At 39.6% G+C, this 144,179-nt stretch overlaps 7 protein-coding genes, 1 non-coding gene and 1 pseudogene across 11 annotated transcripts; 8 read left to right on the top strand and 1 right to left on the bottom strand.

The window, feature by feature from the left end:
- Nucleotides 1–26,872: 26,872 nt before the first annotated feature.
- On the top strand, nucleotides 26,873–53,478 carry LOC104444862 (cysteine-rich receptor-like protein kinase 10). Its single transcript, XM_039312626.1, is given in 11 exon segments — nucleotides 26,873–27,066; nucleotides 50,352–50,511; nucleotides 50,738–51,297; nucleotides 51,549–51,653; nucleotides 51,734–51,930; nucleotides 52,095–52,305; nucleotides 52,396–52,633; nucleotides 52,824–52,855; nucleotides 52,858–52,911; nucleotides 52,914–52,972; nucleotides 53,061–53,478. Coding segments are annotated over 11 exon segments (2,097 nt in total). The 5' UTR covers nucleotides 26,873–26,894; the 3' UTR covers nucleotides 53,370–53,478.
- LOC104446756 lies at nucleotides 27,196–27,836 on the top strand. The gene is made up of 3 exons (XR_005551179.1): nucleotides 27,196–27,241; nucleotides 27,467–27,562; nucleotides 27,718–27,836. It is a non-coding gene; the product is annotated as an uncharacterized LOC104446756 (transcript).
- Nucleotides 53,479–62,292: 8,814 nt separating the features above from the next.
- LOC120293416 (solanesyl diphosphate synthase 3, chloroplastic/mitochondrial-like) lies at nucleotides 62,293–65,508 on the top strand. The gene is made up of 4 exons (XM_039312627.1): nucleotides 62,293–63,073; nucleotides 63,755–63,841; nucleotides 64,279–64,350; nucleotides 65,037–65,508. The coding sequence occupies exons 1-4, from the start codon at nucleotides 62,954–62,956 to the stop codon at nucleotides 65,217–65,219; spliced, it is 462 nt and encodes a 153-aa protein (XP_039168561.1). The 5' UTR covers nucleotides 62,293–62,953; the 3' UTR covers nucleotides 65,220–65,508.
- A 4,512-nt stretch (nucleotides 65,509–70,020) lies between these two features.
- On the top strand, nucleotides 70,021–92,515 carry LOC120293830 (cysteine-rich receptor-like protein kinase 10). Its single transcript, XM_039313600.1, has 9 exons — nucleotides 70,021–70,105; nucleotides 73,192–73,318; nucleotides 73,825–73,916; nucleotides 89,472–89,670; nucleotides 89,898–90,451; nucleotides 90,903–91,105; nucleotides 91,270–91,397; nucleotides 91,969–92,119; nucleotides 92,207–92,515. Exons 1-9 carry the CDS (start codon nucleotides 70,021–70,023, stop codon nucleotides 92,513–92,515), a joined length of 1,848 nt encoding a protein of 615 aa, XP_039169534.1.
- A 1,413-nt stretch (nucleotides 92,516–93,928) lies between these two features.
- On the top strand, nucleotides 93,929–94,444 carry LOC120293829. The gene has a single exon (XM_039313599.1). The coding sequence runs from the start codon at nucleotides 93,929–93,931 to the stop codon at nucleotides 94,442–94,444; it is 516 nt and encodes a 171-aa protein (XP_039169533.1).
- A 6,524-nt stretch (nucleotides 94,445–100,968) lies between these two features.
- Nucleotides 100,969–104,438, top strand: LOC120293505 (cysteine-rich receptor-like protein kinase 10). Of its 4 annotated transcripts, XM_039313027.1 has the most exons (9): nucleotides 100,969–101,039; nucleotides 101,195–101,399; nucleotides 101,626–102,176; nucleotides 102,428–102,541; nucleotides 102,620–102,904; nucleotides 102,976–103,191; nucleotides 103,281–103,518; nucleotides 103,708–103,858; nucleotides 103,947–104,438. In XM_039313027.1, exons 3-9 carry the CDS (start codon nucleotides 101,714–101,716, stop codon nucleotides 104,253–104,255), a joined length of 1,776 nt encoding a protein of 591 aa, XP_039168961.1. In that variant the 5' UTR covers nucleotides 100,969–101,039; nucleotides 101,195–101,399; nucleotides 101,626–101,713; the 3' UTR covers nucleotides 104,256–104,438. The 4 variants fall into 4 exon arrangements, with proteins under 4 accessions (XP_039168961.1, XP_039168959.1, XP_039168958.1 ...); XM_039313025.1 differs by lacking the exon at nucleotides 100,969–101,039 and having other exon boundaries at nucleotides 101,049–101,399; nucleotides 102,620–102,816; nucleotides 102,981–103,191; XM_039313024.1 differs by lacking the exon at nucleotides 100,969–101,039 and having other exon boundaries at nucleotides 101,049–101,399.
- Nucleotides 104,439–110,315: 5,877 nt separating this feature from the next.
- Nucleotides 110,316–114,413, top strand: LOC104444863 (solanesyl diphosphate synthase 3, chloroplastic/mitochondrial). Its single transcript, XM_039313598.1, has 5 exons — nucleotides 110,316–110,606; nucleotides 112,191–112,322; nucleotides 113,005–113,091; nucleotides 113,490–113,561; nucleotides 114,225–114,413. Exons 2-5 carry the CDS (start codon nucleotides 112,203–112,205, stop codon nucleotides 114,411–114,413), a joined length of 468 nt encoding a protein of 155 aa, XP_039169532.1. The 5' UTR covers nucleotides 110,316–110,606; nucleotides 112,191–112,202.
- Nucleotides 114,414–120,214: 5,801 nt separating this feature from the next.
- LOC120293828 (uncharacterized mitochondrial protein AtMg00820-like) lies at nucleotides 120,215–120,745 on the bottom strand. The gene has a single exon (XM_039313597.1). The coding sequence runs from the start codon at nucleotides 120,743–120,745 to the stop codon at nucleotides 120,215–120,217; it is 531 nt and encodes a 176-aa protein (XP_039169531.1).
- Nucleotides 120,746–132,747: 12,002 nt separating this feature from the next.
- On the top strand, nucleotides 132,748–136,401 carry LOC104446761 (annotated as a pseudogene).
- Nucleotides 136,402–144,179: the final 7,778 nt, after the last annotated feature.

Below are 144,179 nucleotides of genomic sequence, written 5' to 3'. Positions count from 1 at the left end.
AAGTATAGAAAACTATGGCATTTTGATGTACCGATGAACGATGTCCATATGGTTTAAGTGAATAAAAGTGTATGGCTTTTACTTATAAATGTTTAGTAGGTGTGCATCGTTTTCTGAATATAGGAAATGGAGTTATTGGATGTGCTTCCGTATATAAATTGCGCAAGGGACCGATCTAAAAGATGTAAACCCCCAGGTTGTATGGACCCACTGCAATTGAAATGATATCAGAGTGACATGTTATTAGGAAAAGTGAATGGTAAGCGAACTGTGGCGACCCTAATCGGATCGGGGGTCGTCGAGGGGTGCCACAGAAGATGCAGTTGAGTTATGGCATAAGAGACTCAGTCACATCAGTGAAAAGGGTTTGTCACTATTGGCCAAGAAGAAGCTCCTTTCAGGATTGAAAAGTTCAGCGCTAAAGAAGTGTGCTCACTGTTTAGTAGGAAAACAGAACAGAGTTGCATTTAAAAGCTCCTCTCCCTCAAGAAAGTCAAGTATACTAGATTTAGTGCATTTTGATGTTTACGGTCCTATGAAAACAAAATCACTTGGTGGCTCTCTTTATTTTGTTACCTTCATATATGATTTTTCAAGGAAAATTTGGATTCATACCTTGAAAACTAAAGATCAAGTGTTAGATACTTTTAAGCAATTTCATGTTTCAGTTGAGAAACAGATTGGAAAGAAATTGAAATGCATTTGAACTGATAACGAGGGAGAATATATTTGACCTTTCGATGAATATTGCAGACAACAAGGTATTCGACATCAAAAGACACCTCCCAAGACGCCTCAGTTAAATGGCTTAGCTAAGAGAATGAATAGAACACTGGTTGAAAGGGTAAGATGCTTACTTTCACAGTCAAAGCTACATGGATCCTTTTGGGATGACGCTTTAAGTACGGTTGTGCATGTATTAAATCTTACTCCATGCATTCCTTTAGAGTTTGATGTTCCTAACAGAGTTTGGACATGCAAAGATGTTTCTTATGATTATTTGCATGTCTTTGGGTGCAAAGCATTTGTGCATATTCCCAAAGATGAGAGGTCTAAACTTGATGTGAAAACACAATAGTACATAATTATCGGTTATGGACAGGATATGCTTGGCTACAAATTTTAAGATCCAGTTGAAAAGAAAATTGTAAAAAGCAAAGACGTTCTGTTTATGGAAGATCAAACAATAAATGATATTGAGAAAGTAGAGATGATTTCAGCATCACAGGTTAGTGATAATCTGGTTGATTTAGATCCAGTTCCTCTTACAAATATTCCTACACAGGTTGATGAAGAGCAGCAGGAAGTCAATGTTCCAAATAATGCATATGTTCCTAAACATGTTGAAACATACAATAATATTCCTGAACCAGAGGCTCAATTAGATGTTCCATTGGATGTTCAAGTCCGGAGATCCGTTAGAGACCGACGACCTTCCACCAGGTATTCTGAAGATGAGTATGTATTATTGATTGATGTAGGTGAACCAAAGTGCTATGCAGAAGCAATAGAAGATGAGTACAAAAGCAATTGGTTCGATGCTATAAGAGATGAGATACAATCACTTTATGATAATCATACTTTTGAGTTGGTGAAGTTACCTAAAGGTAAAAGAGCTTTGAAGAACAAGTGGGTATATAGGTTGAAGTAAGATGAACATACTTCACAACCACGATACAAAGCTAGATTGGTTGTTAAGGGATTCGACAGAGAAATGGCATTGATTTTGATGATATATTTTCTTCGGTAGTGAAAATGTCTTCTATCCGTATGGTACTAGGCTTGGCAGCTACTCTAGATTTGGAAATTGAGCAAATAGATGTTAAAACAGCCTTCCTACATGGTGACTTGGAGGAAGAAATATACATGGAAAACCTAAGGGTTTCAAAGTGAAAGGGAAAGATGATTATATATGCAAATTGAAGAAAAGTCTATATGGCCTAAAACAAGCACCGAGGCAGTGGTACAAAAAGTTTGTGTCAGTTATGACAGAACATGGCTATAAGAAGACTTCCTTGGATAACTGTGTGTTTGTCCAAAATTTTTCTTATGATGACTTTATTATTCTCTTGCTTTATGTTAATGATATGCTGATTGTTGGCAAGAATGCTTCAAGAATTGAGTTATTGAAGAAACAATTGAGCAAGTCTTTTGCCATGAAAGACTTGGGCTTGGGCTTGGCGAAGTAGATTCTTGGCATTAGAATTACTTGAGACAGAGATGCTAAGAAGTTATTTTTGTCGCAAGAGAAATATATCGAGAAGATCCTTCAGAAATTTTACATGGACAAGGCTAAAGTGGTTAGTACTCCTCTTGCTGTTTACTTTAAGTTAAATATGAAGCAAAGTCCCATGACTGATAAAGAGAAGAAAGATATGGAAAGTGTTCCATATGCTTTAGCTGCAGGAAGCTTAATGTATGCAATAGTATGTACACGCCCAGACTTGGCGCACGCAGTTGGCGTTGTTAGTCGCTATTTGTCAAACCAAGGCAGAGAGCACTGAAATGCAGTGAAGTGGATTATGAGGTATCTTCGGGGAACTTCAAATTTGAAACTCAGTTTCGGGACCGAGAAACTTGAGTTAGTTGGATACACAAATTCTAACTTGGCAAGAGATATTGATACTCGTAAATCTACTTCTAGTTATTTGATTTCTTTTGCGGGTGGAGCTGTGTCATGGAAGTCAAGATTGCAGAAGTGTGTTGCACTTTCTACAACCGAAGCTGAATTTATTGCAGCGATTGAAGCGAGTAAAGAGATGTGATGGATGAAGAATTTCTTAGAACTTGGGTTCAAGCAAAAGAGGTATGTGCTATTTTGTGATAATCAAAGCGCAATTCATCTTGGTAAGAATTCATCTTTTCATTCTAGATCGAAACATATTAATGTTAGATATCATTGGATAGGAGATGTTCTAGATGAAAAGTTGTTGGAACTTGAGAAAATTCATATGAATCATAATGGCTCTGATATGATGACGAAAACTCTATCAAGAGAGAAGCTTGAACATTGCCAATTGATAGCAGGGATGGTGAATCCCTACTATGTGGAGGAGGCCCAATAAGTTGCAAGCCCAAAAAGGGCTTGAGCTCCTATGATAAGTTATATGAGGAAATAGGATTTCTCACTATCCATATAAAGTGATGGTCATAAAAGGAAATAGTAACAAGAGAAAAAGAGAAAGTAGAAAATCTGGGGTTTGGGGTAATATCTGATTTACATCAAGCTGGCATCGGAAGTTGATTCGTGGTCCGATTGAGCTGAAATTTTGTCAGCATGTTCGTGACGCAATTTTATCGAATTTGAACGGTTTGATTTTCGTTTGAAGCTCCCCACATCAGGATTTTCGTGGATTAATCAAAACCTACATTTTTGGTCAGATTTATCCTTGATCTCTTGTATAATTCTCCTTGATCTCTTGTATAATTCATGTGTATTGCCAAGAATTATGTTCTTAAGGTCTTTGCTACTATGTACCTCTAGTATTTGCTAGAGAAGAACAATTTTGTTGATAGTGAAAAATTTTGGGTGGACTTCGATCCCGTGGTTTTTGTGATCTCCTCACATTGAGGATGTTTTCCACATAAAAGAAATTGTATTGTGTTCGCGTGATTAGTATTTATTTTACTCTACTATATCAATTCCTATTAGATTTACATAAGATGGGAGATTATTTTATTCCGCTGCATTGATTCGATATTGTTCGAATTGTTATTGTTCTCCCATCATGTGACTTAGTTCACTTCGACGATCGCAATTCCAATGGGGCAACCATGACTCCGGCGGCTTTATCTACAATCTGTTGTCACGTCTCCAGCTCTGCCACTGTGTATCCTTCTCCATGACACTCAGGCGATGATGAAATCCATCAACTAAGACCCATGCCTGCAAGAGGGACCGACGAACTTCAGGGCGTTTAGTGGAAATGAGGTCAGGGTGTCACGCCCCAACCCTCAGGCACGCACACATCCCTTACTCTTGGTCGATTTTAAATTGCGATATCCCAGGACTATGTATCGCCGACCCTTTCATTCTTTATAGCACATGCGGAAGCAATTATAAATCCCCAGACAATAAAGCAATGGGATAGAAAAGCAGGCCATACATTTTTCTCACTGAAAATTCACAACTATAACTTTTTACATGCAAACAAGGTCGACAAGACGGGATAGGATTTCGGTCCTCATCCGGGTCGTACTCGATGTCATACTCGGGGTCCTCCTCCACGTACTCCTCTTCGGGGTTCCTCAACAAGGATCTCCTCGTCGATTCATGCTCCTTAGGCTCCTCATCCAGGTCCCGAAATGGTTATTCAATAACCACCGAGACTACGTCTCAGCAAGTTCTACCCCCTAAGACCCGATTAGTAAACTAATACACCTTAGGGCTGCCTATGCACAACATGAGTCAAAGGACTTACCTTGGCCTCAGATTCCACCTGCATATTAGCACAAATCAAATAGGCACCCAAGCAATCACATCACAGATCGAAGCATCGATCAAATCGACTTAGTCGATTACACACCAACAAGACCACTCATGGTCATTTCCATTCAGTCAATCAATTCACAACATCAAATCAAAGCAATGATCAATCGACCTCGTCGATTACATGTCAGACAGACCATTCTAGGTCAATTCGATTATTCCATCTTAATCATCAATTACGAACTACGATCCTCATATCACATCTTAAGCAAAGGTGGAAGACACAGTCCACCACTCGACCACTTTCGATACTCAATGGCTTTAGGGTCCCACTCGACCACTTTCGATAATCAATACATAGAAATACGGCCATGTAGGCACAATCTATGCCACACAGGCATGATCAACTATCGCCACACAGGCATGATCACTTATCGCTACACAGGCATGATCAACTATCGCCACACAGGCATGATCACTTATCGCCACACAGGCATGATCAACTATCGCCGCCACACAGGCATGATCAACTATCGCCACACAGGCATGATCACTTATCGCCACACAGGCATGATCAACTATTGCCACACAGGCATGATCACTTATCGCCACACGGGCATGATCAACTATCGCCACACGGGCATGATCACTTATCGCCACACGGGCATGATCAACTATCGCCACACGGGCATGATCAACTTTCAACAATTTACGAGCATTCTCTAAGGCAACTTCTTTGCCAAGATGACATAATCAACCACTGAATACACGTGCATTCTCCAGGTGATATTCCGATTCACCGAGCCCACGTATTTCCATTCAGGTGATAACCAATACCCAACGATTTCTCAATCAAATAATTAAATCAACTCAACAAGCATTATAACCGCTGAATAACATACTTGGCCATTTACCAATCAACAATTCAATCTCAATCAATTTCAATCAATTTAGGGTAAATCCTAAAATATCACAATTTATTCAATTCCATACAACGTGGAGCTCAAATGAATAAACGGACTGCGCCACGACGATCAGCACGAGATTTCGGTCGTCGGCCATCAAAATCTTAATTTCCGAAAAATAAATAATTAATTTATTAATTTCGAAAATTAAATAAATAAATACAATAAATTCAATTTAGCACAATATAAAGCTCAATTAAATAAACGGTCTGCACCACGATCATCAGCATAAAATCCCGGTCACTGGCCATCCCAGTTGAATTTTCGGGAAATAAATAATTAAATAATTAATTTCGAAAATTAATAATTAATTCCTAAAAATACCACCTAGGCCCGAATCGCTTAATAAACACCCAATAAGGGACGGAAAAATCCCAAGAAGGATCCAATAAATACTACATGCAATTCTCTATCTAATTACACTAATTACACAACTAATATACAAAGCAATTAACTAATAATCACTAATCAATTCTAATCTAACAACCTAATTACACTTAATTAACACTAATCAACCTTTAAGCGTAATTAGCAAACTAAGAAGGCATTAGTGAGTAAAACTCACACAAAACGACGGGCTCCACGCGAGGATCGACTTTCCCCAAAGCGGGCCGAGCATCCGGAGCTCGGGAAGACGGCCAAACGGGCCAAAACCCTCTGCGATACCCATTTCTGCAACCTTACGCTCGCTGCTGGATGGGACGATTCCAAGGTCGATTGGGCGGCCAAGGGCAGGCGAGGGCAAGGCGGAGCTCCGGCAAGGCGACGGTGGCCGGGAGGTCGGGCGGCGGCGGAGCGGCGAACGAGGCGAACGGGCGGGGAGGCGGGCAGCGGCTCGGGAATAGCGAGCTGGGCGAGAGAGCGACCAAGGCGCGCGGAGACAACCGGCGAGCGGCGGAGCACGCGGGTGGGGCGAGTAGCGACGGCGGCTCGGTTTTCTTCTCTCGGCGCTGCTTTGTGCTTCGTTTGTTCGAACCAGAGAGAGGAGAGGGGGCGGAGATGCGCGGACGGCAGCTCGACGGCGAGCTTGGGTGCGTGCGAGCAATTCCGGTGGCTTGCGGGCGTGCGACGACGGCGGCGAGAAGCGGTGATGACAGCTCGGTCTTCGGTGGTCTTCGGCTCCCATGGAGTTTTGAAGAAAAAGGAGGAGATGGGGGAGGATCCGTCGACGGAGGAGAGAGGGAGGAAGAAAAACCTAATTTCTCTTTCTTTTCTCTCTCTCTCTCTCTCTCTCTCTCTTAGGTCATCACACACTTGGCCCACCATGACATCATGTGATGTCACCTTCCACTCACAATTTCTTGTCAATTCTACCCCTTCTAGAAGCCTTTAGATAGGCCAAAATGTGGGGGTATGTGTGGCATACGAATTTTGCTAGGGTTTCTCTCCAATTGGGCCTTAATTCCTCTTGAATTAAATCAAATTAACTCCCATAATTTCATTCAACACCTCATCATTCCAATTGGTATTTTTCCTTACCAATGTAGCCCCACTTGCATCCCAATTTCACAATCCTTGGCTTCAACCGAACAAAAGCGGCCCTATTATCCAATCAAAATTAGGACCCGAAAATCTGTATGTCACACAGGGCGTAGGAACGGATCCATAGCACAGTTGCTTCATGATAGCTATGCGCGTTATCACCTCACCACCGCTAGAGCCACAATCAACCCTGAATCATCTCACTCTATTGAATCAAGCCAAGTATCGTTGTTGGACCATCAGGTCATTTCGTATCCAATTAAACTCAGATTCTCTGATTTATCTCTACTACATTGTCTAGCTGAGTATCCTAGGTCATATTTTGTTTTGAATTGTTAGCTATTCTGTTTATTAGATGCTTCACACCACATGCTCACAACCTGTTCGACAGAATGCCTAACTCAATCGTGGATAGTTAGTCCTATTGCATTCTGTTTATAAACATTTTGATGTCCAATTGATGTCGGTTGCGTCTTGCTGCATTTCCTGTACATAGTTCATTAATATGCAAATGGATTGGATATATAGGTGATGTATGTCGAATGCTGTTCACAAGTGTTTTGAATGTATCAAATCCTATTCATATGTGGTTGTGCATGTCAAATGATGCTCATGCGTGTTACTTTGAGATCGTGAGGTGCTGAAGGAAAGAGAAGAGAATGCGGGACGTTATCAATTAGAGGTGAATTTGAATGAAATAGGCTTAGTTTGACTATTCTCTTACATGTTCATGATTATGGGTAGTGTCTAATCTCTTTTTCAGGGTTCAAAGCATGTTTACAAATCAAGACATTGCTTGGCATTTTTTGACATACTTCATTGAACATGATTCCTAACAAATTTGGCTTAATTCAATGCTAATTTACTTGTTTGTAAATAGAGGCTCACATGTCAATAGTTTTTAGGTACTTTTTAAGCATGTTTAGACCTCATTTTTAGTTCCAGTTCAGGACCGTGCTTGCTGGGTGTTGTTGGACCGTGCATACTAGCAATGTGGTCTAATATATCCATGATATGGATTTTTTTTGTGGCCAGTATGATGACATGGAGTAAGTTATAATATATATATGAAAAGAATGAAAAACAAGAACAAGCGCCACCACACACCAAGAATTTTTTATGTTCCTACTCACATTCCATTTTTATATGAAATCCAAGAATTTTGTGCAGCATCATTCCTTAATTTTTCTTGCAAAATGATAGGCATGGAAGTTCTGATCTAAAGATTGAGGGTTGGAAACTTACTGATCTGTCAATTAAAGAGTTATGTGATGGACTTCAATTGCTAAAATGCGTACACATTGGTCTATTATGCATTGCAGAAGATCCGGCAAACTAACTGACTATGTCATTTGTGGTTCATATGCTAGGAGACGATACTATCTGCGATACTATCACACTTACCCAACCATCACAGTCTGCATTCTCAGTTGGGAGATATGTGAAAACACTTGATTCTATCGGCCCGATTCACAAAGCTTCCATTGTTAATGAACTAACAATTACAAATGTTTCACCTAGATGACCAAGTATCATCAATCCTCCTCCAGTTCATTTCTCTTTTATACCATGGTAGGTAGAATGATAATAATAGTGTGTGATCTCTTTAGCATTGTGACTGCCATTTCTTAATCCTTGATTTCTGCTATCATCGATTAGTAATTGTAAGGTTAAAAAGCCCAATAGTCGGCATTTCTATCCAATTTATCGCTTTTGTTCTATCATAATTATACATATACTTACTTGAGATATATATCAATTTGTAACCCATTGATAAATTAAAATTTAAGCATATATAAATTTGATATTTTACCTTTAGTATATTCATCGAAATCTAATTTGTGATGAATATTATAATTAAATACTAGATAACAAATGAGTAGAAAGTCCTGAATTCAAATCTCTCTAAACCCCCATGTACCTCTTTTACTTGCATGTGGAGTTCAACCTATGCATGTGGAGGAATGTTAGATTATCCATATATTAGATGGCGTCTTCATCTAATAGTTTAGAGAAAATCATTCATAAAGTCCTACACCTATTGTACTCTTGTTAATTCAATCATAGACATTTTTACCTTTTGTCAATTGAGTCTATCCGGCTAAGTTTAATAGAAAATCGCTAACATGAATGCCGGATGTCTTATGTGTCACATGAACATTTTAAATAATATTTAATAAATTTTTTATTTTTTTATTTTTTTTAATCCTTCCCTTCCCTTTCTTTTCTTTTCTTTGGACTCAAGTCGGCAAAGGTATCGCGGCGTTGCCCCAAAGAGGAGAGGGCATCGTGGCCTTTGCCGGGCCAAGGCTAGCAAGGGTCACCACGCCCTTGCCTTGCCTAGATTTCGTATGGGCAATGCGGCCATTGTCAAACTCCTAACCCTTGCCCACTGGCTGGCAAGGGTCATACACCCTCTCTAGCCCGAATCCAAAAAACGGTAAAGAAAAAAAAAAAGAGAAAACATAATTAGAAATTCAATAAGATGTTAAAATATCATTAAAAAATGTCTACATTAGCGTCAGCCATGCCATGTAAGACGTTTGGCATTTACGTCATCCATTTCTGGCCAAAATTGCCTAGATGAGTTCAATCGATAAAAAGTGAAAACATTTATAACTCAGTTGGCACAATTAGAAGGTTTTAAATTGAATTGGAAAAAGCGTAATAGGTTTAGGATATTTTGGATAATTTTCTTCACAAAAATTCATAATCAATGACCTATTTTCATTTGATATAATTAAGTAAAAAGAAAACAATGTGTAATGCCGAGCAATAGTATCAAGTAGGGGTGTGCAACCAAACTAGTTCTACCCAGGAACCGAATCGGACCGCCTGAAAAATAGGTCTAGGAACCGGTTCAGGAACGAGTTCCAAATTTTTGGAATTGGTTGTAATAGGTCCAGTAATAGGTTCCGAGTGAATACCCACTCGAGAACTAGATCAGACCATCCTATTTTGGAACCGATTTTATAAGCTAAAAAGCCAAAATCCTAATTTCTTTTCCCATAAATTCTAACCTTAGCAATTTTTCGTCATTTGTCCTTCCTCAAAGCTCCTCACCAATCTTTCCTCTTCCCTAATTAATGACCTATTTTCATTTGATATAATTAAGTAAAAAGAAAACGATGCGTAATGCCAAGCAATAGTATCAAGTAGGGGTATGCAACCAAACTAGTTCTACCCGGGAACTGGATTGGACCGCATGAAAAACAGGTCCACGAACCAGTTCGGGAACATGTTCCAAATTTTTGGAACTAGTTGTAATAGGTCTAGTAATAGGTTCCGAGCGAATACCCACTCGGGAACTAGATCAGACCGTCCTATTTTGGAACCAATTTTATAAGCTAAAAAGCCAAAATCCTAATTTCTTTTTCCCATAAATTCTAACCTTAGCACTTTTTCTTCCTTTGTCCTTCCTCAAAGCTCCTCACCAAAAAAAAAATATATATATATATATATAGTTAATGATACATTCATCCAATGAATTATGACTTCTCTTTCCTCTTCCCTAAAGTTTTATGGATGATTGGAGAATGTAATTTTATAATTTACGTTATATGTTACATGTTTGAACTTTTTGTCATTATAATTGTACGGGATTACGTATACATAATATGAATTTCATATTATGGATTGTTGTTTATGGTGGATAGCAATTTCTGTTGTTCATCTTTTACATTAAATCGTTTCGTTACTCATAACCTCATATGATTTTGCTCGCAAAAATGAACCCAAAAAAGGCAAAAAATATAATAAAAAAGGTTCTCGAGTAGACTTTGGAACTGGACTGGAAAAATATGATAGGTTCCAGAATCGATTTCAAGCAAACAGGGTAGGTTACAGGGTCCAAAAAGTTGGAACTGGTTATAACAAAATACGTTCAGGTTACCTTGAAACTAACCACCTTGGAACCAACCACCCTTAGTATCAAGTAATGCATGTGGATGACTCAGCAACGGTATTTGTCCACTAAACCTCCTCGTTGGCGCCCAAGGGAAAAACATTAGCTGGCCAAGCTCGCCTAGTGGAGAAACCTTCCTTCTTTTATTTTTAAAATTTCTAGCTAGGGAAACAAAAGGAAAATAAAAAAATAATCATAGGGTTTTGTGTTATATTATCTTATCTGTGAGTTTACTACTATTTTCCTCTCCTATATCGGAATTTTGGGCTTAATTTGTGCTACTAGTGTTTATAAAATTTACATATCATAGTAAAATCACTAATAAATGGAAAAGCACCAAAACATATATTAGCGTTCATGAACGACCATTCATATATCTTTACTTTTGGGAAAAAAAACAAAAACAAAAACATGCTAAGTGTTACTTTTGAAAACCACCATTCACATCAATTATCAGTGATATAGCTAGTATAAGCACCTAGAGGGGGGTGAATAGGTGTAAAAATAATTTCTAGAGATATGAAAACAATACTAGACAAATTAGAAAGGAAGCTCTCATTTAGTTAACAAATCGAACTATGATTAAAGTAAAGCAGAGAGTAGGGAAGAGAAAATTGAACACAAAGTTTATAGTGGTTCGGCTTATTCCAAGCCTACGTCCACTCTTTGCACCGACATTACCATGGCTGGATTTCACTATGAACAAAAGAGATGTTACAGCACTTTGCTTTCACTTGATTCCATAGTGTAGATATTCTACCACACTTCCTCAAGGTATCTCAAAATATAGATTCTCTTTTGTGTACAAGATTTCGCTCAGTAAGTGAATTGACTAAGAATCAAAGAGCTTCAGACTTTGGAATTCTTCTATCGTGCACACTTCGAACAACTGAAACGTCTTCCTTTTATACTCCTTTGTGCCATCATACCCGTTGGCACTTACAAAAGGAATTCTTCCAATCCTCCCGTTGGACAGAATCAATTAAGGAAGATTATTCGAGCTATTAAAGGAACATGTCGATAGCCCATCAATCCTGCTCGCCCATACAATCAGGATCTTGGTTTCCATAAGTAGAACCTTCCAAGAATACTTCGTCAATCATCGGATCTTTAATCATTCTTGATTTGAATAAAGAAATCCGTTATGTCATATCCAGCCAAGAGATCTTCTCCAGTCGATAAGGCCAAATCCTTAATGAAGCAGTTTTGGATAGCCTTTCTTCAACGGATTAGAAACTGTCATTGAGAATAGACTTTGAGTCTTGAGTCTGGTAGTCCGGAGGTCTTCAAACTTTAATAGAAGAGTCTGCAAAACTTCAGACTAGACTGATAGAAACGTTTTGTCAGCTTCAAAATATTCCAGAAAGATTTCTCCAACAATCTCCCCCTTTTTGATGGTGACAAAACTTTCCTGTAGATTTGAATAACTTTGACCTGCAAAACATTACTCAAGCAAATATGGATATCTCATAAAGATTAATAGCTTAATGATAACACTCGAATCTGCAACCACAGAAAATAAGTTAGTCTTGCATGAGAGTAAAACCATTCATAAGATATCAATAATACTTAATATAACACAGCAGTCAAATCCAAATCCACGTTCAGTCAATCCTCATCTAGACACAGACACACAAGTCAAACATGAAAACAAACTGAAAATTCAACAAGTTTAAGTTCAAAGATTTCAAATCTCGCATCTCTCTCCCCCTTTTTGTCATCATAAAAAAAAAGGTTGAGATGGAAATAGAATGGAGTCAAGTTTGCTTGGGAATGCGAACAAGCTGGAAATCTCCCATGGACTGGATGATGCCTTCTAGCTTTTTCAATTCTTCCTTCAATTGATCCACCTCTTCACCTTTAGCATTGGCTTGAATCTGAAGAGTAAGGGCTTGGATCTAATTAGACAATGAAACGAAAGAAGCTTGTCTTGCAATCTTCAAGTTCTAAACTTCGCTTTCCAAAGCATATATCTGACCCCGCAATTCCAAAAGAACATCAATGATCCTACGAAAATCTGTTGAGTTATCAGTTTGCGTATTGGCTTCGGCACGATCTGATGGAGTAAAGGCAGACGATGGTATATCGGCATAATCACGCAGATTTGGCAACAAAGCACCATGTCCCTCCTCAGGAAATAGAGAGGCATGAATGTCTTCTGGATCTGCTGGAGAGCGGCTGACTCCTTCACTGGTAACAGGATATGAGGACATTCCTCTGTTCTCACCATCTCCCCCTGTTTCCTTGGCTTCAGGTGGAGAAACGTTTTCCTCATGCTCTCCTTCCTCTTGATTTTCTCTTTCTTCTTCTTCTTCAAACCTTTCCTCCCCTGCTTCTTTTTCTTCAGCTTCTTTCTCCTTTTCTTCCTTCTCCCCTGCTTCTCTCTCCTCTGCTTCTGTTTCTTCTTCTTTCTCCTATTCTTCTCTCTCCTCTGCTTCTTTCTCCTGTCGTTCCATTGATTCAGGAACAAAACGACTCAGCTTCTTTAATGCTATAGCAGAAATTGTGAGGTCATCCTCATCATCTTCATCAGTAATGAGAGCTTTTCTCTTCTTGGATGGAGCAACCATGGGTTCCTTCCCTTTTCTTTTCACTTTTGAAGAGACTTGATGAGATTTGACAGGGTTTTCTCCTTAAATTTCTCCAACGCCTTGTCGAGCTCTTTCAGATGCATTTTGGACACCATTTTTAGTCCTACCACCATTTTGTCACAAGGTCGAACACAGAGAATTTGTGGAGGCTGAATATTCAAATGTCTAAATATCTTTGACACAAGACCTGGATAAGGAAGTTGGCCCTTGTCCTTCACCACTGCTCTATACATGTGAAACAGAATAGTGTGAGGAAGAGAAAACTTTTTCCCAGCATTGATGGCGTACATCAGCTTTGCCTTTGAGTTAGAAACATCAATCTTGGAAGTTGATTTCGGTCTGAGGCAATTGATCACAATCTTGTGAAGCAGAATGTTGAACGCATGCATCCTTGAGTAGGAAATCCTTCACTCTGTCATTCTGTCTTTAACAAGTTTCAATGTGGCACGAGCTATAGAGACACGATAGGTTGATATCTCCCTCTCTCAACCCCAATAACATCTGCCAACATATCCACATCCACTACAAATTCCTGATCTCGGACACTAAAAGAGATTCTATTTGCATCCAAGAAACTAAGATTTGAATAGAACTATGCAATTAATTGAGCATAGGCTTCTGTGGTGTCAGAATAGAACTGTTCAAGTTGAAGAAAACTGAAATTTTCCCGCAAATTGACATTCACAGTATCAAGAAAATCAAAATCTACACTCCTAGGGTTTATCACCCCACGCTTCAACAATTTGGAGTATAGATCCTTCTGTTCCTTCGATCTAAACAACTTTGTTCTTTTTCCTCGAATTTTCGCCGCAACTCCCATTTTCGGTTGAAATTGGCTGTACAATCTGTCATCATCATTCCCATCTATCGGATTAAATCCCCCAACACGCGGATCACTTGGGATATTTGCAAGGGTTTTTTCTGCCAACCCTTTAGGAGCAATTTCCAAACTCTCCATTTTTCGCAAAAAGATGTACTCATTCCCGTTTCCCTTGTCCTTAAGAAACTCATCGATGTAGTTCAATGGAGTGCCAATGCTCTTTAAAGCACGGTAAAGTTTATAAATAAAAGAGGGCTTTTGAACTCTTACAGGATCTGCGTCTTCAACAATTTCTTCCTCTTGTTGATGAATAGCATTCTGTGGACTAGATGGTGGAGAATGACGCTACGAGAATGTTGTGGGCTCTTTTGCGACTTGGTGACTCCTCTTCCTCGGTGAGATCAAAGTGAGTAGGCCCGTTACTCATTCGCCGTGGTCCCCCGCTTGCAATTCTCGAAGACTTTCTTGAAGACGACATCTTTCTCGTCTTTGAAAGATTCCTTGCTTGACTTTCCCAAGAAAGATGACAACTTTTCAAAGATTAAACAAGGGAGGAAGACGGGAATGGAGGATCGATGCTTTTTAGGGTTTTGGAGTTAAGTGAAGAGGAACCGATGTATATAGTTCAGTCGAACAGAGGCATACCAAACGTCGTAAAGGAAGGTTAAAAGATGCATTTAAAAAAAAAAACTGCCTTTTTCAAAAATAGATAACTGCCATTAACTCTTTTTGAAAAGGAACAAATTGCACTTTTCACAGAAATTGAAGATAGCATAAATCAATTATGAATGGATAAATGATCGTACCTTTATGAGATTTAATATAAAATAAAATAACTTACAGTCAAAAACCATGATTGTCTGAGACTGCGAGTCTCTAGACTTTAACTTCTTCAAGCTTTAAGATGTTGAGTCTGGAATGGATGATTTCAAATTGATTTTTCTCCAAAGGCTTTGTAAATATATTCGCCAGTTGGTTCTTTGAGTCAACAAACTGAATCGAAACTTCTCCATTTTGAACATGATCTCTAATGAAGTGATGTCGAATCTCTATATGCTTTGCTCTTGAGTGAAGAATTGGATTTTTGGTAAGATTGATTGCACTGGTGTTGTCACAGTTAATCTCCGTGCATGAATCTTCAATCCCAAAATCTCTTAATTGTTGTTTTATCCACAGAATTTGTGAACAACAACTTCCAAGAGCTACATACTCTGCTTCTGCTGTAGAAATAGCTATTGTATTTTGCTTCCTTGAAAACCAAGACACTGTCCTGCTTCCAAGTAACTGACAAGTACCCGAGGTGCTCTTTCTATCAACTCTGCAACTGGCTAGATCTGTGTCTGAATATCAAAGGAGAGTAAAGTCTCCCTTTTTAGGATACCAAAAGCTGATGCTTGAAGTTGAAGCAATGTATTTGATAATACGCTTTGCAGCACTTAGATGAGATTCTTTAGGGTGCTGCTTGAAATCGCACAAATGCAAAACACTAAACAAAATGTCGGTCTAGAAGCGGTAAGATAAAGAAGTGAACCGATGATACTCTGTATAGCTTCGGGTCAACTTTCTTTCCTCCTTCATCTTTGTCTATCTTCAAGGAACTTGACATTGGTATATCAGTCTTTTTGCAATTTTCCAATCCAAACTTTTTGACAAGATTATTAGCATATTTTTCTTGATGAATAAAAGTCCCTTCCTTTAATTGTTTCACTTGAAGTCCAAGAAAGAAGGTTAGTTCACCCATCATGCTCATTTCAAATTCATCCTGCATAGACTTAGAGAATTTCTTGCACAAACTTTCATTAGAGGATCCAAAAATGATATCATCAACATATATTTGAACAAGCATAAAACTTTTGCTTTCTCTTTTGATAAACAGAGTAGTGTCTACTTTACCTTTTTCAAACCCATTTTGAATTAAAAACTTACTCAGCCTATCGTACCAAGCTCGAGGTGCTTGCTTTAATCCATACAAGGCTTTTTTCAGTCTGAATACTAAGTTCGGCTTCCTTGGGTCTTCAAACCCGGTGGTTGTTCCACATAGACTTCCTCATGAATAAATCCATTCAGGAAAGCACTTTAGACGTCCATTTGGAATAACCTAGAATTCTTATAACAAGCAAAAGCAAGTAATAATCAAATTGCTTCTAACCTTGCTACTGGTGCGTAAGTCTCGTCATAGTCTATCCCTTCTTCTTGCGTATATCCCTTGGCCACGAGTCTTGCTTTGTTTCTTACGACTTTTCCTTTTTCGTTCATCTTGTTTCTGAAAACTCATTTAGCTCCAATAATAGATTTACCTTTTGGTTTAGGAGTCAACTCCCAAACATTATTAATACTGAATTGTCTGAGTTCTTCTTGCATAGCTTCAATCCAGCTTTCATCAGATAAAGCTTCTTCTATGTTTTTTGGTTATATTTCAGAAATAAGAGCTATAGCACTAAACTCTTCGCGCCTTTTGGATCTTGTGCGAATTCCTTCATTAATGTTGCCAATAATGAGGTCTTTGGGATGATTTGGACTTATGCTTCCGATTCTTGGTTGATTTGTCGGAGTTGATGATCACTTCCTTCATTTGAATCTTCAATAACCATTTGTTGCTGGTCTTTTAGAGTCTGAGTTGCTTCTTGAGATTTAGACTTTGTAGAGTCTGGAGCAGGTTCAGATTCTTCAAGATAAGTCTGAGCAGATTCATTTTGCATAGAATCCTGGAATTTGACATTCATTGATTCCTCCACAGATTGACTCTTCTTGTTATAGACTCTGTAGGCTTTGCTTGAGGTAGAATATGCAAGGAAGATTCCTTCGTCGATTTTTCTTCAAACTTTCCAACTCTATCATTTGCATTTTTCAATATAAAGCATTTGCATCCGAACACATGAAAAATATGAAACAATAGGCTTCTTTCCTTTGAATAACTCATAGGGTTTTTTTTTTTTTTTCTTTTTCAGAATAGGCCTTAGAAAAACTCTATTGATAATGTAACATGCTGTTGAAACTGCTTCAGCCCAAAATCGTGAAGAGATGTTACTTTCAATTAAAAGAGTTCTAGCCATTTCTTGAAGCGATCTATTCTTTCTTTCCACAACTTCATTTTGCTCTGGAGTATATGGAGAGGAGAACACATGCTGAAAACTAGATTCATCATAGAATTTTGTAAAATCTTGATTTTCAAATTCACCTCCATGATTTGTTCTTATACTCGAGATAACATACCCTTTTTCATTTTGAACCTTTTTAGCAAACTTTTCAAAGTAAGAGAAAGTTTCAGACTTACTTGCCAGGAAATATACCCAAGTAAATCGTGAGTAATCATCCACAATTACTAGGAAATATTTCTTACCTCTAATGCTCTGAGTTCTGGTTGGTCCGAAAAGGTCCATATGCAGAAGCTGTAGTACACGATTAGTGGAAACTTGATTTATTGGTTTAAGAAATTTCTTACCTGTTTTCCCAATACGCACGGCGTACATAGATCAGACTTTTGGTATGACAATTTGGGTAGACCACGAACAAGCTTCTTTGCTGAAATTTTGGCTATCTGCTTCATATTGATGTGCCCAAGCTTTCTGTGCCATAAGCTCGCTTCATCTTGAATTGAGATTAGACATTGCGATTCATCTGGTTTCACATCCAAGAGGTAGATGTTTCCATGTCTTCGGCCCATGAATGACTGAGTAGAATCTTTACTGGTTCCTGAACATATTCCCTCTTGAAAGTTGATTTTGAAACCAGTATCACACAGCTGACTAATACTGAGTAGATTGTAGTTGAGTCCTTCTACTAGGGAGACATTGCTTATAGTGAGGTTTCCAATCTTTATAGTTCCAAATCCCACAATTTTTTCTTTGCTGTTTCCTCCAAATGAGACTTTTCCACCATTTACTTGAACGAGCTTTATGAAGCAATTTGAGTCTCTGTCATATGTCTTGAGCATCCACTATCCGGATACCATTTTACATTTTCTTGATAGTGACCTGCATTTAAAAGAGAGACTCAAGCTTTCTTTGGTACCCATATTTTCTTGGGTCCATTGGTGTTAGTATAATATGCGGTTTTTGCCTATACTTTCTTAACAGGTTTCCAAACCATAGGACACTCTTTTTCAAAATGATATGCACTATTGCACTTTGAACATCTGAGAACATTTTGACCCACTGGTTTTACAAACACTTTTTGAAAATGATTTTTGTAAAATGTCTTTGAAGGTCTCTGCTTAATTCTTTCCTTCACTTTAGGAAAATCAATTAAAGGAATGGTTTCTGCTGTCATTCCTAAACCAGATTTATTGAAATAAGGTCTTTATCTTTGAAAGAATTTTTCAAGTTTCTCGATCCTATTGAAAATATTTTGAAATATTTGATAAGTCATTTTTAAAAAATGCATTTTCTTTCAAGAGATTATCTTCACTTTCTTTAAGAGTAGAAACATTCGTATCTAAATGTTTCAACTTTTCTTTCAAAACATTTTCTGTTGTTTTAGTGCGAGTTTTCCTTTTTAAGTTCGGAAATCCTTTTAAGAGAAGTCTTAAGACTAAAACACAGCTCATCAATGTATTTGGAAACTTTAATAGGGATTTTAAAGTTACTTAACTCAAATTCACTGTCTGAATCTGAGTCTATCTCGGAATTTGATTCAGAATCCGATTGTGCCATCAGACATATATTGGCATAATCATCATCACTTTCTTCACACTCTGTATCACTCCAGGTTTCTGCTTTAAGAGCCTTTCAATACTTTTCAGCTTTTCCTTTCTTCTTTTTCAGAAGAGGACAATTGGGTCTGATGTGTCCCTTTTTCTTACATTCAAAGCAGACTACATCTTTGTTTGATTCATCATCATTAACACACTTGGTCTGTTGCTTTTGAAAACTCTGTTTCTTTGGATTGAATTTTCTTCATTTTCTGTTCAGCTTTCTGAATCTTCTTATCACGAGAGCAAGCTCCTCATCATCCATATCGTCTTCAGAATCTGTGACATCAGAATCATCGTTGAATTTTAATGCAATGAATTTCTTACCTTTAGGATCTTCGTCTTCATTGATTCGTTCCACTTCATAAGACTCGAAGAGTTCCAACCAACTCATCGACGGATAGTGGCATGATTCTTTGTGTCTCTCTTATTGAGGTCTTTATGTGATTCCAATCCTTGGAGAGTCCACGCAGTAACTTGTTTACCTTCATGGGATTAGAAATTGGTTGATCTTGATTTTGAAGACCATTCACGATTTTTGTAAAACGACTAAACATGTCAGTTATAGATTCTCCTGATTTCATTTTGAAGGCTTCATATTGACCGAGGAGAATGTTGATTCTAGTCTCTTTCACTTGATCAGTTCCTTCATAGGTGATATGTAATCTATCCCAGACTTCTTTTGCTATAACACAAGAAGATATTATGTTATATTCAGTAGGTGATAAAGCACAATATAAAGAATAAATTGCTTTTGCATCAAGAGCTTGTCTCTTGATTATCTCTTCCTGAGTCATTTCACTTGACTTAACAGTTTCTTTTCCTCTCTCTGTGACAGATGCAACTTTAGGAGTGATTCCTTTTTTTATAACGTCCCATTCCAGAGGATCCTTTAATCGTAGAAACGCTTTCATCTTATTTTTCCAGATGTTGTAATCATTTCCATCAAAGTAAGGTGGTCTGGTATTGCTCTGCCCTTCCACCAGCCCTGGAGCTAGCATACTAGCCATGGATCTTTAACTCTGAAGTAAAACACTTCAAACAAAGTGAGTACACAGGCTCTGATACCAATTGATATAGTTAGTATAAGCACCTAGAGGAGGGTGAATAGGTGTAAAAATAATTTCTCGAGATATGAAAATAATACTAGACAAATAAAAAAGGAAGCTCTCCTTTAGTTAACAAATCGAACTATGATTAAAGTAAAGTAGAGAGTAGGGAAGAGAAAATTGAACACAAAGTTTATAGTGGTTCGGCTTATTCCAAGCCTACGTCCACTCTTTTGTACTGACATCCCACTGGCTGGATTTCACTATGAACAAAAGAGATGTTACAAGACTTGCTTTCACTTGATTTCACAAAGTGCAGGTAGATATTCTACCACACTTCCTCAAGGTATCTCAAAATATAGACTCTCTTTTGTGTACAAGATTTCGCTCAGTAAGTGAATTGACTAAGAATCAAAGAGCTTCAGACTTTGGAATTCTTCTATCGTGCACACTTCAAACAACTGGAACGTCTTCCTTTTATACTCCTTTGTGCCATCATACCCGTTGGCACTTACCAAATGAATTCTTCCAATCCTCCCGTTGGACAGAATCAATTAAGGAAGATTATTCGAGCTATTAAAGGAACATGTCGATAGCCTATCAATCCTGCTCGCCCATACAATCAGGATCTTGGTTTCCATAAGTAGAACCTTCCAAGAATACTTCGTCAATCATCGGATCTTTAATCATTCTTGATTTGAATAAAGGAATCCGTTATGTCATATCCAGCCAAGAGATCTTCTCCAGTCGATAAGGCCAAATCCTTAATGAAGCGGTTCTGGATAGCCTTTCTTCAACGGATTAGAAACTGTCATTGAGAATAGACTTTGAGTCTTGAGTCTGGTAGTTCGGAGGTCTTCAGACTTTAATAGAAGAGTCTGCAAAACTTCGACTAGGGCGATAGAAACGTTTTGTCGGCTTCAAAATATTCCAGAAAAATTTCTCCAATAATCAGTATGTCTCCTTTTACTTTGTAAAATGCCAGCTTTAAATCCTAATTTCTCACACCCACCCAAATTAGCCAAAACCAACTAAAAACTAAACCATTTAAACCCTAAGTAGTATACTAAAATGAATTTTGCAAGGAGGGGTAATTTGCTCTTTTCAAGGTGGAGTTTTGCTTAGAGGTTATATGAGTGGTTTGCAAAGATTGTTTATACGTTGGGTCAAAAGTGAGGTATGTATTTAGACATATTTTTGTAATTCTTTTTAATAATAAAGGCGCAACAACACAAGCCTCAAGCTCTTGCCTAGACCTAGCCCACCCGTTGACCAGACTTGTCCAAGCTCACTAAATAGGCTTAAAAAATTTAGCCAACCTCACTTATGAATGAGGTCTATTAGCACAACCACTGGGGTTTGCCCTAGTGGCCATTCTTCCAACATGAAAGGGGGAGGTGGGGGATTTGAATCTCCACTTGTGGGGACGAATTAGTTTCAAGTGTGGGTTGTGACTCCCACGTTACGCAAGGAGCGGTGCAAAAATTTGAGAGTGAGAATTAAAATAGAAGTAGAATATGACCGACAAAAAAAAAAAAAAAAAAAAAAAACGTCTACTAGCGCGATATTGGGAAAAGTTACTAAATCTGACCAATCATATCTATCAAATCAATGAGGAAAAAAATATTTTCTATTATCATTTGCCAACATATATTATAGAGAACAAATCATTGTCTTTCAAAACGTACTTATATAAGAAAGTACAAAAGAAAAATGATAGTCATGCGATATTCCCATCAAATTTGCGCAAAAATTACGAACTTTGATGAATATTGCATCAATCTTTCGAAACACAATTTCTTTCTCTAACACCTCTTACAAGACCCCATAAACTGGAAAATTCAGAGCAATTGGATCTATTTATATTTAGTGCTGGCCTTTATTGGCTCTTTGTTGGGACCCGGTTTAATAACTTTTTTCTGTCTTTTGGGTTCCACCCGATCGTTGGGAGTACAAGCCGGGAGCGTGGGAACGTGGAAATCGTCCCTGTTGACAGGGGAACATGGAAATCAGACTAATTTGTCTTTGCTAACCCCGGTATATGGGAGAGCAGCTACAAAACTTGGTTCTTGATCAATTTCTTGACCCAGACCCCGGGGCCTAGAAAGGACAATATTATGGCTTGGGAGAGGGATGGCTCCCAAGGGGGGAGAATGTGACGATTGACCCTAATCCGGGGCAGTACGGAGGGACGGACTAAGATCGCCTCGGTAGTACGCGGGCGAGGCTAAGGGCATGTCTCCCATCTCGCTTAGGGGGAGTCCTGGAGGACAATATTATGACTTGGGAGAGGGATGGTGGTTTGTCCGCACCTCTACCCCTGCATAACTCGTTTTAAAGCCGTAAGGGCCGAAGGCCCAAAGCGGACAATATTACATAGTGGGGCCCAGGTTCTTTGAGTAAAATTTCCTTATTTTAAAAATGTATACTCTTCCTCTTGCATAATAATAATGAAAGGTTATAGTCAAGGGTCTAAGGTGACGGCCTAGGACGTCACAAAAGCTAATATCTGAAACTTGGTCGTGGATTTCTATATTATTGTTTTAAATTCTAAAATCCAATTTAATTTTAAGCTCAAATTCGAGGCATATTTTAACAAGGGTTACTCATTTAAAGCATAAAAAAAAAATACATATAAATTCGAACAGACATCACGAGCTGTCGACATATAAAAGGAGTGTTAGATTTTGAAGAGCCGAAAATCAACATTTCAAAAAAGTGGTGAGTTCTTAGTCCCGTGTCTTCGTCAACGAGCATTGGACTTTCATTGGAGCATCGTACTTGTTTTTTCCACGAAAAACGTATGTACCCCTATTCCTTCCGAGCAGGTCTCACCTGAGAGGATGTGCACGTGTGGCGATTCCAACCGAGCCTTGAACGAGGAGAGGAGGAACATGTGATTCATAACCATTGCCGAGTCTTTGTCGGGTCTTTTCGGTTTGTATCTTAGGTTGGTTTTAAACCACCGAGGGGACAAAAACCTTTGGTGTTTTTTTTTTTTTTTTTTTTGGTCAGAAAAAACCTTTGGTTGATTTATTTCTATTTAGTGCCGGTCTTATGGGGTCTTTTTGGGTCCCTCTCCCCAGATTTTTCCTCTGGTAGGACAAGCCAGGAACGGTCACCCTCATTTCTCCTGGAAAAAAGAAGCCAATTGGATCACCCCTGTTGACGAAGGAACGTGGAAATTGGACTAACAGTCACCCTCATTTCTCCTGGAAAAAAGAAGTCAATTGGATCACCCCGTTGAGGACATCTTCATCTAATAGTTTAGAGAAAATCATTCAAAAAGTCTTACACCTATCGTACTTTTGTTAATTCAATCATAGATATTTTTACATTTTGTCAATTGAGTCTTATCTGGCTAAGTTTGATAGAAAATCGCTAACATGAATGCCGGATGTCTTATGAGTCACATGAACATTTTAAATAATATTTAATAATTTTTATTTTATTGTTATTATTATTTAATCCTTCCCTTCCTTTTCTTTTCTTTTCTTTGGACTCAAGTCGGCAAGGGTATCACAGCCTTGCCCCAAAAGGGGAGAGGGCGTCATGGCCTTCGCTTGGGGCCAAGGCCAACAAGGGTCACCATGCCCTTGCCTTGCCTTGCCTAGATTTGGCATGGGCAATGCGGCCATTGCTGAACTCTTAACCCTTGCCCACTTTGGCTAGCAAGGGCCATACACCCTCTCTAGCCCGAATCCAAAAAACGGTAAAGAAAATATAAAAAGAAAACATTATTAGAAATTTAATAAGATGTTAAAATTTCATAAAAAAAAAATTGTCTACATTAATGTCAGCCATGCCATGTAAGACGTTTGGCATCTACATCATCCATTTCTGGCCAAAATTGCCCAGATGGGTTCAATCGACAAAAAATGAAAACATTTATGACTCAATTGGCACAATTAGAAGGTTTTAAATTGAATTGGCAAAATCGCAATATGTTTAGGATATTTTGGATAATTTTGTTCACAAAAAATTCATAATTAATGACCTATTTTCATTTAATATAATTAAGAAAAAAAGAAAACAATGTGTAATGCCAAGCAATAGTATCAAGTAGGGGTGTGCAACCAAACTAGTTCTACCTGGGAATCGGATCGAGACCACCTGAAAAATAGGTCCACGAATCAATTCAAGAATAGGTTCTAAATTTTGGAATTGGTTGTAATAGGTCTAGTAATAGGTTCAGTGAATACCCACTCGGGAACTAGATCAGACCGTCCTATTTTAGAACCGATTTTATAAGCTAAAAAGCCAAAATCCTAATTTATTTTTTCCCATAAATTCTAACCTTAGCACTTTTTCGTCATTTGTCCTTCCTCAAAGCTCCTCACCAATCTTTCCTCTTCCCTAATTAATGACCTATTTTCATTTGATATAATTAAGTAAAAAGAAAACAATGTGTAATGCGAAACAATAGTATCAAGTAGGGGTGTGCAACCAAACCAGTTCTACCCAAGAACCCGATCAGACCGCCTGAAAAATAGGTCCACGAACTAGTTCAGGAACATGTTTCAAATTTTTGGAACTGGTTGTAATAGGTTCAGTAATAGGTTTCAAGTGAATACCCACTCGGGAACTAGATCAGACCGTCCGATTTTGGAATCGATTTTATAAGCTAAAAAGCCAAAATCCTAATTTCTTTTTCCCATAAATTCTAACCTTAGCACTTTTTCGTCCTTTGTCCTTCCTCAAAGCTCCTCACCAATCTTTCCTCTTTCGTAAAGTTTTATGGATGATTGGAGAATGGAATTTTATAATTTATGTTATATGTTACATGTTTGAACTTTTTGTCATTATAATTGTACGGGATTACGTATTCATATTATGGATTGTTGTTTAAGGTGGATAGTGATTTATGTTGTTCATCTTTTACATTGAATCGTTTCGTTACTTATAACCTCATATGATTTTGCTGCAAAAAATGAACCCAAAAAAGGCAAAAAAATAAAATAATAAATAGGTTCTTGAGTAGACTTTGGAACTGGACTGGAAAAATAAGATAGGTTCCAGAACCGATTTCAAGCAAACATGGTAGCTTACAGGGTCCAAAAACTTGGAACTGGTTATAACAAAATACGTTGAGGCTACCTTGAAACTACCCACCTTGGAACCAACCACCCTTAGTATCAAGTAATGCATGCGGATGACTCAGCAGCAGTATTTGTCCACTAGACCTACTCGTTGGCGCCCAAGGGAAAGACATTAGCTGGCCAAGCTCGCCTAGTGGAGAAACCTTCCTTCTTTTATTTTTAAAATTTCTAGCTAGGGAAAAAAATTAAAATAAAAAATAATCATAGGGTTTTGTGTTATATTATTTTATCTGTGAGTTTACTACTATTTTCTCTCCTACATCGGAATTTTCGGCTTAATTTGTGCTACTAGTGTTTATAAAATCTATATATCATAGTAAAATCACTAATAAAAGGAAAAACACCAAAACATATATTAGCGTTCATGAACGACCATTCATATATCTTTACTTTTGGAAAAAGACAAAAGCATTCTAAGTGTTACTTTTGAAAACCACCCTTCACATCAATTATCAGTATGTCTCCTTTTACTTTGTAAAATGCCCGCTCTAAATCCTAATTTCTCACACCCACCCAAATTAGCCAAGACCAACTAAAAACTAAACCATTTAAACCCTCAGCAGTATACTAAAATGAATTTTGCATGGAGGGGTAATTTGCTCTTTCCAAGGTGGAGTTTTGCTTAGAGGTTATATGAATGGTTTGCAAAGATTGTTTATACGTTGGGTCAAAAGTGAGGTATGTATTAAGACATATTTTTGTAAATTTTTTTTAATAATAAGGGCGCAACAGGACTAGCCTCAAGCCCTTGCCCAGACCTAGCCCACCCGTTGACCAGACTTGTCCAAGCTCGCTAAATAGGCTTAAAAAATTTAGCCAACCCCACGCGTGAATCGGGTCTACTAGCGGGATATAGGCAAAAGTTACTAAATCTGACCAATCATATCTATCAAATCAATAAGGAAAAAAAATATTTTCTATTATCATTTGCCAACATATATTATAGAGAACATATCATTGTCTTTCAAGATGTACTTATATAAGAAAGCACAAAAGAAAAATGATACTCGTGATATTCCCGTTGAATTTGCGCAAAAATTATGAACTTTGATGAATGTTGCGTCGATCTTTTGAAACGCAATTTCTTTCTCTAACACCTCTTACAAGACCCCATAAACTGGGTTGCTTGCTCAAAGCATAGAAAAACACATTAGAAGAAATTCGAAAAGATATCCAGAGCTGTTCACATATAAAAGGAGTGTTAGATTTTGAAGAGCGAAAAATCAACATTTCTGACCTTCAAAAACGTGGTGAGTTCTTAGTCCCGTGTCATCGTCAACAAACACTGGAGTTTCATTAGAGCATCCTATATATATTTTCTACCAAGAACATATATACCCTTATTCCTTCGAAACAAATCTCATCAGGTATGATGGTCCTCCGCTCCCACACGGAAAAATTGCTATGCTTCTGGATGACCCCAAAAGAATGTGTAGGTATGGCGATTCGCACTCGGGCCTTGAACGAGGAGGAGGAACATGCTTAGGATGACTCATAACCATTGCCAAGTCTTTGTCGGATATTTTGGGTTTGACCCTTAGTTGATTTGTATCCATTGTGGGGACCAAACCTTCGGATGATCTATTTATATTTAGTGCTGGCCTCTATTGTCTCTTTGTCGGACCCCGTTTAACAACTTCGTTCGGTCTTTTGGGTTCCACCCGATCGTTGGGAGTACAAGCCAGGAGCGTGGGAACGTGGAAATCGTCCCTGTTGACAAGGGAACGCGGAAATCGGACTAATTCGTCTTTGCTAACCACGGCATCTGGGAGAGCAGCTACAAAACTTGGTTCTTGATCAATTTCTTTTCCTCGACCTCCAGAAGTTGCTTATTATCGTACTCCTCTTGAGTTGAAAGAGAGTCCATGGCCGTCTTTGAATTACTTTTGCTGTACTTGCATTCTTTCCAAGTTCAAGCAAAAAAGATTATCGATGCACCAAGAAATATTTCCTTCGCTTTCTGGATTTCATGCCTGATCCTCTTCATCCCAGGCACTCCTGTCGGTGCACAGACATATCTTCAAGAAAAGTGCGCAGATAGGGGCGAGAATGCTGCTAAAAACTATGCTCCTTATAGCAAGTTTCAAGACAACCTCAACAGCCTCCTCTCCAAGGGCAACTACGCTGATTACAACAAAGGACCCATTCACGGCTTTCACAACACAACGGAAGGCGAAGATCCGGACAAAGTTTATGGTCTCTTCCTCTGCAGGTAAATCACATGCGAAAGATGCCAAAAAATTCTACTTTTGAGTAATATCTACCAAATCAATCATTATAATCTTTGGAATCGACTCACCTAGAACTAGGGTTTATAATGGACCTGATATATTGGTCTCAATCGAAACCTCTACAAAATACGGTGATCCAATGCCAACTGAAAAATTACTATCCAGATTTAAGTGACTACTCTTGCAACTTTACTATTTCTCTTTAGAGGGGATGTTGCTGCCAATCTCTGTCAGTCTTGCATCCGTTCAGCTAGCAGCACGATCATAGAAAGATGTCCAGGACAGAAAGAGGCAATCATATGGTACGACGAGTGTTTCTTGCGCTACTCCAACAGATCATTCTTCTCTATCATGGAGACAACGCCGTTTCTTTTCATTGTCAACCCTGCGAACGATTCGGTTACCTTCAACAGGACTATGGAGCAAACTTTTGATAATGAGAAGGACTTTGTGGCAGAAGTGACGGATTTGTCGAGGAATGTGACGGACTTGGTGATCTTGTCAGAAAGCTTATACGCAACCTTAAACGTTAGTGTCTCAAGTTCAGTGACCCTTTACGGGCTTGCACAGTGCACCCCCGATATATCAAAATCAGCTTGTAAGAGTTGCTTGCTTTCTGCTATTGAAAAGTTTCCAACCATTCTTAATTATCAAAGGGGAGGTGGCAGAGTTCTTCAGCCAAGTTGTAATGTACGGTACGAACTGTATCATTTTTATGGGAAGACTAGAGGGAAAACCAGCACCGATTCCAGCATTAAAGGTATGAGTTATATAATGTTCCAAATGTGCACTCAGTTTGTAATGGTAAGCGTATAATGGTATCATTCCATTGCTTCTAATTCTCAATATGAGCTGTTTTATGTATCATATTGCACTTGACTTACTTTTACGATCTAAACTCTGATCATATTCTCTTGATTTCAATGAGTTCTTGGTAATATTTACACTTAGAAAGGAAAAAAAAAGTCTGCAGATTTGTGGTATGTTTAGATCCAAGGAATTTCTCTTTCTTGACAGGGGTAAAACAAAATCCATGGATTGCAATAGTTAGCTCAGTAATTGGATCAGGGTTACTAATAGTTATCGTGGGTTCGTGTATTTTTTTGAAGAGGACAAAGAGATTGAAGAAAGGTATAAGTGAATTCATCTTGCTTGCCATTGTAATGGCCATCTTCTAACCTTTACCTGACAAGAGTAAACTCTCGGACTCTCAGAGAAGGAAAACAACCAAAAGGTTCTGTTACTTCATCTGAGACAAGAAATCGGAGAAGAGCTTTCAAAGGAAAACTCTCGTGGAGAAAAGCCAGTGGCTTCTAAAAAATTCTCTCTGATGCGATTAGACTTCATACGCGCAGCCACAGGAAACTTCTCCAATGAATGTAAACTTGGGGAAGGCGGGTTTGGCTCTGTGTACAAGGTAAGCAATTTAGTGACTCAACGCCAACTTATGTGGAGACTAGGAAAATCTTCTAATGGTAGCAATCTGGCGGAGTCATTATCCATAGCATGAACTGAATCGAATTTTGGTTATCATCAGTAATTCTCAGATGGGGATCTCACCACTTACTACCCTGTTTCAGGCCACATTGGCAGATGGAAAAGAAATTGCAGTTAAGAGGCTTTCAAGAACCTCAGACCAAGGACTCATCGAGTTGAAGAACGAAGTCATCTTGATTGCCAGACTACAACACAGGAACCTCGTCCAATTATTGGGATGCTGTTTGGAAGAACATGAAAAACTCTTGATATATGAATACATGCCCAACAAAAGCCTGGATGCCTTCCTTTTTGGTTTGAGCTTTAGCAGATGCAATGAATTTTTGAGCTAGTTAATTTTAGTTTTATAAAGTTGAGTTTCATCTGAGTCTCTCATCTTTGACAGATTCGAATATAGGGCAATATCTAGATTGGAAGCTGCGCATGAACATCATCTGTGGAATAGCTCGGGGACTTCTCTATCTGCATGAGGATTCTCGCCTGAGAATTATCCACAGGGATCTGAAGGCTAGCAATATTTTGCTTGATGGCGAGATGAATCCAAAGATATCCGATTTCGGAATGGCAAGGATCTTCAGTGTAAATCAAGACAAGGCAAACACAAACAGGGTCGTTGGAACCTAGTAAGTGCCTCAATATCTTTCTACGTCCTTTACATGTTTTGACTGATTCAGTAGGCCAACAAAGGACTCTGATTATCTGCTCAACAACACCAGATAGAGCACATTCATATTTCAGAAGTTCCATACAGAAGTTTTACTTTTCTCTGTTTCTTACTTCCAACTAATTGTTCTTCATTATATAATTCTGGTCAGTGGATACATGGCACCGGAGTATGCAATGCAAGGACTCTTTTCTGTAAAATCAGACGTCTTCAGTTTTGGAGTTCTCTTGCTAGAGATAGTAAGCGGGCGCAAGAATAATGGTTTTCATCTCCAAGTAAAGGGTGAAAGCCTTCTCACATTTGTATGTTCCTAAACACCATCCCAGTTTAATATGAAATCAAAGATTTTCGTGTAGCTATGCTTGATAAATTTCCTTGCTAAATGACAGGCATGGAAGTTGTGGTCTGAAGGTCGAGCATTGGAACTTATCGATCCGTTAATTGATGAGTCATGTGATGAAGTTGAAGTGCTGAAATGCATACACATCGGTCTATTGTGCGTCCAAGAAGACCCGGCGGATCGACTGACTATGTCACTCGTGGTTCATATTTTAGCTGGCGATACTATCACACTCAGCCCCCCATCGCAGCCTGCATTCTCCGTTGGGAGAGATGCGGAAAAACTTGATCGTCCCTCAACTGTTAATGAAGTAACCCTTTCGGTTGTTGCGGCTAGGTGATCAAGTTTTATACAATGGAAATGCTGTTAGAGATAATTATGGTATATTTTGTCTTTTAGGACAGTGTATATATCTCCATTGTAATATATTTATATCATCCTACTTTCTATATTCATCACGTAAAGCTGCCCTATGTTCTCTTCTGTATATATACGAAATATATAGAAACTAAAGAATTCTTTCACATATTTCTTATCTTAGTGCTAGAGGTAGATTATCTTGAGCAAATTTTGAGTGCTCGAGTGGGACACATCCGAGTGCACTCCGGAGCACACCTTCACATATCGCGTAATGTGATTCATTTTTGTTATAATTACCGATATCCCTTTCTGAACATCAATTCTTAACATTTTCATCACGTACGAATAAACGTCAGCCTATTGCTGCGTAATCTACACACGTTGGTCGGTTCACTCTTCAGCACATGAAATCACCTCTTTGGATCTTTTCTCCCAACTCCATTTGACTTCCTCTTCGTCACATTGAGTTTGAGAGTTTGTTTAAGATAATTAAGATTTTTAACTTGATCCTCCATTTTTTAGGGTTGTGAATATATATTTCACTTGCTTGCGCGTATTGGTAATTTCCTATGCAATGCAAGGACTCTTTTCTGTAAAATCAGACGTCTCCAGTTTTGGATTTCTCTTGCTAGAGATAGTAAGCGGGTACAAGAATAATGGTTTTCATCTCGAACAGGGTGAAAGCCTTCTCACATTTGTATATTCCTAATCACCATGCCAGTTTAATATGAAATTGAAGATTTTCATGCGGCTATCCTTGTTAAATTTCCTTGCTAAATAACAGGCATGGAAGTTGTGGTGTGGAGGTCGAGAATTGGAACTTATCAATCCATTAATCAATGAATCATGTGATGAAGTTGAAGTACTAAAATACATACACGTCGGTCTATTGTGCGTTCAAGAAAACCCGATGGATCGACCAACTATGTCTCTCGTGGTTCATATTTTAGGAGGCGATACTATCACACTCAGCCAACCATCACAACCTGCATTCTCAGTGTGGAGAGATGTGAGTAAACTTGATCGTGTCGTGCCTAGTGACACGACCCACGGACAAAGCATGATCCAAGATCGTGACGGGCCGTGTCACGTACAAGGGGCTACCCGAGAGCAGCCCACAGTCGACCCATGAGCAGAACGAGTGAGAAGGCCCATGTGCAATCCATGAGCGGCCCATGAGCGATGTTCGAGCAGCCCATGACGGTTCGGCTGGTCGCGTGTCAGACGGACCTGCAACCCTGATCTTGCTTCTGACACACGCCCATGGTCTGCCCAAGGCCTGACAAGCGTGACCCATGGACTTCCCAAGGGACTGCCGTGTACAGACCATCGAGTAGTCTGTTGTATAGCTTTGTAATGATGATACGAATTTGAAATGGACCGTTGGATCGGAGGGACGATCAACGGCTGAGATGCGACCCGCTCTTGTATAAATAGGGATCCATCTCCCACTTTGTAAACAGTTCGTTCACAAGCAATATACACTCTCTTTGCCCATTCAGTTCTTGTGTTCGAGCGTGTGTGTGTGTAAGGTTGACTTGGGATCACTGATCCTAAGGCCACGCGGTGTTTGATCGACCAAAATTGATCGACCCGTGACAAGTGGTATCAGAGCCAACATTCCAAATACAATGGCTGATCCTCGCGCTGATGCTCCGGTCGTTCAAGGCGATGAGCGTGAAGATCGTGGGCGTCAAGCCGAGAGGAATACCCGGTTGAAGAAGGCCCGTGCTGCCTCGTGTGCGAGGGATCCGAAGGGAGATCTGGACAACCATCTGACGGCCATAGAGGAGACCGTCACGGACGTCCAGGCGTTGATGGACGACCTGCACTAGGCCGTTGAAGGAGCGGAAGCCGGTAGGGAGGAGTTCTTGGCCGAAGTGCAAGAGCTCCAAGCCGACATGGGAGAGCTCCGTGTTGAGGTGCAAGGATCCTTCATGCACGAGCTGCAGCAGCGGGATGAGACTTGGGAAGCCGCGATGGTGGCCATGCGGGCAGAAATGACGGAGATGAAGGGCAAGCTCGTGGAGCTTGAAGCGGCACGCGTGAACGGGGTGATCACCGTGCAGTCCCGTGCCGATGCAACCAAACCAAAGGAGTTCAAGGGCTCCCGGGTGGCAAAGGACGTGGACAACTTCCTATGGTACATGGAACGATACTTCTAGACCATGGGAACAACCGACGACATGATCCAGGTGAACACCACAGCCATGTATTTAGCTGATGATGCGCTTCTATGGTGGAGACGTCGGTCGGATGGTAGGAATGGCGATCCTATTGTGACCTGGGCTCGGTTCGTCGAGGAATTTCGGCGAACCTACTATCTCGCTTATGCGGAGGAGGAAGCTTGAGGGGAACTCAAGCGCCTAGAGCAGAAGGACGGAGTTCGTGACTATGTGAAGCGGTTCTCGGAGCTGCTTTGCTCCAAATCCCGTCCATGACCGAGACGGAGCGTTCCACCAATTCATGGGCGGACTCAAACCTTGGGTCAAACGGGAGCTCAAACGGTGCAATGCAACGAGACCTCACCACAGCCACTTTCGTGGCCGAGTCCCTGTTGAATATAGGCCGGCAACCGCCGCCAAGCCCGACTTTCGATCGAGAGAAAAGGCCAGGTGGGGAGATCGAGGCCGGTTCCCTCGACCAAATGCTTTGACGGGACCGCCTCGACCCCTCATAGGAATCAACACTGAGTTGAGCCATAGAGGATACCAACGCAAGGTACGCACATACAAGTGCTTCTTTTGTGACGGTCCCCATATGGCTCGGGATTGCTGAAGAGAGGAAAGTTGGCGGCCACGTGCAGGAGGACAAGCCGCGAGAGGAGGCGCGGTTGGGATCATTGCGGATCCTTGGAACGATCAAGGCCAAGAAGGCCAAAGAACCAAAAGGAATGATGTTTGTAGATGTGAAGATCGGAGGTACCACGATGAGCGCACTTGTGGATACCGGGGCGTTCGATCTGTTCATATCCAAAGAGGCCGCGAAGAAGCTGCATCTTCCGGTAGAGGCAAATGAGTCCGGTTGGCTCAAAACGGTGAATTTCAGAGAAGTCCCAACCAGCGACATGGCCAGGGGCGTGGAGTTCCACCTGGGTCCTTGGACCAGCAAGGAAGATATCGAGGTAATTCCCCTCGATGACTATGACTTCATACTCGGTTTGGGATTTCTCAATCGGATCAATGCGGGTGTCATGCCCTTCGCGGATTGCATATGTATCCTGGACAAGCGGTGCTAATGCATGGTCCCGATCTACTGTGAATCAGGATGCGATAGGAAGATGCTATCGGTCATGCAGCTATCCAAAGGGCTGAAGAAAGGCGAGGTGACCTTCTTGGCGGCATTGAAGGAGGAGGGTGCGGAGGAAAGCACGGTACCGGAAGAAGCATCCCGAGTCTTCGATGCCTTCCAAGATGTGATGCCGCCCAAGCTGCCCAAGAAGCTGCCTCCTCGGAGAGAGGTCGACCATCGGATCGAGCCGGTACCCGATGCTCGACCACCGGCCATGGCTCCCTATCGCATGGCCCCGCCCGAGTTGGAGGAGTTGAGGAAACAGCTCAAAGAGCTGTTGGATGCTGGATATGTTCGGCCATCCAAGGCCCCGTTCGGTGCCCCGGTCTTGTTCCAAAAGAAGCATGAAGAATCCCTCCATATGTGTATCGATTACCGGGCATTGAACAAGCTGACCGTCAAGAATAAGTACCCGATTCCCCTTATTGCTGACTTGTTTGATCAGCTCGGAGAAGCCCGTTGGTTCTCCAAGCTCGACCTTCGATCGGGATATTATCAAGTGCGGATTGCCGAGGGGGATGAGCCGAAGACAGCATGTGTGACCCGCTATGGATCATACGAGTTCCTTGTCATGCCATTTGGCTTGACCAATGCGCCGGCTACGTTTTGCACACTCATGAACAAGGTACTGCATCCGTTCCTTGATCGGTTCGTTGTAGTTTATCTTGATGATATAGTGATATATAGCCGGACGCTTGAGGAGCATGTTGAACATTTGAGTCGAGTTTTTCGGACCCTTCGAAAACGACTTGAATGTGAAACGTGAAAATGTGCCTTTGCACAAAAAGAAATTCCGTTCCTCGGGCACATCGTCGGGGTTGACGTGTGCGGATGGATGCGGCCAAGATCCGTGCCATTGTTGATTGGGAGCCACCAACCAAGGTGACTGAGCTGAGATCCTTTCTCGATCTCACAAATTACTACTGGCGCTTCATCCGGGAGTATTCGCGCCTCACCGTGCCACTCACGGACATGTTGAAGAAAGAAAGGCCGTGGGAGTGGACGGATCGGTGTCAAGAGGCGTTCGAGCGGTTGAAGCGGACCATGACCAAGGAGCCGGTGCTTATGCTGCCCGACTACACCAAACCATATGAGGTAGAGACCGATGCTTCTGATTTTGCCATCGGTGGTGTCTTGATGCAAGAAGGTCATCCAGTGGCCTTGAGTCCCGAAAGTTGAATGATGCGGCGACGATACACGGTCCAAGAGAAGGAGATGACCGCGGTGGTGCACTTCGCACATGGAGGCACTATATCTTGGGGTCCCGGTTCGTTGTGAGGACTGACAACGTGGCTATGAGCTACTTCCAAACTCAGAAGAAGCTCAGCTCGAAACAAGCTCGGTGGTAAGACTTCCTGGCCGAGTTTGATTATGCGCTGGAATACAAGCCCGGAAAGTCCAATTCCGTGGCCGACGCCTTAAGCAGGAAGTTCGAATTGGCCAATATGGTGAGCAGGCCTGATTGCCCATGGGTTGATCGTATCAAGGAGGGGCTGAAGCATGATCAAACAGCCCAAGACCTCCTTCGATACGCCCAAGAAGGCTTGACGAGGAGATTTTGGCTCGAGGATGACCTCCTCTACACCAAAGGACAGCGACTCTATGTGCCGCTCCATGGGAAACTTCAAAAGGAAGTCCTAAAAGAGTGCCACGACTCCAAATGGGCGGGACATCCGGGAATCCACCGCACCATGGCGCTCATTGAAGATCAATACTATTGGCCACATATGCGGGACGATGTGGAGACATATGTGCGGACGTGTCTTGTCTGCCAACAAGACAAGATAGAGCAACGGTCTCCCGCGGGGCTCCTTGAACCGTTGCCTATCCCGGAACGTCCATGGGAGAGTATCTCCATGGACTTCATTTTGAATTTGCCCAAGTCCGAAGGGTGTCGAACCCTCATGGTCGTGGTAGATCGCCTCTCCAAATATGCGACGTTCGTGCCAACAACAAAGGAGTGTCCAGCCGAGGAAGCCGCCAAGCTGTTCCTCAAGCACGTTGTCAAATATTGGGGCGTTCCACGCACGATCGTGAGTGATCGCGACCCTCGGTTCACCGGACAGTTTTGGACCGAGCTCTTCAAGTTGCTGGGGACGAGTCTCAACCTTTCCACCAGCATGCATCCACAGACCGACGGACAAACCGAGCGAGTGAATGGATTGCTGGAAATCTATCTTCGGCACTATATGAGCAACACGCAAGTAAACTGGGCACGGCTGATCGACGTGGCCCAATTTTCTTACAACTTGCAGCGGAGCGAGTCCACGAACCAAAACCCGTTCGAAATCGTGATCGAGCAGCAGCCGCTCACGCCAAGCGCAATCGCCTCGGGGTATCGAGGAAGTTGCCCGTCCGCATATAAGCTCGCTAAGGAATGGGGTGAACAGGCGGATTTGGCCCGGGCGTGTCTGAATAGGGTCGCGAAACGCACGAAGAAATGAGTCGACAAAAAGCGACGCCATGTGGAGTTTCAGGTCGGGGACTTGGTACTGACCAAATTGCACCTCGTCCTTCGGTACAGGAATGTGAACAAAGGGCTGATCCGTCGCTATGGAGGCCCTTTCCGAGTGATACAGCGGATCGGGAAGGTGGCGTACAAGCTGGACTTACCGCCCAAGCTTAGGCTACACCCCGTATTCCACGTGAGCATGTTAAAACCGTTTCATGTGGACGAGGATGATCCGGATCGGGGCACATCACAGCGAGCGCCCCTTGGGGCGAAGACCTCCTATGATCGGGATGTTGAGTGCATTATGGCCGATCGGATCATACGGAAGAAATATCGGGCACCAAGGAAGGAATACCTCGTCCGGTGGAGAGGCCTTCCCGAGAGTGAAGCAAGTTGGGAACCCTCCGAGGCTCTGTGGCAATTCAAGAAGCACGTTGAAGCCTTCCAAGCCACAGACGCGACGAGGACGTCGCCTGATTAGGTGAGGGAGAATGACACGGCCCACGGACAAAGCATGATCCAAGATCGTCCGTGACGGGCCGTGTCACGTACAGGGGCTGCAGAGAGCAGCCCACGGTCGACCCATGAGCAGAACGAGCGAGAAGGCCCATGCGCAATCCATGAGCGGCCCATGAGCGATGTTTGAGCAGCCCGTGACAATTCGGCTGGTCGCGTGTCAGACGGACCTGCAACCCTGATCTTGCTTCTAACACACGCCCATGGTCTGCCCAAGGCCTGACGAGCGTGACCCATGGACTTCCCAAGGGCCTGCCGTGTACAGACCATCGAGTAGCTTTTGAGTAGCCTGTTGTATAGCTTTGTAATGATGATACGGATTTGAAATGGACCGTTGGATCGGAGGGACGATCAACGGCTAAGATGCGACCCGCTCTTGTATAAATAGGGATCCATCTCCCACTTTGTAAATAGTTCGTTCACAAGCAATATACACTCTCTTTGCCCATTCAGTTCTTGTGTTCGAGCGTGTGTGTGTGTGTAAGGCTGACTTGGGATCATTGATCCTAAGGCCGCGCGGTGTTTGATCGATCGAAATTGATCGACCCGTGACACTAGTCATGAAGCTTTAACTATTAATGGAGTAACCCTTTCGATTGTTTCGGCTAGGTGACCGAGCATCATCACTTTTCCTTCAGTTTATTTCTCTTTTATTCAATGGAAGGTAGAATGATAATAATTATGGTGTGTGATCTCTTTAGCATTGTGACTGCCATTTCTGAATCATTTCCGTGATCATCAATTAGTAAGCGCAAGGTCCTGTTCAATTCGCCACTTATGTTCTATCAGAATGATACATATAATTGCTTGAGTAATATATCAATTCTACAAGTACCCCATTGATATATTAAAAAACTAAGCATAAATAAATTCTATATTCTAGCTTTGGTATATATATTGAAATCTAATTCGTGAAGAATACTAGGGTATTTAATACTAAACTACGGCTAAGTAGGAGTCCTGAATTCAATCTTTTAAGACCCTTATTTGTCTCTTTTACTATTATTTCTACACTTTAATTTTAGGCCAAAGTTCGGTTTACATGTGTTGAGGAGTGTCACAACCTCTCCGAAAGCGGGTTGGACCTAAACTTAGCTTGAGTTATCCCAAGCCTATACCAATTCACGACTTAGATTTAAGTTATTTAACATGCAAATGATTTTTATTTAAGAGTTGTCTTCAATTAGTTTATGGTAGGTCGATTAGACACCTAAGCAAAATAATGTGAGAATTATTTTACTCCTACGAACTAAAGATTTTGGGTATGGAGACTTGATCATACTAAATTACTCTAAAGCCATTTTGGTACATTTTCTCTTTTATTGTTAGAAAATGTTTAGTAGGCACCTTGGATCAATTTTATTACATTTTAACATGTGGGGCAATCATGCAAGTGTGCATATCACCAATTTAACAACAAATAAAGCAGTAAATAAATTGCATGAGGCACTCTATAGCAATGAAAGCATCTGCAATATTAGTTCAGAATTTACATCAACAATCCTAGATATGATTTATCATTAACACGTAGTCGCTCAATTGTTTTGTTTTGTTTTTTTTTTTTTTTTTTTGGTTTGCACTTATTTAAATGAAATCTATAAACTCTATGCAATGCAATGCAATGACGTACAAAAATGTCTAACTAAAATCACATGCAACATGTAGCCTATCATGCAAGCTATATGTCATGCGATATTAATTAAATTACCCAATATAATGACAGACAAAAATCAACGTAACTATTCTAACATGTCACACGCTTTAATTTGAACAATTCTTAAACATACAATTTCTAAAAAATAGGTGAACTAATTCTACACGACACGCAATTTCATGAACCTAACATATAATTATTAGATGACATGCGGGCAATGATATGACAGTGATGATGCCAACTTGACATCCACATGACTCTTTTTTTTTTTTTTTGTATTATTCATTAGTAAATTCGAAATTAATTAAATACTCTAATTTAAACATACAAACTATCCTATAGAAGAAAATTCAATTTATTCTAAAAGATATTTTTGGTGTTTTATTAAATTCAAATTATAAAATAACCAAAATAAGTATGCAATCTATCCTAAAAGAACTACAATCTAATCTTTTTGGATTTTTTTAAAGAAATAAATCAATTAAAATCAAACAAAAATTGAAAGAAGTCAAATCCAAAAACAAACACGCCATCAAATCACACGAGATATTATCGATATTTATCTAATTTCGAAAATAAATTGACGAATCATATCTCTCATATGAGATTAGATTGGCAAATTTTTATGACATCGCGAATAAAATGTCGGGCATTATATCGTATTTTGAGCATAAAACCGGACTGTTGGCTATTGCATTAGGAAAATTTCCTAATTCACAAGGAATCAAAAGAATTCTTTTCGGATATGGCAATATTGACCAGACATTCAAACAAGATCGCAATTTTATGGATTAGATAACGAGATATATGAAAATCAAATTAATTGAGTTTCTTACCAAATTTACGATGTTACGCTATGGATCACGAGAATCTCGGTGAGGATGACTGGCGATCGGCGGCGCTCACGGTTTCTCGGTAGTCGCCAGATGGGCTCCACAATACCTGCGAAACAGAAATTTCCAAGCTACGCAAGAGACCGAGAATCGTCGATGGACGGGGGCAAGGACAGCAGGTCTCGTTCCTTCGCTGTTGGTGTTGTGGGCTTGAAGCAGATCGGCACAGGAGCTCGCGGTGATGCTGATCACGGTGCGGTATCTTCTGTTCGTGCGTTTCTCACTTGCTGAATATTCTGCAATTCTGTCCGAGAACTTAAGCTTCTTTTGACTTTGACATCAAACTTCACCTTTTAAAAAAGCTTGGGCAAAGCAGGACAAATTTCACCACTTCTCTTGTATTGTGAACGCCCTCTTGTGCCCATTGAAGAGTCCAGACTCGCCGATGTCGCCAAGAACCTGCAAAGGAAAAGTGCAAGCGTGATTGACATGGGGGTTCCGTAAGAATTATTGTGGCCCATATTATGTGATTTATTATATGGTTTAATAAATCATTGAAATGCTATAAATAATTATTGGTTACGAGAAGGTACGACTCTAATAAAAATGAAAGGGTATATCGCTTTGATGGAATGCGCCTTTTCAATGAACGTATAAATAGAGTCCGTTCCTCTCTCTACCAAAAAAAAAAAAAACGAACAACAATAACTGAAAGGAATTTGGTATTCTCTCCTCCATCAATTGAATACATTAAGGTTTAGTGGGTTAAGGGAGAGAAATAGGATTTCTTCATTTGGTTCGAGTTCTTTCGGTTTTCTACAACGATCATCATCAAGTGCAACGTTATGGAGAAAGGTATGTCTTCATCTAATTGTGAAAATCATGAAGATCAAAAGATCATTGATTTGTTATGAATTTCCGCATCAAAGAAATATATGAATTATCTAACAGTTGGTATCATAGCAATTGGTTTATGATATCATGATTTTTCCGTTTAAAGAAATATTATAGTTTATGTTTGATGATTCATTGAACGATCCTGTTCGTATTATTTATTATTGTTAAAATATTTTCGGATGATTATGGTAAAAAAAATCCGAATGATGGAACGTTCTTCATGGATGAAAATGGCGAATAAAAGTTACTGTGCGCGAGTGAAAAAGGACAAAAATGGAAAAATTCGGAATTTTGAGGGCAAGTAAGAAACTCGCCGATTCCGGGGAAAATCCAGTGACCCACTGTTTGATTTCGGACTCACACCGTCGCACTGCCATGACGAACATTAGCCATGAGTTTTTCCGGTATATTGGTGTTCGCCGGAGGCTAATCAAGCGGCGGAAGCCGCGGTGGTGGAGGTTTTGTGTTCTGAAAATTTTGGTTTGATTTGGGGCCAATTTCTTGGTCATTTTCGCCGAAACTTAAACCCATGTGGTCGTGCTGGCATACTCCAGAAAACCCATTATTTTATTTGTGTCTAGGATGGGCTACCGGAGAAGAAATGGCCGGCGAAACCGGCGGAACGGCGAAAAATGGCGAAGAATCGCGTTTGTGCGCGAGGAAGAAGGCGTGGGCTCCACGTGCGCGCTGCGGTTGCAGGCGCATGGAACCCACATGCCACGCGCCGCCACGTGCGCGCAAGCGCTGCGCGCGCGGGGCTTCCCGCACGGTCGTAGGCGCATGCAACGCACGCGCCCACGCGTTGGACGCACGCGTGCGGGGCACGCGCCCGCGGCGGATGAAGGCGCGTGCTCGGCACGCGCCTGATGTCCCCGCATGCCCTTTTTACGTTTTTGCCCCTATGTCATTTTTAAAATTCCCATTTTGTCCTTCTCACAATTTATTTACTGTTCTGCCCTTGTTTAATTAATAATTACGATTCTGCCATTGCTGATTATTTACCATTTTGCCCCTGGATTATAATTTTATGATTCTGCCCTTTATGGAATTATGATTTTACAATTTTGCCCTTATGCTTTGATTGCATTTTATCCTTGTGTGCAATTTGGTAAATATTTATATTTTACAATATTAAAAATTCATATTATGAATGGTTTGTTAGTCACCAAAGTGGCCAAACCTTGAAGTTTTTGAATTTTGATATTGTAAATTATTTTATTCAATTACCCATGATTAATTGATGCTATGTATGAAATTGATATGTTTTATATTATTATTGGAGTTATGGGTATATTGAAGTTCATTTATTATAAGAACTTAGGGATTAACCCAAAGGTTAATTATTTTCTTATAATTCATGAACATGATCGTTGATAATTAATATGACTTGTTAAATTTGTTTGTATATCCAAAGATAACAAATAAATTTTAATAAGATATATTTACAATTATCAAATAAAAGTTATTAGCATCATTATGGTATATATATCTTTGTTTATCTTAGGATCGCCCAAAGGAGAACTATGATGTACATGTGTCATTTAGTTTGAATCTAATTAGGTGATATTCTCAAAGCATTAATGTATGAGTATTTTCTTGCACATTTGCAGTATCTATACCTGTTTCACTCCATTCGCACGCCTCATATGTTCCCTTATTCAATGGGATAAATTTTCCTGATTGGAGTGAACAAGTCCAGTTTCACTTAGGTGTCATGGATCTTGATTTAGTGCTTCAAGCTGAGAAACCAGCTGCTATTACTGATGAAAGTAGCGATGATGAAAAGTCTTTCCATAAAGCTTGGGAAAGATCGAACAGATTGAGCTTAATGTTCATGCGAATGACAGTTGCAAACAACTTAAAGACTTCTCTTCCCAAGACTAACAATGCTAAGGAATTTATGAAATTTGTGGAAGAACGTTCTCAAACTGCTGATAAGTCACTTGCTGGTACATTGATGAGCACACTGACCGCCATGAAATATGATGGTTCACGTACCATGCATGAACATATACTTGAGATGACGAATTTAGCAGCAAAATTAAGGACTTTGGGAATGAATGTGGATGAGTACTTTTTAGTACAATTTATACTTAATTCCTTGCCTCATGAGCAATATGGGCCATTTCAAATGAATTACAACACTATAAAGGATAAGTAGAATGTAAATGAATTGGCCAGTATGCTAGTTCAAGAGGAAACAAGGATAAAGAATCAAAAGGCTCATTCTGTTCATCTCTCAAGTCATCAAGAAGTTTGAAAGAATTTCAAGAGGAAAGGTGGAAGGAGCAAGAAGAAAGGACTACACATCCTGAATGACTCTTCAAAGGCTTCTCAAATCCACAAGAAGGAGCACAATCTTATTAAGTGTAATTTTTGCAACAAAATTGGACACTTGAAGAAAGATTGTCTGAAATGTAAGGCTTGGTTCGAAAAGAAAGGTAAGCCTTGTGCTTTAGTATGTTTTGAATCAAACTTTACTGAAGTTCCTCATAATACTTGGTGGATTGATTCTGGTGCCACCACCCATGTGTCAAATACAATGGAGGGATTTCTTACGATCCAAATTATAAAGCCAAATGAAAGTTATGTGATTACGGGGAACAGAAACAAAGCTCCAGTTGAAGGCATTGGCACTTATCGTTTAATCTTAGATACTGGGCATTATTTGGATTTGTTTCGAACCCTTTCTGTACCTACATTTTCTCGCAATTTAGTTTCTTTGCCAAGACTTGATGTGGCGGGATTTTATTGTAAGTTTGGATATGATTTTTTCAGTCTATTTAAGAGTGATACTCCTATTGGAACTGGAACTTTATGTGATGGTCTCTACAAATTTAGACTTGATAATACTTTTGTTGAGACATTATTGACTTTGCATCATAATGTTGGCACTAAACGAAGTTTGGTGAATGAAAATTCTGCTTACTTGTGGCATAAACGTTTGGGTCATATATCCAAAGAAAGAATGCAAAGATTAGTTTAGAATGAAATTCTTCCAAATTTGGATTTTACTGACCTTGGAGTGTGTATTGATTGTATTAAAGGTAAACAAACAAAACACACTAAGAAAGGTGCCACAAGAAGCAAAGAGCTTCTTGAAATTATATATACTGACATATGTGGTCCTTTCGATGTTCTATCTTTTGGTAAGGAAAGCTATTTCATAACCTTTATTGATGATTTTTCACGTTATGGTTACATTTATCTATTGCATGATAAGTCTCAATTAGTAAATGCACTTGAAGTGTATATTAAAGAGGTTGAGAGGCAATTAGATAGAAATGTGAAAATAGTAAGATCGGATAGAGGTGGTGAATATTATGGAAAATATGATGAATCGGGACAATGTTGAGGTCCATTTGCTAAATTCCTTGAAAGACATGCCATTTGTGCTCAATACACAATGCCAGGTACACCACAACAAAATGGTGTAGCAGAAAGGCGTAATTGTACTTTAATAGAAATGGTTAGGAGTATGATGAGTCATTCATCTTTACCCTTATCTTTGTTGATGTATACTTTAAAGACTTCTATGTACTTATTAAATAGGGTTCCTAGTAAGGCAGTTCCAAAGATTCCATTTGAACTGTGGACGGGAAGGAAACCTAGTTTACAACACCTGCATGTTTGGGGTTGTCAAGCAGAAGTAAGAATTTACAATCCACATGAAAGGAAATTGGATTCAAGAACGACCAGTAGTTATTTCATTGGTTATGCAGAGAAATCCAAAGGGTATAAATTTTATTGTCCTAATCATAGTACAAGAATTGTTGAATCTTCTTTACCAAAAAAAAAAAAAAAGAATTGTTGAATCTGGAAATGCTAAGTTCATTGAGAATGGTGATATCAGTGGGAGTGAAAGAATGCGTGATGCTTGCATTCAAGAAGTAAGGGTAGAAGTTCCTATACCCAAAGCTTCTAAAGTTGTTGTTCCTGATATTATAGTATAATCTAACAATAATCAAGAACGACAAATTAATGAACAAACACTCGATAATGGAGATGTCAATAATGAACCTCCAATTGGCTGAGTCACAAGAAATAGCATTAAGGAGATCTTAAAGAGAAAAAGAGGTTGGCTATTTCTTATGACTAAATGATTTATCTACAAGAGTCGAAATTGACTTAGGAATTGAAAATGATCCATTCATTTTCCCAAGCCATGGAATGTGAAGATTCTAATGAATGACTTAATGCCATGGAAGAAGAGTTAAAATCCATGCATCAAAATCAAGTTTGGGATATAGTTGAATTGCCTAAAGGATGTAAGAAGGTCGGGTGTAAATGGGTCTTTAAGACCAAACGCGACTCAAAAGGCAATATTGAACGACATAAAGCCAGACTTGTTGCAAAGGGTTTTACTCGAAAAGAAGGCATTGACTATAAAGAGACATTTTCACCAGTCTCTAAGAAGGACTCACTTAGAATCATTATGGCTTTTGTGGCTCATTATGACTTTGAGTTACACCAAATGGATGTAAAAACCGCTTTTTTTAATGGGAATTTAGAGGAAGAGGTTTATATGGACCAACCCGAAGGCTTTTCAGTTAAAGGAAATGAACACATGGTATGTAAATTAAAGAAGTCAATATATGGACTTAAACAAGCTTCCCGACAATGGTATCTTAAGTTTAACGATACCATAACTTCATTTGAATTTAAGGAAAACACCGTTGATTGGTGTATATATATGAAAATTAGTGGGAGCAAGTTTATTTTTCTAGTTACGTATGTTGATGATATTTTGCTTGCTGCTAATGATCTTGGTTTGTTACATGAAACCAAGAAATTTCTCTCTAAGAATTTTGAAATGAAGGATATGGGAGAGGCAACATATGTGATAGGAATAGAAATATTCCGTGATAGATCACAAGGATTATTAGGATTGTCTCAGAAAGCCTACATTGAGAAAATTTTAGAGAGATTTAATATGAGTAAATGTTCAGCAGGAATAGTTCCAATTCAGAAAGGTGACAAATTTAGTCTTATGCAATGTCCGAAAAGTGAATTGGAACGAGAACAAATGAAAAATATTCCTTATGCATCTGTTGTGGGGAGCTTAATGTATGCACAAACTTGCACCCGATCGGACATCGTTTGCTTTGTCGGAATCTTTGGGCGAGTATCAAAGTAATCGTAGAATGGATCATTGGAAAGCTGCAAAGAAAGTTCTTAGATATTTGCAAGGAACGAAGAATCATATGCTCACTTATAAAAGATCTGATCATCTCGAGGTGATTGGATATTCATATTCAGACTTAGCCGGATGTGCCGATACAAGAAAATCAACATTTGGTTACTTGTTTCTTCTGGCTGGAGGGGCAATTTCATGGAAGAGTGCGAAGCAGTCAATTATTGCTGCATCCACTATGGAAGCTGAATTTGTGGCATGCTTTGAGGCCACAATTCATAGATTATGGCTGCGGAATTTTATTTCAGGGCTTGTGATCGTTGACAGTATTGCCAAGCCGCTGAAAATTTATTGTGATAACTCTGCAACAGTTTTCTTCTCTAAGAACGACAAGTATTCTAAAGATGCTAAGCATATGGAGATCAAATACTTGTCTGTCAAAGAAGAAGTTCATAAACAAAGAGTGTCAATTGAGCACATTAGCACCAATCTTATGATAGCAGATCCCTTAACAAAAGGACTGCCGCCCAAAACATTTAATGAGCATGTTGGAAGGATGGGCATTATTGGACGTCATTAATGTTTATATTATGATTGTATTGAGTTTACGTATTTGACACTTTGAGCTCACTTACGTGTTTCTGATATTTCCTGTTTTCTATTTAGTATACAATATGGAAATAGATGAATGTTAAACAGGATAGTTTCTAAAGAAACATTATGGTTGGACTATTACTGTACTTCTCATTTATGGATCATGTTAAGTAAAGTGCTATAGTTGTAGTACATAGAAGGGACTACGTCGATTAATGACATACAACCGCTATGACTCGCATTAGTTTTCTTTACTTAATTCTGATTATTATGTGATTGCCAATTTAATAAAATTTTATAGCATAATCTTATTGTGCACATTACAGTCTTTATTAAACCATGAAAGGAACATCATATGGGCCAAGTGGGAGAATGTAAGAATTATTGTGGCCCATATTATGTGATTTATTATATGGTTTAATAAATCGTTGAAATGCTATAAATAATTATTGGTTACGAGAATGTACGACTCTAATAAAAATGAAATGGTATATCGCTTTGATGGAAGGCGCCTTTTCAATGAACGTATAAATAGAGTCCGGTCCTCTCTCCACAAAAAAAAAAAAAAAAAAAACGAACAATAATAACTGAAAGGAATTTGGTATTCTCTCATCCATCAATTGAATACATTAAGGTTTAGTGGGTTAAGGGAGAGAAATCGGATTTCTTCATTTGGTTCGAGTTCTTTCAGTTTTCTACAACAATCATCATCAAGTGCAATGTTATGGAGAAATGTATGTCTTCATCTAATTGTGAAAATCATGAAGATCAAAAGATCATTGATTTGTTATGAATTTCCGCATCAAAGAAATATATGAATTATCTAACAGGTTCGCCGGCCTCAGGAGGCTAGCCGGCATCATGTGACTCAGCGAGGAGGTATCAGGACAGCATCGCCGTGTTGCGGGGAGCCAGAGGCACATGTAGCCCGGTCCACGATTTGTTGTCGTAGGTGGTCTGTTCGGCAATAGCAGACTCGGCAGGGTTCTTGGCTTTTAAGTGTTGCCGAGCGTCAATTAAGGGATGCAAGGAGCGTGGCACGAAGGGCACTCGAGTTGCTGCTGTGATGAAGAGTAGCAACGAGGAAGCGTCACAGCCGTTGGTGGGAGCTTGGCAATAGGAAGTGAGTCGCGACCGTCGACAGGAGTTGAGCTGAAGTGTCAAGCACCGTTTTCACGAATGTGCCGGACAGAACGCGGGTCTTCTCTTTTTGCTTTTTCACTGGACACTCTCTTTGGAGATGAAAGTGTCCTCTTCTCTATTCACAGACCCCGAGAACCTGCAAGAAGAGAGAACATATTGGCTGCATCTCTGAGGCCAGCTCAGCAAAAATTCAGTCTACGGCCTCACAAGTCATTTTCTGTCTCCACTTCTCCCTTTCTCACCCTTTCTTCTCTCTCTTCATGTCTTCCTCTTTTTCTCTCTCCTCCGCCTAACCCCTTTTCCCTTCTTTGAGCTTGACCTTGAGCCCGACCTCGGACACATTGCCATTTCTTCCGGCACATTGTCTCCATCTTTACTTAATTCTTCCTCAACCTCCACCGCCGCCACCTCCTATTCAACTCCTCCTGCATCCTATACGTTTGCACCCACGTCGATGAACCATGCCTTTGCCTCCGCCTCGCCGTTTCCTAAGCCGACCCTAGTCGACTTTGAACCAACCTACATTTGAGGTCAAGCTGAGCTCTAGATCACAAATCTTGGCTCGCTCGACCTTAGATCCAAAATCTGAGGCTCAAGTTCATCGGCCGAGCTCGAGCTCGATGACGAAAGATTGAGACGGCGATGAGATGGTGGACTGAGATGACAGTGAGGAGGTGGTAGTTACATTTGTGCTTGTCCCCGTCGGAGTGAAAGGAAGAAGATTTTTTTTTTTTTTTTTAAAGAAAAAAGAAGAAGAGAAAAGGAGTCAGGTAGAGGAAACAGAGGAAGAGGAAGACATGAAGAGGAAGAGAGGGCGAGGAAGGGAGATAGAGATTGACTTGTGGGGCTGTGAACAACACATGTCGCAAAATCAATGGATCATTTTTTTTTTCTGAGCTAGCCTCAGAGCTACAGCCAATATTTTCTCGCAAGAAGAAAAGCAATTCTTGCTCTCTCTCTCTCTCTTTCCACGCCATTTCTGTGGCACGATTTTTCTCAATGTGCTGCCTATTCTATTGATTGGATTGATCGAGTAATGGTCGTGATGACATGGAATCGACCGAGTCGATTGATCGATGGTTCAATCTAATGTGATGATGTGATTTATTGATGTGATTCGATTATTTCATGAATCATACTGACTTGCATGAATGTACCGGGGTAAAGGTAAGTCATCTGACTCGTGTTTGTGCTTAGGCAGCCCTTAGAGTGTATTCTCTTCCTAGTCAAGTCTTAAGGGATGAACTTGCTGAGACGTCGTCTCATCCCGTTGTGGGATACATTTTCAGGTCCTTAGATAGCCGCTCCTCTCGAGTGTTTTGGACAATTGAAGAAAGTCACAGAACAGGTATTTACATCCCACTTCATGGGAGCCCTCGAGGATGAGTCTATGAGCTCATAAGGTTCATGGTCTGGGTCGATGAGGCTTTACCCCACAAGGTATCTCATCAATTCAGATCATGGTACCGACGTGCGCGGGATGGACAGAGAGGGGGTCCCATACCGGAGTCTGAGATACATGTGTATGTGTTGGAGGTTGCTTTTGGAAAAGGCACAACAGATCCTCTCGATGGGTCGGTGGTGGACTCGTATCTGTCAAATCCAGGGATCCCGGTGTATTCAGCTAAAGGCTCCAATGAGAATGAGGATGAGGATGAGGAGGAGGAAGAAGATCTGTAGTTTTATATAACCCTCCTGTTTTACAAATCTTGTTTTATAGACCGGTATTGTATATGACATAGTTTGGTATGTATATATAAGTGTGGCTTAGTTTGATTTTAAAAAAATTTGGTCCTACTTGCCTATCCCATTTTGTTGTTGTCTAGGAATTATTTATTGGCTTCCACATGCGTATTAAAAAGAATGGGTCGGCGACGCGTCCTAGGACGTCGCTATTTAATCGACCGTTAAGGGATGGGCACGCGCTCGGAGGATCGGGGCGTGACAATAGCTTGTTTAGTTCACATGATACCATTAATGCCATATGCTGCCCAATTCGATGTAGTCCATGTTTATGATGATTCACTATGTTTGTGCTATGTTCACTAATGAGTGAAGTTAAGATCTTGTTGTTTAATGCCATACTTTATCCTTTACTGGGCATTGTTGCTCACCCTTTATTTTTCCTCTTAGATCATTAGCTATGAATGTGACACTCTTGGTGACTTATGGCACGCCTGTGCGGGTAGATGGCATGTATAGGAACTTTGAGGATCAAGATTCTTGTCTTGTTTTGACTTGTTATGTTTGTACTGTCTGGATAAATGATAGATGCCATAATCCTTTCTCGATGTGATTTGTGTCCGTGTACCTCAACGTGAATGGGAGATTGTTTGTGTCCATCCGTTGGTAATGTTTTGGGCATGGAGTACGAGGCACGCGAGATATGGAGGGATGTAGTGAATGAGGAAAACTACCAGGTTGATGAGTTAGGCACCTTTTTGACCTCTCCCAAGTGTTTTGTTCAGGTCATCTTGATAGTATTTTGCTATGTTTGTAATTGTTAAGATGTCGCTTTCCTCTTGTAATCTCTACTTATGATGAATGAAATGAAAGCACGTCATTATGGAATTTGTTTCTGAGTAAAATTTCCTTATATTAAAAATGTATACTCTTCCCCTTGCGTAATAAGAATGAAAGATTATAGTCGAGGGTCTAAGGTGATGCCTGGGACGTCACAAAAGTTAATATTCGAAACTTGGTCGTGGATTTCTATATTATTTTTTAAATTCTAAAATCTGATTTAATTTTGAGCTCAAATTCGAAGCATATTTTAACAAGGGTTACTCATTTAAAGCGTAGAAAAATACATATAGAAGAAATTCGAACAGACATCACGAGCTGTCGACATATAAAAGGAGTGTTAGATTTTGAAGAGCCAAAAATCAACATTTCAAAAAAGTGGTGAGTTCTTCTTAGTCTCGTGTCTTCGTCAACGAGCAATGGACATTCATGGGAGCATCGTACTTGTTTTTTCTACGAAAAACGTATGTACCCCTATTCCTTCCGAGCAGGTCTCACCTGATGATAGTCCTCCGGTCCCACACATCGAAAAATTTCTATGCTTCTGGATGATTCTGAGAGGACGTGCACGTGTGGCGATTCCAACCGAGCCTTGAACGAGGAGAGGAGGAACATGTGATTCATAACCATTGCCGAGTCTTTGTCGGGTCTTTTCGGTTTGTATCTTAGGTTGGTTTTAAACCATTTAGGGGACAAAAACCTTTGGTTTTTTTTTTGTCATAAAAAACCTTTGGTTGATTTATTTATATTTAGTGCCGGTCCTTATGGGGTGTTTTTGGGTCCCCCTCCCCTGATTTTTCCTCTGGTAGGGCAAGCCAGGAACGGTCACCCTCATTTCACCTGGAAAAAGAAGCCAATTGGATCACCCCGTTGATGAAGGAACGTAGAAATTGGACTAATTCGTCTTTGCCAGCCCCGGCATCTGGGAAAGCAGCTGCAAACTTGGTTCTTGATCAATTTCTTTACCTCGGCTTCCAGAAGTTGCTTATTATTGTACTCCTCTTGAGTTGAAAGAGAGTCCATGGCCGTCTTTGAATTACTCTTACTGTACTTGCATTCTTTCCAAGTTCAAGCAAAAAAGAAAATCGATGCACCAATAAATATTTCCTTCGCTTTCTGGATTTCATGCCTGATCCTCTTCATCCGAGGCACTCCTGTCGGTGCACTGACATATGTTCAGGAGCGGTGTGCAGATAGGGGCGACTACGCTGCTCCTAGCAAGTTTCAGGACAACCTCAGCAGCCTCCTCTCCAAGGGCGACTCCGCTGATTACAGCAAAGGACCCATTCGCGGTTTCTACAACACAACGGAAGGTGAAGATCCGGACAAAGTTTATGGTCTCTTCCTCTGCAGGTAAATAACAAGCGAAAGATACCAAATATTTCAACTTTTGAGTAATACCTTCCAAATCAATTGTTATAATCTTTGGAATTGGCTCGCTTGGAACTAGGATTTATAATGGACCTGATATATTGGTCTTAATTGGAATCCTCTACAAAGTTCGGTAATCCAATGCCAACCTAAAAATTACTATCCAGATTTAAGTGACTACTAATGCGACTTTTCTATTCCTCTTTAGAGGGGACGTTGCCGCCAATCAATGTCAGTCTTGCATCGGTCAAGCTAGCAACACCATCATAGAAAGATGTCCAGGACAGAAAGAGGCGACCATATGGTATGACGAGTGTCTCCTGCGCTACTCAAACAGATCGTTCTTCTCTGTCATGGAGACAGCACCGATTATTTTTGTTATCGACCCTGAGAGCAATTCAGTTACCTTCAATAAGATTGTGGAGCAAACTTTCGATAATGACGACTTTGCGGCAAAAGTGACAGATTTGTTCGCAAGAAATGTCACAGACAATGCGATCTCCTCGGAAAGCTTATACGCAACCATAAACGTTAATGTCTCAAGTTCAGCGACCCTGCATGAGCGTGCACAGTGCACCCCTGACATCTCAAAGTCAGCTTGTAAGAGTTGCTTGCTTTCTGCTATCAAAGAGTTTCCTACCGCTCTTAATCATAAAAGGGGAGGTACAAGAATTCTTCAGCCAAGTTGTTATGTACTGTACCGAATGGATGTTGCTGGGGAACCTGGAGGACAAGCACCAGCACCAGCACCTTCTGCAACCAGTAAAGGTATGAGCTAAATAACACTCAAAATGTACACTCAAATTGTCAGTGGTAAGCGCATAATGGTATCATTCCATTGCTTCTAATTCTCAATATAAGCTGTTTTATGTATTGTATCGCACTTGACTTGCTTTTACGATCTAAAAGATCATACTCTCCTGCTTTCAACGAGTTCTTGGTACTATTTACACTTGGTGAAAAAAAAGTCTGCAGATTTGTGGTATGTTTAGATGCAAGGAATTTCTCTTTCTTGACAGGGGTTCCATGGATTGCAATAGTTAGCTCAGTAGTTGGAGCAGGGTTACTAATAATCATTCTGGGTTCGTGTCTTTTTTTAAAGAGGACAAAGAGATTGAAGAAAGGTATAAGTTTCATCTTGCTTGCCACTGGAATGACCATCCTCTAACCTTTACCTGACGAGAGTACACTCTTGGACTCTCAGACATGGAAAACAACCAAGAGGTTCAGTTACTTCATCTACGACAAGAAATTGAAGAAGAGTTTTCAAAGGAAAACTCTCGTGGACCGGCGGGTTCTCAAGAATTATCTCTGATGCGATTAGACATCATACGTGCAGCCACAGGAAACTTCTCCGATGAATGTAAACTTGGGGAAGGGGGGTTTGGCCCTGTGTACAGGGTAAGCATTTCAAGGACTCAACACGTATTTATGGGGAAATTGGGAAAATCTTCTAATGGTAGCAAACTGGCAGAGTCATTATCAATGGCATGAACTGAATCGAATTTGGTTATCATTAGTAATTCTCAAATAGGGATCTCACTACTGACTTTACGCTGTTTCAGGCCACATTGGCAGATGGAAAAGAAATTGCAGTTAAGAGGCTTTCAAGAACCTCAGGCCAAGGACTCATCGAGTTGAAGAACGAAGTCATCTTGATTGCCAGACTACAACACAGGAACCTCGTCCGATTATTGGGATGCTGCTTGGAAGAAGAAGAAAAACTCTTGATATATGAATACTTACCCAACAAAAGCCTGGATGCCTTGCTTTTTGGTTTGAGCTTTAGCAGATGCAATGAATTTTTGAGCTAGTTAATTTTAGTTTTTAAAGTTGAGTTTCCATCTGAGTCTCTCATTTTGACAGATTCGAATATAGGGCGATATCTAGATTGGAAGCTACGCATGAACATCGCCTGTGGAGTAGCTCGGGGACTTCTCTATCTGCATGAGGATTCTCGCCTGAAAATTATCCACAGGGATCTGAAAGCTAGCAATATTTTGCTAGATGGTGAGATGAATCCAAAGATATCCGATTTCGGAATGGCAAGGATCTTCGGTGCAAATCAAGACAAGGCAAACACAAACAGGGTTGTTGGAACCTAGTAAGTGCCTCAATATCTTTCTACGTCCTTTACATGTTTGACTGATTCACTAGGCCAACAAAGGACTCTAATAATCTGCTCAACAACACCAGATAGAGCACATTCATATTTCAGATGTTCCATCTTGAAATTTACTTTTCACTGTTTCTTACTTCCAACTAATTGCTCTTCATTATGTAATTATGGTTAGTGGATACATGGCACCGGAGTATGCGATGCAAGGACTTTTTCTGTAAAATCAGACGTCTTCAGTTTTGGAGTTCTCTTGCTAGAGATAGTAGCGGGCGCAAGAATAATGGTTTTCATCTCCAAGAACAGGGTGAAAGCCTTCTCACATTTGTATGTTCCTAATCACCATATGAATTAAATATGAAATCGAAGATTTTCGTGCAGCTGTCCTTGTTAATTTTTCCTTGCTAAATAACAGGCATGGAAGTTGTGGTCTGAAGGTCAACCGTTCGAACTTATCGATCCGTTAATCAATGAGTCATGTGATGAAGGTGAAGTGCTGAAATGCATACACATCGGTCTATTGTGCGTTCAAGAAGACCCAGCAGATCGACCAGCTATGTCACTCGTGGTTCATATTTTAGGAGGCGATACCATCACACTCGGCCGACCATCGCAGCCTGCATTCTCAGTTGGGAGAAAAGTGAAAAAACTTGATCGTTTCGGGCACACTCAAGAAGCCTCAACTGTTAATGGAATAACCCTTTCGGTTGTTACGGCTAGGTGACCAAGTATTATACAATGGAAATGCTGCTAGTAATAATTATGGTATATTTTATCTTTTAGGACTGTGTATATATCTCCATCGTAATATATTTATATCATGTTATTTTCTATATTATCATGTAAAACTAACTTATGTTCCCTTCTTTATATATACAAAAATATACAGAAACTTAAAAATCCTCTGCTTCGCATTATCACATATTTCTTATCTTAGCGTTAGAGTTAGAATCTTGAGCAAATTTTGAGTGCTCAAGTGCAACACACCCGAGTGCACACCCGGAACACACCTTCACATCCCGTGTCATGTGATTCATTTTTATTATAGTTACTAGTATCCCTTTCTCAATGTCAATTCTAAACATTTTCGTCATGTACACATAAACGTCAGCCTATCGCTGCATAACCTACATACATCAATCGGTTCTCTCTTCATCACATAAAATCACCTCGTTGGATCTTTTCTCCCAACTCCATTTGACTTCCTCTTTTCACTTTGAGCTTGAGAGTTTGTTTAAAATAATTAATATTTTACCTTGATCCTTCATTTTTCATGATTGTAAAATATATATTTCCCTTAATTGTGCATAGTGTTGATTGATTTATAATCAATATCATAAGCCAGCCCCATTTTATTGTGCATGCATTTCCACCCCGTTCATCAAATAGACGTCATTCCTCGTCTAGTTTACATGTAAGAGGGTTGAAATATCACATGCCATTTGATTATGGGGTTATATGTTTGTTATATACATGTGATCTCTTTCTATTTATTAGTAAGAATTTTTTGGTTGAATTTTCGAATTTCGCAATTTAATGAAATAGAATGATAATTACGGTGTTTGATCTCGTTCGCATTGTGACAATCATTTCTCAATCCTTGATTTCTGGAATCATCAATTAATGATTTTAGGGGAAAAAAACCTTTTCATTAGTCATCTTGAGTATTCCATGTGCACAACTCCTATGGATTAGATAATTTACTTGAGTGTAAAAGTTCAAAAAAAAATCATGTGTGACAAGACACGTGATATAAATTCGACAAAGTGTCCTTCACTTCATTCTTGAGCCAAGAACGTTTAGACATCATCTTATTTTTTCATCGCGTGAGTAATAGTGATGAGTGCATTTTGTTGATTCAAAGCATTAATTGGCCGATATATTCACTAAACCTCTTTTTTGCTCAAATATTTATAATAAAAAACATTAAGTAAGCAAAGAGTAAGCGTAAGCAATCTACTCAACAACCTTCATTGCTATGATATATGTCACGCCCCGAACTCCCGAGTGTGCCAATATCCTTCAACGGTCAATTAGTTGCGACGTCCCAGGACACGTCGCCAACCCATTCTTTTTATCTTTCAATTAAACCCAAGAAAAAGAATTTAATATAAACAACATCTGATCAAACAACAAACAATAGGGATAATAAGAACACAACAAATATTCCAAAAACAGCACTTTAATTTAAACTGCTAACTCTAAGATATTTAATAATTACAAGCTTTGTTACAGCCACTTCTTACCAACCATCTCAAAAACCTACAGGGTCAAGTTTAACCTAAACTTTAGTAATGACGAGGCCAACCAAACATGACACTAGGCACACCAACGTCTTGGTCCATCAAGATCCCAAACCGCACGTGACAGTTCTCCATACTACGGACTTGAAAATATTTAATAATAACATGATGAAATATAAATCTCAATGGGTTAACCACTTAAGCCTCGATTAGGACGTAAATTCATCTCAAAAGCAGCCTAAACATGCAACAATATACAACCTTACCTCACCTTGACACACACCTTCATATTAGTACATCACATATGCCAATACCAATGCAACAAGCATAGTCAATAATCAAAACACATAACTCCCATACACCAAGTATTCACATGGGTCCCAATTATAAGATAAAAACCATTTTGACCAATCTTATACCGTGCTTCACAGTTTTACTTCATAATCAAGCGCAATGCATTGCAATCATTTACATGTGTTTCGATTATTATGACCCCTCGAGCCACGGCCAACACAGAAGTTCCGGCATGAACAGGCATTGTCCCGTCCCATCGAGTACGGCATTGTTTAGAACCCCCACCTAGACGACATTTCATAAAGAAGCATCGATCTGACTTCAACCACGACTTGACATCCAGATCCCCGCCAAGCATTTGATAAACATCGGACATCATCCCTTTGGCATTCTACTCGTCCTCTTACACAAACCACTGCAAGCATTCCTCTACAAACCGCTTCTCAGTATAGAATTTGCTATGCCATATCATCTCATAATTAGTAATAACTCATATATGCCACACATTAGTTTCTCAATTCATTAGGCTCTCACGCTTAATTACTTATGTAAAATTATGTTAGGGCACTCGTTGATGGGAGAAAATACATTTACCAATAATTTATAATGAGCACCACCTCTAAAATCAATTGAATCTTGTAATTTTTACTTTTGAAAAGTAAAGTGCATCGCACGGATAGGAAGGGTGCAAAATGTAGAGGGAAATTATTATACAATTGTGACATCTAGATTTTCGGATTCTAATTTCGACTGGATAAATATGGCCGTTTTTGTTCAGTTGAAGCCAGGGATTGTGAAATTGGGATGCAAGTGGGCTACATTGGTAAGGAAAAATACCAATTGAAATGATGAGGTGTTGAATGAAATAATGGGAGTCAATTTAAATTGAATCAAGAGGGATTAAGGTCCAATTGGAAAGAAAACTTAGCAAAATTCGTATGCCACCTCTACCACCACATTTTGGCCTACCTTAAAGCTTCTAGAAGGGGCATTTTTGGCAAGGAAAAGTGAGTGTAAGACAGCTGGAATGGTGGGGCTAAAGAGAGAGAGAGAGAGAGAGAGAGAGAGAGAGAGAGAGAGAGAGAACCGGTTTTTCCTCTCTCCTCCGTCGAACGTCTCCATCTTCTTCCCCTTTCTTTGGGCTTCTTCTTCAACAACAATCGAAGAGCAGCAGGCCGAAGTAGCGATTCCTCTCGGCGCCATCGCAGCAAGCAACCGGAGCTGGAGTCACCGCCGTCCGCCGTCCTGCTGCCTTGTGCAGCTTCGCCCCACCCTCTCCCTCTCACCTTGCGAACCAGAGAAGCTGAACACAAAAGCAACGTCCAGCATCGCCGGAAGGAGCCGCGACCAGCTGCCTGGACGCCACCGCACCAGAGCTGCCGCACCGCCACCCGTGCGACACCGTGCGCTCTGCCACCTCATGCTCGCGCCTGCCGTCCCCGCCGTGCAACCCCGGCCCTGCTTTGCCTCGGTTCGGTCTCGTTCGGCCGCCTCCGGCCACCACCCGACCTCTTCCGGCCACCATCCGGCCTCACTGGAGTTCCCTCACCCTCCGCCTGCCCTGTCCAGCTTGAGTCAGCGCCGGAACCACCTCAACCAGCCGTGCAGAGAGAGTTCGAAATTGGGTATGGCAGCAGACGTTTGGCCCGTTTTGGCAATCTTCCGGAGCCCGGACGCTCGGCCCGCTTTGAGGAAAGTCGATTCTCGAGTCGAGCCCGTAGTTTTGAGTGAGTTTTACTCACTAATGCCTTCTTAGTTTGCTAATTACACTTAAAGGTTGATTAGTATTAATTAAGTGTAATTAGGTTGTTAGATTAGGATAGATTAGCGATTATTAGTTAATTTCATTGCATATTAGTTAGATGGTTAGTGTACTTAGATAGAGAATTGCCTATAGTATTTATTGGATGCTTCGTGGGATTTTTTTCAGACCCTTATCGGGTGTTAATTAGGCGATTCGGGCCTAATTGGTATTTTTAGGAATTAAAAATTAATTTTTTAAATTACTTATTTAATTAGTTATTTTCCGAAAATTCAACTGGGATGGCTAGTGACAGAGATTTTATGCTAATGATCGTGGCGGAATTAATATTTAATAAGTTATTTTCTGAAAATTCAAGCGGGATGGTTAGTGACAGAGATTTTATGCTGATGATCGTGGTGCATACCGTTTCTTTAATTGAGCTTCATATTGTGCTAAATTGGAATTATTGTGTTTATTTATTTATTTTTCGGAATTAAATTAATTAATTATTTATTTTCCGAAAATTCAATCTGGATGGCCGGTGACCGGAATATTATGCTGATGACCGTGGTGAAGTCCGTTTATTTAATCGGGCTTTATTTTGAGCTAAATGGAATTTTTAATATTTATTAATTAATTATTTTTCGGAAATTAATCTTTGAGGTGTGACCGACGACCGGAATTTCGTGCTGATTGTCTGGCGCAGTCCGTTTATTTATTTGAGCTCTACGTTGTATAAAATTAAATAAATTGTGATGTTTTAGGGATTTACCCTAAATTGATTGAAATTGAGTGAAATTGAATTATTGATTAGTAAATGACTGAGTATGGCTAGTTAGCATTTGTACTGCCTTGTTGAGTTGTAAGTGGAGAAAGTGGTGAGAGCTAGCTAAGACTTCTATTGGCTGAGACCGATCAAGTACGAAGTATAGACAGGCGTGGTTCGGTGATAAAGTACATCACTATGCGAAAGTGGCGCCTTAAAGAACGCACGTAGACTGTTTATGACTTATGGCAGGCGTGGTTCGGTGATTAGGGAGATCATTGTGCGAAAACAGCGCCTTAAAGAACGCACGTAGACTGCCTATGAATCGTGAGAGGCGTGGTTCGGTGATGAAGGACATCACTGTGCGAAAACGGCGCCTTAAAGAACACACGTAGACTGTCAATGATTTTGACCTATGACGGGCGTGGTTTGGAATATCACTGTGCGAAAACGGCGCCTTAAAGAACGCATGTAGACCGCCTGTTACTTATGTCACCTTAGTGAAAACGACGCCCGAGAGCATTGATGGAGCTCTGTGACTAAGTGTATTTTGGAGGTTATGTGGGATGGAATGAATAACCTAGAAATGATCCGACCGACTCGTAATCGATTAGGTCGATTGATCATCGCCTTGATTTGATGTTGTGGATTGAATGATTGAATGGAGATGACCGTGAGTGGTTTTCTTGGTGTGTAATCGATTAGGTCGATTTAATCGATGCTTCGATCTGTGATGTGATTGCTTGGGTGTCTATTTGATCTGTACTAATATGTAGGTGAAATTTAAGGCTAAGGTAAGCCCTCTGACTCATGTTGTGCATAGGCAACCCTAAGGTATATTAGTTTACTAATCAGGTCTTAGTGTGGTAGAACTTGCTAAGACATAATCTCATCTCTGTTTGGGGAAAACATTTCAGGACCCTGATGAAGAAGCTGACGATAAAGAAATCAAAGAGGAGTATCTGGAGAAGAACTCCGAGGATGATCCAGAGTAAGATCCTGACGACTTTTGCTATAGAATCAATTTGAGTAGAAACCAATCGTTTTAGTATGGCTTGTATATGATCATAAGGGTGTTGGTTTTCAGGTTCAATTTCCTAGTCCTACTTGTATATCCCATTACTTTATTGTCGGGGGATTTTTATAACTGCTTCCGCATGTGCTATTAAAAAGAAAAGGGTCGGCGATATGTAGTCTTGGGATATCGCATTTTAAAATCGACCAAAAGTAAGAAAATGTGTGCGTGCTTGAGGATCGGGGCGTGACAACAATGGTACGGTCTTTCTTGGAAGAGAGACTATAACTTCTCTATCTTTCATTCTCCCAAGAGAACCTAACAAATCGTTCATCCGATTTCTTTAAGAAATTTGGAATGAAATCTCTTTTGTTTGGATTTCCTCTAGTCCCTCTAAGCGAGCTTTCAATAAATAAATAAATAAAAGTAGGAGAAATGTTAAATTTGAAGAAAACCCATAAAACATCCACAACATTGCAAAAGTTATGGTTCATAACCACTTAATGAGCTGCCATATTTGCATTGAGCAGTCATCAACTCAAAACTCTAGTGATTGTGGCTGCCGTAACCATGATTGCCACAAGCTTAGAGCTTGAGCTCATGACTATGGCGGTAGAGGTGGCAAAAGGGGTCTTAGGCCCATATATGACCCATTTAAATCATAAATGAGTCATATATGGGTCACTTGTTTTTTGACAAAAAGTAGATAATTAGGTTTAACAATTACAAACTTTGATAGGTGGGTCTTAAGTGGATCTTAAATGGATTGGATTTAGAACCCATTTTCACCAAAACCTCACAATCTCTCTCTTTTCTCTTTAACTTTACAAAAACATTTTTATAATAAAAACCAAAATTATAATTATAATTTTTTATTTTCTTTTCTTTTCTTTTTCTTTCCTTTTTTTCTTTCTTCTTCCTCCGATCGCCGGCACGGCGTGGCCGACAATCGGCCGGGCGAGCCTCAAGCTCGCCCCTCGTCGGATTTGGCAAGGCGGAGGCCTCGGCGACGCCCAACAAGGCTAGAGCCTCGCTAGATCCGGCGAGGCGAGCTCATTGATCTACTGAGGTGGAGGCCTCATTGACGTCCAATGAGGCTCAAGCCTCGCTAGATCCGGCAAGGGCGAGCTCAAGCTCGCTCGACGCTGGCCAGCCTTGAGCTCGTCAAATCTAGCGAGGTGAAGGCCTCACCGACATCCGACAAGGCTCGAGCCTCACCGGATCCGGCGAGGGGCGAGCTTGAAGTTCGCCTATGGCTGGCTGCCAGGCCGTCGTTGTGGCCGGCGGCTGGCCAAAGAAGAAGAAGAAGAAAAAGAAAAAAAAAAAAAATTATATTTTAAAAAATAATTTAAAAATAAAAATAATTAAAATTCTATTTTCAAAATAATTATTTTAAAATTATAAAATTTGTCCATTAAATTTGTGTTGTATAAACTATCTTAGCAATATCATTATATATATATATATATATATATATATATATATATATATATAAGAAATAAGATTGCAATAAATGAGTCATAAACAAGTTAAATGGGTCGATTTGAATTGAACCATTTATGACTGGATCCAAACCCGACCCGATCCACCCGTTTAACGGGTCTATATGGCGGCTGTGATGGACCTCCATCTCTTCTCAATTTTGTTTTCTATTATATTGTTTGATGTGGTGCTTTTTTGGCTAATAATAATTTTCAACTAATCATAACATAACACGCATGTATTTTGGTCAATCTATGTCATTTATTCCGCAATACATGTCAACAAAAATTGACCATTAAGAGAAAAGGTATAATGAAATGACTATACGTTGACTTTAAGAGAGAAAGATGATTTTGATTTTCGGACAAAATAAAGGACAATGGTGATATTATTCATTGAAAAGAAAAAAAAAAAAGACCTTCATTCCACGTTATATGTTGCTTTTCCATCTAAGTTCCATTGTTGAATTAATCAAGGTTAGCAATATAATAATGTATATCTTTAGATTCCAACAAAAGTCCAATGGATTAACATTCCTTTGAAATGGAAATTGCGGCCCACGGGCCACCATCATCCCCGTTAGGCTAACATCTCCCAAACGTAAATTGCAAATGTTCGTGGTGATATTTAGGTAATTTTCTTTTGAAAAATAAAGAAATATTCTAAAATATTTCATGGAATTAAATTCTAAAACTTTCCAAGAGCGTAATTAAGTCCTAAACTTGTCACAAAAGTACAATTGAATTTTAAAATTTTCAAAAAGCGTAATCAAATCCGAAAACTTGTTAAATTGATCCAATCAAATCATTTTGATATAGTACTTTTTGAAAGTTTTAGAATCAAGTCATTCTGTTAATTACATTTTTTGAAAGTTTTGAAATTTGATTACACTTTTCATGACGGATTTTAAGATTTGATTGTACTTTTTGAAAAATTTTAAAATTCAATTATACTCTCATGACAGGTTTCAAGACTCTCGATGCACTTATCTCAAATATTAATCACTAAACTTTTTTCATTCCCAACCTCTACAAGCTGTACTAAATTATTTCAATATTCGAATTTACAGTGGGCTATAACTTTTTGGGATTAGTTTTAATTTGAAGTTATGTATCTCTTCACGTGAAACAGAAATTTTCCTTCTGACAAGAAAAAAAAGAAAAAAGAACAAACTTTTCTGCCTCCCACATGTCAACATTGAAGTGCGGACGGCAAAGGATGTTGGAAATTCGGTCCGTCTTTTCCCTTCGATAGTAATAATGCCATAATCACGTGGGCTTTTTTGTAACGTTAATAATAAGCTGTGCTTACGGATGGCTGTGCTTCGGCCGTCGTGTCTGAGAGGTTGTTGCATTGGTACTCGATCTCGGAGGGAGGTGTGATGTTGAGTCAGGAGAAGATGTGTTGAGGATAACCAAGATTTGCTTGAGTGAGAACTGTGATATTAAGAAATATTAATAAATCATTGTCATCTGGCTTGTTTGCTCTTGAGAGGCTTTAAGGGGGAGAGGGAATTGTAGCTAAAGTGGTTCAAGTTTTAATTTGAAATTCATGCAATTAAGTCCTCTTGACTGGTGTCTAATTGACGGAGATTCAATCCATCAGCAAAACCAAGACGGTTCCAATTATACCCTTGTAAAAAGGCATATTGATCTTGGTGAGTATTCATCGTATGGCTTGGTTATGAGATTGATTAAAAGACAAGACTCAAGTTTTATGTAGAATTGAGGAAAATTGACTTTTGTGAAGAACCTGCAGACCGACCTTCAAATCTCAAATTTAATCACCATAGTTGAACAAAGTTCTTATTGATCAATCATTGGTTCTTAAAAACCATACATAAGGTTGCTCTTGAGTATTCAATTTGGTTATTCAATAAGTTTTATTCATTTATTGAATGAGAATTTGATTTGCAAACTCCTGGGTTTAGCTAACCTGAATCTATCTCCTGTTTTTTGGTTTCTTATTATTTTATTGTAATTAGAGGCATGTGTTTATTATTTAATGATCTTCCTTATTCGTGGATGACAAATTGAACAATTTGATTAAGCTTTTTGGTTTAAATTAAAATGGAGGGCTAGTTTTCGATTTCATGTAAAAAGGTTTCTTGACTTCACATAGATTTTGAATTTGGTTTGCTATGGTAACTGATAATCAAGTCATAAACTCAATGATTGACAAAGAACCACAGGTTTTAATACCTGATTATTGGTCGAGTCATGCTTTATTTTGTGAAAATTGAACATTGTCCAAAATTCTGGTGTCTAAACGCCACTAGTGGCCATTTTAGGACTTGGTTGCACATCAAAAGAATTGGAATTTGATTTGAAATATTTATGATTGATTGCACTCCGTATGGAACTTTTATTGCTTTTGGTGTAATTTCGCATGAAGGAGATAGACACCCTTCCTAAGCCAAATAATATTTTGTTGAACGTCAGGACATATTAATAATAGCATATGGCCCATGAACTATTGCGGTACTTGTGGAACTAATGGCTTTTAGAATATGCTTTGAGGCATATTGGAACTCAAGTTCCTTTTTTTCTAATGTTTAAATCTTTGGTTTTAATTGGTTGTTGTGCATGTGGATTTCAATTTCTTTATCATTTTCCATGATTTGATTTCTTTTTCCATACTTTCAGGTGCAGATTTATTTTGTAGAGAGACAAAGTTAGGTTTCTAGTGATGTACATACTTCTTATATTTTGGATTCCACCTTCTCTTGAGTTTTGTCTTTTATCTGGCACAGGTCTGACTTTTAATGGCTAGTGCTTTGCATATGCCTCTGCCAGAACCAACTGATGGTAGTGTAGGAGATGCAGTGTCTTTGGAACTATGTACAAGACAGCAGTGCATAGCTGAGATCACCGAGATGATTCATGTAAGTTAGTTTTTCATCTTCCTGTTAAATGTGCCTTTTTTCTGTGTCTGTGGAATCAAAGGAGTAGGAAATAACAGGTTGTTGCTGCATTTGCATATGAATTAAGTTAAATTATTTTCTTATATTGTTTTTTTTTCTTTCTTTGAACATTTAAGCATCTAGATTGCTGGTCCCGTGAACCTTGGGAACATATTATACAGTAGATGGTGGAGAAAATTTGTCTTTTGATTGATCCGCAATGGCTATTACTAGATGAAGTTGTTCTTTAAATGATGTCCATGATGCTACTTTCTCATTTGCCTACAGCTTTCTTTGGACACTAGATTAATATATCTGAGCTCCCCCCATGCTCACCACCACCATAACCTGCCCACCAACCAAGAAAGAAAGTCTGTTGTCAGTAAATAGAAGTAAATAAAACGAGTAAGACGTTGCGAAGGGAATATATAAAATAAGAGATGATTCTCTGTAAGTTGGGAAGTTCAATTTCATACTTAAATATAGAAAGAAAGGAAAGGCAATAGACCCTGCACATATGTATAGCATTTTTCATAGTACCAGTAATGCAGAATAAGGATTGCATCTCTTTTGCTGTACAGTGTCATAGACTCAAATAACGTTCCCCCTATTATGGAACCTTTTGATTTCTTGATTAATGCACGTGTTCTCTGTTTCCCTTAGGTTGCAAGCCTTCTTCATGATGATGTCTTGGATGATGCAGACACAAGACGTGGTATTGGTTCATTAAATTTTATCATGGGAAACAAGGTGCTCATACATCTCCACCATCTTCAGGAACATTGCTAGTTCTTATATTTGTTATATGACTAGATTCTGTTCATGATTTTTGTATGTATGTATGTATGTATGTATGTATGTATGTATGTATGTTTGTATGTATGTATGTATGTATGTATGTTTGTTTGTATGTATGTATGTATGTATGTATTGTACTCCTAACTTGGTGTTTATCAGTAATGGGCGGAGAAATCTTTCTTCTCTTACATAGACACGATGCCTGCACCTAATGCCTGCACCTTTGTGCCTCGATTTTCTTTCACACAGGAGAAGAAGTTTTAGTCTTACCATACTGTTCCACTCTATGAAGAAGATGCATTGTGAAGATTTGTGACTTCATTGTGGTCCTTATAGATGATAGTATATTAAAACATCTAGACGTCAACAATATTTTGTTTGCTATGCAGTTGGCAGTTTTAGCTGGGGATTTTCTCCTTTCTCGAGCTTGTGTGGCACTTGCATCCTTGAAAAACACAGAGGTATGTGTGGATTTCAGTTTGATTTGACATGATTCTGTATTGATATTTAATGATAGTCTTTGTTTCAGTAATGAACACTACGTGATAGGACTTATTTTGTCTAGCCCATAAAAAAAAAGACATACTTTGGGTACTGGATACTAGGCTCTTCTCTTGTCATTTAGTTGTAAATCGTGGATGCAACATTCTTGCTTGTAGAGCAATAGATGCGATTTCTTTTGATGGCTCAGGATATTCAAATGAGTCTCGCAAATGTTTGTATTTGCGCAAACTGCCCTTGTTTAGGATTGACAAGGAGATCCAGCATCCTCCTTTCTCTTCCTCTTTTGCACTGAAATTTTGTCCACTATTTCACATCCCATTTGACAAAAATAGTAAAATTCAAATTCTGAGTACAGAGAGCTTTTCCAACGCAGCTCCAGTTGCCATTTTCTCTTCTTTGTATCAATCTACTAAATTAAGAAAGACCAGATGAGTTCTGGAGGATAATCCCTTGAAGTGTCTTCTCTATTCAATTAGTTTATGACTCCTTAATAAATCTTGCTTCATCTTCCTTCCATTTTTCTGTTCCTTAAAGATTTCAATCATTAAGAGGTGTAGAGTTTATGTGGTATCACTGGGATTGCAATGCCATACCTTGAGCAGCATAAAAAGGTCATATTCTTATTAGATCGCCCTATTTGTAGGTTGTATCATTGTTAGCAACAGTAGTAGAGCATCTCTCGTGCCCATTGAAGAATCCAGGCGATGTCGCCAAGAACCTGCAAAGGAAAAGTGCAAGCGTGATTGACGTGGGAGCTCGCTGGCCGCAGGACGTGAGCTTTTGTAAAACAACAAAATTAAACATCCTCAACTTCCATTCCCGATAAAATTTATAGTACATGGAGAGAAAACTTGCACCTAAATAGGCAACTACAATCAAGTGAAAGATTTCGAAAAGTAAAATCGCATTCACTCCCTTCAGCCTAATACAAGGCAACCCTAGTTTGTATGATACTATCACAGGACCAAAATTTTAGAGGATTAAATAGGCAGCAACCCAACCGCTAGCGCTACCCTATAGCTTACTCACCAGACAAACACACACAATCACACACCATACCCAGCCCCACGTCAGCAAACAGCAATCACCACAAAATAGAACCGACACGTTGAGGAGGATCTTGAAAATTGTAAGAGTTACACTACTACTCACAAGGCCTTGCTATTCTATCCGGTGGGACCCAATATCTCCAAAGCAAACCCCTGCGACCAAGAAACGCCCAAAATCAATTTTGAGAGCCGCGCCAGCTTAATTGATACCCACACCCTCATCAAAAACCCTAGAATCAAACACACAAGCGCTGAACCAAACAGCTCAAAGCAAAAGAAACAACAGTCTTTGGAACTTTTTCACTCCTATGAAGTCACAAACTGAAGTCACGACCGGCAAAACTAGTTCAAAAGAGATCTGAGCACTTCGGATCTTCTAATGTCAAGCCCTTGAAGTTTCGGTCATGGCGAAGAGAAACGGAGATGGAAGTCCCTAATGCAAGTCGTGTCTCGCAGAATTAATTCTTCTCTCTGTGTTTGTCACTCTCACTAAAAAGGAAGGAAATAGAGCCAAAGGGTGTAGCATGTTCGGTAATCATTTTGTTCCCGGGAATAATTTATACTTAGAAATAATTTTTCTAATATTGTTCTTTGGACGAGTTATTTAGCATTCAACCGTATTAGTAACTGGATAAAATTTATGTTCCTCGAATAGAAAAGCATAGAAATATGTTTAGTACAAGTCTAAAAAATTTTTGTGACATTAATTTTTTTGTGACATAAATTTTATAAAAAAATTTTGTCACATAAATTTTATAAAATTATTTTTTAATAAATTTCTCAAATTTTTATTTATCTTTTCCTCTTCTCTTCTTCCTTCTCTAGCTAGTAACCGAGCCTCAGGAATGGCCAGTGGCTAGCTAGAAGTGAGAGCTAGCGACTTTGTTTGCTTCGGGGGCCACTCGTTGGCCTCGGGGGAGCCTCACTAGCTCTTGGTGAGGCCGACCCATCCATCCACGGCAAGGTCAAGCCTCACCAAGAGTCAATGAGGTCGCCATACCTCGTCTTTGGTCGGTTGCTGGCCATCGCCGAGCCTAGCAACTAACTAGAGGAGGAAGAAGAATAAAAGTATTAAAAAAAAAAAAAGATAATGACTTGGTTTCAAAATTTGCTTCTAGAAACAAATAAGTAATTTTTTTCTATTTTTTTATTTATGTTCCAGATTTATTCCATGGCTACTGATACGTGTTCGGGAATAGAAAAATTAGCTGCCATTATTAAACGGATTTTTGTTTTTTGGAATAAAAGAACAAAATTAATTAAGAATTAACTGGTTATTAAAAAGGGCGGAAATAAAGTGTAAAGGTGTATGGTGGGTCATGGACTTGTGGGTGTCGTGTGGGTTTTGAAAATATGGGTTAAAATATGGGTCACGTCTGTCTCATGGGTCTCGCGGGTCGGGTATATTGGCTCTTTTTTTGGGTCTTTAGTTTTCCACAACCCACTTAACCCATTTTGAAAGAAAACGAGTTACCTATATAACATTGTGCCTCTTAAAATTGAGTTATAACTAGGGGTGAGAGGTTCTTGGTTCTGGTTCGGTTCCAAACGGAACCTGTAACCTACTTTCGAGTATAAATTCCTCATTTTTTGGAACCTGGAACTTACCTGTCAGAACTAAGAACCTATAGGTTCCAGGTTCCAACAGGTTTTTTTTTTTTTTTTTTTCATTTTCAGATTTGAACTATAACGAAGAAGGAAAGAGACAAACCAAAGCTTCTATGTTCATAAATTGCCAAAAATAGTTCCTTGGGAGGACAAGCATAAAAAAAAAAAAAAAAAACACATTTTTTTGTCCCTTTAACTAATGCCACTCCAAATTCACCAATTGCACAATGAAAAGTAATTAATTGGTGGTTAGACAACACTCAATGAAGCTATATTTAAAGTAATATTGAAGAAAGTTGAGACAAGGAAATATTTTATTACGGATATCCAAGAAAGCTTCCTTCTACTCACCATGCCTTAGTGGAGAAAGCAAAAGAATAAATAGAGCTATCAAACCAAACTCAAAACAATTGAAGTGCCATTTTAAGCTTGTTCTGTCTCCATTTGGGCAACTTATAGAAAACATCCTTTGTCATGCCAAATTTCTCTCGAACTCCGCTAATGACAAATAAGTCTGCTACATGTCATGCAAAGCAATGTCCGAGAACGAGAATGATGCAACGGGAAAATCTTATTTAGATATTACCTCTTGCATAGCTGAAAATTTTTGCATTGACTGCAAACCGTCGTCCCGTAGACGGTATAACTTCATGGCAATGAGAGCATACATACTGCAAATGGACAACAATGAAGTCTTCCTTGGCAGGCAGGATTTTTTCCCCAAGCTGTTATCAATAAGAGAAAAGTAATGAGAGCATAATTTAAAGATACAGAAAAGAAGGTAAAATCAACCAGCCACGAAGTTGCTGAACAGATATCATAATTTCTCTAATAAATGAATCTTATTCAGTCTATGACACAAAATGACAGTATTATATACTGCTCGGTTAAACAAGCCGATGCGGATCTTAACATTTAACTTAGCCTCTCGTATGGTCGAAAAAAACACAGGGATTAGAAATTGCCACTAGATTTGGCACCATCTAATGAAATAGCATCTTTTTCTTTTTGGTAAAAAAATATCAAAAGAAAAAGGGTTAATACCTTTTCTTTTCTTTTTATCGGTCCTACTCTAATCCTACTCTAATCCTACTCTAACACTCACTCTCAGACTTTTACCATTGCCTCCTTGCAGGGCGTGGGAGTCGAAACCCACTCCTGAAATGAAATCATCCCCACCCCAATCCCCTAAGAATGTGGGGATTTGAATCCTCAACCCCCCCTTCCAAGTTGGAAGGGTGGCTACTAGGGCGAACCCCTAATAGTTAAAAAAAAAAAAAAGGTTAATACCTTGAAAAACCTCAAACTGGTACACAAGTGATAAATTTACCCCCAAATTATTTTTTTAACTATGAAAAACCACAAACTTGTACATCTATGACAAATTTACCCTGACTGACCATAAGAAACCTTAAATTGGTACATTTATGACAAATTTATCCCAAACTAATTTATTTCTCGGCAAAAAACCCCAAACGGTAAATTTGTGACAAATATACACTCCGCTAAATTGAATTAATACCGCAAAAAAATCACAAAAATTGTAAACTATGACAAACGGATCTTAAAATCGCAAATTGGTATACCAGTCAACCTGTCATGTGCTATTTAACTTAATAATTTGACAGTAAAATTTAACAAAAACTAACAAGGGTAAATTTGTCACAAGTATACCAGTTTGGGGTAAATTTGTCAAATGTATACCGGTTTAGGGTTTTTGATGATAAAAAAATAATTTGGGGTAAATTTTTCACAAATATACTAAAAAGGTCCAAATATAACCTAGTGAAACTCAATAATGGCTATGGAACTGTAGATCTCATGGAGTTAGCATTATGCAACTGACATGTGTAGACAGAATAGGAAATCTTCAAGGAAAAAATAAGATTGCTTATTGTCATACAAGGATCCCGCAGGAGTAAAGCAACAACTCAAACAAAACATGACAAGCAGTCATCACAGCATCAATTGCAGAGCACAAAAGCAAGTTAAAACCTACAGTCCTCAGCTTTAACAACTTATCTGGATTAGACTAGTCCAGTTTCATCCATGAGTGACTTACAATGTTCAATAAAAAGGTCAAACTGAAATGGATCCTTCAAAGCCTTAAGTGTACTACTCCACTATCAATCACATGGACTTGAAAATTGGATCTTCCAGTTCGTATTAATATGCAACAAGAGAGACAGACCCCAGCTTCTTGAAATCTGCTTTCTCAATTCTCCCATTTTTTCTAAGAAAATTTTACCCATAGTTTTTCATCCCCTCATAACCAAATCCAGCATCCCCCATCAACACTACCGCCAAAGCAAACCCAAAACCAACAATCAAATATTCACGCTGGAACTTAATTTTGCTTTACGAATTTCATGAGCATTATACCAGCACTGAGTTTGTTAAGATCTTACATGTACTGAAAATAATAAATGATATCCATAAAGCAAGCCGAGGGCACAAGAAAATATTGGAGCATAAAGAGGCTCGCGGAAGGAAATAAAATCAAGCACTTGGTGCCCATTATACTGACAATATCCCACGCTTCCATAGAAAGGGGGAAAAAGAGTGGTCACAACTTGCTACCTTGAAAACAAAAACACTTTGAAATAGAGCTAAACAAAAGTAGTATTCTTGCAAACATGAATTTCCCCCCTAAATCTTACATACAAACCACATTCGTTCAGGTCGCCGGCTGTGGCAAATAAGGGGAAACCAAGAAAATGAACAATAACAACATAGAGAGGGGGCAGCAAAGATTACCGGCTCAAAAGGCGAGCTACGAGCAGCGTCAAGGGCAACTGGCCGACTGGCTTTAGGGGAGGTTGGGCGATCGACGTCAGCGGCGACTAGGCTAGCGACGTCGGGGGTGGCTAGGCGGCGGCAATGGCGTCAGCGAGGTCAGCAATGGCTCGCCAGCGAGGGTCGTGGGTGGCGTCGAGGGCGAGCAGGCGGTGGCGTCAATCGAGGTCGGGGATGGCTTGCCAGCGCAAGGTCGGCGGTGGCGTCGAGGACGAGCAGCGGTGGCATCAAGCAAAGGTCGGCGGTGGCGTCGGCGCAAGTGGCAAAGGCGTTGAATAGAGGTAGAGAACGGAAGAAGAGAGAATGTCGTGTGAATGTGAAGTACTTTTCTGATTTGGGGCTTTAAGGAACCAAAACCGCCGGTTCCCATAAAAAGGGAATTAGGAACCAGAACTGCTGGTTCCCAGAAAAAGGGAATTAGGAACCGAAACCGGTCCCTTTAGAACCCAGAACCGACCAATTTGGTTCTTCGATTCCCGATTCTATTCGGGGACCACACTCACCCCTAGTTATAACATAGGTACACGAACCATTTTACCGGCCCTACTTCTGACCAAACATATCAGGGTCAAGTTAGTCAGCATCCTACAATATCAGGCGCGGTGGCTGCTCCGACAAACGGCCGGTATGGTGGCGGCGAGGAGGCATCGGCGCGGTCACCGATGCGGTGGAGGAGACGATGGTGTGGCTCAGGTCACCATCGGCTCGATTCTTGCTTGCGGCGCGCCGCACGGTCGTGCGAGGAGACGCCGGGAGGAAGAGCGACCGGCAAAAGAAGAAAAAAAAAAAAGGAAAAAGAAAAAAAAAAGAAGGAAAAATAAATAAAAGAATAAGAAAAATAAGAAAGAAAATAGAAAAAATTAAAAAAATTAAAAAAATTAAAAAATTATACAAATTTACCAAACGTATTTCTGTTCATTTTTTATTCCTGGAACAAGTTTACCAAACGTCTTTTTCTGTTCAAAAATTGTTCCCCGGAACAGAAACATTTTTTTTTATTTCCATTTCTTGGAACAATTTTTAAACAGAAATGTTACCAAACGCACCCTTAGTCAGCATCCTATTTTATATATTCTCTTTCTGGCTTTCACCATCCATTAAATCAATATGGAAGCGAATGGTTTTTTACTATCATTTGCCAACATATAATAAAGAGGATATCACATCGTCTTCCAGGCCGTGCTTATATAGGGAAGTACAAAAGAAGAATGGCAGACCTGTAATATACTCAATGAACCTCCGCAAAAGTTACGGAGCTTCATGACTTTCGAAGCAGAGAACACACATTTGGAAAAAGATCAAAAAGGCATAGAGTACTCTCGACTGTTCACTTTCAAAGAGCAAGAATCGATATCTCTGAGCTTCAAGAACGTAATAAGCAGCTAAGTCTTGTCGGATCAATCTCCTTAGTCCCATCATCTTCATCAACATGTATTGGAGTTTCCTTTTGGCTGTTTATTTAACAAAGGCATCCGCACCCTTGTGACTCTGAAGAGAATCACATTGGGTGTGGCAGTTACCCATCCCACATATACCGAATAATTTATGGGAGATGTGCATTCCTATGCTCCTGGATGACTCCAAGAGAATACGCAAGAATGATGATTCAAATTATGATCTTGAACACGAGAGATGAACACACGTATGACTTGAGCAACCCTACCTCATAATTGGACTTATAACCACTGCCTAGTCCTTGTCAGCCTTCCAGTCAACCGCTTTTTTGTTAGGTAGCTCAAGCCAGGAATGTTCATCCTCATTTCTTCTGGGAAAATGAAACCAGTTGGGTAGACTCTAGTGATTACAGCATTTGAATATTTGATTAATCCGTCATTTCTGAAGCCGGCATCAGGGGGGCAGCTGCAAAACTTGTTCTTGGTCAAATCAGACAAATGCAGAAAGAACACTTCAAGTGCCATAACTTTGGCCAAATGGACACTTAAGTGCCATAACTTACGAAAGGTACACTTAAGTGCCACATTCGAAAAAACGGATCACTTGAGTGCCATTCCGGCCAAAGTCCGGCCAAAACGCCCGATGTGGCATTTTTTCTGGCGACGCGCCCAAAACGACATCGTTTTGCACGCTGACGTGGCCAAAACGGCATCGTTTTGGGCTGACATGGTAAAAAAGTAATAAAAAATTAATTAAATTGAATTTAAAAATAAATTTAATTAAAAGATTTAAAATTAATAATTTTAAAATTAAATTTAGTTAAAATATTTAAAAATAATAATTTCAAAATTAAATTTAGTTGAAAAAAAAAAAAAGTGGGGGAGGCGGTGGGGATTAGCCCTCGGCCGCCACCGTCGGGAAAGGCCAGCGACGGCGGGGAGGGTTGGCCGGGGTTGCCAAGCCACGGCCGGGGCCGAAGACCCGGCCGACCGACGGCGAGGCTCGCGAGCCCTCGCCCAAGATCGGAGCGAGGCTGCGACCCTCGCCGGATCACGGCGAGGGCCGCGACCCTCCCTAGATCTATGGTGCGGACTCGCGGGCCCTCGCCCGGATCCGGCGAGGGCCGCGACCCTCCCTAGATCTATGGCGCGGACTCGCAACCCTCGCCCAAATCCGGCGAGGGCCGCGAGCCCTCACCCCCGGATCTAGCGGGTCGACGGCCCTCGCTTGGTCGGCTGCCGACCCTCACCGGATCGGGTGAGGGCGCGACCCTCGCCCGATCTGGGGGCGAGGGCTCGCGACCCTCGTCGCCGATCGGCCGGGGTCGCCGGCGGCGGCGAGGCTAATCCTAAGCCGCCTCCCCCTTTTTTAATTCTTTTTTTTTTAAATTTTTAAAATTTAAAATTATTAATTTTTAAATATTTCAGCTAAATTTAATTTTAAAATTATTATTTTTAAATATTTCAACTAAATTTAATTTTAAAATTATTATTTTTAAATATTTTAACTAAATTTAATTTAGTTATTTTTTTTTTTACGTCGCCCAAAACAACGCCGTTTTGGCCACGTCGGCGTGCAAAACAGCGTCGTTTTGGGCTCAGGTCGCATCGGAAAATGCCACGTCGACGTTTTGGCCGGATTTTGGCCGGATTGGCACTCAAGTGATCCATTTTACTCCGATTTTGGCACTTAAGTGTACCTTTCATAAGTTATGGCACTTAAGTTTCTCTTTGGGCAAAGTTAAGGCACTTCAGGGGTCCGCACGTCGACAAATGCAAGACCTGAACGTTACTGATATCAAACAAGTTTGTGGATCTTGCCCTCCGAAAGTTGCTCATCATCTTACTTCTCTTTGAACTACTCTTATTGTTCTTGCGTTCTTTCCAAATTAACGAATCAAGATGATTATCGATGCACCAAGATATATTGCATTCGCTTTCTTGATTTCAGGCCTGATCCTCTTCATCCCAGACACTTCTGTCAATGCACAGACTTATCTTCAAGAGGGGAGCTCTAATAAGGGCAATTACACTGCTTTTAGCAAGTTCCAAAACAACCTCTACAGCCTCCTCAACAGGTAGAGCTTCACAATGAAGGATGCGTTAACTGTTTCTACAACATGACAGAAGAAGAATATCCAGACAAAGTTTATGGTCTCTTCCTCTGCAAGTGAATCAAATGGAAAAGACATCCAAAGTTTCTACTTTTCAGTAATACCTTGCAATTCAATCCTTATAATCTTTGGAATCGGCTCACTTAGTACTAGGATTTATAATGATGTTGGTCATAATTGAGATCCTCTAAAAGTATGGCGATCCAATGCCAACAATTTGGTTAATACTATCCAAACTTAAGTGACTACTAATGCAACTTTCCTATCCCTTTTTAGAGGCTATGTTGCCGCCAATCCCTGTCAGTCTTGCATCAAAATAGCTACCGGCAACATCTTAGAATGATGTCCAGGAGAGAAAGGGGTGACCATAAGGTACGATGAGTGTCTCGTGCGCTGCTCTAACAGATCATTCTTCTCTATCATGGAATCAATGCTGGCTTTTTCAATGTACAACCTTATGAATGTATCAGATCCCAACCAGTTCCTCTCGGTTGTAGGGGAAACTTTCAGGAAAGTGATGGACTCGGCAATCTCCTCAGAAAGCTTATTCGCAACCATCAATGTTAGTGTCTCAAGTTCAGCGAGCTTGTATGCACTTGCGCAGTGCACCCTTGACTTAGCAAAGTCAATTTGTGAACAGTTGCATGGCTGCTGCAATCGCTCATTTTCCTACCTTCATTAGCGATGGAAAGCAAGGTGCGAGCGTTCTTGCTGAGTTGTTGGGTGCAGTTCGAACGGAATCCTCTTTATGAGGAAATTAGATGAGAAGTAATAGCACATTCTCCAACTAACAAAACCAGCATCGATTCCGGTACTAGAGGTATAAAAATTGTATAATGCTCAAAACGTGCATTCAATTTTCATGGTAAGCATATAAAGGTACTCATTATAAGCTGTTTTGTGTATCATAATGCACTTCACTTGCTTTTACAATCTAAACTTTGATCATTCTCTCTAGCTTTCTCTGAGTTCCTGTTACTATTTATGCCTAGTGAGAAAAATCTGCAAACTGATATAGCTAGTAATAGCACCTAGAGGGGGGTGAATATGTGTTTAAATAATTTCTCGAGATATGAAAACAATACTAGGCAAACAATAGAAAGGAAGCTCTTCTTTAGTTAACAAAACGAACTATGAACAAAGTAAAGCAGAGAGTAGGGAAGAGAAAATTGAACACAAGGTTTATAGTGGTTCGGTTTATTTCAAACCTACGTCCACTCTTCTGCACTGACAGCCCACTGGCTGGATTTCACTATGAACAAAAGAGATGTTACAGCAATGCTTTCCCTTGATTCCACAGTGTAGATATTCTATCACACTTTCTCAAGGTATCTCAAAATATAGACTCTCTTTTGCGTGCAAAATTTCGCTCAGCAAATGAATTGACTAAGAATCAAAGAGCTTCAAACTTTGGAATTCTTCTATCGTACACCTCCTTGAACAACTGGAACGTCTTCCTTTTATACTCCTTTGTGCCATCATACCCGTTGGCACTTACCAAAGGAATTCTTCCAATCCTCCCGTTGGACAGAATCAATTCGAAAGATTATTCGAGCTATTAAAGGAACATGTCGATAGCCCATCAATCATGCTCGCCCATACAATCAGGATCTTGGTTTCCATAAGTAGAACCTTCCAAGAATACTTCGCCAATCATCGGATCTTTAATCATTTTTTATTTGAATAAAGGAATCCGTTATGTGATATCCAGCCAAGAGATCTTCTCCAGTCGATAAGGCCAAATCCTTAATGAAGTAGTTCTAGATAGCCTTTCTTCAACGGATTAGAAACTGTCAATGAGAATAGACTTTGAGTCTTAAGTCTAGTAGTCCGGAGGTCTTTAGACTTTAATAAAAGAGTCTGCAAATCTTCAGACTAGACTAATAGAAACGTTTTGTCAGCTTCAAAACATTCCAGAAGGATTTCTCCAACAATCTCCCCCTTTTTGATGGTGACAAAACTTTCCTGCAGATTTGAATAACTTTGACCTGCAAAATATTACTCAAGCAAATATGGATATCTCATAAAGATTAATGGCTTAATGATAACACTAGAATCTGCAACCACAGAAAATAGGTTAGTCTTGAATAAGAGTAAAGCCATTCATAAGATATCAATAGTACTTAATATAAGTAGCAGTCAAATCCAAATCCACGTTCAGTCAATCATCATCCAGACACAAACACACAAGTCACACATCAAAACAAACTAAAAATTCAACAAGTTTAAGTTCAAAGATTTCAAATCTCGCATCTCTCCCCTTTTTGTCATCATAAAAAGGTTGAGATGGGAATAGAATGGAGTCAAGTTTGCTTGGAATGCGAACAAGCTGGAAATCTCCCATGGACTAGATGATGCCTTCCAGCTTTTTCAATTCTTCTTTCAATTGATCCACCTCTTCACCTTTAGCATTGGCTGAATCTGAAGAGCAAGGGCTTGGATCTGATCTGATAATGAAATGGAAGAAGCTTGTCCCGCATTCTTCAAGTTCTGAACTTCGCTTTCCAAAGCATATATCTGACCCCGCATTTCCAAGAGAACATCAATGATTCTGTGAAAATCTGCTGAGTTATCAGTCTGCGTACTAGCTTAGGCACGATTTGATGGAGAAAAGGCAGACGATGGTATATAAGCATAATCATGCAGATTTAGCGATGAAGCACCATGTCCCTCCTCAAGAAATTGAGAGGCATGAATGTCCTCTAGATCTGCTAAAGAGCGGCTGACTCCTTCACTGTTAACAGGATATGAGGACATTCCTCTGTTCTCACCACCTCCCCCCGTTTCCATGGCTTAAGGTGGAGAAGAGAGTTCCTCATGCTCTCCTTCCTGTTGATTTTCTCTGTCTTCTTCTTCTTCAAACCTTTCTTTCTTTGCTTCTCTTTCTTTAGCTTCTCTCTCCTCTTCTTCCTTTTCCTCTGCTTCTTGCTCCTCTGTTTCTGCTTCTTCTTCTTCTTCTTTCTCTTGTTCTTCTCTCTCCTCTGCTTCTTTCTCCTGTCGTTCCATTGATTCTGGAATAGAACGACTCAGCTTCTACAATGCTATAGCAGAAATTGTGAGGTCATCCTCATCATCTTCATCAATAATGAGAGCTTTTCTCTTTTTGGATGGAGCAACCATGGACTCCTTCCATTTTCTTTTCGCTGCAGAAGAGACTTGATGAGATTTAACAGGGGTTTTCTCCTTAAATTTCTCCAACGCCTTGTCGAGTTCTTTCAGACGCATTTTGGACACCATTTTCAATCCTACCACCATTTTGTCACATGGTCGAACGCAGCGAATTTGTGGAGGCTGAATATTCAAATGTTTGAATATCTTTGACATAAGACTTGGATAAGAAAGTTGGCCCTTGTCCTTCACCACTGCTCTATACATGTGAAACAGAATAGTGTGAGGAAGAGAAAAAATTTTCCCAGTATTGATGGCGTACATCAGCTTTGCCTCTGAATTAGAAACATCAGTCTTGGAAGTTGATTTCGATCTGAGGCAATTAGTCACAATCTTGTGAAGTAGAATATTGAACGCATGCATCCTTGAGTAGGAAATCCTTCCCTCTGTCATTCTGTCTTTAACAAGTTCCAATGTGGCACGAGCTATAGAGACACTAATGGGTTGATATCTCCCTCTCTCAACCCCAATCACATCCGCCAACATATCCACATCCACTACAAAGTCCTGATCTTGGACACTGAAAGAGATTCTATTCGCATCCAAGAAACTAAGATTTGAATAGAAATATGCAGTTAATTGAGCGTAGGCTTCTGTGGTGTCAGAACAGAACTGTTCTAGTTGAAGAAAACTGAACTTTTCCCTCAAATTGAAATCCAAGAAATCAAAATCCACACTCCTAGGGTTTATCACCCCACGCTTCAACAATTTGGAGTATAGATCCTTCTGTTCCTTCAATCTAAACAACTCTGTTCTTTTTCCTCGAATTTTCGCCGGAACACCCATTCTCGGTTGAAATTCTCTGTACAATCTGTCGTCATCATTTCCATCTATCGGATTAAATCCCCCAACACGCGGATCACTTGGGATATTTGCAAGGGTTTTTTCTACCAACCCCTTAGGAGCAATTTCCAAACTCTCCATTTTTCGCAAAAAGATGTATTCATTCCCATATCCCTTGTCCTTAAGAAACTCATCGATGTAATTCAATGGAGTACCAATGCTCTTTAAAGTACGGTAAAGCTTATAAATAAAAGAGGGCTTTTGAACTCTTACAGGATCTGCGTCTTCAATCATTTCTTCCTCTTGTTGATGACCAGCATCCTGTGGACTAGATGGTGGAGAATGACGCTGCTGAAAATGTTGTGGGCTCTGCTACTGACTTGGTGACTCCTCTTCCTCGGTGAGATCAAAGTGAGTAAGCCCCTCACTCATTCGCCGTGGTCCCCTGCTTGCGATTCTTGAAGACTTTCTTGAAGAGGACATCTTTCTCAGTCTTCGAAAGATTCCTTGCTTGACTTTCCCAAGAAAGATGACAACATTTTCAAAGATTAAACAAGGGAGGAAGACAGGAATGGAGGATCGATGCTTTTTAGGGTTTTGGAGTTAAGTGAAGAGGAACCGACTATATATAGCTCAGTTGAAACGGGGAAATGCTAAACATCGTAAAGGAAGGTTAAAATATGCATTTTTAAAAAAATAACTGCATTTTTCAAAAAATAGATAATCGCCATTAACTCTTTTTGAAAATGAAAAAATTGCACTTTTCACGGAAATTGAAGATAGCATAAATCAATTATGAATGGATAAATGATCGTACCTTTATGAGATTTAATATAAGAGAAAATAAAATAATTTACAATCAAGAACCATGATTGTCTGAGATTAAGAGTCTCTAGACTTTAACTTCTTTAAGCTTCAAAATGTTGAGTCTGGAACGGATGATTTCAAATTGATTTTTCTCCAAAGGCTTTGTAAATATATCCGCCAGTTGGTTCTTTGAGTCAACAAACTGAATCGAAACTTCTCTATTTTGAACATGATCTCTAATGAAGTGATGTCGAATTTCTATATGCTTTGCTCTTGAGTGAAGAATCGGATTTTTGGTAAGATTGATTGCACTAGTGTTGTCATAATTAATCTCCGTGCATGAATCTTTAATTCCAAAATCTCTTAATCATTGTTTTATCCACAGAATTTGTGAACAACAACTTCCAAGAGCTACGTACTCTACTTACGCTATAGAAAGAGCTACGTATTTTGCTTCCTTGAAAACCAAGACATTGTCCTGCTTCCAAGTAACTGACAAGTACCCAATGTGCTCTTTCTATCAACTCTACAACCGACTAGATCTGCGTCTGAGTATCCAAGGAGAGTAAAGTCTCCCTTTTTAGGATACCAAAGGCCGATGCTTGAGGTTGAAGCAATGTATTTGATAATACGCTTTGCGACACTTAGATGAGATTCTTTAGGGTCTGCTTGAAATCTGGCACAAATGCAAACACTAAACAAAATGTCAAGTCTAGAAGCAGTAAGATAAAGAAGTGAACCAATGATACTCCTGTATAGCTTCTGGTCAACTTTCTTTTCTCCTTCATCTTCGTCTATTTTCAAGGAACTTGATATTGGTATATCAGTCTTTTTGCAATTTTCCAATCCAAACATTTTGACAAGATCATTAGCATATTTTTCTTGATGAATAAAAGTCCCTTCCTTCAATTGTTTCACTTGAAATCCAAGAAAGAAGGTTAGTTCACCCATCATGCTCATTTCAAATTCATCCTGCATAGATTTAGAGAATTTCTTGAACAAACTTTCATTAGATGATCCAAAAATGATATTATCAACATATATTTGAACAAGCAGAAAACTTTTGCTTTCTCTTTTGATAAATAGAGTAGTGTCTACTTTACCTTTTTCAATGCCATTTTAAATTAAAAACTTACTCAGCCTTTCGTACCAAGCTCAAGGTGCTTGCTTCAATCCATACAAGGCTTTTTTCAGTCTGAATACTGAGTCTAGCTTCCTTGGGTCTTCAAACCCAGGTGGTTGTTCCACATAAACTTCCTCATGGATAAATCCATTTAGGAAGGCACTTTTGACGTCCATTTGGAATAACCTGAAATTCTTATAACAAGCAAAACAAGTAATAATCGAATTGCTTCTAACCTTGCTACTGGTGCGTAAGTCTCGTCATAGTCTATCCCTTCTTCTTGCGTATATCCCTTGGCCACGAGTCTTGCTTTGTTTCTTACGACTTTACCTTTTTCGTTCATCTTGTTCCTGAAAACCCATTTAGCTCCAATAATAGATTTACCTTTTGGTTTAGGAGTCAACTCCCAGACATCATTAATACTGAATTGTCTGAGTTCTTCTTGCATAGCTTCAATCCAACTTTCATCAGATAAAGCTTCGTCTATACTTTTTGGTTCTATTTCAGAAATAAGAGCCACAGCACTAGACTCTTCGCGCCTTTTGGATCTTGTGCGAATTCCTTCATTAATGTCACCGATAATGAGGTCTTTGGGATGACTGGACTTATGCTTCCAGTTATTGGTTGATTTGTTAGGTCGATGATCATTTCCTTCATTTGAATTTGCAATAACCATTTGTTGCTGGTTTTTCAAAGTCTAAGTTGCTTCTTGAGATTTAGACTTTGTAGAGTCTGGAGCAAGTTCAGATTCTTCAAGATGAGTCTGAGCAAATTCATTTTACATAGAATCCTTCAATGCTCTGAGTTCTGGTTGGCCCAAAGAGATCCATATGCAGAAGCTGCAGTACACGATTAGTGGAAACTTGATTTATTGGTTTAAAGGAATTTCTTACCTGTTTTCCCAATACGCATGGTGTACATAGATCAGACTTTTGGTATGACAATTTAGGTAGACCTCGAACAAGCTTCTTTGCTGAAATTTTGGCTATCTGCTTCATATTGATGTGCCCAAGCTTTCTATGCCATAAGCTCGCTTCATCTTGAATTGAGATTAGACATTGCGATTCATCTGGTTTCACATCCAAGAGGTAGATATTTCCATGTCTTCGGCTCATGAATGACTGAGTAGAGTCTTTTTGGTTCTGAACATATTCCCTCTTGAAAATTGATTTTGAAACCGATATCACACAACTGGCGTCTGCGAGCAGATTGGAGTTGAGTCCTTCCACTAGGGAAACATTGCTTATTGTGAGGTTTTCAATCTTTCTGATTCCAAATCCCACAATTCTTCCTTTGTTGTTTCCTCCAAATGAGACTTTTCCACCATTTACTTGAGCACGAGCTTTATGAAGCAATATGAATCTCTGTCATATGTCTTGAGCATCCACTATCCGAGATACCATTTTACATTTTTCTTGATAGTGACCTACATTTAAAAGGACTTAACCTTTCCTTGGTACCCATATTTTCTTGGGTCCATTGGTGTTAGTATGATATGTGATTTTTTCCCATACTTTCTTAACAGGTTTCCAAACCATAGGACACTCTTTTCAAAATGATCTACATTATTGCACTTTGAACATCGAGAGCATTTCGACCTCTTTTGGTTTTACAAATACTTTTTGAAAATAATTTTTGTAAAATGTCTTTGGAGGTCTTTGCTTAATTCTTTCATTTACTTTAGGAAAATCAATTAAAGGAATGGTTTCCGTTGTCATTCCTAAACCAGATTTATTGAAATAAGGTCTTTGTCTTTGAAAGAATTTTTCAAGTTTCTCGAATCCTATTGAAAATCTTTTGAAATATTTGATAAGTCATTTTTTAAAAATGCATTTTCTTTCAAGAGATTATCTTCGCTTTCTTTAAGAGTAGAAACATTCATGTCTAAACATTTCAACTTTTCTTTCAGACATTTTCCATTTGTTTTAGTGCGAGTTTTCTTTTAAGTTCGGAAATCCTTTTAAGAGAAGTCTTAAGACTAAAACACAGCTCATCAATGTATTTAGAAACTTTAATAGGGATTTTAAAGTTACTTACCTCAAATTCACTGTCTGAATGAGTGCGCCTCGGAGTTTGAATCTAAATCCGATTGTGCCATCGACATATATTGGCATAATCATCATCACTTTCTTTACACTCTGTATCACTCCAGGTTTCTGCTTTAAGAGCCTTTCGATACTTTTCAGCTTTTCCTTTCTTCTTTTTCAGAAGAGGACAGTTGGGTCTGATGTGTCCCTTTTTCTTACATTCAAAGCAAACTACATCTTTGTTTGATTCATCATCATCAACAAACTTGGTCTGTTGCTTTTGAAAACTTTGTTTCTTTGGATTGAATCTTCTTCCTTTTCTGTTCAGCTATCTGAATCTTCTTATCATGAGAGCAAGCTCCTCATCATCCATATCATCTTTAGAATCTGTGACATCAAAATCATCATTGGATTTTAATGCAATGGATTTCTTACCTTTGGGACCTTCGTCTTCGCTGATTCATTCCACTTCATAAGATTGAAGAGTTCCAACCAACTCATCGACGAGATAGTGGCATGATTCTTTGTGTCTCTCTTATTGAGGTCTTTATGTGATTCCAATCCTTGGAGAGTCCACGCATAACTTGTTTACCTTCATGGGATCAAAATTGGTTGACCTTGATTTTGAAGACCATTCACGATTTCTGTAAAACGACTAAACATGTCGGTTATAGATTCTCCTGATTTCATTTTGAAGGCTTCATATTGACCGAGGAGAATGTTGATTACTGTCTCTTTTACTCGATCGGTTCCTTCATAGGTGATATGTAATCTATCCCGAGACTTCTTTTTTGTAACACACGAAGATATTCTGTTATATTCAGTAGGTGACAAAGCACAATATAAATAATAAATTGATTTTGCATCAAGAGCTTGTCTCTTGAGTATCTCTTCCTGAGTCATTTCACTTGACTCAATAGTTTCTTTTCCTCTCTTTGAGACAGATGCAGCTTTAGGAGTGATTCATTTTTCTACAACGTCCCATTCTAGAGGATCCTTTGATCGTAGGAACGTTTTCATCTTGTTTTCCAGATGTTGTAATCATTTCCATCAAAGTAAGGTGGTGCGGTATTGCTTTGCCCTTCCACCAGCCACAGAGCTAGCATACTAGCCATGGATCTTTAACTCACGAGTAAAACACTTCAAACAAAGTGAGTACACATGCTCGATACCAATTGATATAGCTAGTAATAGCACCTAGAGGGGGTGAATAGGTGTTTAAATAATTTCTCAAGATATGAAAGCAATGCTAGGCAAACAATAGAAAGGCTCTCCTTTAGTTAACAAAACGAACTATGAACAAAGTAAAGCGAGAGTAGGGAAGAGAAAATTGAACACAAGGTTTATAGTAGTTCGGCTTATTTCAAGCCTACGTCCACTCTTCTGCACTGACAGCCCACTGGCTGGATTTCACTATGAACAAAAGAGATGTTACAGCAATACTTTCCCTTGATTCCACAGTGTAGATATTCTATCACACTTCCTCAAGGTATCTCAAAATATAGACTCTCTTTTGCGTACAAGATTTCGCTCAGTAAATGAATTGACTAAGAATCAAAGAGCTTCAAACTTTGGAATTATTCTATCGTGCACCTCCTTGAACAACTAGAACATCTTCCTTTTATACTCCTTTGTGCTATTATACCCGTTGGCACTTACCAAAGGAATTCTTCCAATCCTCCCGTTGGACAGAATCAATTAAGAAGATTATTCGAGCTATTAAAGGAACATGTCAATAGCCTATCAATCTTGCTCGCCCATACAATCAGGATCTTGGTTTCCATAAGTAGAACCTTCTAAGAATACTTCGCCAATCATCGGATCTTTAATCATTCTTGATTTGAATAAAGGAATCGGTTATGTCATATCCAGCCAAGAGATCTTCTCCAGTTGATAAGGCCAAATCCTTAATGAAGTAGTTCTTTATAGCCTTTCTTCAACGGATTCGAAACTATCAATGAGAATAGACTTTGAGTCTTGAGTCAGTAGTCCCAGGTCTTGGACTTTAATAGAAGAGTCTGCAAATCTTCGACTAGGCGATAGAAATGTTTTGTCGGCTTCAAAACATTCCAGGAAGGATTTCTCCAACACGAGACTAAATTCAAGGAATCACTTTGTCTTGATAGGGTGAAACAAACAAAAGCTCCATGGATTACAATAGTTAGCTCGGTCATTGGATCGTGTTTACTCTTATCCATCATAGGTTCATGCATTGTTTTAAACAGGACAAAGAGATTGAAGAAAGGTATATATGAATTCATCTTGCTTGCCATTAGAGGACCATCTTCTAAACTTTACCTTATGAGAGTAACCTCTTATACCGTCGGAGAAGGAAAACAGCCTAGAGGTTCGATTCTTGCATCGAGACTAGAAATTGGAGTAGAGTTTTAAGAGGAAAACTATCGAGGAGAAAAGCCGGTGGATCCTCGAGAATTCACTCTGATATGATTAGATGTTATATGCGCAGCCACCGGGAACTTCTCTGACGAATGTAAGCATGGGGAAGGTGGGTTTGGTCATGTATACAAGGCAAGCATTTCAGTGACTAAACACTTATTTATGGGAGGCCACAATTTTCTGAAGCTCTGGTTTTACACCATCCCAGAACACACTCGGACCACCATCCTTTGCTAGGTCATATTTTGTTTTCAATTGTTAGCTATTCTGTCTATTGGATGCTTCACACCACATGCTCACAACTTTGTTCGACAGAATGCCTAACTCAATCGTGGATAGTTAGTTCCTATTGCATTCTGTTTATAAATGTTTTGATGTCCATTTGATGTCGGTTGCGTCTTGCTGCATTTCCTGTACGTAGTTCATTAATATGCAAACGGATTGGATACATAGGTGATGTATGTCGAATGCTGTTCACGAGTGTTTTGAATGTATCGAATCCTGTCCATATGTGGTTGTGCATGTCAAATGATGCTCATGCGCGTTACTTTGAGATCGTGAGGTGCTGAAGGAAAGAGAAGAGAATGCGGGCGTTATGAATTAGAGGTGAATTTGAATGAAATAGGCTTAGTTTGACTATTCTATTACATGCTCAAGATTATGGGTAGTGTCTAATCTCTTTTTTAGGGTTCAAAGCATGTTTACACATCACTTTGTCAATGTACAATTTGCTTTTCATCTGCCAGACATTGCTTGGCATTTTTGGACATACTTCATTGAACATGATTCTGACGAATTTGGCTTAATTTAATGCTAATTTACTTGTTTGTAAATAGAGGCTCACATGTCAATAGTTTTAGGTACTTTTAAGCATGCTTAGACCTCATTTTAGTTCCAGTTCGGGACCATGCTTCTTGGGTGTTCTTTGGACCGTGCTTACTAGCAATATGGTCTAATATATCCATGATATGGATTTTTTTGTGGCCAGTATGATGACATGGAGTAAGTTAGAAAATATATATACGAAAAGAATGAAAAACAAGAACAAGCGCCACCACACACCAAAAATTTTGTATGTTCCTACTCACATCCCATTTTTATATGAAATCCAAGAATTTTGTGCAGCATCCTTCCTTATTTTTCTTGCAAAATGACAGGCATGGAAGTTGTGATCTAAAGATCGAGGGTTGGAACTTACTGATCTGTCAATTAAAGAGTTATGCGATGGACTTCAATTGCTAAAATGCATACACATTGGTCTATTATGCATTGCAGAAAATCGCGAGACTAACCGACTATGTCATTTGTGGTTCATATGCTAGGAGACGATACTATCCATGATACTATCGCACTTACCCGACCATTGCAGTCTACATTCTCGATTGGGAGATATGTGAAAACACTTGATTCCATCGGCCCGATTCACAAAGCTTCCACTGTTAATGAACTAACAATTGCAAATGTTTCACCTAGATGACCAAGTATCATCAATCCTCCTCCAGTTCATTTCTCTTTTATACAATGGTAGGTAGAATGATAATTACAGTGTGTGATCTCTTTACCATTGTGACTGCCATTTCTAAATCATTTCTAAATCCTTGATTTCCGCAATCATCGATTAGTAATTGTAAGGTTAAAAAGCCCGATAGTCAGCATTTCTATCCAATTTATCACTTTTGTTCTATCATAATTATACATATACTTACTTGAGATATATATCAATTTGTAACCCATTGATAAATTAAAATTTAAGCATATATAAATTTGATATTTTACCTTTAGTATATTCATTGAAATCTAATTTGTGATGAATATTAGAATTAAATACTAGATAACGCATGAGTAGAAAGTCCTAAATTCAAATCTCTCTAAACCCCTATGTACCTCTTTTACTTGCCAATGTTCAGCCTATGCATGTGGAGGAGTGTTAGATTATTCATACATTAGATGATGTCTTCATCTAATAGTTTAGAGAAAATCATTCAAAAAGTCTTACACCTATTGTACTTTTGATAATTCAATCATAGATATTTTTACCTTTTGTCAATTAAGTCTATCTGGCTAAGTTTGATAAAAAAAAAATTGCTAACATGAATGCCGGATGTCTTATGAGTCATATGAACATTTTAAATAATATTTAATAACTTTTTATTTTATTATTATTATTATTTAATCATTCCTTCCTTTTCTTTTCTTTTCTATGGACTCAAGTTGGCAAGGGTATCGCAGCCTTGCCCCAAAAGGGAGAGGGCGTCGTGGCCTTCGCTTGGGGCCAAGGCCAACAAGGGTCACCATGCCCTTGCCTTGCCTAGAGTTGGCATGGGCAATGCGACCATTGCCAAACTCTTAACCTTTGCCCACTAGCTGGCAAGGGCCATACACCCTCTCTAGCCCGAATCCAAAAAACGGTAAAGAAAATATAAAGAGAAAACATTATTAGAAATTTAATAAGATGTTAAAATATCATTAAAAAAATTCTACATTAGCGTCAGCCATGCTATGTAAGACGTTTGGCATCTACGTCATCCATTTCTGGCCAAAATTGCCCAGATGGGTTCAATCGAAAAAAAAAAATGAAAACATTTATAACTCAATTGGCACAATTAGAAGGTTTTAAATTGAATTGGCAAAATCGCAATAAGTTTAGGATATTTTGGATAATTTTGTTCACAAAAATTCATAATTAATGACCTACTTTCATTTGATATAATTAAGTAAAAAGAAAACAATGTGTAATGCCAAGCAATAGTATCAAGTAGGGGTTTGCAACCAAACTAGTTCTACACGGGAATTGGATTAGACCGCCTGAAAAATAGGTCCACGAACCGGTTCAAGAACAAGTTCCAAATTTTTGAACTGGTTTGTAATAGATCCAAGAATAGGCTCCGAGTGAAAACCCACTTAGGAACTAGATCGAGACCATCCTATTTTGGAACCGATTTTATAAGCTAAAAAGCCAAAATTCTAATTTCTTTTTCCCATAAATTCTAACCTTAGCATTTTTCGTCATTTGTCCTTCCTCAAAGCTCCTCACCAATCTTTCCTCTTCCCTAATTAATGACCTATTGTCATTTGATATAATTAAGTAAAAAGAAAACAATGTGTAATGCCAAACAATAGTAAAAAGAAAACAATGTGTAATGCCAAACAATAGTATCAAGTAGAGGTGTGCAACCAAACCAGTTCTACCCAGAAACCGGATCGGACCGCCTGAAAAATAGGTCCACAAACCGATTCAGGAACTGGTTGTACTAGGTCCAGTAATAGGTTCTAAGTGAAAACCCACTTGGGAACTAGATCAGACTTTGTCCTATTTTGGAACTGATTTTATAAGCTAAAAAGCCAAAATCTAATTTCTTTTTCCCATAAATTCTAACCTTAGCACTTTTTCGTCCTTTGTCCTTCCTCAAAGCTCCTCACCAATCTTTCCTCTTTCGTAAAATTTTATGGATGATTGGAGAATGGAATTTTATAATTTACATTATATATTACATGTTTGAACTTTTTGTCATTATAATTGTATGGGATTAGGTATTCATATTATGGATTGTTGTTTATGGTGGATAGTGATTTCTTTGTTCATCTTTTACATTGAATCGTTTCATTACTCATAACCTCATATGATTTTGCTACAAAAAAAAAAAAAAAACCCAAAAAAGGCAAAAAAAAAAAAAAAAAAGGTTAAGGTAGACTCTGGAACCGGACTGGAAAAACAAGATAGATTCCAAAACCGATTTCAAGCAAACATGGTAGGTTACAGGGTCCAAAAACTTAGAACTGGTTATAATAAAATACGTTTAGGTTACCTTGAAACTACCCACCTTGGAACCAACCACCATTAGTATCAAGTAATGCATGCGGATGACTCAGCAACGGTATTTGTCCACTAGACCTGCTCGTTGGCGCCCAAGAAAAAAACATTAGCAGGCCAGGCTCGCCTAGTGGAGAAACCTTCTTTCTTTTATTTTTAAAATTTCTAGCTAGGGAAAAAATTAAACTAAAAAATAATTATAGGGTTTTGTGTTATATTATTTTATATGTGAGTTTACCACTATTTTTCTCTCCTATATCGGAATTTTCGGCTTAATTTGTGCTACTAGTGTTTATAAAATCTATACATCATAGTAAAATCACTAATAAAAGGAAAAACACCAAAACATTTATTAGTGTTCATGAACAACCATTCATATATCTTTACTTTTGGAAAAAAAACAAAAACATACTAAGTGTTACTTTTGAAAACCACCCTTCACATCAATTATCAGTATGTCCCCTTTTACTTTGTAAAATGCCCACTCTAAATCCTAATTTCTCACACCCACCCAAATCAGCCAAAACCAACTAAAAACTAAACCATTTAAACCTAAGCAGTATACTAAAATGAATTCTGCATGGAGGGGTAATTTTCTCTTTTCAAGGTGGAGTTTTGCTTAGAGGTTATATGAATGGTTTGCAAAGATTGTTTATTCGTTGGGTCAAAAGTGAGGTATGTATTAAGACATATTTTTGTAAATTATTTTAATAATAAGGGCGCAACAGGACTAGCCTCAAGCCCTTGCCCAGACCTAGCCCACCCGTTGACCAGACTTGTCCAAGCTCGGTAAATAGGCTTAAAAAATTTAGCCAACCCCACGCGTGAATCAGGTCTACTAGCGGGATATAGGCAAAAGTTACTAAATCTGATCAGTCATATCTATCAAATCAATAAGGAAAAAATATATATTTTCTATTATCATTTGCCAACATATATTACAGAAAACATATCATTATCTTTCAAGACATACTTATATAAGAAAGCACAAAAGAAAAATGATACTCACGATATTCCCGTTGAATTTGCGCAAAAATTATGAACTTCAATGAATATTGCGTCGATCTTTTGAAACACAATTTCTTTCTCTAACACCTCTTACAAGACCCCATAAACTGGGTTGCTTGCTCAAAGCATAGAAAAACATATTTAGAAGAAATTTGAAAAGATATCCAGAGCTGTTCACATATAAAAGGAGTGTTAGATTTTGAAGAGCGAAAAATCAACATTTCTGACCTTAAAAAACGTGGTGAGTTCTTAGTCCCGTGTCATCGTCAACAAACACTGGAGTTTCATTAGAGCATCCTATATATTTTTTCTACCAAGAACATATATACCCTTATTCCTTCGAAACAAATCTCATCAGGTATAATAGTCCTCCGCTCCCACACATGGAAAAATTCCTATGCTTCTGGATGACCCCAAAAGAATGTGTAGGTATGGCGATTCGCACTCGGGCCTTGAACGAGGAGGAGGAACATGCTTAGGATGACTCATAACCATTGCCAAGTCTTTGTCGGATATTTTGGGTTTGACCCTTAGTTGATTTGTATCCATTGTGGGGACCAAACCTTCGGATGATCTATTTATATTTAGTGCTGGCCTCTATTGTCTCTTTGTCGGACCCCGTTTAACAACTTCGTTCGGTCTTTTGGGTTCCACCCGATCGTTGGGAGTACAAGCCAGGAGCGTGGGAACGTGGAAATCGTCCCTGTTGACAAGGGAACGCGGAAATCGGACTAATTCGTATTTGCTAACCCCGGCATCTGGGAGAGCAGCTACAAAACTTGATTCTTGATCAATTTCTTTACCTCGCCCTCCAGATGTTGCTTATTATCGTACTCCTCGAGTTGAAAGAAAGTCCATGGCCGTCTTTAAATTTCTCTGGGAGAGCAGCTACAAAACTTGCGTTCTTTCCAAGTTCAAGAAAAAATATCATCGATGTACCCAGAAATATCTCCTTCGCTTTCTGGATTTCATGCCTGATCCTCTTCATCACAGGCACTCCTGTGAGTGCACAGACATACCTTCAAGAGCGGTGCGGAGATAGGGGCAACTACGCTGCACATAGCAAGTTTCAAGTCAACCTCAGCCGCCTCCTTTCCAGGGGGCTTTACAACGAAGGACCCATTTACGGTTTCTACAACACGACGGAAGGTGAAGATCCCGACAAAGTTTATGGTCTCTTCTTCCTCTGCAGGTACATACCATGCGAAAACATACCAAAAACTTCAGCTTTCGAGTAAGACCTTCCAAATCAATCATTGCAATCTTTGGAATCGGCTCACTCAGAGGTAGGATTCATAATGGACCCGATATATTGGACTTAATCGAAATCCTTTACAAAGTACGGTGATTCAATGCCAACCCAAAAATTATTTTTCAGATTTATGTGACTACTAATGCAACTTTACTATGCCTCTTTAGAGGGGATGTTGCTGCCAATCTCTGTCCGTCTTGCATCCGCGCAGCTTGCAGCACCATCATAGAAAGATGTCCAGGACAGAAAGAGGCGATCATATGGTACGACGAGTGTCTCGTGCGCTACACTAACAGATCATTCTTCTCTAGCATGGAGACAACACCAGTTATTTTCATTGCCAAACCTGCGGACGTTTCAGTTACCTTCAACTGGATTGTGGAGCAAACTTTCGATAAGGAGAAGGACTTTGAGGTGGAAGTGTCGGATTTGGCGAGGAATGTCACGGACTTGGCGATCTCCTCGGAAAGCTTATATGCGACGATAAACCTTAATGTCTCAAGTTCAGTGACCCTGCATGAGCTTGTGCAGTGCACCCCCGACATATCAAAGTTAGATTGTAAGAGTTGCTTGCTTTCTGCCATCAAAGAGTTTCCTACCGTTCTTAATTATAAAAGGGGAGGTGGGAGAATTTTTCAGCCAAGTTGTAATCTGCGGTACAAAATGTATCGTTCTGATCAGGTACCAACTAACAAAACCCGCACTGAGTCCGGCAGTAAAGGTATGAGTTATATAATACTCAAAATGTGCACTCAATTTGTCATGGTAAACGTATAATGGTACCATAACGTCGTTTCTAATTCTCAATATAAGCTGTTTTGTGTATCACATTGCACTTGACTTGCTTTTACTATCTAAACTATGATCATTCTCTCCTGCTTTCAGCAAGTTCTCGGTACTATTTACACTAGGTGAAAATAAAAAGTCTGCGGATTTGAGGTTGTTTAGATGCAAGGAATTTCTCTTTCTTGACAGGGGTCAAACGAAATCCATGGATTGCAATAGTTAGCTCAGTAACTAGATCGGGGTTACTATTAATTATCGTGAGTTCGTGTATTTTTTCAAAGAGGACAAAGAGATTAAAGAAAGGTATAAGTGAATTCATCGTGCTTGCCATTAGAATGACCATCTTCTAACCTTTACCTTACAAGAGTAAACTCTTGGACTCTCAGAAAAGGAAAACAGCCAAGAGGTTCTGTTACTTCACCTGAGACAAGAAATTGGAGAAGAGTTTTCAAAGGAAAACTCTCGTGGAGAAAAGCCAGTGGCTTGTCAACAATTATCTCTAATGCGGTTAGACATCATACGCACGAACACAGGAAACTTCTCCAATGAATGTAAACTTGGGGAAGGCGGGTTTGCCCCTGTGTACAAGGTAAGCAATTTAGTGACTCAACACGTATTTACGGGGAAATTGGGAAAATCTTCTAATGGTAGCAAACTGGCAGAGTCATTATCCATAGCATGAACTGAATCGGATTTGGTTAGCATTAGTAATTCTCAGATAGGGATCTCACTACTGACTTTACGCTATTTCAGGGCACATTGGCAGATGGAAAAGAAATTGCAGTTAAGAGGTTTTCGAGAACCTCAGGCCAAGGACTCATCGAGTTGAAGAACGAAATCATCTTGATTGCCAGACTACAACACAGGAACCTCGTCCGATTGTTGGGATGCTGCTTGGAAGAAGAAGAAAAACTCTTGATATATGAATACTTGCCCAACAGAAGCCTGGATGTCTTCCTTTTAATTTTTGAGCTAGTTAATTTTAGTTTTATAAAGTTGAGTTCCATCTGAGTCTCTCATCTTTGACAGATTCGAATATAGGGCAATATCTAGATTGGAAGTTGCGCATGAACATTGCCTGTGGAATAGCTCGGGACTTCTCTGTCTGCATGAGGATTCTTGCTTGAGAATTATCCACTGAGATCTGAAAGCTAGCAATATTTGCTAGATGGCGAGATGAATCCAAAAATATCGGGTTTCGGAATGGCAAGGATCTTCAGTGTAAATCAAGACAAGGCGAACACAAACAGGGTTGTTGGAACCTAGTAAGTGCCTCAATATCTTTGTACGTCCTTAAATGTTCGAATGATCACTAGGCCAACAAAGGACTCTAATGATCAGCTCAACAACACCAGATTGAGCACATAATATTTCAGAAGTTCCATATAGAAAATTCCTTTTCTTTGTTTCCTACTTCCAACTAATTGCTCTTCATCACATAAATCTGGTTAGTGGATATATGGCACCAGAATATGCGATGGAAGGACTCTTTTCTGTGAAATCAGATGTCTTTAGTTTTGGAGTTCTCTTGCTAGAGATAGTAAGCGGGCACAAGAATAATGGTTTTCATCTTCAAGAGGAGGGTGAAAGCCTTCTCACTTTTGTATGTTCCTAATCACCATCCAAGTTTAATACGAAATCGAAGATTTTTGTGCAGCTACCCCTGTTTATTTTTCTTGCTATTTGACAGGCATGGAAGTTGTGGTCCGAAGGTCGAGTGTTGGAACTTATCGATCAGTTGATCAATGAGTCATGTAATGAAATTGAAGTGCGGAAATGTGTACATGTTGGTCTATTGTGCATTCAAGAAGACCCGGCGGATCGACCGACTATGTCACTCATGGTTCATAATTTAGGAGGCGATACTATAACACTCAGCCAACCATCGCAGCCTGCATTCTCAGTTGGGAGAGATGCGAAGAAACTTGATCGTGTCATGCCCACTCAAGGAGCCTCAACTATTAATGGAGTAACCCTTTCGGGTGTTGTGGCTAGGTGACCAAGTATTATACAATGGAAAAGCTGTTAGTTAGATAGCATTATGATATTTATTTTATCTTTTAGGATTGTGTATGTATCTCCATTGTAATATATTTATATCATCCTACTTTCTATATTTGTCATGTAAAGCCGGCTTATGTTCTCTTCTTTATATATACAAATATACATAAACTAAAATATTCTCCCTTTTGCATATTTCTTATCTTTTTATCTTAGTGTTAGAGCTAGACGGTCTTAAGCAAATTTTGAGTGCTTGAGTGCGACACACCCGACTGCACACCTGGAGCACACCTTCACATCTCGTATGATGTGAGCCATTTCTGTTATAATTAGTAATGCCCCTTTCTCAATGTCGATTCTTAACATTTTCGTCACGTATGCATAAACGTTAGCACATGAAATCACCTCTTTGGATCTTTACTCCCAACGCCATTTGACTTCCTTTTTGTCACTTTGAGTTTGAGTGTTTGTTTAAGATAATTAAGATTTTTACCTCGATCCTCCATTATTCAGGATTGTGAATATGTATGTCACAACCTGATCCACATACAGCCGCATGACAACCCTTCCTCAACACTACTTTCTCTTTGGATCATTCAATTGCGACGTCCCAAGAAGCATTGCCAACCCAAATCATAATAATATTAAAACACACAAGCAAAAATGTAAACAAATCTCCAACCATCAAACAGCGGGGATAGTTAAAAACATATTCATATATGTAGAAGAGTGTTACGAGTCAACGTCTCATACAACACGAGTTCAGGGGTTAATCAACTAGTTTCTTCACCTCTAACACGCCTAACCGCTTTGCCACGACCTCTTCCAAAAAGGGCCCCTGGGCATATACCTATGACTCTAATACTACAAGGGTGATTCAAAAAGTGCTAACACCCACATCTACCTAAGCCCCAATGTCCTCCGGGGTCCGGGCCTCCCACATGATGATCAACGCAAGGTTGATCTCGAGGTCAGACACCTCCCCAACGGGAACGTCCCGATCCTTGGCATCCTAGCTAATGTCGCCCACAGGATAGGCCCATAGCTCTTGCTCCTACCCAAAAGTAGCAAACCACAGATTGGTGTGGCACGAGGTTAAGTAAACCCTCATTGACCAAAATTGTCGTGACATATCACCTATAGTGCGCATTGGCCGCTCCCACTACCAGATGCTCTATCACCTCCTAACTATACTCGACAAGGAGGCCAAAACAAATCTAACGAAATTGTTTAGTCATTCTTAGAACCTGAAAACATTTCAACAAACAAATATGAGATAAACATTTCAACAGCTAGCCTCACGTCCTCCGCGCGTAGGTGAGCTGGACAGCAGCTGAACAACCGTCTAGCTAATGTAGAAGCCCTGACGGAGAGACAAACTCAATAGCAATAGCAAGGCGATGAATGCCAAATGCAAGGGTTGGTTGAACAATTCCTTAAGTTGAAACCATCAAAATTTGCTAGTTTGGGAGACCCTTCGGAGGCTGAGGTATGGATAGATGAGATGGAAAAGAGTTTTACATTGTTGAACTGCACAGATGTGGAAAAAGTATCCTTGGCGAAGTACCAACTTCTGGGAAATGCTTACCATTGGTTGAAGGCGATGAAGGGAACAGTATTCCCCGAAGGTGCTGAGGTGACTTGGGCTAGTTTTGTTTGGGCTTTCTTTGGAAAGCACTTTTCTGATTGTGCTAGAGACAATAAGGTGATGGAGTTTATGCAGCTAACCCAAAATAACCTAATGGTGGATCAGTATGAGGTAAGGTTTGTTGAACTCTCTAGGTTTGCTCCCAAGTTAGTTGAGGATAGGGAGGATAAAGCCAAGACTTTTTTGAATGGTATGAGGCCTAACATTCGTAGGCATTTAGTGCCTCCGAACTTGAAAGATTATCATGAATTGTATGAGTGTGCTCAAATACTGGAATAGGAGCTTGTGACGAAAGTGACCCTAATAACCCATCAGGCGAGACCAATCCATCAGGCTGGTCAGAGCAATTTCCACTATGACAAGAGACCCTTTCAAGCTGGGCAACCTTCGTTCTCATTGACTAAGAAAAGTTGGACTGGAGGACCTGGGAAGGCATAGAACAGTTAGTCATTGAGGTGACCGCGAAGCCAGAGTTCTACTTGTCTGGTGTGTGGTGGATCGCATGTGAGCATGTTGTGCCAATTTGTGAAAGCATATTTTGGTTGTGGACAACCAAATCACTTGGTTAAAGACTATCCACAAAGGAGCACCCGTGCAACGGCCACCACAATCATCGATTGCATCGGTGTAACAAGGAAATAACCGCAGTCGCTAGCTCAAGAAAGAGTCTATGCAATTACACATAATGAAGTTGAGGCCTCTAAGACAGTCATTATAGGTATTATTTCCTTGTCTAACCAAAATGCTTATGCTTTATTCAATACTAGAGCTACACACTCGTTTATGTCTACTCTGTTTGTGCAATTAAGTAGGATGAGACCTAGGGAGATGGAAGTACCCCTTAATATCTCCACATCGTTAAGAGACATAGTTTTATCTACCCTAGTGTGTAACTATCTATGATTTTGATGTGATCTTGGGGATGGATTGGCTTCATAAGTACCGAGCTAATATGGATTGTTATAGGAAGATCATTCAGTTTAATCCTCTTGATCGCCCTAGTTTTGAATTTTATGGAGATAGAGCGACTCTTTCCTTACTGCTCATTATTGCACTTGAGGCTCATCGACTCCTTGAGAACGGATGTGAGAGTTATCTAGCTTGTGTGAAAAATCAAGATAGAGAAATAGTAAAGCTAGAAGAGATTTCGGTACTTATGGTGGTTTATGTGTGTGCTGGTGGTGTCAAAAGTGTGCCCTAATGAAAGATTGCGATGTGGTGAAATGTGTGAATGAATCAAATTAAGAGACATTCCATCGGCCAACATCCCGATGATGCCCCTCAGGGAGTGGGGATGCCCCAAACTGTGTGGTCTAGGATGCCTCAGCTCAAGTCACAAGGCCAATGACCCTTGGACACCAGGATGCCTTGAAGGGAGATGCCTAGGACCAACATCTCCTGGAAGTCCGGCCAGCAACCAAGAAGTGACTTGAATGGATCCAACCAGCGTCTCCGGTTAAATCCGATTCGAGGGTGGATATGAAATGTTCTCACATTGAAATTAATTAATAAGGCATGTGAGTACGTGTGATGATGTAATTGTGTGCCATGTGATGCATGAATGAATTCATGTGCACCGTGTGACACATGATTAGAGTTTGCATTTGCCTTGTGGTTGCAGTCTTCATGCATTTTACTCATTATAGCTATGATATCCTAGATTTTCAGTCATGTTTTCAATTTAATAAATCGGGCTTTTCATCGGCCTTTGTAGTGCTATTCTCAGAGTTGATTACTCCTGAAATAACTAGACCATGCGGGAAATTATTAAGGGATTTTAATGCAATAGACTTGATAATTCAACTAGGAACCGATTAATCGATCGTGCTCATCTACAGAGATTATTACGGCACAATAAAGACCGATTAGAGATCAGAGATAGGTCAGTTCAACTGAGATGTGTGGTTAAACATGGATGATTCCACTAAATTGCAAATTCTTGTCAATCGGTACTAGACTGATTTTTATGTCGTTTTGGTACCCTGTGTCCGTATTTGAAATCTCGAGATTTTCACGACTACCGAGAGTCGCCAATGTGTTGAAGAGATTCATTGTGGCTCGAAGAAAATCGACCACAGGCTATTTGCACTAAAAATTTCTAAAAGCTACCTAGTAGCCTAGGTCACGCTAAAATCACGCCAAATCAAAATTAACCGCGAATTTGAATCCAATTTCAGAAATTGAAAGTTCTTTCATGTCACAAGTCATTTTAAGAACGTCGACTCATTTTTTAAATATTTTTCTACAAATTGAGATTTTTGGCGAAAAGTTGACATAGGGTCATTTTTGTCCAGAAAATTCAAAGGACCGTTTTTTATCGCGCAATTGGGATACAAGTAGGTTCTATTGGTAAGGAAAAATATCAATTTGATTAAAGACTTGATAATGGAATTTATAGAGGCTGAATTGAGTTGATTCAAGATGGAATTGAAGTCCAATTTGGGTAAAATCCAATCAAAATTCGTAGCCCCCCCTTGGACACAACCTTTGGACCACCTCTAAGGCTTCTAGAGGAAGTTTGGTTGTTGGAAATTGGCTGAGGAAGCCAGCTTCCAAGTGGGACCAAGCTAAGGGAGACAAGAGGATAGAGAGAGGCTAAGAGGGACTCTCCACAAGCCAAAGCTGTCCTCCTCCCTCTATCCTTGCAGCCATCGACCCTCTCCCTCCATTCTAGCTCCTTAAAGCTTCAAAAATTCTAGAAAACCGAGCTTTAGTCCCCCCTTGCTGTCGCAACCACCCGTCAAGCCGCCGAATCACCCCTCGCAACCGCTCGCTTGCTCGCACGCCACTCGCAATTGTCCAGCCTACCCACGTCTCCAGCCACTCATTCCACTATTGCTCGCAAATGTCCGGTGTCGCTAGGCCGCCATGCGTCGCCGTTGTAGTCGTCGGAGATGCGATCTACCCGCCTGCACACCCGTTCAAGCTGTTACAGTCCCCATTGACCATCCTCGCCACTTCAAGCCGTCGAAGCAGCTTCTTCGGCTCAACCACAGAACTAAACGGAGTGGGTCTCGCCAGCACTGTTTGGCTCGTTTTGGTGCCCTTCCAAACCTCGAAAGGTGCACCCGTTTTGGAATTTATTGATCCTCTCTGCCTCGCCATCGTTTTGGTTCAACCGGTTCGTTAATCAAGTGAGTTTAACTCACTAATCCATACTTAGTAAGTTAATGACGCTTAAGGGTTGATTAGTTTAAGTTAATTAAGGATTATGTTGTTAGTTAGAAATTATTAGTAATTTAATCGATCGTTATTGCATGTTAGGTGGTTAGAGTAGTGCAATTAGCAAGTATATAAGCTCTAGTATTTACCTAGATAGGTTCAGAAATTTTCTGAACCTGAATCGGTATTTAATTAGGCTTTTCTGGCCTAAGTGTGCATTTTTGCTATTTATTGATAGTTATTAATTATTTTTCATAATTATTTAATTAATTATTATTTTTCGAAAATTAGACCGGGATAGCTAGTGACCAAAATTTTATGCTAATTGCAGTGGTGTGATTTGTTTAATTAATGAAGTGCTATCTTGTGCAATTTGAGCGTGATTTGTAATTTTGAGGTATTTATCCCAAAATTTTATATTTTAGTATTTAATTAGAAAATATCGGGCGTCGGTTTACAACGCCAAAAATGTATTTATGGACTATGAAAATTAGTGGGATTTTCAAATGGGAAAATATTGTATTTTGGCTAAGGGCTACCGTGTACCCACACACAATTATATTTATCGGGTATGATAAAAATGGTGGCATTCTCAGTTGGTGGGAACAAGTATACTATATCAGCCTATGGGTGTCAATATATCAACTTTGGGTGAGCAGTATACTTTATAGCTTAGGGTGAGCATCATAGGTATACTATATCAGCCTACGAGCGTTGATATATCAATTTTGGGTGAGCAGTATACCAGTATACTATATCAGTCTCCGGACCTTGATATATCATCTTTGGGTGAGCAATATACCTTAGCGGCTTTTGGTGAGCATTGAGAGTATACTATATCAGTCTACGGACCTTGATATATCAGTTTTGGGTGAGCAGTATACTCTATTATCAGCTTTGGATGTGCTATACTATCTATCTTCAGCTTTTGATGAGCAATCCTCGATGAGATCGGACTTTATAGATAGTGTTGATTGGATTGACCGAGTAATGGTCGTGATGACATGGAATCGACTAAGTCGATTGATCGATGGTTCAATCTGATGTGATGATGTGATTTATTGATGTGATTCGATGATTTCATGAATCATACTGACTTGTAGGAAGGTACGAGGCAAAGGTAAGTCCTCTGACTCATGTTTGTGCTTAGACAGCCCTTAGAGTGTATTCTCTTCCTAGTCGGATCTTAGGGGGTGAACTTGCTGAGACATCGTCTCACCCCGTTGTGGGATAATATTTTCAGGTTCTTAGATGACTGCTCCTCCCGAGTGTTTTGGACAACTGAAGAAAGTCACAAAACAAGTATTTTACATCCCACTTCATGGAGCCCTCGAAGATGGGTCTATGAGCTCATAAGGTCCGTGGTCTAGGTCAATGAGGCTTTACCCTCATCAATTCAAATCATGGTACCGATGTATGCGGGATGGACAGAGAGGGGGTCACATACCAAAGTCTGAGATACATGTGCATGTGCTTGAGATTAATTTTGGAAAAGGCACAGCAAATCCTCTTGGTGGGTCAATGGTGGACCCGTATCTATCAAATCTAGAGATCCCGATATATTCAGCTAAAGGCTCCAATGAGAATGAGGATGAGGATAAGGAGGAGGAAGAGATCTATAGTTTTATGTAACCCCACTGTTGTTACAAACCTTGTTTTATAGATTTGGTATTGTATATGACATAGTTTGGTATGTATATATAAGTGTGGCTTGGTTTGGTTTTCAAAAAATGTGGTCCTACTTTCCTATCCCATCTTGTTGTTATCTGGGAATTATTTATTCGCTTCCGCATACGTATTAAAAAGAATGGGTCGATGACGCATTCTGGGACGTCGCTATTTAATCAACCGCTAAGGGATGGGCATGTGCTCGGAGGATCGGGGCGTGACAATAGCTTGTTTAGTTCACATGATATCATTAATGCCATATGCTGCCCAATTCGATGTAGTCCATGTTTATGATGATTCATTATGTTTGTGCTATGTTCAATAATGAGCGAAGTTAAGATCTTGTTGTTTAATGCCATACTTTATCCTTTACTGGGCATTGTTGATCACCCTTTATTTTTCATCTCAAATCATTAGCTATGGATGTGACACCCTTGGCGACTTATGGCACGCCCGTGCGGGTAGATGGCGTGTATAGGAATTTTGAGGATCAAAATTTTTGTCTTGTTTTGACTCGTTATGTTTGTACTGTCTAGATAAATGATGGATGCCATAATCCTTTCCCGATGTGATTTGTGTCCGTGTACCTCAACGTGAATGGGAGGTTGTTTGGGCCCACCCGTTGGTAATGTTTTGGGCATGGAGTACGAGGCACGCGTGATATGAAGGGATGTAGTGAATTAGGAAAACTACCAGGTTGATGAGTTAGGCACCTTTTTGACCTTTCCCAGGTGTTTTGTTCGGGTCATCTTGATAAGTATTTTGCTATGTTTGTAATTGTTAAGATGTCGTTTTCCTCTTGTAACCCCTGCTTATGATGAATGAAATGAAAGCACGTCATTATGGAATTTGTTTCTGAGTAAAATTTCCTTATATTAAAAATGTATACTCTTCCCCTTGCGGAATAATAATGAAAGATTATAGTCGAGGGTCTAACGTGATGGCTTGGGACGTCACAAAAGCTAATATCCGAAACTTGGGCGTGGATTTCTATATTATTATTTTAAATTCTAAAATCCGATTTACTTTTTGACCTCAAATTCGAAGCATATTTTCACAAGGATTACTCATTTGAAGCATAGAAAAATACAAAATACATTTAGAAGAAATTCAAACAGACATCAAGAGCTGTCGACATATAAAAGGAGTGTTAGATTTTGAAGAGCCAAAATCAACATTTCAAAAAACTGGTGAGTTCTTAGTCCCGGTCTTCGTCAACGAGCACTGGACTTTCATTGGAGCATCGTACTTGTTTTTTCTTCCGAGCAGGTCTCACCTGATGATAGTCCTCCGGTCCCACACATCGAAAAATTTCTATGCTTCTGGATGATTATGAGAGAATGTGCACGTGTGGCAATTCCAACCAAGCCTTGAACGAGGAGGGGAGGAACATGTGATTCATAACCATTGCCGAGTCGTTGTCGGGTCTTTTCGGTTTGTATCTTGGGTTGATTTATATCCACCAAGGGGACAATCACAACACAAGAGCCCTTTTTTTTTCAATATCTTTCTTTAATTCCAGAACACAAGATCCATTTCTATAGATAAGATAGATCTATCAGATGGCGATTCCAACCAAGCCTTGAACGAGGGGAGGAGGAACATGCGATTCATAACCATTGCCGAGTCTTTGTCGGGTCTTTTCGGTTTGTATCTTAGGTTGATTTTTATCCACCGACGGGACAAAAACCTTTGGTTTTTTTTTTTTTTTTGTCAGAAAAATCCTTTGGTTGATTTATTTTTATTTAGTGCCGGTCTTTATGGGGTCTGTTTGGGTCCCTCTCCCCTGATTTTTCCTCTGGTAGGGCAAGCCAGGAACGGTCACCCTTCATTTCTCCTGGAAAAAAAAAAGCCAATTGGATCACACCTGTTGACGAAGGAACGTGGAAATTGGACTAACGGTCACCAGGAAGAAGCCAATTGGATCACCCCGTTGACGAAGGAACGTGGAAATTAGACTAAGTCGTCTTCGCCAACCCCGGCATCTGGGAGAGCAGCTGCAAACTTGGTTCTTTACCTCGGCCTCCAGAAGTTGCTTATTATCGTACTCCTCTTGAGTTGAAAGACAGTCCATGGCCGTCTTTGAATTACTCTTACTGTACTTGCATTCTTTCCAAGTTCAAGCAAAAAAGATGATCGATGCACCAAGAAATATTTCCTTCGCTTTCTGGATTTCATGCCTGATCCTCTTCATCCCAGGCACTCCTGTCGGTGCACAGACATATGTTCAGGAGCGGTGTGCAGATAGGGGCGACTACGCTGCTCCTAGCAAGTTTCAGGACAACCTCAGCAGCCTCCTCTCCAAGGGCTACTCCGCTGACTACAGCAAAGGACCCATTCGCGGTTTCTACAACACAACGGAAGGTGAAGATCCGGACAAAGTTCATGGTCTCTTCCTCTGCAGGTAAATCACAAGCGAAAGATACCAAAAATTTCAACTTTTGAGTAATACCTTCCAAATCAATTGTTATAATCTTTGGAATTGGCTCGCTTGGAACTAGGATTTATAATGGACCTGATATATTGGTCTTAATTGGAATCCTCTACAAAGTACGGTGATCCAACACCAACCTAAAAATTACTATCCAGATTTAAGTGACTACTAATGCGACTTTTCTATTCCTCTTTAGAGGGGAGGTTGCCACCAATCAATGTCAGTCTTGCATCCGTAAAGCTAGCAACACCATCATAGAAAGATGTCCAGGACAGAAAGAGGCGATGATATGGTATGATGAGTGTCTCCTGCGCTACTCTAACAGATCGTTCTTCTCTATCATGGAGACAAGACCGATTATTTTTGTTGTCGACCCTGCGAACAATTCAGTTACCTTCAACAAGATTGTGGAGCAAACTTTTGATAATGAGAACTTTGCGGCAAAAGTGACAGATTTGGCAAGAAATGTCACGGACATGGCAATCTCCTCAGAAAGCTTATACGCAACCATAAACGTTAATGTCTCAAGTTCAGTGACCCTGCATGAGCGTGTACAGTGCACCCCCGACATCATAAAGTCAGCTTGTAAGAGTTGCTTGCTTTCTGCTATCAAAGAGTTTCCTACCGCTCTTAATTATAAAAGGGGAGGTGCGAGAATTCTTCAGCCAAGTTGTTATGTACTGTACCGAATGGATGTTGCTGGGGAACCTGGAGGACAAGCACCAGCATCTTCTGCAGCAAGTAAAGGTATGAGCTATATAGCACTCAAAATGTGTACTCAATTTGTAATTGATAAGCATATAATGGTATCATTCCGTTGCTTCTAATTCTCAATATAAGCTGTTTTATGTACCGTAATGCACTTGACTTGCTTTTACGATCTAAAGGATCATACTCTCTTGCTTTCAACGAGTTCTTGGTACTATTTACACTCAGTGAAAAAAAAGTCTGCCGATTTGTGGTATGTTTAGATGCAAGGAATTTCTCTTTCTTGACAGGGCTCAAACGAATTCCATGGATTGCAATAGTTAGCTCAGTAATTGGATCGGGGTTACTAATAATCATCGTGGGTTCGTGTCTTTTCTTTATGAGGAAAAAGAGATTGAAGAAAGGTACAAGTGAATTCATCTTGCTTGCCATTGGGATGACCATTTTCTAACCTTTACCTGACTAAACTCTTGGACTCTCAGAGATGGAAGACAGCCAAGAGGTTCAGTTACTTCATCTACGACAAGAAATTGGAGAAGAGTTTTCAAAGGAAAACTCTCGTGGACTGGCGGGTTCTCAAGAATTATCTCTGATGCGATTAGACATCATACGAGCAGCCACAGGAAACTTCTCCGATGAATGTAAACTTGGGGAAGGGGGGTTTGGTTCTGTGTACAGGGTAAGTATTTCAGTGACTCAACACGTATTTATGGGGAAATTGGGAAAATCTTCTAATGGTAGCAAATTGGCCGAGTCATTATCAATGGCATGAACTGAATCGAATTTGGTTATCATTAGTAATTCTCAGATAGGGATCTCACTACTGACTTTACGCTGTTTCAGGGCACATTGGCAGATGGAAAAGAAATTGCAGTTAAGAGGCTTTCAAGAACCTCAGGCCAAGGACTCATTGAGTTGAAGAACGAAGTCATCTTGATTGCCAGACTACAACACAGGAACCTTGTCCGATTATTGGGATGCTGCTTGGAAGAAGATGAAAAACTCTTGCTATATGAATACTTGCCCAACAAAAGCCTGGATGCCTTGCTTTTTGGTTTGAGCTTTAGCAGATGCAATGAATTTTTGAGCTAGTTAATTTTAGTTTTTAAAGTTGAGTGTCATCTGAGTCTCTCATTTTGACAGATTCGAATATAGGGCGACATCTAGATTGGAAGCTACGCATGAACATCTCCTGTGGAGTAGCTCGGGGACTTCTCTATTTGCATGAGGATTCTCGCCTGAAAATTATCCACAGGGATTTGAAAGCTAGCAATATTTTGCTAGATGGTGAGATGAATCCAAAGATATCCGATTTTGGAATGGCAAGGATCTTCAGTGCAAATCAAGACAAGGCAAACACAAACAGGGTTGTTGGAACCTAGTAAGTGCCTCATATATTTCTACGTCCTTTACATGTTTGACTGATTCACTAGGCCAACAAACGACTCTGATAATCTGCTCAACAACACCAGATAGAGCACATTCATATTTCAGAAGTTCCATCTTGAAATTTACTTTTCACTGTTTCTTACTTCCAACTAATTGCTCTTCATTATGTAATTCTGGTTAGTGGATACATGGCACCGGAGTATGCGATGCAAGGACTTTTTTCTGTAAAATCAGACGTCTTCAGTTTTGGAGTTCTCTTGCTAGAGATAGTAAGCGGGCGCAAGAATAATGGTTTTCATCTCCAAGAACAGGGTGAAAGCCTTCTCACATTTGTATGTTCCTAATCACCATCTGAATTTAATGTGAAATCGAAGATTTTCGTGCAGCTATCCTTGTTAATTTTTCCTTGCTAAATAACAGGCATGGAAGTTGTGGTCCGAAGGTCGACCATTGGAACTTATCGATCCGTTAATCAATGAGTCATGTGATGAAGGTGAAGTGCTGAAATGCATACACGTTGGTCTATTGTGCGTTCAAGAAGACCCAGCAGATCGACCGGCTATGTCACTCGTGGTTCATATTTTAGGAGGCGATACCATCACACTCGGCCGACCATCGCAGCCTGCATTCTCAGTTGGGAGAAAAGTGAAAAAACTTGATCGTTTCGGGCACACTCAAGAAGCCTCAACCGTTAATGGAATAACCATTTCGGTTGTTACGGCTAGGTGACCAAGTATTATACAATGGAAATGCTGCTAGTAATAATTGTGATATATTTTATCTTTTAGGACTGTGTATATATCTCCATCGTAATATATTTATATCATGTTAGTTTCTGTATTTATCATGTAAAACTAGCTTATGTTCCCTTCTTCTTTATACATACAAAAATATACAGAAACGTAAAAATCCTCTCCTTCGCATATTTCTTATCTTAGCGTTAGAGTTAGACGATCTTAAGCAAATTTTGAGTGCTCAAGTGCAACACACCCGAGTGCACACCCGGAGCACACCTTCATATCCCGTGTCATGTGATTCATTTTTATTATAGTTACTAGTATCCCTTTCTCAATGTCAATTCTAAACATTCTCGTCATGTACACATAAACATCAGCCTATTGCTGCATAACCTACATACATCAATCGGTTCTCTCTTCATCACATAAAATCACCTCGTTGGATCTTTTCTCCCAACTCCATTTGACTTCCTCTTTTCACCTTGAGCTTGAGAGTTTGTTCAAGATAATTAAGATTTTACCTTGATCCTTCATTTTTCATGATTGTAAATATACATATATTTCCCTTAATTGTGCATATTGTTAATTGATTTATAATCAATATCATAAGCCAGCCCCATTTTATTTTGGATGCATTTCCACCCCGTTCATCAAATCCATGTCATTCTGCATCTAGTTTACATGTAAGAGGGTTGAAATATCACATGCCGTTTGATTATGGGGTTATATGCTTGTTGTATACATGTGATCTCTTTCTACTTATTAGTGAAGAATCTTTCGGTTGAATTTTCGAATTTCGTGATTTAATGAAATAGAATGATAATTACAGTGTTTGATCTCTTTCGCATTGTGACAACCATTTCTTAATCCTTGATTTCTGAATCATCAATTAATGATTTTAAGGGGGAAAAAAACCTGTTTATTAGTCGTCTTGAGCATTCCATGTGCACAACTCCTATGGATTAGATAATTACTTGAGTGTAAAAGTTCAAAAAAATCATGTGTGACAAGACAGGTGCTATAAATTTGACAAAGTATCCTTTACTTCATTCTTGAGCCAAGAACATTTAGACATCATCTTATTTTTTCATCACGTGAGTAATAGTGATGTGTGCATTTTGTTGATTCAAAGCATTAATTGGCCGATATATTCACTAAACCTCTTTTTTGCTCAAATATTTATAATAAAAAAAATTAAGTATGCAAAGAGTAAGCGTAAGCAATCTACTCAACAACCTTCATTGCTATGATATATGTCACGCCCCGAACTCCCGAGTGTGCAAACATCCTTCAACGGTCAATTAGTTGTGACGTCCCAGGATGCGTCGCCAACCCATTCTTTTTATCTTTCAATTAAACCCAAGTGGAAGAATTTAATATAAACAACATCCGATCAAACAACAAACAATAGGGATAATAAGAACACAACAAACATTCCAAAAACAGCACTTTAATTTATAAACTGCTAACTCTAAGATATTTAATAATTACAAGCTTTGTTACGGCCACTTCTTACCAACCATCTCAAAAACCTACGGGGTCAAGTTTAACCTAAACTTTAGTAACGACGAGGCCAACCAAACATGACACTAGGCACACCGGCGTCTTGGTCCATCAGGACCCCAAACCGCATGTGACAGTTCTCCATCCTACAAGACTTGAAAATATTTAATAATAATAGGATGAAATATAAATCTCAATGGGTTAACTGCTTAAGCCTCGATTAGGGACGCAAATTCATCTCAAAAGCAGCCTAAACATGCAACAACATACAATCTTACCTCGCATTGACACACACCTGCATATTGGTACATCACATATGCCAGTACCAATGCAACAAGCATAATCAATAATCAAAACACATAACTCCCATACACCAAGTATTCACATGGGTCCCGATTATAAGATAAAACCCGTTTTGGCCAATCTTATACCGTGCTTCACAGTTTTACTTCATAATCAAGCGCAATGCATTGCAATCATTTACATGTGTTTCGATTATTACGACCCCTCGGGCCACGGCCAACACACAAGTTCCGGCATGAACGGGCATTGTCCCGTCCCATCGAGTATGGCATTGTCTAGAACCCCCATCTAGACGGCATTCCATAAAGAAGCATCGATCTGACTTTAACCACGACTTGGCATCCAGACCCCGCCAAGCATTCGATAAACATCGGACATCGGGTGTGTTTGGGAACCACTTTTGGGGAAAACCTTTAGGAAAATGCAAATACCTTTGAGTTAAAGGTGTTTTCCAAAATGCAACCGTGTTTGGTAAATTGTCCTTTGAAAACTCTTTGTAAAGTACTTTGAGCAAAATAGCGTTTGGGGAATTACATTTACAAAGGATCTTTGTGGTAAAAAAATTATCAAAAGAAAAATTTAAAAAAATTGACCAAAGGGCGGTGGCCGCGCGACCTTCGGCAACCTCCGGTGACCTCCGGCAACGCCGGATTTGGGGCAGCGAGGTCGCGCGACGCCGTCGCGACCTCCGGCGACCTCTGGCGACGCGGATCAGGGCAGCGAGGTCGCGGGAGGACCTCGCCGCCCGGATCCGGGTCGCGGTGGGGTCACGCGACCTCGCCGCCCTTGATGCGGGGCGGCGAGGTCGCGGGAGGTCGCGCGATCTTTGCCGCAACCCGGATCCGAGGGCCGCGAGGTCGCGTGACCCGATCGAGGGCGGCAAGGTCCTCCGCGACCACCGTCGCCCCGAGATCTGGGTCGCGGTGACCCGGACCTCACCGTGGGTCACGGCGGTCGCGCCACCCCCGGCGTCGATCGTGCAGGCGACGGTCGCCAGTGACCGCTCGCGGAAGAAGAAGACCGCCTGCCGCCCTAGATTTGGGTTGCGGCGACCCAGCCCTCGGTCACGCCACCCCATGACGATCACCGGCGTCCCTCTAGCAGTCGCTGGCCGCTCGCAGTCAGCCAGAACCGAACCCCCGGAGAAGATGAACAGTTGCGACACAAGGGCAAGAACCGGAAAAACAAAAAATTCGAGAGGACAATTTCGGAAAAAAAAGAATATGATCAGTGCCGTGTGGGCATGCCGAAAAAAGCCGAAAGCCCAAGGCGGGTCCCCACCTCGCCTTGGGCTTTCAGCTTCACAATGCTGGCATTTAGGGAATGGGGGCTCACAATTTTTTGCCAAACGGGCTAGCATTTGCCCAAGTATCTTCGAGACTTCAAAGGGGCTTTGGGAAGTGGTTCCCAAACGCACCATCATCCCTTTGGCATTCTACTCGTCCTCTTACATAAACCACTGCAAGCATTCCTCTACGAACTGCTTCTTAGTATAGAATTTGCTATGCCATATCATCTCATAATTAGTAATAACTCATATATGCCACACATTAGTTTCTCAATTCATTAGGCTCTCACGCTTAACTACTTATGTAAAATTATGTTAGGGCACTCGTTGATGGGAGAAAATACATTTACCAATAATTTTTACTTTTGAAAAGTAAAGTGCATCGAGGAAGGGTGCAAAACGTAGAGGGAAATTATTATACAATGGTACGGTCTCCCTTGGAAGAGAGACTGTAACTTCTCTGCCTTTCATTCTCCCAAGAGAACCTAACAAATCGTTCATCCGATTTCTTTAAGAAATTTGGAATGAAATCTCTTTTGTTGGGATTTCCTCTAATCCCTCTAAGCGAGCTTTCTTAAACGTGAGTATAATAAATAAATAAATAAATAAATAAAAGTAGGAGAAATGTTAAATTTGAAGAAAACCCACAAAACATCCACAACAGTGCAAAAGTTATGGTTCATAACCACTTATTGAGCTGCCATATTTGCATTGAGCAGTCATCAACTCAAAACTCTAGTGACTGTGGCTGCCGCAACCATGATTGCCACAAGCTTAGAGCTTGAGCTCATGAGTATGACGGTAGAGGTGGCAAAAGGGGTCTTAGACCCATATATGACCCATTTAAATCATAAATGGGTCATATATGGGTCACTTATTTTTTTGACAAAAAGTAGATAATTAGGTTTAACAATTACAAACTTTGATAGGTGGGTCTTAAGTGGATCTTAAATGGATTGGATTTAGAACCCATTTTCACCAAAACCTCACAATCTCTCTCTTCTCTCTTTAACTTACAAAAACATTTTTATAATAAAAACCAAAATTATAATTTTTCATTTTTCTTTTCTTTTCTTTTTTTCTTTTTCTTTCCTTTTTTTTTTTTTCTTCTTCCTCCGGTCGCCGGCACGGCAATGGCCGACAACCGGCCAGGCGAGCCTCGAGCTCGCCCCTCACCGAATCTAGCAAGGCGGAGGCCTCGCTGACGCCCAACAAGGCTAGAGCCTCGCTAGATCCGGCGAGGGGCGAGCTCATTGGATCTAGTGAGGTGGAGGCCTCGGCGACGTCCCGGTGAGCTCAAGCTCACTCAATGCCCGCTTGAGCCTTGAGCTCGTCGAATCTAGCGGGCGAAGGCCTCGCCGACATCCGACAAGGCTCGAGCCTCGCTAGATTCGGCGAGGGGCGAGCTTGAAGTTCGCCTATGGCTCGTCGCCGGCCGTCGTCGTGGCCGGCGGCTAGCCAAAGAAGAAGAAGAACAAAAAGAAAAAGAAAAATAGAAATTATATTTAAAAAATAAAAATAATTAAAATTCTATTTTCAAAATAATTATTTTAAAATTATAAAAATTGTCCATTAAATTTGTGTTGTATAAACTATCTTAGCAATATCATCATATATATATAAGAAATAAGCTTTCTTAAGTTTAGTTAAATGGGTCAGGTTCGATATGTGTCAAAAATTTTGCATTACAATAAATGAGTCATAAACAGTTAAATGGGTCGATTTGGATCGGATCATTTATGACCCGACCCAAACCCGACCCGACCCACCCGTTTAATTGGTCTATATGGCGGCTGTGATGGACCACCATCTCTCTCTCAATTTTGTTTTCTATTATATTGTTTGATGTGGTGCTTTTTTGGCTAATAATAATTTTCAACTAATAATAACATAACACACAAGTATTTTGGTCAATCTACGTCATTTATTCCGCAATCCATGTCAACAAAAATTGACCATTAAGAGAAAATGTATAATGAAATGACTATACGTTGACTTTAAGAGAGAAAGATGATTTTGATTTTCGGACAAAATAAAGGACAACGGTGATATTATTCATTGAAAAGAAAAGAAAAAAAAAAGACCTTCATTCCACGTCATATATTGCTTTTCCATCTAAGTTCCATTGTTGAATTAATCAAGGTTAGCAATATAATAATGTATATCTTTAGATTCCAACAAAAGTCCAATGGATTAACCATTCCTTTGAAATGGAAATTGCGGCCCACGGGCCACCATCATCCCCGTTAGGCTAACATCTCCCAAACGTAAATTGCAAATGTTCATGGTGATATTTAGGTAATTTTCTTTGAAAAATAAAGAAATATTCTAAAAAATTTCATGGAATTAAGTTCTAAAACTTTCCAAGAGCGTAATTAAGTTCTAAACTTGTCACAAAAGTACAATTGAATTTTAAAATTTTCAAAAAGCGTAATCAAGTCCGAAAACTTGTTAAATTGATTCAATCAAATCATTTTGTTATAATACTTTTTGAAAGTTTTAGAATCAAGTCATTTTGTTGATTACACTTTTTGAAAGTTTTGAAATTTGATTACACTTTTCATGACGGATTTTAAAATTTGATTGCACTTTTTGAAAATTTTTAAAATTCAATTGTACTTTCTCATGATTTCAAGACTCTCGATACACTTATCTCAAATAGTAATCACTAAACTTTTCTCATTCCTAACCTCTACAAGCTGTACTAAATTATTTCAATATTCGAATTTACACTAGGTTAAACTTTTTGGGATTAGTTTTAATTTGAAGTTATGCATCACTTTAAGTGAAACAAAAGTTTTCCTTCTGACAAAAAAAAAAAGAAAAAAGAAAAAACTTTTCTCCCTCCCACATGTCAACATTGAAGTGTGGACAGCAAAGGATGTTGGAAATTCGGTACGTCTTTTCCCATCGATAGTAATAATGCCATAATCACGTGGGCTTTGTAACGTTAATAATAAGCTGTGCTTACGGATGGCTGTGCTTCGGCCGTCGTGTCGTCACCGCGCTGCGAACGAGAGAGCAAGTTAGTCGGTCGGCGGCTTTGACCATTCTCTCTCTCTCTCTCTGCGCTGTTCTTCCTCTGCTCTTCTCGCGAAGCCTAGAGCGTCGAGCGATGTCGTTCCCTCGTGGGTTGTGCACGGTTTCGAGGCTCGCGAGGCGAGGCTTCAATGGGTACCGCCGGCTTCCTTCTTCGGATCATCGGCTCCCCCCCTGATTCAGACCCACCTCGCCGGCTCTCCTGTGACGGTGCGTCCTCGTTCGCGGGTTGTTTCTTTCTTCTTTTCCGATTAGTCGTACGCGTGGGAGCATTTGCGAGGGGGAGTGCTGAGCTTGCCAATCTTTTTTGGGGGGATTGGAGAGCTGGGGTGAAATGGTGATCTGGGTATGCGCTCTTTGTGTTCGACGTATTGTCTGAGAGGTTGTTGCATTGGTACTCGATCTCGGCGGGAGGTGTGATGTTGAGTCAGGAGAAGATGTGTTGAGGATAACCAAGATTTGCTTGAGTGAGAACTGTGATATTAAGAAATATTAATAAACCATTGTCATCTGGCTTGTTTGCTCTTGAGAGGCTTTAAGGGGGAGAGGGAATTGTAGCTAAAGTGGTTCAAGTTTTAAGTTGAAATTCATGCAATTAAGTCCTCTTGACTGGTGTATCTAATTGACGGAGATTCAATCCATCAGCAAAACCAAGACGGTTCCAATCATACCCTTGTAAAAAGGCATATTGATCTTGGTGAGTATTCATCGTATGGCTTGGTTATGAGATTGATTAAAAGACAAGACTCAAGTTTTATGTAGAATTGAGGAAAATTGACTTTTGTGAAGAACCTGCAGACCGACCTTCAAATCTCAAATTTAATCACCATAGTTGAACAAAGTTCTTATTGATCAATCATTGGTTCTTAAAAACCATACATAAGGTTGCTCTTGAGTATTCAATTTGGTTATTCAATAAGTTTTATTCATTTATTGAATGAGAATTTGATTTGCAAACTCCTGGGTTTAGCTAACCTGAATCTATCTCCTGTTTTTTTGGTTTCTTATTATTTTATTGTAATTAGAGGCATGTGTTTATTATTTAATGATCTTCCTTATTCGTGGATGACAAATTGAACAATTTGATTAAGCTTTTTTGGTTTAAATTAAAATGGAGGGCTAGTTTTCGATTTCATGTAAAAAAGGTTTCTTGACTTCACATAGATTTTGAATTTGGTTTGCTATGGTAACTGATAATCAAGTCATAAACTCAATGATTGACAAAGAACCACAGGTTTTAATACCTGATTATTGGTCGAGTCATGCTTTATTTTGTGAAAATTGAACATTGTCCAAAATTCTGGTGTCTAAACGCCACTAGTGGCCATTTTAGGACTTGGTTGCACATCAAAAGAATTGGAATTTGATTTGAAATATTTATGATTGATTGCACTCCGTATGGAACTTTTATTGCTTTTGGTGTAATTTCGCATGAAGGAGATAGACACCCTTCCTAAGCCAAATAATATTTTGTTGAACGTCAGGACATATTAATAATAGCATATGGCCCATGAACTATTGCGGTACTTGTGGAACTAATGGCTTTTAGAATATGCTTTGAGGCATATTGGAACTCAAGTTCCTTTTTTCTAATGTTTAAATCTTTGGTTTTAATTGGTTGTTGTGCATGTGGATTTCAATTTCTTTATCATTTTCCATGATTTGATTTCTTTTTCCATACTTTCAGGTGCAGATTTATTTTGTAGAGAGACAAAGTTAGGTTTCTAGTGATGTACATACTTCTTATATTTTGGATTCCACCTTCTCTTGAGTTTTGTCTTATATCTGGCACAGGTTTGACTTTTAATGGCTAGTGCTTTGCATATGCCTCTGCCAGAACCAACTGATGGTAGTGTAGGAGATGCAGTGTCTTTGGAACTATGTACAAGACAGCAGTGCATAGCTGAGATCACAGAGATGATTCATGTAAGTTAGTTTTTCATCTTCCTGTTAAATGTGCCTTTTTTCTGTGTCTGTGGAATCAAAGGAGTAGGAAATAACAGGTTGTTGCTGCATTTGCATATGAATTAAGTTAAATTATTTTCTTATATTGTTTTTTTTTTCTTTCTTTTAACATTTAAGCATCTAGATTGCTGGTCCCGTGAACCTTGGGAACATATTATACAGTAGATGGTGGAGAAAATTTGTCTTTTGATTGATCCGCAATGGCTATTACCAGATGAAGTTGTTCTTTAAATGATGTCCATGATGCTACTTTCTCATTTGCCTACAGCTTTCTTTGGACACTAGATTAATATATCTGAGCTCCCCCCATGCTCACCACCACCATAACCTGCCCACCAACCAAGAAAGAAAGTCTGTTGTCAGTAAATAGAAGTAAATAAAACGAATAAGACGTTGCAAAGGGAATATATAAAACAAGAGATGATTCTCTGTAAGTTGGGAAGTTCAATTTCACACTTAAATATAGAAAGAAAGGAAAGGCAACAGACCCTGCACGTATGTATAGCATTTTTCATAGTACCAGTAATGCAGAATAAGGATTGCATCTCTTTTGCTGTACAGTGTCATAGACTCAAATAACGTTCCCCCTATTATGGAACCTTTTGATTTCTTGATTAATGCACGTGTTCTCTGTTTCCCTTAGGTTGCAAGCCTTCTTCATGATGATGTCTTGGATGATGCAGACACAAGACGTGGTATTGGTTCATTAAATTTTATCATGGGAAACAAGGTGCTCATACATCTCCACCATCTTCAGGAACATTGCTAGTTCTTATATTTGTTAAATGACTAGATTCTGTTCATGATTTTTGTATGTATGTATGTATGTATGTTTGTATGTATGTATGTATGTATGTATGTATGTATGTATTGTACTCCTAACTTGGTGTTTATCAGTAATGGGCGGAGAAATCTTTCTTCTCTTACATAGACACGATGCCTGCACCTAATGCCTGCACCTTTGTGCCTCGATTTTCTTTCACACAGGAGAAGAAGTTTTTAGTCTTACCATACTGTTCCACTCTATGAAGAAGATGCATTGTGAAGATTTGTGACTTCATTGTGGTCCGTATAGATGATAGTATATTAAAACATCTAGACGTCAACAATATTTTGTTTGCTATGCAGTTGGCAGTTTTAGCTGGGGATTTTCTCCTTTCTCGAGCTTGTGTGGCACTTGCATCCTTGAAAAACACAGAGGTATGTGTGGATTTCAGTTTGATTTGACATGATTCTGTATTGATATTTAATGATAGTCTTTGTTTCAGTAATGAACACTACATGATAGGACTTATTTTGTCTAGCCCATAAAAAAAGACATACTTTGGGTACTGGATACTAGGCTCTTCTCTTGTCATTTAGTTGTAAATCGTGGATGCAACATTCTTGCTTGTAGAGCAATAAATGCGATTTCTTTTGATGGCTCAGGATATTCAAATGAGTCTCGCAAATGTTTGTATTTGCGCAAAACAAGGAGATCCAGCATCCTCCTTTCTCTTCCTCTTTTGCACTGAAATTTTGTCCACTATTTCACATCCCATTTGACAAAAATAGTAAAATTCAAATTCTGAGCACAGAGAGCTTTTCCAACGCAGCTCCAGTTGCCATTTTTCTCTTTGTATCAATCTACTAAATTAAGAAAGACCAGATGAGTTCTGGAGGATAATCCCCTGAAGTGTCTTCTCTATTCAATTAGTTTATGACTCCTAAATAAATCTTGCTTCATCTTCCTTCCATTTTTCTGTTCCTTAAAGCTTTCAATCATTAAGAGGTGTAGAGTTTATGTGGTATCACTGGGATTGCAATGCCATACCTTGAGCAGCATAAAAAGGTCATATTCTTATTAGATTGCCCTATTTGTAGGTTGTATCATTGTTAGCAACAATAGTAGAGCATCTCTTGTGCCCATTGAAGAATCCAGGCGATGTCGCCAAGAACCTGCAAAGGAAAAGTGCAATCGTGATTGACGTGGGGGCTCGCTGGCCGCAGGACGTGAGCTTTTGTAAATTCCCCATAAAAGTAATAGTACATGGAGAGAAAACATGCACCTAAATAGGCAACTACAATCAAGTGAAAGATTTCGAAAAGTAAAATCGTATTCACTCCCTTCAGTCTAATACAAGGCAACCCTAGTTTGTATGATACTATCACAGGACCAAAATTTTAGAGGATTAAATAGGCAGCAACCCAACCGCTATCACTACCCTATAGCTTACTCACCAGACTAACACACACAATCACACACCATACCCAGCCCCACGTCAGCAAACAGCAATCACCACCAAAAAAAAAAAAACCGACACGTTGAGGAGGATCTTGAAAATTGTAAGAGTTATACTACTACTCACAAGGCCTTGCTATTCGATCCGGTGGGCCCAATATGTCCAAAGCAAACCCCTGCGACCAAGAAACGCCCAAAATCAATTTTGAGAGCGGCGCCAGCTTAATTGATACCCACACCCTCATCAAAAACCCTAGAATCAAACACAAACGCTGAACCAAACAGCTCAAAGCAAAAGAAACAACAGTCTTTGGAACTTTTTCACTCCTATGAAGTCACAAATTGAACTATAACGAAGAAGGAAAGAGACAAACCAAAGCTTCTGTGTCCATAAATTGCCAAAAATAGTTCCCACAAACCAAAGCTTCTATGTCCATAAATTGCCAAAAATAGTTCCTTGGGAGGAGAAGCACATTTTTGTCCCTTTGACTAATGCCACTCCAAATTCACCAACTGCACAATGAAAAGTAATTAATTGGTGGTTAGACAACACTCAATGAAGCTATATTTAAAGTAATATTGAAGAAAGTTGAGACAAGGAAATATTTTATTACAGATATCTAGGAAAGCTTCCTTCTACTCACCATGCCTTAATGGAGAAAGCAAAAGAATAAATAGAGCTATCAAACCAAACTCAAAACAATTGAAGTGCCATTTTAAGCTTGTTCTGTCTCCATTTGGGCAACTTATAGAAAACATCCTTTGTCATCCAAATTTCTCTCTGAACTCCGCTGATGACAAATAAGTCTGCTACATTTCATGCAAAGGAATGTCCAGGAACAGAATGATACAACGGGAAAATCTTATTTAGATATTACCTCTTGCATAGCTGAAAATTTTTGCATTGACTGCGTCGTCCTGTAGATGGTATAACTTCACGGCAATGAGAGCATACATACCGCAAATGGACAATAATGAAGTCTTCCTTGGCAGGGCAGGATTTTTCCCCAAGCTTTTATCAATAAGAGAAAAATAATGAGAGCATAATTTAAAGATACGAAAAGAAGGTAAAATCAACCAGCCACGAAGTTGCTGAGCAGTTTCATCATTTCTCTAATAAATGAATCTTATTCGAGTCTATGACACAAAATGACAAAAGTATTATATCTTGCTCGTTAAACAAGCCGATGCGGATCTTGACATTTAACTTAGCCTCTCGTATGTTGAAAAAACACGGGATTAGAAATTGCCACTAGATTTCGCACCATCTAATGAAATAGCATCTTTTTCTTTTTGGTAAAAAATATCAAAAAGAAAAAGGGTTAATACTTGAAAAACCTCAAATTGGTACATCAATGACAAATTTACCCAAAATTATTTTTTTGACCATGAAAAATCTCAAACTAGTACATCTATGACAAATTTACCCATCGACTATAAGAAACTCTAAATTGAGTACATTTATGACAAATTTATCAAAACTAATTTATTTGACAAAGAAAAACCTCAAACTGGTAAATTTGTGACAAATATACACTCCGTTAAATTGAATTAATACCACAAAAAAATCACAAAAATTGTAAATTATGATAAACGGATCTTAAAATCGCAAATTGGTATACCAGTCAACTGTAATGTGCTATTTAACTTAATAATTTGACAGTAAAATTTAACGAAAACTAACAAAGGGTAAATTTCACACAAGTGTACAGGTTTGTGGTAAATTTGTCAAAGGTATACCAGTTTAGAGTTTTTGGTAGTCAAAAAAATAGTTTGGGATAAATTTGTCACAAGTATACCAACGATTATGCAACCGACTTGTGTAGACGAATAGAAATCTTCGGGAAAAAATAAGATTGCTTATTTTCATACAAGGATCCCATGGGAGTAAAGCAACAACTCAAACAAAACATGACATGCAGTCATCACAGCATCAATTGCGAGCACAAAATCAAGTTAGAACCTACAGTCCTCAGCTTTAACAACTTATCTGGATTAGACTACTCCAGTTTCATCCATGAGTGACTTACAATGTTCAATAAAAAGGTCAAACTGAAATGGATCCTTCAAAGCCTTAACTGTACTACTCCACTATCAATCACATGGACTTGAAAATTGGATCTTCCAGTTCGTATTAATATGCAACAAGAGAAACAGACCCCAGCTTCTTGAAATCTGCGTTCTCAATTCTCCCATTTTTTCTAAGAAAATTTTACCCATAGTTTTTCATCCCCTCATAACCAAATCCAGCATCCCCATCAACACTACCGCCAAAGCAAACCCAAAACCAACAATCAAATATTCACGCTGGAACTTAATTTTGCTTTACGAATTTCATGAGCATTATACCAGCACTGAGTTTGTTAAGATCTTACATGTACTGAAAATAATAAATGATATCCATAAAGCAAGCCGAGGGCACAAGAAAATATTGGAGCATAAAGAGGCTCGCGGAAGGGAAATAAAATCAAGCACTTGGTGCCCATTATACCTGACAATATCCCACGCTTCCATAGAAAGGGGGAAAAACAGTGGTCATAACTTGCTACCTTGAAAACAAAAACACTTTGAAATAGAGCTAAACAAAAGTAGTATTCTTGCAAACATGAATTCCCCCCCAAGAAAATGAACAATAACAACATAGAGAGGGGGCAGCAAAGATTACCGGCTCAAAAGGCGAGCTACGAGCAGCGTCAAGGGCAACTGGCCGACTGGCTTTAGGGGAGGTTGGGCGAGCAACGTCAGCGGCGACTGGGCTAGCGACGTCGGGGGTGGCTAGGGCGAGCGGCGGTGGCGTCGAGCAGAGGTCAACAATGGCTCGCCGAGCAGAAGTCAGTGGTGGCGTCGAGGGCGAGCAGCGGTGGTGTCGACCAGAGGTCAGCGATGGCTTGCCGAGCAGAGGTCAGTGGTGGCGTCGAGGATGAGCGGCGGTGGCATCAAGCAGAGGTCGGCGGTGGCGTTGAGGGCAAGTGGCGAAGGCGTTGAGCAGAGGTAGAGAACGGAAGAAGAGAGAATGTCGTGTGAATGTGAAGTACTTTTCTGATTTGGGGCTTTAAGGAACCAAAACCACCGGTTCCCAGAAAAAAAAAAAGGAACCAGAAACCGGAACCGGAACCGGTCCCTTTAGAACTCAGAACTGACCAGTTCGGTTCTTCGATTCCCGGTTCTATCCAGGGCCCACGCTCACCCCTAGTTATAACATAGGTACACGAACCATTTTTACCGGCCCTACTTCTGACCAACCATATCAGGGTCAAGTTAGTCAGCATCCTACTTTATATATTCTCTTTCTGGCTTTCACCATCCATGAAATCAATATGGAAGAGAATGGTTTTTTACTATCATTTGCCAACATATAATAAAGAGGATATCACATCGTCTTCCAGGCCGTGCTTATATCGGCAAGTACAAAAGAAGAATGGCAGACCTGTAATATACTCAATGAACCTCCGCAAAAGTTACGGAGCTTCATGACTTTCGAAGCAGAGAACACACATTTGGAAAAAAATCAAAAAGGCATAGAGTGCTCTCGACTGTTCACTTTCAAAGAGCAAGAATCGATATCTCTGAGCTTCAAGAACGTAATAAGCAGCTAAGTCTTGTCGGATCAATCTCCTTAGTCCATCATCTTCATCAACATGTATTCGAGTTTCCTTTTGGCTCTTTATTTAACAAAGCATCCGCACCCTTGTGACTCTGAAGAGAATCGCATTGGGTGTGGCAGCTACCCATCCCACATATACCGAATAATTTATGGGAGATGTGCATTCCTATGCTCCTGGATGACTCCAAGAGAATACGCAAGAATGATGATTCAAATTATGATCTTGAACACGAGAGATGAACACACGTATGACTTGAGCAACCCTAACTCATAATTGGACTTATAACCACCGCCTAGTCCTTGTCAGCCTTCCAGTCAACCGCTTTTTTGTTAGGTAGCGCAAGCCAGGAATGTTCATCCTCATTTCTTCTGGGAAAATGAAGCCAGTTGGGTAGTCTCTAGTGATTACAGCATTTGAATATTTGATCAATCTGTCATTTCTGAAGCCGGCATCAGGTGGGGCAGCTGCAAAACTTGTTCTTGGTCAAATCAGACAAATGCAAGACCTGGACATTACTGATATCAAACAAGTTTGTGTATCTTGCCCTCGAAAGTTGCTCATCATCTTACTTCTCTTTGAACTGAAGAAAATAAGAGGATTCAAGAAAACAACGATTCAAAGATAAATTTCCCAAGAGAAAAATGTTATTCACTGAAAGCCATAATACATTCTATCATTCTACAATACATAAAGCTATTTATATTAAGAAGACAACTAAGAAGACAACTAGATTTCCTATTCTATAATTCAAATATCTAATCTAACATTGACTGGATAATATCTAATCTAACAGTTATTTGGATCAATTTCTTTGCAATTGGAATAATCGGAATCGAATCATATCATATCTACCACTCTAATCTAATCTTCCCGATAGCAAAATCAAATCATACTCAAATCTAATCTTCCGATAATATTAAATAATATTATCAATCTTATCGACCTCCCTCAAACTAGGATTAGGTGGAAAACCTAGTCCCGCTTTGTATCGTAACTGCAATGATCAAAGCGCGGTAAAGCTTTTGTAAATATGTCGGCAAGTTGATGAGTAGCAGGAACATAGCGGACTTCAAGTAACTTGAGAGCGACTCTCTCTCGAACGAAATGAAAATCAATCTCCACATGCTTTGTCCTTGCATGAAGGACCTGGATTTGTCAATGAAATGGCTGAGTGATTATCACTATAAAGCAAAGTCGGCCCTTGAGCGGAATACCCAAATCTCTCAATACAAAAGAGACCCATGTAATATCCGCGTGCGAGAAGCCAAGGCCCTATATTCAGCCTCCGTTGATGATCTTGACACTGTCGCTTGCCTTTTTGCGGACCATGAAATGATATTTGATCCCAAAAAAGTGCAAAACCCGGTTGTTGACCTCCGAGTCTCAGAACAGCCGGCCCAATCAGAGTCTACATACCCATATAAATTTAGTGCGCTTTTAGAGTGAAGATAAAGCCCCGATTGTTGAGTTCCTTTTTACATATCGCAACACCCGTTTTAACGGTTTTGAAATCACCATTTGTAGGAGAATGCATTTTCGATAGATATGATTCACTTGAATAAGAGATGTCCGGCCTTGTAATTGTGAGATATTGTAATCCACCCACAAGACTTCGAAAAGAGTGAGGATCATGAAAAGGTTCCATGTCTTGTACCGTTGGATGAGTTTTGATAGGCAATGGGGTCTCAATCGAACTTACTATCTTGCATTTCCGCCTTCGCAACAAATCACCAGCATAATTAGATTGGGTTAAAAATAGATTCGGACCAGTAAACTTGGCTTCAATACCGAGAAAATAGTGAAGTCGTCCGAGATCTTTCATAGAAAAATTTCTGCTTAAAGCTTCTATTAATTCCCAAGTAGAGATGATGAACTGCGATCAAAACAATATCATCAACGTATAATAATAATACCGGTGTGCTGACCCGTGTGAAGAACAAATAACGACGGATCGGTAGAGCTGCAATGAAATCCCCATTCCAACAAAAAATTGTTGAATTTTTCAAACCAAGCTCGCGGAGCTTGTTTTAAGCCGTATAATGCCTTCTTGAGTAAACAAGCGAGTTAGGCATCGTAGAACTCACAAAGCCTAGTGGTTGTTCCATAAACACTGTCTCATTTAATGACCCGTGAAGAAACGCGTTCTTCACATCTAGCTGATGGATAAACCATCCTTTAACAATTGCCACGGAGAGAACAATTCTCATGGTTGCCTGTTTAACCACAGGACTGAAAGTTTTGGCGAAATCAACACCTTCCTCTTGATGGTACCCCTTCGCCACTAATCGTGCTTTCAGTTTATCAAGGTTTCCTTCTGCATCCAATTTGGCTTTGAACACCCACTTACATCCGACGATATTCATATCTGAAGATCTTGGTACTAGCTCCCATGTTTGATTTAATTTGAGAGCCTCCAATTCATCTATCATAGCTTTCCTCCAACCCGGATGACTTAGTGCTCCTTTAACTGTTTTCAGCTCCTTTGGAATCTCACGGGCTATGGAGAGAACATACTTCGGATTGGGCTTCCTTATTCCTGATTTCAACCTTGTTTGCATCGAGTGAGTAGATTCTTTGTTGAGTAGATGGAACTCGGTAAATCACTTGAGACAGAGACTATTGCTTCTTCATGTGTTTCACGATCTATACATGGTTCTTGTGAACCCAACCGTGGTTGCTGCACGTTTGTCTCATTAGGTGGCTCATAATTTTGTTGTCCGAGCTGTTATCATCAAATAGAAATCCGATGCTCGGATGTTGTGATATTTTCCCTTCACTCATTGTTGTTCAGTTGTCTAGTAAAGAATTTAATCCCCTATAACCAAGTCGATACAGCCGTGAATGCCCCGAAAAACAGTCCCCAATTTATCGAAAATGGGAATCTCGTCTCATCAAATATCACGTGACGACTTACATATACCCTTCCTGTTGGCGGATAAAGACATCGATAACCTTTATGTCTTTGACTATACCCAAGAAAAACACAGGGCAATGAGCGTGGATCAAACTTTGTTGCACCATACGGTCTAAGGTGTGGATAGCACTCACACCCAAAGACTCGAAGAAACCCATAGTTAGGCTTTTTACCAAAGAGCTTACCAAACAGACTACTCATTCCTAACACTGGTGATGGCAGCAGATTGATGAGAAATGTGGCAGTCAGAAATGCATCAACCCAATAAATCAACGGTACTCGTGCATGATAGAGCATAGAAAGACCTAACTCAACGATGTGCCGATGCTTCCTTTCGGCATTTCCATTCTGTTCCGGCGTATATGGGCAGGAGACCAACATTTTAATTCCTTTCTCATTCAAATGATTAATAAACTGGCTGCTATTAAATTCACCTCCGCCATCACATTGGAAAGATTTAATTCGACTTTCAAATTGGTTCTCAACAAGATTTTGGAACATGATAAAGATGGAAAAGAACTCAGACTTTCTCTTCATTGGATACACCCATGAGAATCGTGAAAACTGTCTATGAAGACTACATAGAATTTAAACTGCTGAAAAGATTCTCTTGGGGCGGCCCCACACATCACAATAGATTTTTTCAAGTGGTTTACTAGCTAGAGACTCTGAGATATTGAAAGGCAACTTGCTACTTTTTCCAACCTGACAACTTTCACATATTCTCTTTGTCACCTTCATAGATTTGATCTGATTGTTGCTCTCCAGAAACTTTATTATTTGAAAGTTTGAGTGCCCAAGCTGAAGGTGCCAGACTTCACTACTGGCGATCTGCTGTCTTTGAGAGTACCACACCTGTGTTTGTGCCTGATTTACCTTGTAAAGGCCCCCGCATTTCTTTCCCAGATTGATTATTGAATCCGTCAGATGGTCCTTAATAGATACACCAAGTTTATCAAAGATTAGTGAGCAGGGATAATCATCAGTTAACTTAGACACCGAAATTAAGTTTTCTTAATCTCGGGACCACAAAACCTCATTTAAAGGAAATGAATGTAGTTCGGTAGATAATGATGTTGAGCCAATATGGGTAATGGGCAAACAAACTCCATTCCCTACCATTACCTTGTCGAACCATAGTAAGGAGAGAAAGAATTGAGATTACAGTCGATGATGTGATATGGTTTGTTGCCCAATCCGGGAACCAATCTCCTCCTTGATCATCCTCCAAGTGAAAAGCAGCTAAAGCATTTGGTATCAACTCACTTTGATAAGAATTATCAAAGCGATACCAGCAACGTAGAGCGTCATGTCCTGGCCTCTTGCATATCTGACATTGAAGCTTCGTATTATTCACATAAAACTGTTTGTTCGAAGCAGAATTATCACCCACAGGCAGATACTCCTTTGAATCAGCAACCTTAGTTGGAGTGTTTGTATAAGGTCGAAAGCCTTGATTCTGATAAGGTGAATTTGGTCTGTAATTTCCACCAGATTGATAACCACCAGATGAATCACCAAAAGTTATTCCCGGATAATTTCGAACCTCCTTCCACGAAAACCATAGCCTCTTCCTCTATTGTTAAACCTGCCATTCTTTCCTTCAAAACCCTGTTAAAATTTCTTTGGCCAGCAAAAGCAAATGTTGAATTAAATGAACCCAAATCAGCCTCACTACTTAGTTTGGACTGATCAATCTTTTCACCAGTAAGTGCCAAATTAAGGTTTATTTGATTCGACAAATAATTTTGATGTCGCGCTTCATATCTCTCGAGCTGAGCAATAACGTCTTCGTAGCTCGGCTCGGGTTTGAGACAATACATAGTTGTCTTAAACGTCTCATAGTCACTTCCGAGACCCTCTAAAACACCGAAAACCTTTGTGATTTCATCGACCGGTTTTCCGATCGCGTTTAACTGGTCACAAATCAATTTGAACTCACGTAAATACTCGGTTAAGGGCCTATTACGCTTTGACAAGATTGAAGCTTACCCCTTAATTCAAATTCTTTGGCCACAGATCTCGAGTAAAACGATTACATAATGTATTCCATACCTCAAAAGCCGATTCAATACCGATTATGAGTCCCAAAGACATCCTCGGACACGGATCTAGTAATCCACGATGACACAAGTTGGTCCGTACGATACCATTGCTGATACTCTGGATTAAGGACATCTTCAAAATTTTCCCCTTCCGTGCGTAAGATTCTCAATGGTGGAGGTTGAATTTGACCATTGATGAAACCCAATAGATCCCGGCTTCTAATGAAGCGAAGAAATTGCGTCGCCATAGAAGGAAATTTCCTTCAGAAAGTTTGATAGTCACAAAGTTTGAGAGATTTACGTGTATCGGGTATGGGTATCTCGATTTTGGGTTTTCGGCCATGATTGTGTAGATGAAGAATAGATGAACTCAAGAAAAAGATGAAGACAAATATAATAAAACTGGCTCTCAGTATATGGCTCTGATACCATGAAGAAAATAAGAGGATTCAAGAAAACAACGATTCAAAGATAAATTTCCCAAGAGAAAAATGTTATTCACTGAAAGCCATAATACATTCTATCATTCTACAATACATAAAGCTATTTATATTAAGAAGACAACTAAGAAGACAACTAGATTTCCTATTCTATAATTCAAATATCTAATCTAACAGTTATTGACTGGATAATATCTAATCTAACAGATTGACTGGATCAATTTCTTTGCAATTGGAATAATCGAATCGAATCATATCATATCTACCACTCTAATCTAATCTTCCCGATAGCAAAATCAAATCATACTCAAATCTAATCTTCCGATAATATTAAATAATATTATCAATCTTATCATGAACTACTCTTATTGTACGTGCGTTCTTTCCAAATTAACGAATCAAGATGATTACCGATGCACCAAGATATATTGCATTCGCTTTCTTGATTTCAGGCCTGATCCTCTTCATCCCAGATTTATCTTCAAGAGGCGAGCTCTAGTAAGGGCAATTACACTGCTTTTAGCAAGTTCCAAAACAACCTCTACAGCCTCCTCAACAGGTAGAGCTTCACAATGAAGGAAGTGTTAACTGTTTCTACAACATGACAGAAGAAGAACATTTAGACAGTTTATGGTCTCTTCCTCTGCAAGTGAATCACATGGAAAAGACATCCAAAGTTTCTACTTTTTAGTAATACATTTCAATTCAATCCTTATAATCTTTGGAATCGGCTCACTTAGTACTGGGATTTATAATGAACCTCATGTGTTGGTCTTAATTGAGATCCTCTAAAAGTATGGTGATCCAATGCCAACAATTTGGCTAATACTATCCAAACTTAAGTGACTACTAATGCAACTTTCCTATCCCTTTTTAGAGGCTATGTTGCCGCCAATCTCTGTCAGTCTTGCATCAAAACAGCTACCGGCAACATCTTAGAATGATGTCCAGAAGAGAAAGGGGTGACCATAGGATACGATGAGTGTCTAGTGCGCTGCTCTAACAGATCATTCTTCTCTATCATGGAGTCAATGCCGGCTTTTTCAATGTACAACCTTATGAAAGTATCAGGTCCCAACCAGTTCCTCTCGGTTGTAGGGGAAACTTTCAGGAAAGTGATGGACTCGGCAATCTCCTCAGAAAGCTTATTCGCAACCATCAATGTTAGTGTTTCAAGTTCAGCGAGCTTGTATACACTTGCGCAGTGCACCCTTGACTTATCAGAGTCAATTTGTGAACAGTTGCATGGCTGCTGCAATCGCTCATTTTCCTACCTTCATTAGCGATGGAAAGCAAGGTGCGAGAGTTCTTCTGCTGAGTTGTCGGGTGCAGTTCGAACTGTATCCTCTTTATGAGGAAATTAGATGACAAGCAACAGCACATTCTCCAACTAACAAAACCAGCATCGATTCCGGTACTAGAGGTATAAAAATTGTATAATGCTCAAAACGTGCATTCAATTTTCATGGTAAGCATATAAAGGTACTCATTATAAGCTGTTTTGTGTATCATAATGTACTTCACTAGCTTTTACGATCTAAACTTTGATAATTCTCTCTAGCTTTCTCTGAGTTCCTGTTACTATTTATGCCTAGTGAGAAAAATCTGCAGACTAAATTCAAGGAATCACTTTGTCTTGATAGGGGTGAAACAAACAAAAGCTCCATGGATTGCAATAGTTAGCTCAGTCATTGGATCGTGTTTGCTCTTATCCATCATAGGTTCATGCATTGTTTTAAACAGGACAAAGAGATTGAAGAAAGGTATATATGAATTCATCTTGCTTGCCATTAGAGGACCATCTTCTAAACTTTACCTTATGAGAGTAACCTCTTATACTGTCAGAGAAGGAAAACAGCCTAGAGGTTCAGTTACTGCATCTGAGACTAGAAATTGGAGTAGAGTTTTAAGAGGAAAACTATCGAGGAGAAAAGCCAGTGGATCCTCGAGAATTCACTCTGATATGATTAGACGTTATACGCGCAGCCACCAGGAACTTCTCTGACGAATGTAAGCTTGGGGAAGGCGGGTTTGGTCCTGTATACAAGGTAAGCATTTCGGTGACTAAATACTTATTTATTGGGGGGGGGCTTGGGAAATGTTGAATGGAGAACACAATTTCCTGAAGCTCTGGTTTTACACCATCCCAGAACACACTCGGACCACCATCCTTTGCTAGGTCATATTTTGTTTTGAATTGTTAGCTATTCTGTTTATTGGATGCTTCACACCACATGCTCACAACCTGTTCGACAGGATGCCTAACTCAATCGTGGATAGTTAGTTCCTATTGCATTCTGTTTATAAACGTTTTGATGTCCAATTGATGTCGGTTGCGTCTTGCTGCATTTCCTGTACGTAGTTCGTTAATATGCAAACGGATTGGATATATAGGTGATGTATGTCGAATGCTGTTCACGAGTGTTTTGAATGTATCGAATCCTGTTCATATGTGGTTGTGCATGTCAAATGATGCTCATGCGCGTTACTTTGAGATCGTGAGGTGCTGAAGGAAAGAGAAGAGAATGCGGGACGTTATGAATTAGAGGTGAATTTGAATGAAATAGGCTTAGTTTGACTATTCTATTACATGCTCAAGATTATGGGTAGTGTCTAATTTCTTTTTTAGGGTTCAAAGCATGTTTACAAATCACTGTCAATGTACAATTTGCTTTACATCTGCCAGACATTGCTTGGCATTTTTGGACATACTTCATTGAACATGATTCCTGACGAATTTGGCTTAATTTAATGCTAATTTACTTGTTTGTAAATAGAGGCTCACATGTCAATAGTTTTTAGGTACTTTTAAGCATGCTTAGACCTTATTTTTAGTTCCAGTTCAGGACCGTGCTTACTAGGTGTTGCTGGACCGTGCGTACTAGCAATGTGGTCTAATATATCCATGATATGGATTTTTTTGTGGCCAGTATGATGACATGGAGTAAGTTATAAATATATATGAAAAGAATGAAAAACAAGAACAAGCGCCACCACACACCAAAAATTTTGTATGTTCCTACTCACATCCCATTTTTATATGTAATCCAAGAATTTTGTGCAGCATCCTTCCTTATTTTTCTTACAAAATGACAGGCATGGAAGTTGTGATCTAAAGATTGAGGGTTGGAACTTACTGATCTATCAATTAAAGAGTTATGTGATGGACTTCAATTGCTAAAATGCATACACATTGGTCTATTATGCATTGCAGAAGATCCGGCAGACTGACTGACCGTGTCATTTGTGGTTCATATGCTAAGAGACGGCAGAAAAACAACTCAAGTGTCATAACTTGGCACGGAAGGACACTTAAATGACATATCTTCGAAAAGGTACACTTAAGTGCCAATTTCAAAGTTAAATAGAACACTTAGGTGCCACTTCGGCGAAAATCCGGCCAAATGGTTGACATGGCAATTTTCCGGCGAGTTTGGTCCAAAACAACATTGTTTTGCACGCTGACGTGGCAAGAAAATGCAAAAATGACGCAGTTTAGTGTTTGATGTGTAAATAATAATATAAAAATTAATTTAATTTAATTTAATTTTAATTTTATTTAAAATATTCTAAAAATTAAAAAACTAAAAAAAAAAAAAGGGGAGGCCGAAGGGGGCGGTGAAGGCCGAGCCCTCACCATCGCCACCTCCCCACCGTCGCCGGGAAGGGCCGGCGACGGAGGGGAGAGGGTCCTCGGCCGACGACGGCGAGGGTTGCGAGCCCTTGTCGGATCGTGGCGAGGGCCGCGACCCTCGCCGCCTCCCGGCTGGCGTCGGGAAGGGTCGGCGACGAAGGGGAAGGTCAACTCGGGGTCATCGAGCCCTAGCTAGGGGCCGACGACGCCCCCGACCGGCGGCGAGGGCCCGCAAGCCCTCGTCCGGATCTGCGGCCATTCTCACGGCCCTCGCTGCAATCTAGCGAGGGCTCATGGCCTGCCACCGGTCGACTAGGGCGGCGACCCCGGCCGACCTTCCCCCTTTATCGCCGGCTCTTCCCGGCTACGGCGAGGAGGCGGCGGCGGCGAAGGCTCAACCTCGGCCGCCACCTTCGGCCTCCCTTTTTTAATTTTTAATTTTTAGTTTTTAATTTTTAGAATATTTTAAATAAAATTAAGTTTAAATTTAATTTAATTAATTTTTATATTATTATTTACACATCGACATGAAACAAAGATTGTTTTTGCATTTTCTTCTGCCACGTCAACATGCAAAACGACGCCATTTTGGACCAAACTTGCCGGAAAATTGCCAAAATCAGCCATTTTGCCGGATTTTCATCGGAGTGGTACCTAAGTGTTCCATTTAACTTTTCAAAATTGGCATTTAAGTGTACATTTTTGAAGTTATGGCACTTAAGTGTCCTCTCGTGCCAAGTTATGGCACTCCAGGTGTCCAAAACTCGCTAGGAGACGATACTATCGCACTTACCCGACCATCGTAGTCTACATTCTCGGTTGGGAGATATGTGAAAACACTTGATTCCATCGGCCCGATTCACAAAGCTTCCACTGTTAATGAACTAACAATTGCAAATGTTTCACCTAGATGACTAAGTATCATCAATCCTCCTCCAATTCATTTCTGTTTTATACGATGGTAGGTAGAATGATAATTACAGTGTGTGATCTCTTTACCATTGTGACTGCCATTTCTAAATCCTTTCTAAATCCTTGATTTCCACAATCATCGATTAGTAATTGTAAGGTTAAAATGCCCGATAGTTGGCATTTCTATCCAATTTATCACTTTTGTTCTATCATAATTATACATATACTTACTTGAGATATATATATATATATATATATATATATATCAATTTTATCCCATTGATAAATTAAAATATAAGCATATATAAATTTGATAATTTACCTTTAGTATATTCATTGAAATCTAATTTGTGATGAATATTAGAATTAAATACTACATAACGCATGAGTAGAAAGACCTGAATTCAAATCTCTCTAAACCCCCATGTACCTCTTTTACTTGCCAATGTTCCGCCTATGCATGTGGAGGAGTTTTAGATTATTCATACATTAGATGACGTCTTCATCTAATAGTTTAGAAAATCATTCAAAAAGTCTTACACCTATTGAACTTTTGTTAATTCAATCATAGATATTTTTACCTTTTGTCAATTGAGTCTATCCAGCTAAGTTTGATAGAAAATCACTAACATGAATGCCGGATGTCTTATGAGTCACTTGAACATTTTAAATAATATTTAATAACTTTTTATTTTATCATTATTATTTTTTAATCCTTCCCTTCCTTTTCTTTTCTTTTCTTGGACCCAAGTTGGCAAGGGTATCACGGCGTTGCCCCAAAAGGGGAGAGGGCGTCGTGGCCTTCCCTTGGGGCCAATGCCAACAAGGGTCACCATGCCCTTGCCTTGCCTTGCCTAGATTTGGCATGGGCAATGCGACCATTGCCGAACTCTTAACCCTTGCCCACTAGCTGGCAAGGGCCATACACCCTCTCTAGCCCGAATCCAAAAAACGGTAAATAAAATATAAAAAGAAAACATTATTAGAAATTTAATAAGATGTTAAAATATCATTAAAAAGAAATGTCTACATTAGCATCAGCCATGCCATGTAAGATGTTTGGCATCTACGTCATTCATTTCTGGCCAAAATTGCCCGAGATGGGTTCAATCGACAAAAAATGAAAACGTTTATAACTTAATTGGCACAATTAGAAGGTTTTAAATTGAATTGGCAAAATCACAATAGGTTTAGGATATTTTGGATAATTTTGTTCACAAAATTCATAATTAATGACCTATTTTCATTTGATATAATTAAGTAAAAAGAAAACAATGCGTAATGCCAAGCAATAGTATCAAGTAGGGGTGTGCAACCAAACTAGTTCTACCTGGGAATCGAATCGGACTGCCTGAAAAATAGGTCCACGAATCGGTTCAGGAATAGGTTCCAAATTTTTTGGGCCGGTTGTAATAGGTCTAGTAATAGGTTCCGAGTGAAAACCCACTCGGGAACTAGATTAGACTATCCTATTTTGGAACCGATTTTATAAGTTAAAAAGCCAAAATCCTAATTTCTTTTTCCCATAAATTCTAACCTTAGCATTTTTTCGTCATTTGTCCTTCCTCAAAGCTCCTCACCAATCTTTCCTCTTCCCTAATTAATGACCTATTTTCATTTGATATAATTAAGTAAAAAGAAAACAATGTGTAATGCCAAACAATAGTATCAAGTAGAGGTGTGCAACCAAACCAGTTCTACCCAGGAATCAGATCAGACCGCCTGAAAAATAGGTCCACAAACCGGTTCAGGAACAAGTTCCAAATTTTTGGAACTGGTTGTAATAGGTCCAATAATAGGTTCTGAGTGAAAACCCACTCGGGAACTAGATCAGACCGTCCTATTTTGAACCAATTTTATAAGCTAAAAAGCCAAAATCCTAATTTCTTTTTCCCATAAATTCTAACCTTAACACTTTTTCGTCCTTTGTCCTTCCTCAAAGCTCCTCACCAATCTTTCCTATTTTGTAAAGTTTTATGGATGATTGGAGAATGGAATTTTATGATTTACGTTATATGTTACATGTTTGAACTTTTTGTCATTGTAATTGTACATGATTACGTATTCATATTATGGATTGTTGTTTATGGTGGATAGCGATTTCTGTTGTTCATCTTTTACATTGAATCATTTCGTTACTCATAACCTCATATGATTTTGCTACAAAAAAATGAACCCAAAAAAGGCATAAAAAAAAAAAGGTTCTCGAGTAGACTTTGGAACTGGACTAGAAAAACAAGATAGGTTCCAAAACCGATTTCAAGCAAACATGGTGGGTTACAGGGTCCAAAAACTTAGAACTGATTATAACAAAATACGTTCAGGTTACCTTGAAACTACCCACCTTGGAACCAACCACCCTTAGTATCAAGTAATGCATGCGGATTGACTCAGCAACGGTATTTGTCCACTAGACCTGCTCGTTGGCGCCCAAGGGAAAAACATTAGCTGGCCAAGCTCGCCTAGTGGAGAAACCTTCCTTCTTTTATTTTTAAAATTTCTAGCTAGGGAAAAAAATTAAAATAAAATCTAATTATAGGGTTTTGTGTTATATTATTTTATCTGTGAGTTTACTACTATTTTTCTCTCCTATATCGGAATTTTCGGCTTAATTTGTGCTACTAGTGTTTATAAAATCTATATATCATAGTAAAATCACTAATAAAAGGAAAAACACCAAAACATATATTAGCATTCATGAATGACCATTCATATATCTTTACTTTTGGAAAAAAAACAAAAACATACTAAGTGTTACTTTGAAAACCACCCTTCACATCAATTATCAATATGTCTCCTTTTACTTTGTAAAATGCCCGCTCTAAATCCTAATTTCTCACACCCACCCAAATTAGCCAAAACCAACTAAAAACTAAACCATTTAAACCTAAGCAGTATACTAAAATGAATTTTGCATGGAGGGTAATTTGCTCTTTTCAAGGTGGAGTTTTGCTTAGAGGTTATATGAATGGTTTGCAAAGATTGTTTATCCGTTGGGTCAAAAGTGAGGTATGTATTAAGACATATTTTTGTAAATTTTTTTAATAATAAGGGCGCAATAGGACTAGCCTCAAGCCCTTGCCCAGACCTAGCCCACCCGTTGACCAGACTTGTCCAAGCTCGCTAAATAGGCTTAAAAAATTTAGCCAACCCCATGCGTGAATCAGGTCTACTAGCGGGATATAGGCAAAAGTTACTAAATCTGACCAATCATATCTATCAAATCAATAAGGAAAAAAAATATTTTCTATTATCATTTGCCAACATATATTACAGAGAACATATCATTGTCTTTCAAGATGTAATTATATAAGAAAGCACAAAAGAAAATTGATACTCGTGATACTCCCGTTGAATTTGCACAAAAATTATGAACTTTGATGAATATTGCGTCGATCTTTTGAAACACAATTTCTTTCTCTAACACCTCTTACAAGACCCCATAAACTGGGTTGCTTGCTCAAAGCATAGAAAAACACATTTAGAAGAAATTCGAAAAGATATCCAGAGCTGTTCACATAAAAAAGGAGTGTTAGATTTTGAAGAGCGAAAAATCAACATTTCTGACCTTCAAAAACGTGGTGAGTTCTTGATATTGCTAGTATAAACACCTAGAGGGGGGTGAATAGGCGCACAAACAATTTGTCGATATACGGAAGCAACAGATTGAAATACGATCGATGTAGAGAGAGTAAGGAAGAGAAAATCAAACACAGGATTTATAGTGGTTCGGGCTTATTCCAAGCCTACGTCCACTCTTCCGCACTGACAACCCACCGGCTGGATTTCACTATGATCAAAAGAGTAGTTACAGCACAGCTTTGCCTTGATTCCACAGTGTAGATGTACTGCCACACCTCCTCAAGGTCTCTCACAAATATAGACTCTCTTTTGTATACAAGTATTCGCTCAAAGGATTTATCTAAACAAATAGGAGCTTGGACTTTGGAATTTTTCTATCGCGCACTCTTTTTAAACAACTAAGAACGTCTTCCTTATATACTCCTTTATGCCATCATACCCGTTGGCACTTTCCAAAGAATTCCTCCAATCTACCCGTTGGACGGAATCAATTAGGAAGATCGTTCGAGCTATTAAAGGAACGTGTTGATAGCCCATCAATCATGTTCGCCCATACAATCAGGATCTCGGTTTCCATAAGTAGAACCTTCCAATAATATTTAGACAATCATCGAATCTTCAGTCATTGAATCAATCTTGATCAATCAAAGGATTCTGATACGTCTTCTCCAGCCACAGATCTTCTCCGGATGATAAGGTTAAATCCTGAACAAAACATCTAGTTCGGGATAACCTTTCTTCAACGGATCGAGATCACAATGAGGATAGACTTTGAGTCTTGAGTGCAGTTGTCTGAAGTCTTCAGACTTTAACCAACAGAGTCTCTGCGACCTTCAGACTAGACGATGGAAACGTTTTGTCAACTTCAAAACTCTTCACGAGGATTTCTCCAACAGTTCTTAGTCCCGTGTCATCGTCAACAAACACTGGAGTTTCATTAGAGCATCCTATATATTTTTTCTACCAAGAACATATATACCCTTATTCCTTCGAAACAAATCTCATCAGGTATAATAGTCCTCCGCTCCCACACATGGAAAAATTCCTATGCTTCTGGATGACCCCAAAAGAATGTGTAGGTATGGCGATTCGCACTCGGGCCTTGAACGAGGAGGAGGAACATGCTTAGGATGACTCGTAACCATTGCCAAGTCTTTGTCGGATATTTTGGGTTTGACCCTTAGTTGATTTGTATCCATTGTGGGGACCAAACCTTCGGATGATCTATTTATATTTAGTGCTGGCCTCTATTGTCTCTTTGTCGGACCCCGTTTAACAACTTTTTTCGGTCTTTTGGGTTCCACCCGATCGTTGGGAGTACAAGCCAGGAGCGTGGGAACGTGGAAATCGTCCCTGTTGACAGGGGAACACGGAAATCGGACTAATTCGCCTTTGCTAACCCCGGCATCTGGGAGAGCAGCTACAAACTTGGTTCTTGATCAATTTCTTTACCTCGCCCTCCAGAAGTTGCTTATTATCGTACTCCTCTTGAGTTGAAAGAAAGTTCATGGCGGTCTTTGAATTACTCTTACTGTACTTGTGTTCTTTCCAAGTTCAAGAAAAAAAGATTATCGATGTACCAAGAAATATCTCCTTCGCTTTCTGGATCTCATGCCTGATCCTCTTCATCCCAGGCACTCCTGTGAGTGCACAGACATACCTTCAAGAGCGGTGCGGAGATAGGGGCAACTACGCTGCACATAGCAAGTTTCAAGTCAACCTCAGCCGCCTCCTCTCCAGGGGGCTTTACAACAAAGGACCCATTTACGGTTTCTACAACACGACGGAAGGTGAAGATCCCGACAAAGTTTATGGACTCTTCCTCTGCAGGTAAATCACATGCGAAAACATACCAAAAATTTCAACTTTCGAGTAAGACCTTCCAAATCAATCATTGCAATCTTTGGAATCGGTTCACTCAGAGGTAGGATTCATAATGGACCCGATACATTGGACTTAATCAAAATCCTCTACAAAGTACGGTGATTCAATGCCAACCGAAAAATTACTATTCAGATTTATGTGACTACTAATGCAACTTTACTATGCCGGATGTTGCTGCCAATCTCTGTCGGTCTTGCATCCACGCAGCTTGCAGCACCATCATAGAAAAATGTACAGGACAGAAAGAGGCGATCATATGATACGACGAGTGTCTCGTGCGCTACTCTAACAGATCATTCTTCTCTAGCATGGAGACAACATCAGTTATTTTCATTGTCAAACCTGCGGACGTCTCAGTTACCTTCAACTGGATTGTGGAGCAAACTTTCGATAAGGAGGACTTTGAGGTGGAAGTGTTGGATTTGGCGAGGAATGTCACGGACTTGGCGATCTCCTCAGAAAGCTTATATGCGACGATAAACCTTAATGTCTCAAGTTCAGTGACCCTGCATGAGCTTGTGCAGTGCACCCCCGACATATCAAAGTTAGATTGTAAGAGTTGCTTGCTTTATGCCATCAAAGAGTTTCCTACCGTTCTTAATTATAAAAGGGGAGGTGGGAGAATTTTTCAGCCAAGTTGTAATCTGCGATACAAAATGTATCTTTCTGATCAGGCACCAACTAACAAAACCCGCACTGAGTCCGGCAGTAAAGGGATGAGTTATGTAATACTCAAAATGTGCACTCAATTTGTCATGGTAAACGTATAATGGTACCATTCCGTCGTTTCTAATTCTCAATATAAGCTGTTTTGTGTATCACATTGCACTTGACTTGCTTTTACTATCTAAACTATGATCATTCTCTCCTGCTTTCAGCAAGTTCTCGGTACTATTTACACTAGGTGAAAATAAAAAGTCTGCGGATTTGAGGTTGTTTAGATGCAAGGAATTTCTCTTTCTTGACAGGGGTCAAACGAAATCCATGGATTGCAATAGTTAGCTCAGTAACTGGATCGGGGTTACTATTAATTATCGTGAGTTCGTGTATTTTTTCAAAGAGGACAAAGAGATTAAAGAAAGGTATAAGTGAATTCATCGTGCTTGCCATTAGAATGACCATCTTCTAACCTTTACCTTACGAGAGTAAACTCTTGGACTCTCACAAAAGAAAAACAGCCAAGAGGTTCTGTTACTTCATCTGAGACAAGAAATTGGAGGAGTTTTCAAAGGAAAACTCTCGTGGAGAAAAGCCAGTGGCTTCTCAACGATTATCTCTAATGCAATTAGACATCATACGCACGGCCACAGGAAACTTCTCCAGTGAATGTAAACTTGGGGAAGGCGGGTTTGGCCCTGTGTACAAGGTAAGCAATTTAGTGACTCAACACGCATTTTCGGGGAAATTGGAAAAATCTTCTAATGGTAGCAAACTGGCAGTCATTATCCATAGCATGAACTGAATCGGATTTGGTTAGCATTAGTAATTCTCAGATAGGGATCTCACTACTGACTTTACGCTATTTCAGGGCACATTAGCAGATGGAAAAGAAATTGCAGTTAAGAGGCTTTCGAGAACCTCAGGCCAAGGACTCATCGAGTTGAAGAACGAAGTCATCTTGATTGCCAGACTACAACACAGGAACCTCGTCCGATTGTTGGGATGCTGCTTGGAAGAAGAAAAAAAACTCTTGATATAATGAATACTTGCCCAACAGAAGCCTGGATGTCTTCCTTTTTGGTTTGAACATTAGCAGATGCAATGAATTTTTGAGCTAGTTAATTTTAGTTTTTTTAAGTTGAGTTCCATCTGAGTCTCTCATCTTTGACAGATTCGAATATAGGGCAATATCTAGATTGGAAGCTGCGCATGAACATCACCTGTGGAATAGCTCGGGGACTTCTCTATCTGCATGAGGATTCTCGCTTGAGAATTATCCACCAAGATCTGAAAGCTAGCAATATTTTGCTAGATGGTGAGATGAATCAAAGAATATCGGATTTCGGAATGGCAAGGATCTTCAGTGTAAATCAAGACAAGGCAAACACAAACAGGGTTGTTGGAACCTAGTAAGTGCCTCAATATCTTTGTACGTCCTTTAAATGTTTGAATGATCACTAGGCCAACAAAGGACTCTAATGATCAGCTCAACAACACCAGATTGAGCACATAATATTTCAGAAGTTCCATATAGAAAATTACTTTCTTTGTTTCTTACTTCCAACTAATTGCTCTTCATCACATAATTCTGGTTAGTGGATATATGACACCGGAATATGCGATGGAAGGACTCTTTTCTGTGAAATCAGATGTTTTTAGTTTTGGAGTTCTCTTGCTAGAGATAGTAAGCGGGCACGAGAATAATGGTTTTCATCTTCAAGAGGAGGGTGAAAGCCTTCTCACTTTTGTATGTTCCTAATCACCATCCTAGTTTAATGCGAAATCAAAGATTTTTGTGCAGCTACCCCTGTTTATTTTTCTTGCTATTTGACGGGCATGGAAGTTGTGGTCCGAAGGTCGAGTGTTGGAACTTATCGATCAGTTGATCAATGAGTCATGTGATGAAGTTGAAGTGCTGAAATGCGTACATGTTGGTCTATTGTGCGTTCAAGAAGACCCGGCGGATTGACCGACTATGTCACTTGTGGTTCACAATTTAGGAGGCGATACTATAACACTCAGCCAACCATCGCAGCCTGCATTCTCAGTTGGGAGAGATGCGAAGAAACTTGATCGTGTCACGCTCACTCAAGGAGCCTCAACTATTAATGGAGTAACCCTTTCGGTTGTTGTGGCTAGGTGACCAAGTATTATACAATGGAAAAGCTGTTAGTTAGATAGCATTGTGATATTTATTTTATCTTTTAGGATTGTGCATGTATCTCCATTGTAATATATTTATATCATCCTACTTTCTATATTTGTCATGTAAAGCCGGCTTATGTTCTCTTCTTTATATATACAAATATACATAAACTAAAATATTCTCTCTTTTGCATATTTCTTATCTTTTTATCTTAGTGTTAGAGCTAGACGGTCTTAAGCAAATTTTGAGTGCTTGAGTGCGACACACCCGACTGCACACCTGGAGCACACCTTCACATCTCGTATCATGTGATCCATTTTTGTTATAATTAGTAATGCCCCTTTCTCAATGTCGATTCTTAACACTTTCGTCACGTATGCATAAACGTTAGCCTCTTGCTGTCTAACCTACACACATCCGTCAATTCTCTCTTCAGCACATGAAATCACCCGTTTGGATCTTTACTCCCAACGCCATTTGACTTCCTTTTTGTCACTTTGAGTTTGAGTGTTTGTTTAAGATAATTAAGATTTTTACCTTGATCCTCCATTATTCAGTTATTCAGGATTGTGAATATAATCCAAAAGTATGTCACAACCTGATCCACATGCCTCCCAAAATACAACACCTCGAACCGCATGACAACCCTTCCTCAACACTACTTTCTCTTTTTGGGTCATTCAATTTTTAGTTCATGTACATAAGAGATACATGAATTAAATAGACGTCCCAAATCAAGAGATACATGCATCACCGACATGAATTCAAGAGATTCAAATCATAATAATATTAAAACACACAAGCAGAAATGTAAACAAATCTCCAACCATCAAACAGCATTCAATTGGGGATAGTTAAAAACATATTCATATATGTAGAAAAACATATTCATATATGTAGTGTTACGAGTCAACGTCTCATACAACACGAGTTCAGGGGTTAATCAACTAGTTTCTTCACCTCCGACACACCTAACCGCTTCGCCACGACCTCTTCCAAAAAGGGCCCCTGGGCGTATACCTACGCCTCTAATACTACGAGGGTGATTCAAAAAGTGCTAACACCCACATCTACCTAAGCCCCAATGTCCTTTGGGGTCCAGGCCTCCCACATGGTGATCAGCGCAAGGTTGATCTCGAGGTCAGACACCTCCCCATCGGGAACGTCCCGATCCTTGGCATCCTAGCTAATGTCACCCACAGTATAGGCCCATAGCTCTTGCTGCCTACCCAAAAGTAGCAAGCCATAGATTGGTGTGGCACGAGGTTAAGTAAACCCTCATTGACCAAAATTGTCGTGACATATCACCTATAGTGCGCATTGGCCGCTCCCACTACCAGATGCTCTATCACCTCCTAACTATACTCGACAAGGAGGCCAAAACGAATCTAACGAAATTGTTTAGTCATTCTTAGAACCTGAAAACATTTCAACAAACAAATATGAGATAAACTCAATAAGTGAACTTCCTAAACATGGAAATATCTAGGAAGAGCCCTAAACATGCAAATATCTATCAATGGCAAAACATGGCAACACACTTCTCACTTTACTCTTATCGATCTCATAACAACTTGTCTACCATACAAGGCCATCAAAGTAGATGCATAGACAATTTCATAACATAACCTTCATGTTCTCGAGCCAAACATACGAATGCGCATTATGGTTCAAATCATGCGCACATGCCATGTAATAATCCGAACTTGAACACATACGAATCTCATGCACTTTCCATACAAAAATGTGCAAATTATTATGGCCACTCAAAACCCAAAGCCAATCCGAAGGTTCACAAATCATCTGGAATAGCCGGGCATGGTCTTGCCCCATCGAGCACAGCATCTCGTTGACTTGAGGGCATTCCTATAAGGAGCTTCATTCCAAAATTCATCCACGAATGGTATCCTATTGACTTGGGGGCATTCGAACTTAATCAGGCATCGTCCTGCATAAAACGCCTCAAGACGAGTTCACACATCGAGTAAAATGCATCAGGGTCTTAGGTAATCACACAGGCATACCATCACATACTCCATTTCTTGTCTTTATCATTTAACCCGTGTGATGCTCATGCAATATGCAACTTCACATGTCAAATGCCATCGTTCCACACACGTACATCAATTATCTCACACACATATGGACCATTCACTTCCTAAACTCATGACACATAATCTACATATCATGTTTAACCACTAATTCACATGGCACGTATTCCATTTATAATTTCTAAGCATCAATCCACATGGAAAATCATCCAAATAACATGTTTAACCACTAAAACACATGGCACATTATTCAAATAATATGTTTAACCACTAAAACACATGGCATGTCATTCAAATAACATGTTTAACCACTAAAACACATGGCAAATCATTCAATTAACATGGATAACCACTCAAACACATGGCACATAACCTAAATAACATGTTTAACCACTAAACTACATGTCATATAACCGAAATAATGTGTTTAACCACTAAACCACATGTGACATAATCCAAACAACATGTTTAACCCATAAACCACATGTCACATAATCCAAATAACATGGATAGCCACTAAACCACATGTCGGATAACCCAAATAACATGTTCAACCATAAAACCACATGTCACATAATTCAAACAACATGTTTAGCCACAAAACCATATGGCACATCACTTAAATAACATAGATTGCCACTAATTCACCCTAAACTACTCCCTAAATGCAACAAAAGCCCTAATCAAATGCTAAAAAGCCACTCACGAATGACTCAAGCTCCCAAACATGCCAGGGAAAAGGACTACAAGGCTAGACAACAGCTAGCCTCACGTCCTCCGCGCGTAGGTGAGCTGGACAGCACTAAACAACAGTCTAGCGGTTGCACGTTGGGGGTTTAACGAGTGGTCGCCAGCAAGGAAAACAAGGGAAAATGGAAGAAACAAGCTTGAAATGGTGATGAAAATGGCTTGGAGGGTTTGGCTACTTAAAGTGAGGGAGAGAAAGGTGAGTTTGAGAGTTCAAGTGAGAAAAATGAAAGTGAAAGTGAGAGAGAAAGGGGGTGGCCAGCGATGAGGGGAGGGAAAGGAAGAGAGGGGAAAGAGAAAGGACATTCTATATCCATTAATGTCCATCCCATCCTATATCCTTTAACCTACTAAGCCTAGAGTTCTTTTAATGAGGAAGTGACAACTTGAAGAGAGAACAAAGTGAGAGTGAGGGGGAGATAGGTGGCCGGCAATCTTGAGGGAGAGGGAGGAGAGAGACAAGAAGAAATCTTGCTCATAAATGCCCATCACTTCCCTTGACTCTTGTCCATCAAGCTTGCCCAAAGAAGAAGCAAGATCTAGCATTAAATGGGAGGATTTGCACTCAAGTGACTAGGATTGGACTAGACTAGGTAGCCTTTTTCCCTCCTCTCTGCCGCCCCTTTGCCATTTTTCCATTTTTCTCCTTTTGTCTTTAGTCCAATAGGAGGGCATTTCTGTCACTTCACCAAGATCTTGCATTATTCATGTCTTTTCGTGCATTTAATGCCAAGATTGTGTCAAAAAGGGCTTGATGGGCTTTAGGGGCCCATGGGCCTCCCTTGGTCGCCCACCCCTTGGGTGTGTGGGTCTTGAGCTGCCCACTTAGGCTCAAGCCCAATAGGTCATCGTCCCTAACCCGTTTCCACTTTTTCTACACTCATATGCCCTTGCTGATGAAAAACCGAGGTTTCGCCCTTAAATGGTCTTTTTGATGCCCTCATGGCTTATCAATCCTCAAGACACTCTCGTCGATGATCACTTACCAGAATAATTTCATTTTGAAAAACCGGGTCGGAATGAGGATGTCACAACTCTTCTCCCCTCAAAGAAATTTCGTCCTTGAAATTTGCAAAACCAACCACTTCCTCAAATAGATAGGAGTATTGGCTCCTCCTAATGTCCTCGCTTTCCCATGTCATTGCCTCGGTGCCATGATACTACCAGACATTTTTGACCAAGGGAATGACTTTGTTGCGCAACACCCTTTCTTTTCTATGCACGACTCGCATTTGGCTTCGACATAAGTCAGTTTGTCATCCACTTAGATCTCTTCATAGCTTAGCAAATGTGTCGGCTTTGATTCATACTTTCTCAGCATGGAAATGTGGAACACATTATGAATCTAGGCAAGATTTGGTAGTAGTGCCAATTGGCAAGCTAAAGTTCCAATTCTTTCCAAAATTTCAAAAGGTCCTACAAATCTGGGGCTTAGCTTCCCTTTATTGCCAAAATGAGACAAACCTCTCCTTGACGACACTTTAAGGAACACGTGATCACCAACTTGGAACTCTAGAAGTCTTTATCGTTTGTCCACATAGCTCTTCTGGCAACTTTGAGCTGTCTTTAACCTTTCTCAAATGATCTGGACTGCATCCACGGATTGTTGCACAAGCTCGAGGCCCATAATTTCCTTTCTCCGACCTCATCCCAACAGACGGGCGTTCTACATGCAAGTCCATACAATGCCTCAAATGGTGCCATTCCGATGCTCAATTGATAATTGTTGTTGTATGCGAATTTGACGAGGTGGAGTTGGTCTTCCATTCTCCTTTGAAATCTACAACACATGATATCATTGGTGCCGTATGCTACCCTATTCGATGTAGTCCATGTTTATGATGATTCACTATATTTGTGCTATGTTCACTAATGAGCAAAGTTAGGATCTTGTTGTTTAATGCCATGCTTTATCCTTTATTGGGCATTGTTGCTCACCCCTTATTTTTCCTCTTAGATCATTAGCTATGGATGTGACACCCTTGGTGACTTATGGCACGGCTAAGCGGGTAGATGGCATGTATGGGAACTTTGAGGATGGAGATTCTGGTCTTGTTTTGACTCATTATGTGTGTATAGTCTGCATAGATGATGGACGCCCTAATCATTTCCCAATGCGATTTGTGTTCGTGTACCTTAGCGTGAATGGGAGGTTGTTTGGCCCCATCTGTTGGTGATGTTTTGTGTGTGGAGTAGGAGGCATGCGTGGTATGGAGGGATGTAGTGAATGAGGAAAACAACCAGGGTAGAGGAGTTAGACACCTTTTTGGCCTCTCCCGGGTATTTTGTTTGGGTCATCTTGATGAGTATTTTTCTATGTTTGTAATTGTCAAGATGCCATTTTTCTCTTGTAATCCTTACTTATGATGAATGAAATGGAAGCATGTCGTTATGGAATTTGTTCCTAAGTAAAATTTTCATATTAAAAATGTATACTCTTCCACTTGTGTAATAATAATGAAAGATTATAGTCGAGGGTCTAAGATGACGGCCTGGAACATCACAGTTACGTTGGTATCAGAGCTATAGGTTAACCATGGAGTGATAAGGTGTGCTAGTGGTGGAAGAAGGTAGGACCCACACACTAAAACATTGATCACTTGTGCTTGTTGTATTGCTATTTTGTAAAGAACAAGTAACCTCGGTTACTCATAGGGTATTAGTAACTTATGTTACTTATTAGTTGGTTAGGGTATTCAATCACTTAATAACTAGTGACTGATTTGTAGAATGGTTGGTCCTTCAAGAGGGAGAGGAACCGGTAAAGGACAGCCACGAGTGAATCCCTTATAAGGACAGAGGCTAGATTGGAAGGGATTTTGCAAGCTCTTGTTAATGTAGAAGCCCTGACGGACAGACAAACTCAACAACAACAGCAGGGCGGTGAATGCCGAATGCAAGGGTTGGTTGAACAATTCCTTAAGTTGAAACCATCAAAATTTGCTGGTTTGGGAGACCCTTTGGAGGCTGAGGTATCGATAGATGAGATGGAAAAGAGTTTTACATTGTTGAACTGCATGAATGTGGAAAAAGTATCCCTGGCGAAGTACCAACTTTTAGGAAATGCTTACCATTGGTTGAAGGCAATGAAGGGAACAAAGTATTCCCCAAAGGTGCTGAGGTGACTTGGGCTAGTTTTGTTTGGGCTTTCTTTGGAAAGCACTTTTCTGATTGTGCTAGAGACAAGAAGGTGATGGAGTTTATGCAGCTAACCCAAAATAACCTAACGGTGGATCAGTATGAGGCAAGGTTTGTTGAGCTCTCTAGGTTTGCTCCCAAGTTAGTTGAGGACAAGGAGGATAAAGCCAAGAGATTTTTGAATGGTATGAGGCCTGACATTCGTAGGCATCTAGTGCCTCCGAACTTGAAAGATTATCATGAATTGTACGAGCGTGCTCAATTAGTGGAATAGGAGCTTGTGACGAAAGTGACCCTAGTAACCCATCAGGCGAGACCAATCCATCAAGCTAGTCAGAGCAATTTCCACTATGACAAGAGACCCTTTCAAGCTGGGTGACCTTCATTCTCATTGACTAAGAAAAGTTGGACTGGAGGACCTGGGAAGGCATGGAACAGTTAGTCATCAAGGTGACCGCGAAGCCAGAGTTCTACTTGTCTGGTGTGTGGTGGATCGCATGTGAGCATGTTGTGCTAATTTGTGAAGGCATATTTTGGTTGTGGACAACCAAATCACTTGGTTAAAGACTATCCACAAAGGAGCACCTAGTAGCAACGGCCACCACAATCATCGATTGCATCGGTGTAACAAGGAAATAACCGCAGGTCGCTAGCTTAAGAAAGAGTCTATGCAATTACACGTAATGAAGTTGAGGCCTCTAAGACAGTCATTATAGGTATTATTTCCTTGTCTAACCAAAATGCTTATGCTTTATTCAATACTAGAGCTACACACTGTTTATGTCTACTCGTTTGTGCAATTAAGTAGGATGAGACCTAGGGAGATGGAAGTACCCCTTAATATCTCCACTTCGTTAAGAGACATAGTTTTATCTACCCTAGTGTGTAACTATCTATGATTTTTTGATGTGATCTTGGGGATGGATTGGCTTCATAAGTACCGAGCTAATATGGATTGTTATAGGAAGATCATTCAGTTTAATCCTCTTGATCACCCTAGTTTTGAATTTTATGGAGATAGAGTGACTCCTTCCTTACCGCTCATTACTGCACTTGAGGCTCATCGACTCCTTGAGAATGGATGTGAGGGTTATCTAGCTTTGTGAAAAATCAAGATAGAGAAAGAGTAAAGCTAGAAGAGATTTCGGTAGTTTGGGAGTTTCTCGATGTTTTCCTAAGGAGTTACTAGGCCTACCCCCAGAACAAGAAGTTGAGTTCGTCATTGAAGTGGCACCTAGTACAAAATCTATATCAAAGGCCCCATATCAAATGGTGCTAAGTGAGTCGAAGGAACTAAATGTGCAACTACAAAAGTTGCTTGACAAAGGGTTTGTTAGGCCAAGTGCATCACCTTGGGGTGCGCCAATATTGTTCATGAAAAAGAGGGATGGATCCTTATCCTATGTATAGATTACAGGTAGCTGAATCAAGTAACGATTAAGAATAAATATCCGTTGCCTAGGATCGATGACCTATTTGATTAGTTGCAAGGAGCGTCAATGTTTTCTAAAGTCGATCTAAGATCAGGGTACCATCAACTAAGAATCAAGAAGGAGGATGTTCCTAAGATGGCCTTTCGAACTAGATATGGACATTACGAGTTCTTAGTTATGCCCTTTGGATTGACTAATGTACTAGCCGCTTTTATGGATTTAATGAACAGAATATTCAAGCCATTCTTGGATCGATTCGTGATAGTTTTCATAGATGATATCCTAGTGTGTTCGAAAGGGCGAGAAGATCATGGGGAGCACTTGAGGATCATGTTGTAAACTCTTAGAGAACATCAGTTGTACGTCAAATTCAGCAAATGTGAATTTTGGCTGGACAAAGATATAT

The sequence above is a fragment of the Eucalyptus grandis genome, chromosome 5, assembly GCF_016545825.1.
Source record: "Eucalyptus grandis isolate ANBG69807.140 chromosome 5, ASM1654582v1, whole genome shotgun sequence".
Lineage (NCBI taxonomy): Eukaryota > Viridiplantae > Streptophyta > Magnoliopsida > Myrtales > Myrtaceae > Eucalyptus > Eucalyptus grandis.
Note: the sequence above shows the minus strand (reverse complement) of the source record. Positions and strands in the feature narration are given on the sequence as shown.

Coding starts and splice junctions, on each gene's coding strand:
- LOC120293416 (XM_039312627.1), top strand. CDS start 62,954: ATGGCTAGTGCTTTGCATATGCCTCTGCCAGAACCAACTGATGGTAGT. Junction 63,074..63,754: donor AGATCACCGAGATGATTCAT/GTAAGTTAGTTT, acceptor TGTTTCCCTTAG/GTTGCAAGCCTTCTTCATGA. Junction 64,351..65,036: donor CATCCTTGAAAAACACAGAG/GTATGTGTGGAT, acceptor CCCTATTTGTAG/GTTGTATCATTGTTAGCAAC.
- LOC120293830 (XM_039313600.1), top strand. CDS start 70,021: ATGGCTTGCCAGCGCAAGGTCGGCGGTGGCGTCGAGGACGAGCAGCGG. Junction 73,917..89,471: donor GCTTATTCGCAACCATCAAT/GTTAGTGTCTCA, acceptor TCTTCATCACAG/GCACTCCTGTGAGTGCACAG. Junction 89,671..89,897: donor GGTCTCTTCTTCCTCTGCAG/GTACATACCATG, acceptor ATGCCTCTTTAG/AGGGGATGTTGCTGCCAATC.
- LOC120293829 (XM_039313599.1), top strand. CDS start 93,929: ATGCAAGGGTTGGTTGAACAATTCCTTAAGTTGAAACCATCAAAATTT.
- LOC120293505 (XM_039313024.1), top strand. CDS start 101,068: ATGGCCGTCTTTGAATTACTCTTACTGTACTTGCATTCTTTCCAAGTT. Junction 102,177..102,427: donor ATCTTCTGCAGCAAGTAAAG/GTATGAGCTATA, acceptor CTTTCTTGACAG/GGCTCAAACGAATTCCATGG. Junction 103,519..103,707: donor AACAGGGTTGTTGGAACCTA/GTAAGTGCCTCA, acceptor AATTCTGGTTAG/TGGATACATGGCACCGGAGT.
- LOC104444863 (XM_039313598.1), top strand. CDS start 112,203: ATGGCTAGTGCTTTGCATATGCCTCTGCCAGAACCAACTGATGGTAGT. Junction 112,323..113,004: donor AGATCACAGAGATGATTCAT/GTAAGTTAGTTT, acceptor TGTTTCCCTTAG/GTTGCAAGCCTTCTTCATGA. Junction 113,092..113,489: donor ATTTTATCATGGGAAACAAG/GTGCTCATACAT, acceptor TTTGCTATGCAG/TTGGCAGTTTTAGCTGGGGA.
- LOC120293828 (XM_039313597.1), bottom strand. CDS start 120,745: ATGCAAACAAGGTTGAAATCAGGAATAAGGAAGCCCAATCCGAAGTAT.